The sequence below is a fragment of the Ochotona princeps genome, chromosome 9 (assembly GCF_030435755.1).
Source record: "Ochotona princeps isolate mOchPri1 chromosome 9, mOchPri1.hap1, whole genome shotgun sequence".
NCBI lineage: Eukaryota > Metazoa > Chordata > Mammalia > Lagomorpha > Ochotonidae > Ochotona > Ochotona princeps.
The window spans coordinates 42,058,026-42,202,204 of record NC_080840.1 but is presented as its reverse complement, the minus strand read 5'-3'; the positions used below and the strand labels follow the sequence as shown (position 1 = coordinate 42,202,204).

Here is a 144,179-nt window from a genome sequence, read left to right as displayed (position 1 = left end):
ACCCTGCACCTGTGTGTGAGACCTAGAAGTTCCTGGTTCCAGGCTTTGGGTCGGCGCAGCTCCACCTGTTGTGGTCACTTGGGAAGTGAATCCTACCATGGAAGGTCTTCCTCTCTGTCTCTCCTCCTCTCTGTATATCTGACTTTGCAATAAAAAAAAAATAAATCTTAAAAATTAACAGTGTTAACTGGGCAAAGACCCTTTCAAGGAGTCTGTAATTTCTACTATCAATATGTATCTTTCTACCTTGGCTTTCTGAATTCTTCCTGTGAAAGGCGGCAGGACAGTCTCCATGGACCTGGTTTAATCCCCAAACGCCCACAGTGGTGGTCTGTGGCAGAGACTCACGCACTGAGGTGCCAGCTGCCGACACTGAGGCGCATTAACAGGCAGCTGGGCCGGGACCCAGGCACGCCTTATGCTGCGTGCCTAATGCCCAGCCCAGCCCCAAGCCTTAAGGACGCTAACTGCCTCCAGTGCCTTCAGAAGCAGGCGAGATGCCTTGCTTAACTTGGTTAACTATTACTCCACTCTAGATATTCAAAGTCCTGCGTGCAAGGTTGGCCTCAGTGCTCAAGGCGCTCTCAAACGAACTCGAAAAAACGACCAGCCGCGTGCCACCAGGGCCTTTTAGAGGGTGGGTTGCGTTTTTCCACCTGGCAGTGACCAGGGAGAAGACTGCTCGGCCCGGCTTCCCACTCACGTTCAAACCGGCAAAGTTCCACCTTCCGAACATGAATCCCATTCAAGCTACGTGGATCTCGGCGGGTTCTAAGGCTCCGGGCAGCCCCCCAGGGAGCTGGGGGCGAAACCCCGCCCTGGGCGGAGACAGACGCGCGGCAAAAACCCTTCTGGCGGGAAGCCGGGCCGCCCTCCAGGCTTGCCCCGCTCCGGCGGACGCCCGCTCCGACGCCTCAGCGATCCGCAGTTGATTAGTAGTGCCTGTGGGACGCGCGCGAGCTCGACTTGTGCGGCCTGCGGGGAGGAGCCGCCGCCGCTCGGGGCTGGTTTGGGAGCGAGGCCCTGTAGGCCGCGGCCTGCCGTGGTGCGGCTGCCGGACGCCCGGTCACGTCTGCCCTCGTCCCCTGCAGGCCAGCGTCTGCCGACGCCATGGACGACGAAGTGATCCGCATCGCCAAGAAGATGGACAAGATGGTGCAGAAGAAAAACGCGGTGAGCCCGGCGGGCGGCGCTGGTCGGGAGCGAGGCCGGAAGGTCTTCCGCGCCCCCATGGTGGACCGGGACAGGCCTGCAGCCCCAGGCGGGCGGCGGGGGCCGCGTCCCGGGCAGGGGAGTGCCGAGGAGGGCAGCAGTGGGCAAGGCAGCGCCGAGGAGGGCAGCGCCGGGCAGGGCAGCGCCGGGCAGGGCAGCGCCGAGGAGGGCCGCGTCCCGGGCAGGGCAGCGCCGGGCAGGGCTTCGCTGAGGAGGGCCGCCCAGCCAGCCCGGCGCGTCCCGGGGAGCCCCCTCGCCGTTCCGTAGTGCTCACCCCTCCCCAGGCCAGCGTTGGCGCCGCAGGGCGGAGGAAGCCTTCGCTGTTTCAGGGAAATGTATTCTAGTCTTGATTCTAGAAGGATTGCCGAACAGCGTTCGGTGCAGCATTGTGATTGCTTTGAGACACTGCCCGTGAGCTAAAGGCGAAACTCCAGGGTGGTGGTTGTTTTGTTTGTTTGTTTTAAGAAAAGACCAAACGACCATTTCCATTTGTTTACCTCGGGTATGTAGCAGGTCATACCCAACAGGCAGGTTGTTAAACGTGTTTCACAAAGTAGATTTTTGTCAGATCGTAGTGTGTGCTACCGCCCTGATGACCACACACATACCCACTAGGGTGTGCTGGTCGATGGAGTGGGACAAATAGAGTTGATGGGTACTTACCAAAGTGGCCTATGGTTAGTGCTGGGATACGTACATGCGAACCTGCTCTCCTGTGGTCCCTGGGAATTGTCTTATCACCTTGCTGTGCTGTTGTTCCCCCCGGGGTGTCGCAGTTTAGATAAAATTTTCTGGTGCTCTGCACCCGAATTTGTTCCTCCATGCTGAGAGTATATTTTCACTGCCGGTGTCCCCGAAATGATTTCCTCCCAGTCGTGAGTAAATGCCATGTAGACCAAGGTGAAAAGGGATGCGCTGACTGCGCACAGCACTTTCAGAGTTCCAGAACATCTGTGCAAAAACGTTTATTTCTCACGGCTGTTAGTACCTAAGGTGCATCGAATTTACGGATGAGCAGGCTGAGGCAGCCAGTGAGTCAGGGCCTCTAACTAAATTAAGTACTGAGTGGTTTGTGTTAAGCCGGTAACCAGGTCTTCTACTTTGCATGTGGTAGCCAGATCAGAAATTAATGTTAACATTAAGTACTTAAGACTACAAACATCCTCTCTTCCTCTTTTCCTTTTAACAGGTGCTTTGCCCCAATGTTTAATTTTATACTCTGTTAATCAGTATTTGCAATTGGCTTTTTAAAGTGTTTCCTGTTTTTGTTCCACATGGTGCCTGTGCCATTTTTCTTATTGATACAGTCCTTTCATTTGACCAGAGGAAGTGATAGTTTTGTTGTTTTGATAGGCTTATCACTTTTTAGACATTATTTGGAAGGCAGGAGAGGGATGCACTCAGCAGATATGAGCTGGGGGATTGGGCCAGGTAAAACCAGGAGATGAGCTCCGTCTAGGTTTCTCAACTTGCATGCAAGGACTCCGGCAGCCTCCCTAGGTGCAAGTGAACCAGAAGCTGGGACTGAGTACTCTAGGATGGGATGCCAGATGCTCAGCCCTAGTTTGCACATTTATTATTTTGTGTAAATTGGAAACATTTTCTCTGGAGCCCATCAGTGTCCTGTAGTAAAAGCCTTGGGAGTGGGGAATGGGCAGTGTTTTGTTGGATAATTGTTTTGTCTGACTCGGACTGTAATGAATATCTGTTGTGTTTGTTTTTTGTTTCCTTGTAATGAATGTTTCTTTTTTTTTTTTTAAAGATTTATTCACTTTATTACAGTCAGATATGCAGAGAGGAGGAGAGACAGAGAGGAAAATCTTCCATCCGATGATTCACTCCGCAAGTGAGCCGCAACGGCTGGTGCGTGCCGATCTGAAGCCGGGAACCTGGAACCTCCTCCAGGTCTCCCACACGGGTGCAGGGTCCCAAGTCCTTGGGCTGTCCTCGACTGCTTTCCCAGGCCACAAGCAGGGAGCTGGATGGGAAGTGGAGCTGTGGGGATTAGAACCGGCGCCCATATGGGATCCCGGTGCGTTCAAGGCGAGGACTTTAGCCGCCAGGCCACGCCGCTGGGCCCATGAATGTTTCTTAAAATGTGTAATTCCTCAGTGGGCAGGTATGGAGAAGTTAGGAATGTGTTTACCATTCTCAATCAGATTTCTAAAACAGTTAGTGACCAGTGTGGGAAAGAATGAGGTAGACTTCACAGGTAATCCTCAAATTTAGTTGTCTCATCTCAGATCTGTTTCCTAGTAGTTCAAAAGCTGTACCAGTTTGATAATGTGTCCTCCAAAAAAAAAAAAAAGTAAACTTGGATCTTTTCCTTTATTCTGCCCTCCTTCATTTTCATGTCTGCACTCTAGAAGTTCAACCAGGCTGATGAAATAAAGAGCAAGGTCAGAATGGTACTCCTTTCTTCTCCCCGAAGTACACGGTCTACCCACAAATAGCCTACTAAGGATTCCATACTTTAATGAGGTTGTTTTGAGATTGAAGGTTTATTACAAATTTATTTCTCTTCCTGTGGCTTCCGTATTTTTCTCTCTTAAGCTGGTTTTTAATGTTTTTATGCTATGAAATGACAAACTGTTCCACGAGTAATAATTATTTAAATCAACAAGTTAAACGCTGCTGTTGCTGTTGGCTATCATTTTGTTTTTGTAAAACCCTAGGTGGTTGCAGTTGGCACTTACACTGAAAGTAGCAACCATTTATTGAATTGTTACTCTGAGCCAGGTGATCTGCAAGTAGAGAACTTAGGAAGGTACTTCAGAAAGTTTGTGGAAAATGGAAGGAAAAAATAAGCTTCCTTTGAGAGAAAAAAATTTAACCCACCCTCCCATCATATACATACACCCTGCTATACGCACCATACCTACTTATTTATTGCTCAGACATCTTTATAAGTTAATTACTTTAGAAATGAGGAGACTAAGTATTTTTAGAGTTAAATGAATTGCCCTAAACCTAATAAATACTAGGTGGCCAAATGAAGGTTTTTGTGCATTTGAGTCTTACCCTCCAAAGCTAGCACTCCTGCCTGGTTCCAGAGCTACATGGTTGCTCTGGAAGACCCTTGGATGTGTTTTTGAACTGTGACTGAGTACAGTGAAGTGACTAGAAGGCCAGGAAGTGAGACCACTTTCTGTTCTAGTGTAGACAGGTTTCCCTGAATCCTCACCCCATATCCTGTGGCCAGGACTGCCTAGAGTATTTTTTTCCCTTGTTTGATGGCAAAAGGTCTTCATCATGGTTGTACAAAGTGAGCGTTCTCAGGCTGCAGGGACCCAGGAAGTGCTTTAACGTTTTAGGTTTAGGCTGTTTTTCATTTAAGATTTTGTTTTTTGTTACTTTGAGTTGGTGTCAGTAACCAGGTTTTACTCCTGGGATCTTCTGAACTTTAGCTAAGTTCCCTAATATCACTTAATATGTTTTTTTCTGGATGGCAAATTGGAGCTATTTTTGTAAAAACTGGGTGAATATAAAGTGCTTTCTTATGCCTAGACTGTAATAACCTGGATTTGTCTTTATAAAGGGTGTAAGGACTTTTTGTTTGAAAGGTAGAGGTGGGAGAGAAAGAGGGAAAGGGAAAAATTTCTTCCATCCCAGTGTACCAGCCCGAAGCCAGGTGTCTGGAACCCATCCAGATCTCTCATTGGTGGCAGGGCCCCAAGTACTTGGGCCATTTACTGCTGTTTCCCAAGTATGTTAGCAGAGAGCTGAATCAGAAGAGGAGAAGCCAGTGGATTTGGACTGGCACTCTGATGTGGGATGCTAGTATCTCAGGTGCCAGTTTAACTTGTCTAGTCCCAGTGCTGCACCAGGAAACCTTAAGTTAGGAAGTTCATAAAGAGCGTTCATGGGTGGTGTTAAGGTTTCTTTTCTTTATTGATGATTTAAGGCAGAAAGAGATCTAGTTTATGTGCCAAATGCTGGTTACAGCTATAGCTAGACCAGAGCAAAGCCGAGAACTGCAGCAGGGCCTCCATGTGGGTGGTAGGGGTCCAAGCCCTTGGGACTGATATCCACTGCTCTTCTAGGCACATTAATAAAAAGCTGCATAGGTGGAGTAGCCAGGACATGAACTGGCACCCTCATATGGGTTTCTTGTGGGTCTTTGGAAATGGTAAGATCAAAATAATTCTTCCTATATCATTGTACCTCTTACAAGTTATCTCTTGTGTGTCAAGGTACTTCATCTGTGTTATGTTACCTTATTTGTCCATTTTATTCCTTAAGACAGTCTTTTTTTTTTAAGATTTATTTATTTATTTATTTTTATTGGAAAGTCATATTTACATAGAGAAGGAGAGACAAAGATCCTCCATCCGCTGGTTCACTCCTCAAGTGACCACAAAGGCTGGTACTGTGCCAATCTGAAGCCAGAAACCAGGAGTTTCTTCGGGGTCTCCCATGTGAGTGCAGGTCCCAAGGCTTTGGGCTGTCCTTGACTGCTTTCCCAGGCCACAAGCAGGGAACTGGATGGGAAGTGGAACTGCCGGGATTAGAACAAGCACCCATATGGTATCCCAGCACTTTCAAAGCAAGGACTTAAGCTGCTAGGTCATCACGCTGGGCCCAAATAGCATGTTTTTAAGAACACGTTTCCTTGAGAGAGAGGAGTACCAACAATGTTAATAATGAAGTAGCTTTAGCTTGTTGTTCAGCCCTGCAGTGAACTACATTTGACTCTGGAGGTTAGACTCTTTCTTTCTCTTGCATCATTACCTGTAGGAGATGCTGCGATTTCAGACCTGACATGTGGAGGTAGGTGATGTTTGAGCAGTGAGAGAATACATCTTTTTTTGTTGTTGTTCCATAGTGCTGTTCCCCTGAGCTGTCTGGTGGACAAATGAAATGAAAAGATGGTGATATAAAGGGCAGGAAGGTGTGGTTCTTGTCCTTAGTGATACACTACCCATCAGTATGACCTTGGGTAGGTCACTGTCCTTTTCTGGGTATATTTGAAACAGCAGTGTTTTCTGTTTGTTTTAAAATCCTGTGAAGTCAGAAGGCATTCTGTCTTGCTCATTGCTATATTCCCAAATCAGAGCAGAGCTTGATAATGTTTTGTTAATGGGTATTTGTTGAGAGAGGATGGAGTATAATTTGACAGAATTATAGTGACCCTTAACTTTTCTAGTTAGTTGCATATGCTTGTGCAAGCTAATATATCTGGATTTTAATTTCATCATCTGCAAAATGAATATAATAGATTGCTTGCTTCCATAGGATTTAGAGTTGCCATGACATAATGAATATAAAGTGTTTTACACTATACATAGCTCATAGCAATATTCAAAAGTTGTTACTGTGACTTAATAATCATCTGTTTTTGCCAGTTAAACTAAAATCATCCTAATTTTCTGTTTTTTTAAGAGAAACTTGACTTTTACAGGTTTATTTTACTTGAAAGAATTACAAAGAGAAAAGAAGAGAGAGGTGTCTTTCGTTTGTTAGTTAATTCCCTAAACAGACGCAACCTCCAGAGCTGGGCCGATCTGAAGTTGGGAGTCAGGAGCTTCTGGGACTCCAGATGGGTGCAGGGGTTCAAGGTGTGGGCCATCTTCCACTGCTTTCTCAGGTTGGTAGCAAGGAGTTGGATTGAATGTGGAGTCACCTGTGTTTGAGTCACCCATATGGGATTCTGGAGCTTCAGGTACAGGATTAGTATGCTATACCACCATGCCAGCCCCAGACTGAGGAATTTTTTAACTCATTAGAAAACTGTAATTATGAGAAAGATTGTAGACTTTTTTTCCTGGTCTTATTTTATTTTTTTTAAAGATTTATCTATTTATTTTTTTTTTTATTGGAAAGCAGATACCCAGAGAGGAGAGAAAGAGAGGAATATCTTCCATCCACTGATTCACTCCCCAAATGGCTGCAATGGCTGGAGCTGAGCCAATCTGAAGTCGGGAGCCCAGAACCGCCTCTTAGTCTTCCATGCGGGCACAGGGTCCCAAGGCTTTGGGCTGTCCTCGACTGCTCTCCCAGGTCACAAGCAGGGCGCTGGATGGGAAACAGGGCTGCCGAGATAGAACCTGCGCCCATACTGGATCCTGGTGCATGCAAGGTCAGGACTTTAGCCACTAGGCTATTGTGCCAGGCCCTATCATAGAAGTTTTATTCCATGAGTGTTACTTTGCTTTTTCTTTCCACCATACATCTGGTCACCAAGAGAATTGACAAGGAAAGGAAAGTTTCCTCTACTTGGGTAACAGCTTAAACCATATCATATTGCAGACATGACAGGTAGCATTATATAAGGCATGAGGAGACCTTTGAGGGAACTCTTAGAAATGTGATTCCTTTTCTTCCTTTATAGTTGATCCTGGATCAAAGTGGAGACATTGATAGAAGAAAACGCCCATAGTAGGAGATACAGATACGCGTATGGAAGATACAGATCCATAGTTCTTTAGCCAAAACTTGATCTATTTGGGCATCCCAGAAATTCTCACATTTCATCAAGCTATTATGGTTTATATGCTATGTTTTTATAATGTCCCCAATGAAATCTGGGTAGTTCCCAATAATAAGACATCATTTGTGGGGTCTGGCATGATGGCTCAATGCCTAAATTCTTGCCTTGCAAGCTCCAGGATTCCATTTGGGAACCAGTTCCTGTCCTAGCTGCTCCACTTCCCATTTAGCTCCCTGCTTATGCCTGGGAAAGCAAATGGAGGATGGCCCAAATCCTTGGGATTCTACACCCATGTGGGTGACCCAGAAGCTCCTGGCTTCTGTCTTCAGATAAGCTTGGCTCTGGCTGTCGTAGCCATCTGGGGAGTAAACCAGTGGATGGAAGATCTTCCTGTCTCTCCTTCTCTATAAAATCTGATTCTCCTTTCCAATAAAGATAAATCTTTAAAAAAAAAAAAGACACTGACACAGGAAGGGACAAATAGAAAGCAGTTTGTTACTTCAAGGCCATGCTAAGCCATGAGCCAGGAACTCCACCCTGGTTTCCCTTGTTGACAGCAGTGGTCCACTTAGATCCACTACTGCATTACCAAGTGGCTGGATTGGAAACAGTACTCTGATGTGGATGCTGGTATTGCCGGGGGAAGCTTAACATGATGAGCCACAATGTCAATCCCTTTACTTGATTTCATATTTAAGAAGACCAGTACAATGTCATGAAAGCGCATCCTTGCGTCCTCCTTTAGGATGCATAGTGAAGGATATTCTCTGGGATTCTGTTTTTTTCTACGATGTACTGTTTCATTGGTTTGTCGGGTACTTAGGTGTCATATTTTAATGACTTACACGTATCATCAGCTAGATGGCTGTTGGGTATATTCATGGGCACTATTGTTACCCAGCATCAAAACTTGTGAAATGAACATCATTGTCTTGGAAGAAAACCTCAGTGCAATTTTTTTTTTTTTTTTTAAAGTAAGTGGTTGTAAAATGCACTGGGTGCTCCACGCAAAGCTGCCTGGGAGTTAATGAGGTAATGGTGTTTACCTCTTTTATGACTTCTTTTCTGAAAGGATTTTTTAAAAAAAAAATTATTATTTATGGTGATTACATGGTTGATCAGGGTGGGAAGGATCAAGGTTTAGGGAAAATTGGGTGAACTTATTGTTTCCAAATTTGCTATTTCTTCTTGTTCTGGGGTAAGGGAGAGACAAAATGGGAAGCCACACACTACTTTCCAAATGTCCTAGTACCCAGGGATGAGGAACTGCCGTCTCATCAACCCAGGGTCTCAGTGTGTACATATTCTGAGGGCTCTGCCCAAGTGGTTTGGGTAATTCTGAACTGCTGTTGATTTCACCCGTCCAAGGATGAAACCACCTTCCCAATGTCTGTTGGCTGACATAGTAATCCTCATGTTTCCATTTGCTGAGACTTTATGCTGTGATTGTTTGACTGGGGTGGTTGTCCAGTTTGTTCTATTCTCCTTTTGCTACAGCACTAAAGGAGCTGCCTTATTCTCTTTTCACAACTGGGCCTGTGTCCATTGCTCCACCTATTTTATTTCTTGCAGTGAGTCCAATGACCTGGGCCAGGCGACCCAAATCTTTTTTTATTTTTAAAGATTTACTATTATTGGAAAGCCGGATATACAGAGAGGAGGAGAGACAGAGAGGAAGATCTTCCATCTGATGTTTTCACTACCCAAGTGAGCTGGTGCGCGCCGATCCGATGCCGGGAACCAGGAACCTCTGCCGGGTCTCCCACGTGGGTGCAGGGTCCCAAAGCTTTGGGCCGTCCTCGACTGCTTTCCCAGGCCACAAGCAGGGAGCTGGATGGGAAGTGGAGCTGCTGGGATTAGAACTGGCACCCATATGGGATCCTGGTGCGTTCAAGGCGAGGACTTTAGCTGCTAGGCCACACTGCTGGGCCCGCGACCCGAATCTTGCCAGATCCCCCACCCCTGGGGCTCATGAACCCAGCACCTACCTCACAGGTGGGCCCCAGGACCTGGGTCAGGCAATCTGAGTCCTGCCGGATTCCTGTCTAGGGCTCACAAACCCGGCACCTACGTACTAGGTGGACCCCAGGACCTGGGCCAGGTGACCCAAGCCCCACTGGATTCCCTGCCTCTGAGGCTCACATACCCGACACCCACCTAGTAGGTGGGCCTCAAGTCCCGCCAAATCCTCTAACCGGAGTCTCATGAACCCAGCACCACCTTCACAGGTGGGCCAGATTCCCCACCCACAGGGCTCACGAACCCAGCACTCCCCTTGCAGGTGGGCCCAAGAACCTGAGCCATGCGATCCAAAGCCAGAGTCATGGAGCTGCTTCTTTCCGGCTCTCCCAAATGGGTGCAGGATCCCAAGGCTTTAGGCCGTCCTTTACTGCTTTCTCAGGTCATAATTAGGAAGCTAGATGGGAAGTGGAGCAGCTGGGACACAAACTATTGCCAATATGGGATCCTGGTGCATGCAAGGCAAGGATTTAGCCGCTGAGCCATAGCACCTGGCCCACTAGCCCAATGTATTAGTTTTTCTCCCCATTTATTTCCACATCTTTGATCCAAACCAACAGCATTCTCCTCTATGACACTGAATTGTACGCTGCAATGGAGTCCTCATTATAGAATTATAATAAGCCAAGCTACACAAGCCCTGTCAGATCCCCTGCCCCTGGGACTCACGAACCTAGGCCCCGCTGGCCACAGGCTGGCATGACCTGACTCATCTCAGCATCCATAATTTTACTGAGCAGCCTGGCCTGGTCTAGCCTGCCCGCTATTCCAGCTCCTCCTGGTGGGTGCTGCAGCCTATCCCAGCCCAGCCTGATTGCTGTTCTGGCCCTAATGTGAACTGGCTGGCTGGTATTGCGGCCCGATTTGGCTCCTCCTGCTTCCATTCTGGTTCTCCAATCTGCCAGTGGATGTTATGAACTGTCCCAGACTGGTCTGTCCCTAGACCTAACCCACATGTATGCCAGTGGTTACTGTAACCTGGCATGATCTGGGCTGCTGCTTGCCTTGATTCTTGTGCTCACCTGCAGTGACTGTGTCCCGATGAAGAAGTTTCCAAAGCTCCTCTCTCAGGTCTCCTACCAGTGGCAGTTCTTGCAGACACCAGGACTTCTTGTCCTTGTCCTGGGCAGCTACAGCTTCCAGAGCCTCACACAGAGTCTCTTCAGCCTCCAGTAATTTCTTGGCCTTGATGGGCTTCAATTTCTTGTCCAATTCAAAAGACTGTGGGAATACTAGTTGATAGGCTCAGTTCCACTTAACCTCTTAAAAGAGACCTCCAAATGCTTAGCAGTGCAGTGGGAGCTGTTGCCAGGGACTGTGACCTTTTTCCCTCAGTCTTCATTATGGAAGGGCAGAGCATCTGTTGTCTTCTTCAGATTCACAGGAGGGCAACAGATCTTCAGGGAGGTCTGCAGACCTACCATCCTTAACTAATGTTGCCATGAAAGGGCTAGTTAGGGCCCAAGGAGGCAGAGGGACATCACAGCAGTGCCTCCAGGTCTTCACTTGGGCCTGGACATGCTTGGCAGGAGTTTCTGTCTTACTGTTCAGAATATTCAGTATGAAATTGATTTGTTTTACAGGCTGGAGCTTTGGATTTGCTGAAGGAACTGAAGAATATTCCTATGACTCTGGAATTATTACAGGTATGTTCTTAAATTTGTCACAGCTTCTGAATCTCATTAAATACTGTAACTTTAAAACCAGTGTAAGTTTGTATTGTCTTATGATGTAAACTCTTACCCTATTTTTTAAAAAGATTGTAATATAAATGATTACTTAATTCCCATTATAGAAAAACTAATTACCTTCCTTAAGAATAACACTTGAATCTCCCAGGTTGATAATGCTAGTGAAATCTTATTGTGAGAGGAGTTTAGACTTGGGGCCTTGATTTGTTTCTCAGGATTTTATGTTCTGGATCTGTCATCAGTAGGTGTTGCCAGCTTGAAGCTTGCCTCATGGTGAGGATGACAGGTGTCACTCTTCTCCCTTTTTAGCACTGGCTAAATATTTTATATTTATAATTTTATAGTTGCCCTACTATGTAGAACATCAGTGCTTCTTATGGTTTTGTACTGCTGACTTTCCCTGTCCCTTCTCCCTTGCTGTAGTCTCCAGCTTCTGGTAACCAACGTTATACTCTAAACTTCTACAGATAACCTTTGTTAAATTCTGCAAGTGAGATTGCACAGTACTTCTCCTTCATTTATTTAACAGAGTGACTTAAGTTAATCTGTGGTATGTCGTCCAAGATTTCATTTTGGGTTCTAATTGTGACACATTTGTGACACTGGCTGCTTAATGTCCCAGCTACTCCACTCTGATCCAGCACCCTGGTTGTGGCATGGGAACCAGCTGAGGCTGGCCCGGGTACTTGTTCCCCTGCACCCACATGGGAGATCAGGAGGAGGCTCCTGGCTCCTGACCTCAGCCCAGTTCAGCTCCAGCCAATGTAGCCATTTGGGGAGTGAACCAGTAGATGGAAAATCTCTCCTTTGCTTTAGTTTTTTTCTTTCCAATAAAAATAATTTTTAAAAAGATTTATTTATTTTTATTGGAAAGGCAGATTCGATTTAGGGAAAGACAGAGAAAGATCTTCCATCTGTTGGTTCACTCTCCAGATAGCCACAACAGCCTAAGCCAAGCCAATCTTTAATCCAGGAGCCAGGAGCTTCTTCCAGGTCTCCCATGTGGGTGCAGGGTCCCAAGGCTTTGGGCTGTCCCTCTGTGCTTTTCCAGATCATAAGCAGGGAGCTAGATGGGAAGTGGAGCAGCCAGGACACAAATTGGTACCCCTATAGGATCCTGGAGCTTTCAAGGTGAGGATTTAGCCATTGAGGCATCACACTGGCCATAATTTATTTCTTTCTTTTTGTTTGTTTTTTTTTAAAGACTCTCTTTATGTACTTGAAAGAATTACAAAGAAAGGTGCACATAAATGCACAGAGATCTTCCATTTGCTGGTTCACTGCCCAAATGACCATCATTCATGGGCCACATAAAATTATCAAATTAAAAATGAGCCTGCTATAGGTTTACTGAGTGCCAAGCTCCATTTGTGATTGCCTGGGCAGGATGAGGCTAAATGATTTTGTTGCCTTCTATGACTATGTTTCCTGCCCCTACAGGGTAGTGCCTTTCTAAGTGTATACTTCAAAGTCTATAAAGAATTCGTAAGCCAAGAAGACACTTATTTTCTCTGCTAGAGTTTCACAGTATGCAGTTTACCTAAAAACTTGGATCAGTCCTGCAGTCAACAAAGCTGTTTAACCCCATAATTCCTTATATTACTTAAGCACAAAATACTTTTTTGTCACAGTTTTTGTTTTATTCTTTTTCACAGTACAGCTTTAAAAGCATAGAGGCTCATCTCGCTCTTTTGCTCACTATTCCCCCTCCCACCTTCCGTCCCTGTGTTATCACAATAGTTCATTCCCTCAATACCGTTATAAGCTTAACTTTCTAATATGTAAATATTGGTGACATGGTAAGTACAGGCAAAGTTAGAAAACCTGGTATTGTGATGTGAAGGTGTATTTGTTTCCTTGGGTGTGGAGATGCATACTGTGTAGTACTTTCTCTTTCTGATATACAAACTCCCTCTCCCTTGTACAGTTCATATATATATATATAAAATGTTGTACTTTGCATATCAACTGTCTTATATCAGAGAACATATGATATTTGTCCTTTTGGGATTGGTTTACTTCACTAAGTATGATGGTTTCAGCTGGGACCATTTGCTTGCTAACAATAAGACAATTTTAAAAGATTTATTGGTTTATCTGATTTCAAAGGCAGACTTATGAGAGAGAGGGAGTTGTCCTCTATCTGCTAGCTCACTTCCAAATGGGCTGCAATATCCAGGTCTTCCATACGTGTACAAGAGCCCAAACTCATGGGCCATTTTCTGGCTTTTTCCCAGGAACATCAGTAGGGAGTTGTTTCAATAGAGCAGTATAGGACTGCAACTGTGCTCTTCTGGGATGCTGGCATTGCGCGGTGGATGTATCTGCTGTTTCACAAAGCTAGTCCCTTTGTAGGGTACCTTTTGCATCCTGAAAGTCTTGGCGTATCAGTTCTGGGAAGAATTCCTAGAGTCTGCTTAATTCTTAGAAGTAAATCAAGGCTTGGTTATTGAAGCAGACAGCTTTGTAGTCCTTTGTTTTCTCTGCCTACTTTCTTCTGTTTTCCCAAAAATACCTTCTGAAGGGAAAAAAATTACTTATTTCAGATTTTTACTTTTTATTCTTCCTTAGCAACTGTGTTTCTTATTTTGACTAGATAATCTATTCCTTTTATTAGCATGTTTATTATCAGTATGAGTTTCTTCGGTGTAGGGTTGGATAATCATTAATTTTTTAAAGGCTTATTTATTTGAAAGTACTACAGAAAGGGGGGGATAGATAGATATTTCCATCTGCCTATTCACTGAATGGCTGCAGTGACTTAGGGCTATGTCAGGGCAAAGCCAGGAGCCGAGAGCTTCTTCTGTGTGTTCCACGGAAGTAGTAGGGACTCACATGCGTGGACCATCTGCTCTTTAACAGGGAGCTGGATCAAAAGTGGATCAGCTGGGACATGAAATGGCACCCACAATAAGTTCTCACATCCAAGTTGGTGGTAGCTTTACCACAGTGTCAGCCCAATCATGGTCTTTAGATTTTTTTTCTTTTTTTATTTGAAAGGCAGTTACACACATAGAGAACTCATCTATCCTCTGGTTCACAATCAATGTCTGCAGTGGCCAGGGCCAGCCTAAAGCCAGGAGACTGTATCTCCATCTGGTCCCCCAGGTGGGTTCAGGAGTTCCCAAGCTTGTAGGCTGTCTTCTACTGGGTTTCTAGGACATTAGCAGGGAGCTGGATTTGAAAGTGGAGCAGCTGGGACATGAAGCAGTGTTCATGTGGAATTCCAGCATAGCAGATGGCATCTTGCTGTGTCACAACCTTGGTTCCAATTATTGTCTTTTTAATAATTAAAATATCCTGTGCTTTAGTCTTTTGCTATTAAACCTTGCTATGCCAAGCTTTCCAGTCAGTATAATACAGGATGTACCAGTCAGTCACAGATGCTGAATTCTTGCCCAACACTTGTGTTTTTGTTGAGTTAAATTATTTAAAAGCAAACCTTAAGTACCAGTTTATTTTTTTGCCTTAAAACTTACAGCAGGGGTCCATTCTCTCTCTCAGTACTAGGAATTTCTTTTGTCATTTTTTTTCTCCAATTACCTATATGTTTTTAAAGATTGTCTACTAACAGCCTGAAGTTGCTAAATAATTAAACATTTTTTTGGTCATTTTTAATTGCACTGCAATTGCTTTTTATGATCTTTGAGCACAACTTGAAAACCATTGTGAGAGAGAGCATATACCTTGTAAGTAGACAAAGCTAAATTAAAATCCCAGCCTTTTCAATTAATAATGGTATAATACTGGGAAAGTTATTTATTGTTATATCCAGTCTTTTCATCTTTAAAACTAAGTCAAATGAGGGTCTGGTGTTTGTGGCTCAGCAAATTATGCTGCCTACCAGCTGCAAAACTCGGCATCCCATGGGAGCACCAGTTTGAAGTCGTGGCTACTCCATTCCAATCTAGCTTTCCCATAACGCATCTGATAAAGCAGTGGAAGAAGGCCCAAGTGCTTGGGTCCTTGTTACCCACATGGGAGATCTGATTGGAGTTCTGGAATCCTGACTTCAGTCTGGCCCAGCTTCATTTGGAGAGTGAACTAGCAGATGGACAGAACCTGTCATTCCATCTCTCCTTTCACTGTATCTCTACCTTTCAGAGACAGATAGAAAAGAAAGAGAAAGGGAGGGAGGAGGGAAGAAAGGAGAAAGAAAGAAAAAGAAATTCTGTTAAAAAAGTAGAGTGATTTCAACTTTGAAGAGTTATTAGGAAGATTAATGAATATGGATGCTCCAGATAGCATCCTGGGTGCATAATATCACATGTTAAATTTTACATCCTCTGAAGCTCAGTTTAATATCTATGTTTATAAGCCAGTTAAAGGCCAAAAAATGTCTTTTAAACCTCTGTAAGTGGTAGTTTATGTTTAGATAGACTCAATAAGTTTTAGCTCTGTGGAGTAATATATGCAGAATGTCTAAAATCAAAGAGACACATATATTAGTCATGATTTCTTCAGCATGCCTTATTTTTTTTACAAGTGAATTGTACATTTTATCCTCAGTTTTCCATGAAAGGACTGATTTCATAAGTTTACCAGCCTTATTACAGTAGTAAGTTATATATTTGCAGGTCTCTGTAATAATTTTGATGAGTACAGTGTTTAAATTGAAAAAAAAAGTCTATTAAGTCTATGGCATAAGAATACAAATATTTGAGGAGTTTAGTTGTTGTTGTTTTTGTTATCTTGGAGTGGAAATAGGAACCTGAGAAACAAGTTGGGTGGAATGCCAAATTGCTTGAAATAAAATTGGTGTACAACTTTATTATTTTATTATTTTGTTTTATTGTATTGTATTGCTGTATTGTTGCCTTGCAGTCTACAAGAATCGGAATGTCAGTTAATGCTATTCGCAAGCAAAGTACAGATGAAGAAGTTACATCTTTAGCAAAGTCTCTCATCAAATCCTGGAAAAAGTTATTAGGTACAGTTTATCCTCCCATACATGTTTTTATCATCTAATTTATTCTCATGTTTGCACTTTTTTCTCTCTAAATTTGGGGCACATTCCTCATAAGCATGATAATGTGGGGTTAGTTTGATCTCAGAAAAGTTTTTCATTTTTTAGGCCTGTCAGATTTAGCTTTCTTGCCTTCTTATACACATACTAGATAAGCTCTTTGGGCACAAGAGTCTATCTCCAAGGGAAAGTTGGAGATAAAAGAAGAACATACATATGTGATACATAGTCACGCACATGTGTGTGTATAATTGACACAGTAATTATCCTTGAGACCAGATTAAGATGATTGTTATGTCCATCAGCTCACACATTTGTTAACTTTTTGTGTTAGAAACATTCACCATCTTCTTTGTTAGCTGTTTTGTTATTAACAATAGTTGTCCCGTGGGCCCGGCGTCATTGGCCTAGATGCTAAAGTCCTTGCCTTGAATGCGCTGGGATCCCATATGGGCCCCAGTTCTAATCCTGGCAGCTCCATTTCTTGTCCATCTCTGCTTGTGGCTGGGGAAGGCAGTCGAAGACGGCCCAAAGCCTTGGGTTCCTGCACCCGTGTGGGAGACCTGGAGGAAGTTCCAGGTTCCAAGCTTCAGATTGGTGCACCTCCAGCCGTTGCGGCTACTGAGGGGAGTGAATCCTCGTATGGGAGATCTTCCTCTCTGTCTCTCCTCTCTGTATATCTGACTTTGTAATAAAAATAAATAAATCTTTAAAAAATAAAACCTAGTTGTCCCGTTGTGTTACAGAACAATTAAAGGTGTTCCTCCTCTCCACCTGCACTTCTGTCTCCTCTTTCCGTCTCTCTGTCTCTCCTTCTCTCGCCTTTTCCAGGTTCTGCTCACCACTGTTGTTTTCCTCTGTGTTTTTGACATTTTGACTTCCACACATTGAGAACATGCAGTATTGTTTTATCTTTCAATGCCTAAGTGTTTTTCCTTAGAGCAAGCATATTTTCTCATGGAACCATAGTATAGAAAATTTAAGGAATTTGTCATTGGTGCAGTACTTTAAGTTGCAGTCCATATTGTAGTTTTGTTAATTGTCTCAATTATGTCAAACCTGGGATCCCATATCTAGTTTTCTCACCTGGAATCATTCATAAGCCTCTTCTCTGAGGCTGCTTTCCTCAGTCCTTCTGGAAGATCCCAAGATAGGGTGACAGGGGTCTGGCAGAAGTCCACCGGAGAAAGGAGACGACCAGGAGTCAACCAGTCGATCCATTTATTGAGTCTAATAGTGAAGCTTATATGCAGGGTGATAAACAGGAAGCCCAGAGCACTAGTAACAGTAACCTGATTGGTCTCCCCATCCCACATAGCCACCACTCAATTTAAAGGTCAGTGTTAGATACAATCCTTCCTGACAAAAGCAGTCTGCAAGCATCCCCTAATTTGATCTCCCATCTCCCTACTGCAAAGGGGACCTGCCAAGCAGGATTTGTACCGTCTAGTTCCAGGCCTCCTATCGGCCATCAGGTCAGAGTGGGGTCTCAGTTTGCCAAGGCCCTTGCCAGTTTCCGCTGGGATGCCGTGTGTTTTGCCCTCATGAGCTCCAGCATAGGCCAGGAAGGCCCCGATCCATGGAGACTAACTACACTTCTCTTGTTCTCCTTTCTCCTTCCCCTCCCCCTCCTCATTCTCCTCCTTTGTCTCTCCCCTTTTAAGGGATTTGTTTACTTTATTTGAAAATATAGATATTACAAAGAGAAGGAGCAACAGGAGAGATAGGTCTCCCATCCACTGGTTTATTCTCTAAATGGCCACAACAGGCAGAGTTGAGCGGATCTCAAGTTAGCAGCCAGGGTATCCCATGTAGGTGCAGGAACCCAAGGACTTGAGCCATCCTTCATTGCTTTCCCAGGCCGTAAGCAGGGAGCTGGATTGGAAGTAGAAAAGCGGGAGCACAAACCAGTACCCATAAGGGATACTGATGCTGCAGGCAAAAAATTAGCCTGCTACTCCAAGACAGTCCCTCTTTTGATTTATGACATTGACATTTTGAACAGTACAGTTACCTTTATCCTATTTCTTTCTTTTTGAAGATGTATGTGTTTATTTGAAAGGCAGAGTTCCAGAGAAAAACAAATCTTCCATTGGCTGGTTCACTCCTCAGATGACCACATCAGCTGGAGCTGGGTCAGTTAAGCCAGGAGCTTCCTCCTGATCTTTCAGTTGGTTGCAGAGACTATCTTTAGCTGCCTTCCCAGGCAAATGAGCAGGGAGCTGAATTGGAAGAGGAGCAGCCAGCACACAAACTGGTGACAGTATCAGGTGCTGGCATCACAGGCATTGGTTTTATCTGCTGCGTCATAGCATGGCATTTTCCCTCTCCTCCACCCTCATTTATTTTAATAACATGTTGTATAGGGTTTATCTGTTATTTTCTCATAGTTATATCAGGTTATATTCCCACAATTTTCCTTCTTAAGTTATCAAATCTAGTCAAACTGTATAGTTTGTTTTCCTTTTTGCTATTCTGTAGGAAAGATACTCTTAAAAAGATATTAATACTGTGTTGAATTTTATGTAACCTTTTCTCTATTAATGTTTATTCATTGGTATAACACCCATTTTATGATATAGAGACCTGTCCTTTTTATGATTTTTAAATATAGATATTTTTAAACTAGTTTCTTTGAGACAAAGGTCGTATCTGCTGTTTCACTTCACATACCTGCAGAGGAATCCAGCTAAGGCCAAAGCCAGAAGCTGGGAACTTAATTCATATCTCCTGCATGGTTATCAGGAACTCTGTCATTAGCCATTACTGCCATATCGGGTCTGTGTTAGGGAGCATGAGTCAGAACCTGTAGCTGGCACCAATTATCAAACCCAGGAACTCTGATGTAAGATGTAGGTCTCTTAACTGCCTTCTTAAATGCTAGATCAAACACCTATCCCCATTGATTGTTTAACACTTCCTTCCCACTTCAGTATTTATAAATCATCTCACTATTAAGAAGGAATCCTTCTACCCTCAGTTGTTTTTCCACTATTAGTGTGGATCTGTGGATTTCTAGTCCGTTTAGTGGATTGCATTTCTTTACTATTCAGATTTACTTTGATAATATATGCTGTTTCAGGTTTGGCTACTGTGCCTCTTCAGCTCGGCTCCTGTGTTCTCTTGAGAAGCCTACCAGTTGTTGTTTTCGTTTTGTTTTCTTTTTTCTAATTTTATTTGTTTTTGTAGAAATTTGAGACACAGAGCACAGGAGATTCTGTATGCTAATTCGCTGTCCAAATGCCATGGTATCTTGGGGCTGGAGGCAGAAGGTGGGAACAAAATCTAGGTTTCCTGTATGGGTGACTGGAACATCACTGTCACCTCAGAAGATCTGTATTGATGGGAAACTGAATTAGGAAATGGGGCCATGAACAGAACCTGGGTACTCCAACATGGGACATGGGCGTCTTAACCAGTAGGATGAATGCTCAGTCCCTTTGCAGTTTTTTGAACTTTCTTACATCTGATACCACAAGTGTTTTGGGCTCATCTCTTTTGTGCCATGGCCCTTCAGTCTGTGTGTAAGAAGGCATTAATCTTACAAAGAAGATAATACAAGAAAAGCAAACGTTTTAAAAGTTTCAAAGGCAGTTATAGAAATAAGAAAATTATTACAAGAGCCTGAAAATTAGGGACTGAACTTTGTAAAGTGTGTAAACTTCAAGTCTAATTTTAAGAAAACTGAAATGGAATATATGATTGTGGTATTGGATTCTGGACTGGGAGAATTTTTCCATAGCCAAAAAAAGTCATCGATAGGACAGTTGGTCTGTAGACTAGTTAAAAATATTACTAGGAATTTAGGAAAATATCCATATATTAGAAAATCTATCCCTGAAGAATAGCTCAGTTGGCTAAGTTCTCCCCTGCAGATGCCAGAATCCTACATGGGCATCAGTTCATGCCCTGGCTGCTCCACTTTCCTTCCAGCTCCCTCCTTGTGGACTGGGAAGGCATAGGAGGATGGCCCAATGTCTTGGGACCTTGCACCTGTGTGGGAGACCCAAAAGAAGCTCCCAGCTCCTGGCTCCAGATTGGCTCAGCTTCATTGTGACCATTTGGAGAGTGAACCAGTGAACCACTGGAGATAGAAGATTTTTCTCTTTGTCTCCCTTTCTCTCTATAAGTCAGCCTTAGTAAAAATAAATACATCTTAAAAAAATCTACAACAATATTGTACCATTGTTGTGCTTACTGGTTATTTTCTGTTTTTATATAATACATATATTTATTCTTAGGAAATACGCAGTGAAGCATTGAGGGGATGAAAGAGTATGATGTTTAAAGTAGAACAGGACCTTTCAAAAAGTATTTCTTTGTGTCTTTTTTTATCTGAAAGACTGAACTTTAGGGAGAGGAACCAGGAAAGAGGTGTCTCGAAACTGCTGCTTCACTCACCAGATAGCTGAAACAACCAGGGCTGGGCCAGGCTAAAAGCCTCGAACCTTGGGTAAATTGCTTCCCACCTGTGTTAGCAAGGGCTGGTTCTGAAGCAGAGCAGCTGAGAACAGTTGGCACTGTGGTTTTGAATGTTGTTCATCACAAACAGCCGTTTAACCTGTTGACCCAACTGAGTGCCAGCTTGTTTACTATTCTAAATTTCTACAAATTTGGAATTGTTTCTGAAGTAATTTTGATCCTGATTTGTCGTGAAAAACCAAAATTGTAGGTTTTAATTTTTAAATGCAATTCTGTTTTTTTTTTTTAAAGATTTTATTTTTATTACAAAGTCAGATATACAGAGAGGAGGAGAGACAGAGAGGAAGATCTTCCATCTGATGATTCACTCCCCAAGTGAGCCGCAACGGGCCGATGCGCGCCGATCCGATCCGATGCCAGGAACCTGGAACCTCTTCCGGGTCTCCCACGCGGGTGCAGGGTCCCAAAGCATTGGGCCGTCCTGGACTGCTTTCCCAGGCCACAAGCAGGGAGCTGGATGGGAAGTGGAGCTGCCGGGATGAGAACCGGCGCCCATATGGGATCCCGGGGCTTTCAAGGCGAGGACTTTAGACACTAGGCCACACTGCTGGGCCCAAATGCAATTCTGTTTTAAAATTGATCACACAGAAGAGTGAGACCCATGCATGTATTTCTGGAAATATGGCTTAACTTCTGTAGAAGGAAAGAGTGGGCATTGTGCTTATGTTCACTAAATCTTAAAGAAGTTTTTAGTGTGTGTACTTATTGTAGGTATCTAATTTGGTTAAGTTATTCTATAAAAACTTTGTTAGGGGCTGGTGCTGTTGTGTAAATAGGCTTAATTTGTGCCTGTGGTTCTGGCATCCCATATGGATGCTGGTTGGATCCCAGCTTCACTTCTTGTCCGGCTCCCTGCTAATGGTCTGGGAAAGCAACAAAGGTTGGCTCAATTCTTGGACTCATTGATCCCTGTGAAAGACCCAGAAGTTCTTTGATTCTGGTTTGAAAATGCATTTAGAAGTTTTCTAGGTGATCCTGATGTACTTTCGAGCAAAATGTCTAGGGGTGAGGTGGTTTCTGAGGTACACTCAAGTGTTTCCTGAACCTAGCCTCTTGGCAATTGTGGTTGACTTAAAATGAATATAAAATAATCTACTAAGTATTACATTAGTTAAGCTGATTTGGCTTTATGAAAATTAAACATGAATATTACTAAAATAATATTGGTATGTATGATTGTTTTACTTTTGAAAATGACAGTGTTGATTTTTTTTTTTTAATTCTTTGCTTTCTTTGTTGTGTATACTTTCCTCCCCATTGCCATATGAGTTTGTAGTTTTCACTGATAAAATGTACTTAGGTGAGGGTGGCTGAACATGGATCATGAAAAATACCCACATCATATTTACCTGTGGAAGCACAATTTTGGTTTTGGGGGAGAGGTAGTAAATAGCCTGTGGATGCCCAGTATATTTTGGTTGTTTGTATTTTTAATAGCGCTAAGCCTTTACAAATATTATAAATTTTTAGATGGACCATCAACAGAGAAAGACTCTGAAGAAAAGAAAAAAGAATCTGCAATTACATCACAGAATAGCCCTGAGGCAAGGGAAGAAAGGTATTTCACGTTGCGAAAATTCTTTTCTATTGAAAGTTGGAAGTGGTGTTGCTATGTCACCTCCTGCATGCTTTATGGTCCTACAGCTACACTCCTGTTTTCTGATCGAAGGAAAGTAGTCATTGTGTATAGACAATCATTTGAAGGTCTTCGTGTTCTCGACAAGATTTCTTGAACATTTCAGAGAAGTAAATACATTGCATAAGTAAATATAAATTATTAGTAATGCAGTACTAATTAAGAATACAAATAGTTATTTACTTTGCTTTTTAGATTGACTTCAGCCCTGGATTTTGTTCTCCTTTTAATGTGTGTGGGGTTTTGTTTGTTTTTTTACAAATTTATTTATCATAGCTAAGAATATGAAGTTCAGAAATGAAAGGTTCAAGTTGTCCCTCAGCTCTTATTCAGTCTCTGCATTTATTCTTTTCTGTACATACCTTATGCTGTGTAGTATACCTTGTATTATCAAAATAGGTGAGATACATAGGTGATGATTATGAGGGGCCTTCAAGAAGTTTATGAAAAATCAAAGTATGGATTTTAACTTTTGTGTGTGTGTAGCAAAGTAAACTCAATTCCCTTTTCTAAAACTTAACATTTTGTCAATACTATTTATTATAATTGATAGACGATGGTAAGGTTAAATCAATTTTTAGTACAGTATGCATTTTCTCTTTATTTTGAGGTAATTTTACACTTTGATAAAATTGCAGTAATGCCACAAAACAATATTATGTTCTTTATGCTGTTAAGTATATCAGTGTATTCTCTAAGAACTACATTAATCTGGAGTAGTTCTTCACTCTGCTGTCTTTCAGGACCTTGATACGTTTGCAAAGTACGAACTGTTATGCAGGGTGTTTTAATGTATTTCAGTTGTGTTGCATTTAGAGTTACTGATTTAATGCCTGAAGCATATAAAAATACAAGCATTTTTATAGCTTTATGTATTTAAGTTAGACATAGCACCTGTCCTCAACAGCGTAAAATTATTATGTATGAAAACTGGTAAGTTAAGTGATTGATTGCTACCCATGCACGCACAAATATACACTTAAAGAAGTGAAGAAGACTGCAGAATCAAGTCTGGAGTTTACTTTAAAGGAAAGTATGAGTTTCAGTCAAAGTGGCTGAAGCTGAGCAAGGTTTTGCATTTTGAGTACAGAAATTTTGAAAAGGTTATGTGCTTGACAGAAGGTACCAGAATCCAAGAGCAGGGCCAGCATTAGTGAAACTAGTGGGGAAAAGGCTCCATCAGATCTGCCCATGAAATTTCTTAGTTGTGCTGAACATTTAGCTGCAGGCATAGAGAAGCAAAAATACTTTAAATATTTAATAGGTGGTTTTAAAAAATATGTTAACATTGATTTGTTCAGTTATTTATCATTGACAGGTGCTTTGTAACATTCTGAAAATACAAATAGGAGTGAACCCTGGTACATGCTCTGAAGAAACTCAGTGTGGTTAGGAGAACATATGAGAAGTCATGTGCAAACTTACATCCTTTGGGTCTGTTTCTCTGATAGGGTCTCAGAGAAGGCTGCAGGGGAACTGACTAAACCTAGAGGACTCAGGTGGCCATCTTACCCCCAGTGACCCTGTTACTGAAGATTAGCACTGATTGTGTTTTAAATAGATGGCAGCATTATAACAAGTTAGACCTATGGAGAGAGGATAATTTAAAGTTTTTGAGATTGTTTGTGGCAGAAATATAAGATAATTATATTTTAGGAAAAATTTACTAAAAACCCAAAGTAAAAAGTTAATTATAAGCAGTCAAAATGATTAGGTCAACTGGAGATTATTGAACTGTCCTAACATCCAGGATTAGTTGATATTATTGGGGAGAAATTTAAATTTTTAAGCTTGTTTATTTTACATCCCCCTGGCACATGCCTTTTATCCTGAGGAGATTCTCATTGGGAACTCCTGGTTTAGTGGCAACAGCACTTTCTGAAACAGTTTTCCCTTCCTTCTTGTTTTCACTTGAGAGCTTTCATGTTCTTTAGTCTTGCCTATTCAGCTCTGTCCTCAAACCAAGATTTGTACTTTGCATTTGCTGAGTTATATTTGTATCTTTTTTCATTAAAAAATTGCTTAGCTTTTAGAAGGTTAATCAAGGTGAAATAGTTGATTAAAAAACATTAGACTACTAAATTTGAAAGTTTGTAAGTTTGATTTGTGAACAAAATTTTTTCTTATGTTAAGTCACTGAAGTACTGTACCATTTACTTTGCCCCCCCCCCAGAATTTGTATTTAGAGAATGATAGTAATGTTACTTTAAAAGCATTTTTTTTTTCTCTTTGGTTTGTATGTGGCTGTGTTGTGTATTTTAGTAGTTCCAGTGGCAATATGAGCAGCAGAAAGGATGAGACAAATGCTCGAGATACTTACGTTTCATCTTTTCCTCGGGCACCAAGCACCTCGGACTCTGTGCGGTTAAAGTGTAGGGAGATGCTGGCTGCGGCTCTCCGAACAGGAGGTAAGTTTAGTGTACATCAGAACTGCTGTGCCCACCTCATGTTGCCCATCCCAGTGAGAGATGCCCACATCTGCTTTACCCAGGGAGAAGTTGTTGCTAATAGGAGTTCCTGAAGTGGGCAGAAGGCTCGCTGGGGTAGTTGCTCATTTCCAAGTGATTTTCAGAAATAGATTGTTTCTTCAGTGTGGACAACTTCCTAAATTCCTAGTAATTTAAATTTTTCCACATGTGTTTGATTTCCTTGCATTTATGTGCAAATGAATTACCATGTCCTCAGGTTGCAAGTTAATACTGAGTTGTCACATATATATGAATTGTGTGTGTGTGTGTGTGTGTGTGTGTGTGTGTAAATTTTGATTTCTATATCAGATACTTATTTTCATGGTTCCCAATTTTAGCAAGTAAAATTTTGGCTTTAGTGTTTCATATGCAAAAATGTTTATCAGCTTCAACAAGCCTATCCTTTTTCTTTTCTGTTGTTCTGAACCATAGCTCATTTAACCTGTGTTTCTTCTTCCTCTGCTCTTTCTGCTTTGATTCCTTCAGTGTCTGTTTTTTCTTGTTTTCTTACTCGTTCCTATTTCCTTCTATCCTTTTGAATATTCATATAGGAGTCTTCTGAGTATGTCCATGTATGTGATTGGCAGATGATGAATGGTTTCTTTGCATTGAAGCCTGAGTCTCAGGAGACAAGACAGTTCTTTCTATAACTTTGTCTACTCTATGCTGGAGCAACCAGAATTTATGGAGTTGTGGTGAAATGAGGAACTGCATGCTAGAGCAATTACTTCCCTACTCCTAAGGGATAAGGAATCATCAATTCAGGAGCACTGTGGATATTAGTTGAATCCCAGGGAGGAGTCTAGTGGGTAGTAAGTGACAGATTTGAATGAAACTGACTAAGTATTCTTTTTATAAGGCAAATGGGGTTGAAGGTATGCAGTTTAATTAACCTTGTTTGGGATTTTTTTAAAGTTTTACAGTTGAAAAAATTGCTTAAGTTTTGCAATTAAATTGTTTTTAATCTGTTTTTAGATGACTATGTTGCCATTGGAGCTGATGAGGAAGAATTGGGTTCTCAAATTGAAGAAGATATCCTTTCTACATGTATTCATAGTTTTCTTAAGTAATCTGGTAGGCTAATTGTAGTTTTTCTTGTGGAATAGAATTCAAAGTTCTACTCTTAAGTTTCTGTGTTGATTGCATTGTTTTGATTGGAAAGGAGAGGGGATTTAGATTATTTTAATCCTTTTGATTTTCCTGTCATTGAAAAGCACACAGCATTGGTTGTATTTTTTTCTGCATTTCAAATTGAGAATGTAACTTCTGATTTTAAAATTATCCGGAAGGACATGAAAAGCAAACTCACAGTATGATGATTTCTCATATGGTTCAGCAGAGCATATGCAGTTGACAGGGCTCATATCCCAAAGAGCAGTGTGTTCACACTGCAAGAGAAAGTCTTTCATGGGTGAAGGGGCAAAAGGAAAGAAGCATCAGGCGACAGTGATTGGAACGGTCCTTGGTGAGGAGACAGCTGTGTTAGGAAGGGATCTTCTCTGGAACTCAGCTTCTGCTGTGGCCTGTGCCCTGTGGAGAAGAACCCGTTACATGAGCTTGCTGCTGAGCTTGGCGAAGAGGTGAACCTTCCGTGCCACAGTGGGTAGTCTTCTCACAAGGTTCCCAAGGAATTCTGTGACCTTGGTAGAATTCACATTTGAGCTAGTTAAAACTTGTGGAAGGCCAAGTTCCTATATTTTTTGAAACCCTGTTAGTTTGCATGTTTCTGGCATTAAACATTAGAAAAAAAATTATACTTCTTCATGGTATAAATGTACTATTACTGTCAGTTACAGATCAAGGATCAGATAAAGTGGCTTATTTTTCATCTGAGTTGGAAATCATTTTTTTGGATTGCATGCAAATTTCAGGAATTTTATTTTTTGTCAGAATAGAGAAATATGATCTTGTCTTTATAATTTAACTTATGTTTCCCTTAATGGCCTTGTACCTATATATCAAGAAATAAGGAATACAGACATGAAATACAAAAATAGAGTACGAAGTAGGATATCAAATCTTAAAGATGCGAAAAACCCAAATTTAAGGAAAAACGTGTTGTGTGGGAATATTCCTCCTGACTTATTTGCTAGAATGACAGCAGAGGTGAGTATGCTGTATAGAAACTGTTCATGTTTGTGAGCTCCTGATGTCAGTGTCAAGCCTATTGAAGTACTATGTAAACACTACAAATATAATGACTTGCTATTTGCTGTGCTAGACAAGTACTTAATGTGATTGAATCTGTTGATATCAGTACTTGTTCCTAGTAGAGCTGTTATTATGCTCTTGGGTGACTGTTGATTTTTGTCTGAAAATAAGTGTTTTAATTTTGATGAATTCGTATAGAATGACAAGGGGTGAATATCTTTATTATAGACTCTATAACTTCTAAACTGTTTCCATAGGTAAACATTATAAATTGGTCACATTTTACTGTTCTTTAAGTTTATATAGAGAATGATAGAAAAAATGAAATTCATAGCTTGTTATTTGTGGACATAGCTGTTTATGGCCAATGGCTGTAGAGCATCTACAATCTTACTATTTTGTTAAGCATCCAAGACCGTGAATTTATCTTTCTGTCCAGGTAACAAAAATTGGTATGTCTATAAAATTCATTTTTTTTAAAGATTTATTTATTTTTATTACAAAGTCGGATATACAGAGAGGAGGAGAGACAGGAAGATCTTCCATCCGATGATTCACTCCCCAAGTGAGCCGCAACGGCTAGTGCTGTGCCGATCCAAAGCTGGGAACCAGGAACCTCTTCCGGGTCTCCCACGCGGGTGCAGGGTCCCAATGCATTGGGCCATCCTCAACTGCTTTCCCAGGCCACAAGCAGGGAGCTGGATGGGAAGTGGAGCTGCCGGGATTAGAACCGGCGCCCATATGGGATCCCGGGGCTTTCAAGGCGAGGACTTTAGCTGCTAGGCCACGCCGCCGGGCCCTATAAAATTCATTTTTAAAAGGCTAATTAAAGTAATTAAAAACCTTCACAAAGTAAGGAACATAGTATCATAAGACCATATATATGTATCATCAACCTTTGAAAATTCTTGACAATTTGTTACCCTTTCACTTGTCACTTTTTTCTTTGACCTTCTTTTATCCTGATTTTTTTTTAATTACTTAATTTTGACAGTCTACTAAATTGATTAGGGCGCAGAGGGTCAATCAAGGGCTACAGGAAAGTGGGTAAGACTAATTGTTTCCACATTTTAAAATTCTGTAGCTGACGTAAAGGGGGAGATAAAGGAAGAAGTCCCACTAGCCTCCCACTCTATCCTGATTTTTTCTTCATAAAAACTTACACATATGTTGCTTTCTTACTTCTGTTGCGTCACATTAGGAATCACATGTCTCATTACTGTATCTTAAAGCATGCAGAGATTTGCAAGTAGACCAGTGTTGTAGCGGAGTTCACCAGTCAACCAAAACTCTGATTCTTGACTACATTGAGTATTTTAGTAGGAGGTACAAAACAGAATTTCAAGGATTGTGTTCCTCTTTTCACATTTATAAGCTTGAGATCTTTGATAAGAAAGTACTTGCCCTTTTATAAGGCTGAGCTGTTGACTGAGAGGGAAAAGGCAGGATAGATGTGGAATTTTTCTCTTTAAAAGGTGTTGTCTTTGATTTTGCATATGTGTGTTTTCTGTAAATGTCATGGGCTTTTGGCTTTTTATGTGTCTTCTAGGGACTGTTTCTTTTTAGTAATTTATTTTGGTGATTGAAAAATTGTCCTGTTTTTGGTCAATAGAAACTCTGCTGGCCATTCAACTCATTTGCAAAAAGCCTGTTAGCCCTGTGCTTTCTGGTGCAACACAGTGATTTGGTATCTCCTGTGCAGGCCATGCCTTGAAACTGGAATCAGACATACTTCTTCAGAGGTGCCAGACTCTGTTGGGCACAGTGGTAGTACAAAAGACGATGCAGATTTATAACCCTTGAACAGCACTTAGATCTAGTTTGCACATGTGAACTTTTAAGTACTTGAAAAAGTTTTAAAAGGAAGCAAATTCTCATGTCCTATGAGGGGGAGATGTTGACTTTATGAAAAACTTTAAATGTAACTTTGGATCTGTCATTGTGAAGTTAGTTGTGCACAGAAGCAGTCAGGATGTGGATGTGTGTGTGTGTAACTGCATGGTCCTGCCACCCCCCTAACAGGAAATGGCTAGTGATGAGCTCAAGGAAATGCGGAAAAATCTGACCAAAGAAGCTATTAGAGAGCATCAGATGGCCAAGACAGGCGGGACCCAGACTGACCTATTTACCTGTGGCAAATGCAAAAAGAAGAACTGCACCTACACTCAGGTTTGAGATTTTTAAATGGATTGTTTTGTCATGGTAAGAATGCTTGCAATTCTTGTTTCAAAGCAAAGAAACTTAACTTGTACTTGGGTAAGAATGCTTTTTAATACTGATTTCAACTAGTTAAAATGTGTAGTTTTATACTTTCATGGAAAAAGTTGCTTTGAAGTGTATGTCAATGAAATAGGATTTACAAAATAGAGAATGTAATAAAACAGTCATTTTTTTTCTGAGAGGTCATAAATATTGCATTACTGGTTGCTATGTAAACAGATCATAACACTTTTTTAAGAAATGTATTTACTTATTTTAATTGGAAAGTCATACACACAGAATGGAGGAAAGACAGAGAGGAAGATCTTCCATTCAGTGATTCATTCCCCAAGTGACCGCAATGGCTGGAGCTGAACCAATCCGAAGCCAGGAGCCCAGAGATTCTTCTGGGTCTCCCACACAGGTGCAGGGTCCCAAGGCTTTGGGCTGTCCTCAACTGCTTTCCCAGGCCTAAGTAAGGAGCTGGATGGGAAGCAGAGCTGCCAGGACTAGAACTGGTGGCCAAATGGAATCCCAGTGCATTCAAGGCAAGAACTTCAGCTACTAGGCTACTGTTCCAGGCCCCACAACACTTTTTTCAAAAAATACTTATGTATTTTTTGCTTGAAAGGCATATTTTTAGAGAGAGAAGAAGAGATAGAGAAATCTTGAATTACTGGTTCATTCCCTAAATGGCTGCTGTGGCCGGAACTGAGCTGATCTAAACCTGGGAGCCAGGAGCTTCTTTCTGGCCTTCCACATGAGTGTGAGGGCCCAAGGCCTTGGGGCCGTGCTCCACTGCTTTTCCAAGCCAAGCCAAAACAGAGAGCGGAATGGGAAGTGGAGCAGCTGGGATGTGATTTATTCCCATATGGGATGCAGCACTTGACAGGTGGAGAATTAGCCTTGCACTGGCTCCAACCCTATCATTTTAGAGGACTAGATTATTGAAGGAGAATTTTTACTTTGTCTCATGTGAAGTATGTGTGCTTTATGCTTAAATGGCCCCCAGATAATTTTTTCTTTTTTATTACCTAGTGATTATGAGTATGTGTTTGATACAAGAAATCCTTTTTTTTTTTTTTTTTTTTTTAAGGTTTATTTTTGTTTGTTTGAAAGGCCAAATTACAGAAAGGGAGGGCAACATTGAGGCTAATGGCTGGAGCTAGGGCAGTCAGAAACCAGGAGCCAGGAGCTGCTTCTGGGTCTCCCACATGGAGACATGCTTCATTGCTTTCCCAGGCACGTTAGCAGAGAATTGGATTGGAGTGGAACAGCTAGAACTCAAACGGGCACCCGTATGGGATGTCAGTTTTGCAGGCAGTGATTTGAGTTCTGGTTGCTCAATTTTAGTTTCATCTCCTTGCCAATGCACCTTGGAAGCAGCAGGTGGTGACCCAAGTATTCAGTTCCGGACACCCATGCAGGAACCCTACGTGAAGTTCCTGGCTCCTGGCCCGTGGCTCCTGGTTTCCTCCTGGCCCATTCCCATTTATTACATCCTGTTGGGTAGTGAACTAGTAGGTGGAAGATTCTCTCTGTTTCTCTCACCACCTCCCTTGCATTCCCCTTCTCTCTCTGTCTATCTCTCTTTCTCCTTCTGTATTACTCTGCCTTTCAAATAAATAAGTAAATCTCTGGAAGTATGTAATACAAACTTGATTTTTAAAAATTAAGTTTCCCCCTCAAGAACTCTCTAAATTGTTTAGGTGTGAATTTTCACTATTGGAAATAAAATTCTTTAAAACATTTTGTTTGTTTGCTTATTTTGTTTGAAAGGCAGTGGGAAAAAGCTCTCCTGTGCACTGTTTCCCTTCCCAAGTGGCTGCAACAGCCAGGGCAGGGCTAGGCCAAAGCCAGGAGCTAAAAACTCAATCCAAGTGTCCCACATGATTAGTGGGATCAAACCACATGAGCTATCATCTCCCAGCTGCAGGAGAGAGGGAGGACAGATAGAGATTCGCCCATCCACTATTTCATGCTGAATGACCACCACAACCAGGGCTGGGCCAGGCTGGAGCCAGGTTCCTCTGGGTCTCCCATGTGGCTACAGGGGCCCAAGCATCCGTGTCATCTTCCACTGCTGTCACAGGCCACCAGCAGGAATTAGATTGGAACTAGAGCCTTGGGACATATTGGCTATGCCATAATCCAACCTTGTATATCACAATCCAACCCTCTATACCACCACAGTGTAGATATCTTAACAATATTCCACCAAATAGATGTCCTGGTATTTCCCTCTTAAATATTTCAAGTTGTTTCCAGTATTTGTACTATTGTTACAAATTATGTTCTTGCAACATTTTTGCCTACAGATACTTTGTGTTTTTAATTACTGGCTTGGATTAGATCTGATAGGAAGTTCCTAGGTTATAGAGGATGAGTAATATTCTTACTTTCTTGCTGCCTAAGTTTAAAAAAAAATGTTGGGACAGTTACGCTTGTCAGCTTGAAGTATTCTTAGTTCTGCATTTTTGTTAATAAGATGATATTGGTACATGTTTACATTTGTATGTTCCAGGCTTCTCACTCTGGACTGCTCTTTCATATTTACTAGCCATTTATAAAAAATATAATGTGTAACTTTAGATGGTTTTCCCACATATCTGAGATAAATTAAACATGACAGATAAATAAGGGAAGGATTTGTAAAAGTGAATTTTGGAAATATTACTGTGCAGCTTTGATGTTACTTACCTTATTTGAATTTGTTTCTGGCTCTCCTACATTGTGTTATGGTACAGTGTGTTACTGTATATTTTGATATAGAATGTTCTTATTTAGGTTGTATTTTTTATGATGTTAAATATAGTAATCTGATATGTATTAATTTTGCTGTAGGTGCAAACCCGTAGTGCTGATGAACCGATGACCACATTTGTGGTCTGCAATGAGTGTGGAAATCGATGGAAGGTATAGCATCCTCTTGGATTCACATTATACACATTTAATGTTTATTTTAGCTTGTAATTTATTTCCCGGACCTGAACCAAGTCTTCACGCTGTGTATATTCTTGAGTATAGCCTCCACACAGGCAAATTTATATTACTTAACTTTTGAGTGCTTTTGTCAGCTATAGAAACAATTTAAAATTGACAGAATTACATGTCGGCCTGCAGAACACTCTACTATTAATATAGATGGCAATGTTAGAGATGTGGAGCTGGGGCGCTTTGGGGACATGGGCTATTTTGAACAACTTTCCAACTTACTATCAGTGAACTTAATTTTTACATGTATTATCTATATTTCAGTTAATATAAAGATAATACGTTTAAAATACCTGATAATTGTCAATGTTCCAAAAGCTGCTATTTTTATTAGTTTTTGTGAATCTTGTACAGGTTCTTTTTTCCCTAGCTAGACCTAAAATACACATTTCAGTTTAAAACTCATTTGAGCTATTCTTGAAGTTTAAAGCATTTTATGGAAATCAGAGGTAAATTGAGAGTCTGATATCTTTCATGAATATAATTTGGGAATTTGGCGCTAGACACTCAGCACTCTTTAAGGTTATGTGGGCCAAGTACCCATTAATTTACAAAGGTTTCATTTCATGTGGTTATCAGGACTCTTCATGGTTGGAGGCAGTGTGTTCTGTTCTTCTGATGTGGTGGAAATTTTTTACACTGGTCTGAGAGAAGGACAGTAAACTTTTCTCTTCTCCAAACTGGGTTTTTCCAGATAGCTCTCAGACTGTTTTGTGCAGTGGATTCTCATCGTTAATATTGTGGTTTTGTATAATGCATTTTGTTTTGAGTATAGGCAGTTTGCTGCAGATCTCATATAGAAATGTGGAAAGCTTATGCCCAATGCAATCAATGTATTCTAGAAGCTCAAATTTAGAGTTGTTGATTTTTTTTAACCTGAAAACTTTGAGGCATATTTAATTAAAGAAATGCTGAAAATATTTTATACTAGTTTTTAGATTATATATTCTTACGACCCTAGTTAGGAAAGTTGAGTGCTTAACATAGGTTGACGATGTTGTATGAAAAATAATGCCTTTTTTTAAGTGTTTTACAAGTCTCATTAAATATTTCTTCTTTTTTGGCAGTTCTGCTGAGTTGGAAGAATTTGCAAAATATTTGGACCATTAAGAAAATGAATTTTGTAATTAGCTTTAAAACTAGGCCAAGCAGCTGGTTTTCCTGCAAAACAAATTTTTTAAGTAACCTAAATCCCTTGGGTCAATCTTTGTTTTCAAGTTAACATCCCCTTCCTTAACACCTTTTGTAGTCAGATCAATAGTGACACCATATAATTGTATGCATCTGTTTTAAAGCTTGTTTTTCATTTTTGTATGTAAGTCGGATTAAAATTTCACCAACTGAACTTTTGGCAATTTAAGGTTTTTTTTCTCCTTCAGAAAAAAGCTCCTTAACTTTTAGTCTGAAGTATACACAGTAGAAATTTACTGTCACTCTGTTAACCCATAAGAGAAAATCACATTGTTTTTTATATTGACATTTACTTACCAAATATTAAAGGAAGATAAAAGGTATTATAAGTTTAAGTTTCCCAGCTATGCTGTGTATTCAGATAATACTTGAGCAGCTTATCTAAATTGTACATAATATTTGAAGTAGCATATAAATTTGATTTTAATTGTATTTACAGCCTGGTTAATTAGATATTACTTTACATCTGTAACTAACCATGATCATCATTTCTTGTAATTTCCTGTACATGTGTATTGTTCTTAATGGATTTTACTTTTGGAAATATTAACTTCTGCAAGCATTTTGTTGTTTATTTACCTGTTTGTAGTGTGTTTTAGTTTTGCAGAAAACCACTGTTGCAGTTTAGTAGGATTTTCATAAATGTCCTCCCAGGCAAAGAGTAAAAAGCTTCTGCTGATTTCCCTCTCCCCCGTTAGGAAGATACACTGAGAAGAAAATGTTAGTATCTTAGTTTAGAGTAGTTACTAATAACAGCTCATGACTTGGATTTTCTCTTGGAAATTTATACTGACCAAGGATTAAACATAAAGATTGTTTAAATCATTGAAGCTGTTGTCTTTCGATATAGATATTGCTAGAAAATATTTTTGTCCTGAGTTTTATTTGATGTCTTTTGTTACATGATGATGAATAAGATTGTTGAGCCAACTAAAAGTATGGACTATCGCAAGTAGTTTATGATGCACATCTTAAAGGTGTTACTTTTTGTTTAGGTGTGTACTATTTGTTCGGGTTGAAATAAGAAAAAGGTGTACACCTAGTTGTTCTAGCACATCTGAAGGCCACTATGGCAAAGTCTGTGTTTGTGCTGGAACTGCATTCTCTCCAGATGGCTGAAGGAAAACTTCGCTAGGTGCTTGCACTCTGCCCTCCTTTCCCCATTTCTTCTTCTAAGTCATTTTGATGTTACAGAAAAGATTGAAAGGGCCCACCAGTATGCCTCTGCTTTGTCAATTCATAGATGAATCGTTTGTTTTATCATTTTAAGAACAAGTTTTTGACAGAGTGAATTTAAGAATAATATTAGTCCCACTTTTAAATTAAGTGATCCATTTAAAATTTGTAATTCAATAAAGATTTTATTGCTATTAAATGTGTATTTGTTATTTTATTTAGACATGGAAACTTATTTTCTTTTTAAAAACTTAACCCTTTTTTAAATGTAATTTGTTTTTTTATCTTATTTTTATTGCAAAGTCAGATATACAGAGGAGAGACAGAGAGGAAGATCTTCCATTCAATGATTCACTCCCCAAGTGACCACAGTGGCCGGTGCTGAGCAGATCCGGAGCCAGGAACTTCCTCCAGGTCTCCCACGCGGGTGCAGGGGCTCAAGGATTTGGGCTGTCCTCGACTGATTTCCCAGGCCACAAGCAGGGAGCTGGATGGGAAGTGGAACTGCCAGGACTAGAACCGGCGCCCATATGGGATCCTGGTGCATTCAAGGCAAGGACTTTAGCTGCTATGCCACGCCACTGGGCCCCAAAAATTAACCTTTCTTGAAGCTGCTATGTGGCAAGAGGGTTAAGCCTCTGCTTGCAACAATGACAACTCATATGGAAGTGCTAGTTTTAGTCACTGGTGCTCTATTTCAGATCCAATCCCTGCTTGGGCCCCTGCCACCCGTGCAGGAGGCGTGGATGGAGTTGCTGGCCTAGACCTGACTCTTAGCCATGGGCAGTGACCCGAAGATGATCCCCCTTCCCCTCTCATTCTCTCCCTCTCTTTTTATCTCCTCTTCCCTCCCTCCTTCCTTTTCTCCCTCTGCTTCTCAAATGAATAATGTCCTTAAAAAGAAAGTTCCTCTCCTCAACTGCTAAGTATGTTTAAAGTAAGATTGTGGAACTGCACAGTGATGTAGCACACTAATCCTCCACCTGCTAGCACCAATTTTGTGTTCTGGCTGTTTCACTTCCAGTTCAGCTCTTTGCTCAGGCCCTGGGAAAATGGCAGAGGATGCCCTGGTCCTTGCCTCATGTACCACTTGGGAAACTGGGAAGAAGGTCCAGGCTTCCAGCTTCAGTTCAGCTCAGCTTCAGCAGTGTGGCCATTTGGGAATTAAACCAGCAGATGGAAGACCTCTGCCTTTCAAATCAAAATAAATATTTTTTAAGTATGTTTGCTTTAAAGGGTTGTTTTTCACTTGAAACTCAAAGTTGCAGTGACCAACAAATTTTTCAGTAGTAATGACCGAGTTGTGTTCAAGAACAGTTTAAATAAATTTGTGTATGTCAAAAGTAATAGTTCTTATGAATATGACCAAGAGCAAAGGTAGTTCTTCGGGAAGTTCTTATGGGAAATTTGTTCGCTACTGAATTAATTGAGCACCTATAAGAACACTTGTTCCGTAGTAGTCCTCTGGAATAGTTCTTTCTGGTGATATTTGTGTCAGTGTCTTCTTTGTGTCAAGGTTGTTCCAGACATTGATAACCTGCAAAGGTAGGATTTAATTAACTACCAGTTGGTAATGTTTTACACTTCAACCTTAAAGGAAAAGTTGATGAGCTAAACGCTTAGGAGAATAGTTTGGAGGCTTTAATTGTATAAAGTTTTGCAGAAGTTTTATTAAATTTCCCCCACTCCCTCAGTCACCCAGTCAGCCCGTGTGCTCATACTTGTCTTGTCCAGTGGAGAATAGCAGATAAAAGCAGAGTAACCAACTCAAATAGCCATTAACTTTGATTCTTCTCCTTGGATACTATAAAGGCAGTTGAATATCTTTTTTTTTTTCTTAATGAACATGACTGCAAAAATAGAAATGCATTTTATATATCATGTGTTACTCAGTTTGTGTAACCCATGCTTTTCCCTGTGTGATTAAATTGCTTTGAAATCAAAATTGTATAATACCAGTGTGAAGCTATGACTGATATTAAAAAACAAGCGCAAGAGCACTGAGGTTTGGAATGACGTAACTTGAACTTTTAGTTGGCAATGTTACCCAGACACTTTTCTTGATTCATTTAGGGGACACGTTTTCCCCTCCATGCAACCCTGCTGGTCTCCTTGTTCTTCCTTAAGATTAGTATTATTCCCCCCTCCTTTTTTATGTTTATATGAAAGGCAGAAGTTACAGAGAGAAGGAGATGTCTGCTAGTTCACAGATGCACATCCAGGAGCCGAGAGCCTCCTCCAGGCCTCCAGCATGGATGCATGGGCTTTCTTATGCCACTAACGAGCTGGATCCGAAGTGGAGCAGCTGGGACATATGTATTCATGGGTTGCATAAGTTGAGGGAAATTGGGGGCACAATTTTCATAGTGAAGGAAGAAGTGAGATGGTTTGCTGAGAAAGGGAGAGGGCCTTAGGGATGGAACTTGAATTGAGTGGGAGACCAGTCAGGCTGTTGGAGGGTCAGGTGAAGGACATGAGCAAGAGGAGAGCAAATCCCTTACGACGTGTAGGTTTCTTGCAAATTAATTTCTAACCTGCTCGCGTTCCAAATTTTGTACATCTTTCCAGTTCAAGACAGAGATGGTTGTTTCAGGGAGTTGAGATTTACACATCATTTTCACTTATAAGCCATGAAGTTATGCCATTTACATATGACAAAGTTACCATGATCTAAAGAGTGTTAGTCTGGGACTAAAAGATAGGCTGCATGCAAGTTGCATGCATTGCAACCTGCTTAATCTTGTATTTCCCCAATTTTTACACAGGAAAAATAGGACTGAGATAAAATTCTTGTGCTTTATTTTTGTAAAGAGTGAAAATGCCCATATCTCTTGGTAATAAAAATGGAAATGTACTTGTTTTGAAGTACAGGCTGAACAAGACCAAATCATGAACTTTAACATTCATCCTTTAGATAGGAACAAAATAATGGTAAGTTTCCAGAAAAGAATTTTCTAAGCCCTGCTTCCTTACCAGACATTTGAAACTGACTTAGCTAAGAACACAGTGCTTCACTTTGACCCTGTAGAGCTATACACACATCAGTGTGTCTGCAAACACACATAGTGTAACATGGGTGGCATACCAGTTTTAAAGCAGGTGGTCACATCTTTATAAAACGTGAATTCAGGTACCAGGATGGCACAGGTAAGTGATGGAAGGAAGGGGTAGGTAGCTGAGGAGCACTTGAATGTGTGTTCTTTTGAGGGGAGAGTAATCAGTTATTGACTTCATGCAAAACGAAATGGTCCTATTTGCTTCTGTGGATGTACATGCTCCAGGCACTAGGGCATCTTTCGGTGTATCCCTTACCATTGAGGACATACTACTGTTACTGTAAATGCAAATACACTATAAAACAGCCAAATTCCCGAAAATTTTCCGAAAGTATCGTTAATGGTGGCTGCAGTTTACACTGTGAATATAGAGCTGTCACAGGAAGCTTCTGTTGCTACTCCACAACAGTTGTTACTCCAGCAGATGGCACTACTGCTAAGTTCCCCGTGCTAGGCGCAGTCCATGAGCTGTTTTATTATTTTATTAATAATAAATATTATTTTAAAATGCTTATGCTTCGACTGATTTCTCCGCTAAGGACTGAAGCAAGTCCTTGTAAAGAGCAGAGTTCATGAACCGCGGGTATGAGTCTCTGTGCATTAGGGTATAAATCTGGAGTTGAGCATCATCAAATATGTTTTGCGATGGCTCCACCATGTTCCTGTTGATGACTTCTCTGACCCGGGAGTCCAAGCTGACCTGCCAAAAGAAAGAAACAAGAGCTGCATTATATTCTTCTCTTGGTCAATCCATTTCAAACCCCCGTTACCTTGTTCTCCTTTTCAAACATTCCAAGCCAAAGTCCTTCAAAAATCCAGATTGCTAAAGAGAAACCAAACACATCGCCAAGAGGCATCTTTAGATTTCTGGGGCCTCAGCAGTTGCTGGAGGGCTTGTTTACCAGGTGGCTGAGCCAGCCCCAGCATCTGACTGGGGGGGCTGAGGGAGGGTCTTGAGAATTTGTAGTTCTCACAAGTTTGAAGTTATGCTGGCACAGATCCCACTGATTCAGAAAACCACAACATTCTTTTAAAGAAAAGATAGTGACATGCACAGATTTACCTCTTGCTGATTTCTTTTTTTTAAATGTCTTTTTTTTTTTAATTTATTTTATTGTATTGTTGTTGACAATGTTTACATAGTTAATTACGGTTAAAATAAAAAAAAGGTTCAGGGGGTATAGGGAAGTGGGTAATACTATTATGTCCATATTGTTTCCATCATGTATCTGAGGTAAAGGGGGATATTGAGGGAGAAGCCCCACCCGGTTTCCTGCCCACCCCAAGTCCCGGATGTGGGGCATGCTCTGAGATACTTGCTCAAGTGGTTTTAATAGTTCTCCAGTTATGAATTGCTGCCAGTTTCACTCGATGAGGTCATCCACTGACTGATATGGTCCATCATAAAGTCTCTGTTCGCCCCATATTTCGCTGCCAACAACATACAGCTGAAATGAATGATTGACCTGTTCTGTCTTCTGTCTTTTCTTGGTTAGAGTTCTGAGTCCAGCAGTTCGATTGGGGAGATCTCCAAAGAAACTCTGAGGTATTCCCAGACTAGATTCTTGTATGTTCTAGCAAGCACAGGGCCTGGCACAGTCCATCACCCCGATCAGCTGGTGGTTTCAATTGCTGGGTTGGTTCTGTTTTCAGTCCCGAGTTGCACTGGAACCAATGGGTGTTGCAGTCCAGTCTGGTTCTGTCCAGAACATACTCGGCCCTTATGGGGGACAGACTAGTCTACTGCTACACATACTGGCAAACCAGGGTAGGGGGTGGGCCTGGTGGGGGTTATTGTGGGTCGCCCCGACTGGGCTGCAGCTCCCACTGGTTGATGTAAGTGCTGATTTCTTTATAACACAAGGACCGAAGTCCCAGGCTTCTGTCCAGCCAGGGCCCAGTGACAGATTTCTGGGAATGGAGCACTTGCGCACAGCTGTGAAATGTCTTGTGGGCAGCAGGTGCTCCTGTATTTAAATCCCAGCTCTGTCACTGCTGATCTGTGGGCTTCGGGCATAGTAAACTCCTTGTCCTCCTCTAAAGTGGCATGAGGAGGACAGTAGTATCCATATTTTTTTTTCATGAGAATTTTCTCAATGCGTTTGGCATCCATTGAGCAGACCTTAGGAAATGTAAGCTTTTATTGCCCAGATGTTTTGTTCATCCTGGACACCACCATCTCAGCCCAGAGCACGTCACAGGGCTCAGCCTCTGCAGGCAGCAAATGAACAGAAATGCAGGCCAGTGCAGTGAAGATGAGCTCACGTGTCTCTCCTGCGTAAGGAACTTCAGCTGGATCATCTCTGCTCCAGTTGGCTATGTGGGCTCTACTACCATGCAGTGAATGTACTATAATGTAAGACTAAAACCAAAATTACTAAGTCACTCACTTAAATCTTGACTTCAATAATCTATCTTTCCTGCTGCATGTGTGGGCCTTCCAGTTTATGGAATGAAAAGCTAGGTTTGTTTTTAGTGGGAAAAAATCTGAAATCTGTACTTTTTTCATAATCTGCATTTTCCTGTAAACTTTTTGGAGACCCCTCACATGCACCAAATAAATGCACTTATACTTAAGTTTCTGAAGTACTCTGCGTATAGCCACCTCCCAGAAAATCTGGCTTACCCTCAGACACCTCAAACCTGACACATCCAAAGCTGACTCCTGGCATCTTCACATCTGTCCAGTTTAGGAAGGAATGAAATAATCTATCCCCACCCAATCCAAATTCCTCTTTATCCTTCCTTCTCCCTGTGATTGTCTGTTGCGTCACCAAGTCCCATTGACCGAACCTCAACACTCTAAATCTGTTCACCTCTTCCCCTCTCTCTGCCATGACTTTGTGGAGGTCGCTTACCATTTCCTGCTGGATTTGCCCAACAGCCTCCTACTTACCTGCTCTCTGCACTCCATGGCTTAGCTAGGAACTCTAAGGTGAGCATCATCCTGACGCCCCAGCTTCAGCCCTTGCCCTGGCTTGTCAGTGTGCTCAGAATCCACTCCAAAGCTTTATAATCCTAAGGATGAGTTTCTAAGGCTTCAATGGATGGCATCCACCAGTTCTCCAACTCCACCACACTATTTCATGCAAGAGTCATTCTGAACCATTTCAGCCTTCAGCTAGACTTATCCTGTCTTTGTTAAGCACCCTTTCCCTGAATCTTACCTGACTGAATCTATTTCTGTTTCAGGTCATTCCTCACAGCAAGGAGGTAAAGCTGGCCCTGAGCTTATCCCTAAGGCAGCATTTGCCACCAGGTGGTCCTTACTATCCACTTTCTGAATGTAAGGGCCAGTGCTCGTGAGCACTGTCTGTGAACAAAGACGAACGATCAGTACCCACCGCTGATCAAACAGAGGAGAGCTTCTGCCCCTGTTAGGAAATGGGACTAAGTTGCTACAGCAAACAGAAATTCTTCCAGTTCACAAGCAGCTAAGGTGCAAACGGAATATTATTCCTTAGGAGCTTCAAAGAAGACTCTGTGAGTCAAATGTTCCTTGGGTTGAGGCTGGACCCCTAGGTCCACAAGAGCACTGCCTATGTTTATGCCAATTCGCCAATGGCATAATGGATTCGACTAATGGATAGCTTCCCAATCCTCCCCAATCTGCAGGTAAGTGTGATATCCCCTCTGCACACAGAAGGAAACAGGTGCAGAGCAGGTAAGAAATACTCAGCAAAGTGAAAAATAGGGTTAGAGCCCAAGCTTATGTGACCCCTAAATTTATGTACTTTTTCTCCAAGTTTTTACATTTCAAGTAACATGTTTTTCTTTGAGGGGAAAGGGTTATATTTTCAGATCTTTTTTTTTGCATCATTAAGTTTGCTAAGATTTTTCACTTTTAGTTGTAGAGTTTGTCCCCGTATTTGCAACTTCCACCTCCACAAATTGAAAATACCAAAAATATATTAAAAATAGCATCTGTACTGAGCATGTACAGGCATGTTGGTCATTAGTCCCTGCAGAATACAGCATAACAACCCTTCACATCGCATTTACTTCTATGAGGTATTGTAAGCAATTTAGGGATGACAAAAATATACAGGATGGTGTATGTAGATTACATGCAAACACTGTGCCATTCCAAACAAGGAACTTGCATATCTAGATTTGCTATCTGCAAGGAATCCTGGGACCAAGTCCCCAGGGATAACCAAGGACAGATACATACTAATGAAAAGGAAAATCATGACAAAACAAAAATCTGTGGAAGCTATAAGTGAAAGAACAAATTCTCTTGATTTTTTTTTTTTTGAATATCACATGGAAATAGCTTTCCAAACTCTATTCAGGTACATTCACTAAGCATCCCCTATATGCAAACTTTGGTATGCCACATGGAGCCCACTGCTTTTCTCCCACTCTTTCTTCATGTCTGCACAGTTTTAACCAAATACCCCACCAGGTAGTCTGCTCAGACCAGAGGCATCATAATTACCTGACGCTAACCATGCTGGCTGCTAAATTAGTCCCCTCACTATCCTCTGCTTCTGGTCTTCTAATCTATTCTGCTGCCATGTTTATCTTTTAAAATACACAGGTGATAAGACAAGGAGTTTTCCAAAAGGTCATGGGAAACACATTTGGAAAATTATTCCTGGATGACAATATCGCTTTACCTTTTTTTTTTTTTTAAAGATTTTATTATTATTGGAAAGCCGGATATACAGAGAGGAGGAGAGACAGAGAGGAAGATCTTTCCTTTGATGTTTCACTCCCCAAGTGAGCCGCAACGGGCCGGTACACGCCAATCCAAAGCCGGGACCAGGAACCCCTTCCGGGTCTCTCACGCGGGTGCAGGGTCCCAATGCATTGGGCCGTCCTCGACTGCTTTCCCAGGCCACAAGCAGGGAGCTGGATGGGAAGTGGAGCTGCCGGGATTAGAACCGGCGCCCAAAAGGGATCCCGGGGCTTTCAAGGCGAGGACTTTTAGCTGCTAGGCCACGCCGCCGGGCCCTCACTTTACGTTTTAAATCCACTGTTTTACAAACTTTTTAAAGTGCCCTCCTTCTATCAGGCTAAAGGTCTAGGATATCCCAGGATCAAATCAGAAAACCTCGGCATGGCAGCCAAACCTCTCCAGTGCTCTCAAACCATCCTCTCTCTAAATTTTCCCCTGCTCTCCACCCAGCCATACCAGTCTGATTGACACCGGTCTCTTCAGGCACAAGGATGCATTTCTACTGCCACTGCACCTGCAGTCGCACACTCTCATCCCTGACTCTTCCAATCCAATTCTCTTGGGATGCCCTTGTCTCACTGTTTCTGCTCATTTCCTTTGCATTGTCATTAGTACCTTGGCAACCCCCTAGAGTCCTTTTTCCCTCATTCTGACCTTGCCCTACTGTGAACAGCTTTTCCCCCCAGCCCAATGCAAGTGGTGAACTGACCCAACTGGGGGCATCACCTGTCTGCTCACCTCTCAGGAAGCCTTTCGACTCATGAGGCCTTGCTTTATTAGCCTTGCATTCTTAGCAATACATGCTAGGAACTAACAAGGGATTTTTAGTATTCAACTTACAGGGCATTGACTATTGAGAGCAACCCAGTCTCCCAGACTTTGGGTCTAAAGAAACTACAGCTCCGAGAGGTGGAGACTTGTCTCTGTTTCACTCTGATGATTTCTCTGATAGGTGAAGGATGTCTTGGAGAACCAGCTGGCAGGTCATTTTCCTATCAGTGATGCGCAACTCTAATATAAAGATATCTGGGACAGACCTGGCTCAGGATAGTGGATTGTTTAAGAGATGTCTCTATGGTGCAATATCTCTAAACAGTGCTATTAGACAGATGTCTAGACTCTCCATTCTGGAAAATCTAGTGAAAAGGTGTGGAGACTCCCAAAAGGTGCATTTTCCCCCCACAGATTTCAGAGGGTTATCTGCAGCCCATGTCTGGAACCCTGGTTGTAATGGTGAATAGAATGCTCTTCAGCAATTTTGGGTAACTATGACGACAGTGGAACCCCAGGAGAAAACAACAGGTGGGAACACACCTCTTTAGGAGACAGAATAGAAATGTAGTCATCATATATTATCCTGGCTTTCTCTTCAATAACGCTTTTATTCGTTTCCTTTTTCAGTTCTTCACAGGCCATCCAGAAAAGCATGTTTTCTTCACTGAATTCTGTGCGGAGGAATTCCCGGAAGGCGTTCCTTCCCGCTGGGGTGACCATCAAGTTGTCGAAGGATTGAGCCCAGGCATGGACTTCCTCCAGTGTAGGACTTGGGCTTGGAGGGGACCAAAACAAAGGGAGAGAGGAGATGTGTTATTGGTCGTGAATCTGAGCTACATCATGGGAACTGTATCTTCCCCCAACTCCCAGTTCAAAAATATGTGAACTCGACCCTATTAGAAGGGAAGAGGAGGAGATTATTCCCATTTCCTCAAGTCTTCAGCAAAACCACACAAGTTCACATTTCAAATTGTTTAGCCTGGTTGTATGGCGAATGACCAAATGCTTACACGCCAAGTTGTTAACATCACTGTTAAGAACATACTTGCTTATAGCTGGACATATTTTGGCAATAATTTGAAGTTACAAAAGGAAAGGAAAACACCCCAACCATCTGACCCCAAACTCCCTACAGACACTCAGGACACTACTAAGTCAGCCTTAGCAATGCTGAACATCAGGAACAACAGTGGACAGTATCTGTACTATATTTTAAAAAAATATGTAACATTGGACAAAGGGAAAGGAATGTTAGTCATTAAATGCAATTAATGATGGGTGGCCATCATTACATTTACGTTGATGAACCAGGACATCACAGTCATAGTTGCTGCTCCTCCCTGCCACCTGCAACCCTAGGACTGGTCTGATCTTTGATTTCTTCTTGCATGAGTTTTACTAATTTCCTCTTATCTAAGAATTTGATCAGGATCTAAATGATCATGTTCATTGGCATTATCTGCTTCTAATGTTATCATATTAATAATTTCTGCCAGAGAGCTACTAAATTTCCATTTTCATTCCTAAATTTATTTTCATTCCACTTCTGTTTTTTGACCAATCACAACAAAGGAAGTACTAGTATATATTTTTTAAAGAGTCAGCTTTTCCCTTATCATCTTCGTTGTATGTGTTTTTTATTTCATTAATTTCTGTATTTAGCTATTATATGTAATATATATATTTTTCCCACCTTCTTGGTGCATACTTTTAATTTTTATATTTAGTTCAGTAATGATTGGTTCTTCTTTTTCGCTATTAGAAATATTTAGGGTTATATATTTATTTAAGGATAAATATATATACATATATTATATATACTACATATTCATCTGTTCTCAGATAAATATATCCCATAAATTTCTCCCTTCTCTTAAAAAAAAAAAACCCATATCTCTCCCTTTCCTTAAAATAAAAGTTTTTTATGAGAGGTAGCATGACAAAAAGGGAAAGACAGGTTTTTCATCTGCTGTTTCACTCATCCAATGCAGTAGGCCAAGGCCAGCAGCCTGGACCTCGGTCTAAGCCTCCACAACGGTGGCTGGAGCCCCAGCACTTGACCTCATGCCTCCCAGGGTGGGCAGAAAGCCTAGCTTATTTCATAATGATTAGACATTTATTGAGTCACTTTATGAGGTGGTACTTGGTCAATTACTGTAAAAGGCTGAGTTAATGTATACATGAGAAGCACGTGTTTTCAAATGGTTAGATGCAGGTTTTCATAGAAGCAATACAAGTGTAGCAGGAAGCTGCAGTCAGGAGCTGGAGTCAGGGCTCGACCCAAGGCACTTCCATTGGGATGCAGGCATCCTAACTGCGTCTTCACCACTAGGCCAAATGTCCATCCCTAGGCAATAATTTTTTATTTTTGTGATTTCCACATTATCCATTTTCAGTGTTTCTTCCTGGTAATTAACAAACAGTGTTAAATTAGGGACCAGTGCAGTGGCATAGCAAGCTAAGCCTCTTGCTGCAGCGCTGGCATCCCATATAGGCATTGGTTCAAGTTCCAGCTGCTCCACTTCTGATCTGCTCCCTGCTTATGGTGTGGGAAAGCACTGGAAAATGGTCCAAGGCTTTGGAGCCCTGTACCCACATGGGAGACCCTAAAGAGGCTCTTGGCTCCTGGCTTTGGATCAGCTTAACTCTGGCCATTTGGGGACAGAACCAGCAGACTCAGTCTCTGTAACTCTGCTGTTTCAGTGAAACAAATCCTCCCCAAAGTGTTAGCCTCTTAGAAGACAGATTATCTTTTTTACTTATATATTGTTTATCTTTTGACAACCACACATAACTTTTTCTTACTTTGTTTTAATTTTTGAGACAATGGTAAGTTCACATTCTCAGGTAAACAACACGTAGATTGCTAACAGGTGTGGTGTTTCTTTTTGTAGTGGAGTAATATTATGAATATATTAAAACCCACTGATTTGCAAGCTTTCAAATGGCTTGATGTTTGTGAATTTTATTTTAAGAAGAAAACCGTCCATGCCTACAATGTCAGGGTACACTGGAATAGCAGGATGATGGGCTTATGACTGACTGTGAAGGACCATACTGTTATAACGACACGGAGGAAATCAGCGGGGAGGTGGTGAGGTAAGGTAGAGAAGGTAACGGAATCCCAGAGCCTCTGGAACTGTATCAGTGAATAGTAAAATAAAAAATTAATTAATTAATTAATTTAAAAAAAGAAAAAATCTAAGAACAAAACATGCCAAGGGATCTTAGGTACAGCTTCCCCAGCAGGACATCATGCAACATATGAGCAGTGTCACAGCATCCTGGACCAGCTCTGGTAGCTGAATTATTCTGACTTGTTTTTGTGAATCTAACTTTCATTTCTTTACATACACTGTTTTCTATGCTTCATTCTAACACCTGAATTCTTCTGTACTCTACACCTGGCTGTTGTTTCCATCGGCTCTCATTTCAGTGGGCAGTTATATTTCAGTTTGGTTATCTCGTAGATCAACAGCTCATATTTGGTCGGTCTTCAACAGGCAACCTGGGGTCAAAACAGAGTATGCTTTCTTTCCTCTAGAGGATGGGGGTTTGCTTCTTCTGAGATCTGAGAGGTCGCTGTGGCCGCTACAGGTCCTATCATGCTGCAAGTTCTTCCCCAGGTCTAGCAATGATGCTTATCAGCACAGATCCTCCCCAATTTACATATAATTGCACATAATGGAGCAGAGGGTAAGCCTGGGCATAGTAAATCTTTGCTTCCCACTCAGGGTGCTTCTTGTTTCATTCAGTCTTCAACTCATGGGCTGAGCCACAGCTAAGGATGACTAGCCACTCTGACATATCAGGAAACAGGAAGAATATGGCAATCTGTAAAGTGCGCATGATCACACAGGCATGCTGACCCCCACATGGAGTGCTCACAATGTGTTGGCACTGGGATCTATCACCCTTGAGTCTTTTTTTTTTAAGATTTATTTATTATTTATTTTGCAAAGTCAGATACACAGAGAGGAGGAGAGTCAAAGAGGAACATCTTCCATCTGATGATTCACTCCCCAAGGGACTGCAACGGCCGGTGCTGCGCCAATCGAAGCCAGGAGCCAGGAACTTCCTCCAGGTCTCCCACGTGGGTGCAGGAACCCAAGGCTTTGGGCCGTCCTCGACTGCTTTCCCAGGCCACAAGCAGGGAGCTAGATGGGAAGTGGAGCTGCCGGAATTAGAACCGGCGCCCAAAAGGGATCCTGGTGCATTGAAGGCCAGGGGTTAGCCACTAGGCCACTGCACTGGGCCCCCACCCTTGAGTCTTTAACAAACTCCTACACTGTGGAAGAGTTTAACAGGATTTCCAGAATTTGAAACAATCTGGACAAAGATAAACAAGATGCAGAACAGAAAAAAAATATTTAAATTTTGAGCCACTATGATTTGTCCTCTTGAAAATTGACCAATTTGGTTGAAAACCTATTTGAACAGTGACTTTAGGATATTTGGCTAATAACTGCAGTTATAAAAGCATAATTCTCCTGGCTGTGGACAACTGCCCAGGTTGCCTTGCACCTAGCCGGTGTTATACTTCTGGGAGAAAAGGAGCCAATAACTAGCAAGCATTCTGAGTCTGGTTAATGCCTAAACTGTGTTAACTATACCAGTATACCATCAGTTACTTATTTATTTGATTTTTTAAAAAGATGTATACGGAAGGCAAAGGATGCTAAGGCAGGACACATCACCCTGGCCCCCAGGCATGATGTGCCGCTGCGTGGTGATGGTGGGAGAGGGAGGGTGGGGAGGCGGAGGAGACTGTGCTGCAGATTGCCTGGGTAAGGGGGTCTTGGGAAGTGTTGGAGTGGGGGCTGCTGAGGGATGCTTGACAGGTGCAGTGTGACTTCTGGGGGCTTCCACGGACCAGGCCACTGCATCCATTGGCACGGGGGCTGAGACAGGATGGTTTAGAGGGTGGAAAACTGGATGATATGTCTGGGTCAGACCAAGGCATCTGCCCACATAGGAGAGTGACCTGGCCTGGCTGAATAGCATTGTGTACTTCCACTGGCAAATGCAAAAGCTGGGCTAAGGGTTTGGTTGGGCTAGGCTGCAGCACTTCCCGCAAATGTATGGGCAGGAGATAGGCCACATCAGGTTGGACTACAGCACCCACCAGAACATGGGAGAACCGGGTCTGGGGGCATATTCTGTAGATTTGTGGGCTCACCTCTATGGGACTGCAGCACCTGCCAATTTGCACAGAGCGCTAGGGATGGTGATGGACTGAACCAGGCTGCACCGTGGAACTCACCTAACGCTTGCAGGAGCCAGGGCTGGGAGGAGGCCAGACTGGACTACACTCAGCACTTGCTAGCACCCAAAGACCAGGACTGAGAGCTGACAATGTTAGCCAGGGCTGCAGCAAAAACCAGCATGTGTGAGATCCTGGGCTGAGGGCAATCCTGGTAGGGGAATTTGCGAATTACTTTGCCAGGCTGCAGCTCCCTCTGGGGAACATGGGAGTCAGGCCTGGGGCAGACCAGGCCAGGCAAGGCTATACCATACCACAAGCTGGGCTCCTCAAGTGTGGGCTGGATCTGGAGATGCACTAGACTGGGCCTGGCCTTAACACCCGCTGGTATGTGCCAGAAACAGGATGGGATATGAGCCATGTTTGGTAGAGCTAGGCTGCAACACCTTCCAGCAAGAGCTGAGACCCTAGGTGAGCCATGTCAGGCTGCGTTAAAGCACCTGCTGGCACATGCATGATATGGACTGGAACGGGCTTGGTAGGGGAACTTAGAGGATTTCCTTGCTAGGCTTTAGCGCCCCCTGGCAAGAGAGCTGGGGCTGGTGGCAGAGTAGGTTGGGCAAGGCTGTAGCACCCATTGGCATGTATGGGCTGGGTTTGGGGGCATGCTAGACTGGGCACCCACTGGTGCTTGCAAAAGTCAGAATGGGTGCAAGATGGGTTGGGCTAGGCCACAGTACCACTGGCTCACATGAGAGCTGGATCTGTGTGTGGGCCAGTTAGTCTAGGCCGTAATATCTGATAGTGAGTCAGGACTGGGGCAGGCTGTGTCAGGCTGGGCTGCAGCACCCACCAGCACATGTAAGATCTGGATCTGGAAGCAGGACGGGTGGGGAACTTAGGGGACTCCTTGCTAGACTGTAGCTCCTACTAGTGAGCATGAGAGCTAAGGCTGGGATCAGGCCAGGCCAGGCAGGGCTGCAGTAGCTGTCAGCATACATGTGAGTCAAATCTGTTGTGGGCTGAGCTGGGCCAGTCTGCAGCACACACTGGCATGAGTGAGATTCAGGATGGAGTGCATGTCAGGCTGGGTTTGAGCCACAAAGTCCACCAGTTCGTATGAGGGCCAGGCAAGACCTGGGTCTGGTAGCAGGCCTGGTAAGGGAACTCTGGCGATTCCTCTGCTGGGTTGCTGCTACCACTGATGAGCATGAGAGTTGGAACTGTTGTTGGGTCAGGCTGGGCCAGGCTGCAGCACCCATTGGTTTGAGCGAGAAACAGAATGGGTGCAGGCTGGTGGGACAAGACCACCAACTGGCAAGTGTTGGAATTGGGTGCAAATCATGTTGGGCTGGACCACAGTACCCGTTGGCAAGTACAAGATCTTGGGCTGAGGACAGGTCTGCTAGGGGAATTGTAGGCACTCCTCTGCTATGCTGTAGCTCCTGCTGGTCAACACAAGAGCCAGGGCTGGGGGCAGGTCAAGATGGGCCAGGTGACAGCACTTGCCAGGATATGTCCGGGCCAGTACTAACGGTGAGTTGGGCTGAGCTAAGCCACAGCACCCACGGGTGTGCATGAGAACTGGATGGAATGCAGGCCGGGCTGGACTGGGCCATAACATAAGCTGGCACATGCAAAAACCAGGGATGGGGTAAGGCCTGGTGGGAGTTATTGGGGGTCACCCTAATTAGGCATTGGCACTCACTTGTGTGCATGAGAGATGAGGCTGGGGATGGAATTCACCAGACGTTTGCAACCACCAGTAAATGTGATAGCTGGCTGATAGATCAAACCTGACCCTGCAATTGCTGGTGTACACAGGTGAGATTTCCTTTTTTATTATTATTATATTTCTGACAATCTTCACATTGTTAATTAGGGTAAAAAGGTACAAGGGCTATGGGGAAGTGGGCAAGACTATTATTTCCCTATTGTTTCCTCCATATATCTGAGGTAAAGGGAATATTGAGGGAGAAGCCCTACACAGTCTCCCACCCATCTACCCCAGGTCCTTGAGATCCTTGCTCAAGTGGTTTTGATAGTTCACCAGTTATGAATCGCTGACAATCTCGCCACTCCAGGCACGATGAGGTTGTTGAAGAATCCACTGATTGACATAGTCCATCATAGAGTCTCCATTTGCCCAGTATTTCGCTGCCAACATATAGCTGAGGTGGTTGATTGATTTGTTCTGTCTTCCGTCCTTTCTTGGTTAGGGTTCTGAGTCCGCCATTTCAATTGCGGAGATCTCCCAAAGAAACTTTGAGGTGTTCCCAGGCCAGATTCTTGTATGTACTAGCAAGTATAGGGCCTGCCACAGTCCATCACCATGATCAGCTGGTGGTTGCAATTGCTTAGTTGGTTCTGTTTTCAGCCCCGACTTTCACTGGAACCAACGGGTACTACAGTTCAGTCTGGTTTCTCCCAGCACATACTCGGCCATCACATAAACCAGTGGGAGTTGCAGCTTAAGCAGAGTGACCCACAATAACCCCCACCAGGCCCACCCCTACCCTGGTTTGCCAGTATGTGTAGCAGACCAGTCCAGTCTGCCCCACATCCCATTTGGCTCTCGTGCATGTCAAAGGGTACTGGAAGCTTAGTCCCATCCAATCAGCTCAACTATCCATCCCCCATGGATGTTGAGTGCCTTTCTGTCTAGGCAACCCAGCCCCCGTCCCAGTTTTTTGTGCCCTCCCATGGGAGTGGTAACCACAGGTGAGATTTCTTTAGGGATTCCCCAACTAGGTTGTTGGACTCAAACCTGGCCATAGGGAAAATCACAATAAATGTGGTCTGACCTTGGAGTGCATGTGTCAGGACTGGACCTCCTCAGTATGCTGTGTGCAGCTGGGCATGCTGTCCATCCAGTAGAGAGCATGCCCAGCTGCACACAGTGGACAGCTCAGCTAGGCCAGCAGAGGAGGTAATACACCTCGTCAGAGGATGGAAAGTAGAAAACAGAAAAGGTTGAACAACTCTCCTGGCCAAGCTTTGCAGCAAATGTCTGGGTCTGTGGATGAACTAACGTGGATGCTGTCAACCAGTAAACCTTGAAAAGATTTTCTCAACCCTGGTGCAATGAAGCTGACAACATTTAAGAACCACCCAAGTAACACTCTTGAAACATTTTTCTCCCATCAGGAACTCTAAGGCGTAATCAAATGACTATCCCCTGTATTGATACAGTCTGACCACTAGGAGTATCCCTCACCTTCCCTCTCTGCAGACACAGGAGAAAAACAAACAAACAAACAAACAAACAAACAAAAACGGAAACATTTGTCCCACTCACCTTCCTCCATATCTCAACCCTCCCCATCCTAATCAAAGGCCCAATGGACATGCATCCCTCTGAACCATGTAAGCAATATTAAAAAAAAAAAGACATAATCCCAAGAACAAGTATAACTAAGTGAAGGTAAATCAACTGATAATGTAAGAAGAAAAATGACAATTTACAAAAATAAGTAATATCTAAATTCTGTGACTCCCTCACCCTCAGAATACTTAGAAAATGATTATGTAGTGTAAATTTGCCATAAGAAAAGCTTGAATGTGCGCAATATGCCATAACAGAATTGGCTGCCACTGACAAAATCCACATCTTGAATCAGCGTGCCGGTTGGAGTTCCAGCACCTTGGTTTCCAATCCAGCTTCCTGGGAGGCAGCTGATGATGACCCAAGGACTTGGGTTCCTGCCACTCATGTGGAAGACCTGGGTAACAGTCCAGGCTCCCGGCTCTGGCCTGGTCTAGTCCTGGCTGTTGTGGGCATCTGGTAAAACCGCAAATGAAAGATGTCTTTGTCTCTTGCTTTCCCTCCTCTGTAATCTGCGTTTCTAGCAAAAGAAATGGGTCTCTTAAACTCTCCTGAAAACCAAACATGCCTGTTTCATTGTAGTCTTTAATTTTGCTGAGCAAAGTATATGTATTAAAATCAAGTAACATCATCTGTCTTGTCTAGAAACATTCATTTATATTTATTAGTAGCAAAGGGATTGGGTGGATAATGGAACTGATTTATTTCCCCCGTTATACAGTAAGTTAGAAAGGAGTTACGCAGAGGGGAAATGGGCTGCCACAATATGATTTGATATTACAAAATTGCAAATTACAGTGAGAGAAAAAAAAAAGAGCAAGTTTAACTTTCTCAGTAAGCATGAGACCTCACCTTTCTTCACAGGGTGGGAGTTCTGCCACTCTGAATTCACGGGAAGCTGTGGTGAGTCTCTGATCCTGGTTTCGAACAGTGAGACTGGAGGAGAAAAGACATGTTGAATCCACATCAGTCTGTATCCAGCAAGGATGCTATACAAATATTCTAAAGAGAATTTCAGATCCCCGCGTGGACTTTCTTCCCTTTCCTGAGGGTTTTGAAATCCTTGTCAAGTGTTTTCATGCCATACATTTTAAATGACCTTTTGGAAGACTCCTTGCACGCATGAATTTCAAAACTGTTTTACACCAAAATAATTCATATTTCCATCAAATTTTTGAAGTACTCTTATAGAGAGTGAAAGGGTTTTGATATGAGTCATTTTCTTTTTTTGTGAGCAGTTAGAATGTACTCATCTGGTAGAAAGCTTGTCTACACTACAATTGTATTATTGTGGTCCTTTGTTGTCCATTTGGCCTCCAGACTTTGCCATCCCACCTGTCTGCTATCGTCTGGTCTACGTCTCTCTGTTTTCTTCCTCTGCCTGCCACCAGTAACTACACTGTTTTGTTCTTTTCTCTGTAATTTTGACTTGGAAAAAACAATTTCACACCTCAGTGAGATTATGCAATATTTGTCTTCCTGGGTCTGGTTTATTGCACTTAGAATAATGTTCCTTCAGGCTCATTCATGTTGTAGCAAATGGCAAAGTCTTATTTCTTGGTGATGGGAGCTGCATAATATACCACTGTAAACATATACCATAGTTTTTAAAAAAAAATCATTTGTCCACTGATGACACTTGTTCTGTTTCCACATGTTAGCTGCAGGGATTATGCTGCAGTGAACAGGTAAGTATGCATGTCTATGACATTTCCTTTGCTTATATGCCTAGAAGGATTTCTGGGTTGTATGGTAGCTCTATTTTTAACTTCTTCTAAATTGTCAATTGCTTTTCATAATGTAGCAGTTACATTCCCACCAATAATGTATAAGCAGTTTCTTTTTCTAAATGGCATGGTACTGGCATTGAAACAGATATATAGACCAGTGAGACAAAATAAAAAGTCAGAAATATGACTAATTAATTTTTGACAGTGGCATTAAGATGACATAATGGGGCAATGGAGAGACTAACAAATGGTGCTCACAGAACTTAATTTCCACAGACATAAGAATTAACTGGGCATGGATCTTACATCACTTACAAACATCAACTCAAAATGAATAAAATACCATAAAACTCCTCAAAGTAAACATGGGAGAAAGCTCATGGATATTGGCCTTGGCAACCATTTACATATATATGTGTGTGTATGTGTATTTATATATATATGTGTGTGTGTATCATACCAAAAATTCAGGCCATAAAAGTAAAAGTAAGTAGGATTGCATCAATCTAAGAGACTTCTGGGAAGCAGATATTTAGCCTGGCATCCACATCCCACAAGAGCTCAGGCAACTCAATAGTGGAAAAACAAATAATAATTTAAAAAAAAACTAAAGAGGGACTGGTGTGATAGCTCATTTGGCTAATCCTTAGCCTGCAAGCGCTGGCATCCCATAAAGGCACCTGTTCATTTCCTAGCTGCCCCATTTCCAATCCAGCTCCATGCTTTTGGCCTGAGAAAGCAGTGGAGGATGGCCCAAAGCTTTGGAACCCTGTTCCTGCATGGCAGACACAGAAGAGGCTCCTGACTCCTGGCATCAGATGAGATCAGCTCTGGCTATTGCGACCATTTGGGGAGGGAAGCAGCAGACAGAAAATCTTTCTGTCTTTCTCTTTGTAAATTTGCCTTTCCAATAAAAATAAGTGAATCTTTAAAAAATATGGGCTAGGTATCTGAATAAAGATTTCTCTGAAGAAGACATAAAGATGAAGAGGTATATGAAAAGGTACTCAACATTGTTAATCATCAAGAAAGTGCAAATCAGAACCTCTATATGATTTCATTTCACACACATTAGGATGTCTGTTATCAAAAGGTCAAAAGAATAATAGTTCTTTTCATAGAATGGCTTATTAGAAAATAGTAAATAAAGTAAAATTAAAAGGAGTGTTTTGGTTTTTTTCTCTGAATTTTCTGAACCTTGGAAAAATGACTCTCCCCTCACTTTAACTGCAGTTAAAATGGAGAATTTATATATTTATAGGTCAGTGTACAGAAAAAACAATAAAGAATAATCAAAACTTACTACTCCATCTTTAGGAGAGGTTTCTTCTACACATTTGCATATTTCTTTGCAAATTATTCCAAGTATTTTGTTGTTATTGTAAGCGAAATGTCATCCAATTTCTAACTGGTGATTATTTGTTTATATGGTAACTATTTTTTTCTTAGCATTTTGAGGAACTCCCAAGACTGTTTGCCAACGCAGTCACACCTTTGTACAGTCTGTGCTCAAGGAATGCACTTGCTCTACATCCTCGCTGACATTACAATTGTTGTAGTTTCTATTCTATCTGGCTACCTAGGAATGAAGTGTATCTCACTGTGTTTTTTACTAGAATTTTGCTGATGGCTAAATGACATCGAGCATCTTTTCATGTATTTATTGGCTATTTGGACCTCTTCTTTGATACACTTCTTAGGCTGTTTAAAGAGGTTATCTGAGTTTGCTTTGTCTTGTTACGGCTATTGCATTATTTTCAACATTACTTTTATTGTATCTTTCCTGAATAAACTTTATTCCATCATATAAGAGTCTAATTTCAAGCACACTTGCTTTATGAATGCACAGCAAGAGAGTGTGTTGAGTTCTGTGCATTTCTTTAGATGAAAAATCATCTTGCAATGCAGGAACCCTTTGACTTGTTGCTTTCAATGTGCCAGGGCTAAAAAGTTTCAGTCAGCAATGGTTTCTTAAAATATGAACACAACAAAAGAAAACTTGAGAGGCACCTGGGTGGCATTCTCTCTGCCTGAGGATTAATACTCCCTCTGCAACCTCCTAGGCTGCTTTTGTAAGCAGAACACATTACTGCACAGTGGGTGTGAAAAAGCAAAAGGAAAAAGACATGATGACTTTGACACAGGATTTGTAAAGGAACTAGAAGCTATATTGTGAAGAAATAATGTAAAACTCATTTAAGCTTAGGCATTTTCCACACCTCATTTTAAGTAGGAATATTTTTTTTTTTAAGGAGACAACGTGTTCTTGGAAAAAAGTAAAGAATATGCTTTTTTTGTTGTTTTTAGTACATGGATTTATTGTTAGTGTTAAAGCAGAACAAGAAAATGCTAATAGAAACCAAGACAGTTTCTCACCATGTTTTAGAAATAGGCAGCAAACAAGACCCACAGTGAGATATATTTTGGTAAAATTTTGAGTTACAAAGGAGGAAAAAATTCCTCAACCTTCTAGAATGGAGGAAAAAACTTGACCTTCAAGAGAACAAGAAGCTGCATGCTTCCTCTGTAAGCCTAAACACTTAAGTCTGTGAAGCAGATCTTTCAGAAAGATATCACAAAGCCTTAGAAATGTGTGCCATTTACCTTGCTTTCATTTATTTAAAAATATATATTTATTTGAGCAGCAGAATGACATAGAGAGCTGCCATTCGTGGTTTACTCTCCAAAGGCCTGCAGTGGCTCGGGTTGTCCAGCCACAGCGGGGAGCTGGGAACCTAAGCCAGGCTAGGGCACTGCTTGAGCCATCAGGGCCATGGGCTGCACTGGCAGGAAGCTGGAGTCAACAGCTGCAGCCTGCAATCAGGAACAGAACCCAAGCACTCCCATGGGGGTGGCAGGTATCTCAACCATCTGAATGCCAACCTCCATTTACCCTCCTTGAAAATACACTTCATCTCAGCCTTGTTGGGGAAAAGTAAAGGGAATTAAATTAGAAAAGATTGCAATTTGTTGTGTATTTTTTCCTAATTTCATTTCCCAGGATCTCTACCCTAGAGATGGCTACCATCCTTCATTTGTTATTCTTATTCATAGTTATATTGATACATATTTATAAACATCAGAAATTTCATGGGAAATGAAGTTAAAGGACATTTACTTTGGTGCAAAAATACTGGAATCCATACATGTGAGGGTTTTTAAAAAATTTTGTGAAAAAAACCGGTATTATAAAAAAGCTGTGTATAGATTTTAACACTCTACATTAAAATAAAAATCCCTCAATTCCATTTCCATTAACTTTTTGAAGTTTATATAGACATACTTGCACATAGTCCATTCATAACAGTATCTTTTTTTAAACTTTTTAAAAACATTTTATTATTATTATTATTTTATGATACAATTCCATAGGCTCCTGGCATTTCCCTTATCCCCACCGCATCTCCCTCCCCCCCCACTTAGTTTCTCTCTACCATTACTTCTTCATACACAGTCATATGTCCATCATTGTGGGCATAGACAATGGCAGAGAGTCCAGCATCCTATTGTCAAGATATAGTGAACAGTTTCATTGCAAGTCCATCTTTGTCTGGAAGCAGAAATGTATACTACACTGCATCCTCACATCTGGATGTTAGTTTCCATTTCACAGCTACTGTACATCCCCTCAAATGAAAAGTCATGATACAAAATCAACAATAAAAAGAAAAATAGAAATTTACAATGCCATGAAGTTAAATGACTTGTTACTAGATATGACAGTCTCCATTACACAGCTACTATACATCCCCTTAAATGAAAAGCCACAAAACAAAATCAACATCAGGGAGAAAAAGAAATTAACAACACCATGAAGGTAAATAACATGCTACTAAATGGCTAACGTGTAGCTGAAGAAATGAAAATCAAGAACCTTCTTGAAGAAAATGATGCTACTACGAGTCATTGAATGATTTAATCAGAAAAAAGTGTTTTTGAAGAGATGAAACTAACAGAAAACAATAAAACCCATGCGATATAGTTTCCACTGATTCTTGTTGGTGAAGTGTGTCTCTTCTAGACAATAAATAGATGGGTTTTGTTTTTTAATCCAGTCTACTAATCTATGCTGTTTGATAGAGCTTAAGCCATTTACATTCAGGGTTAATATGTATGGATGGTATTTTGGTTCTGTCATTTTAGGAATGGGTTATACATTGGCTTAGTCTTCTGTTGTCATTTTACTGGGATGTTCTTCCCATTTGCCTTTGGTTTTGGTAGGTGCTATTCCTCTTCTCTGTCAAGAGAACATCTTGAAGTATCATTTGTAGGGCAGGTTTGGAAGAGGCAAATTCTTTGAACTTTTCTTTACTGTGGAAGAATTTTATTTCATTTTCAAAGACAAAAGAAAGCTTTGCTGGATATGTTATCCTAGGCCGACAATTTTTTTCTTTTAGAATCTGGAATATGTCACTCCATTCTCTTCTTGCCTGTAGAGTTTCCTGTGAGAGATCTCCTGTGAGTTTAATTGGCATTCCTTTATATGTCAATTGATTTTTTTTCACGTGCACATTTAATGATCTTTTCCTTATGGCCTGTTGAAGAGAGCTTGATGATCATGTGTCTTGGTCAAGATCGCTTTTGATCAAGCCTGTTGGGAGTTCTGTGCCCCTCCTGGATCTTGTTTCCCAATTCTTTCTCTAGATTAGGAAAATTTTCCTTTATTGTTTCATTAAATACATTTGCAAACTTAGCTTCTTTTCCTGCACCTTCTGGGACTCCCATTACTCTTATATTAGGTCTCTTAATAGTGTCTTTCAATTCTTGAATACTTTTTTTGGCCTGATTCAGCTCTGTTTCCAGCTTTTTGTTTGCTTCCCCCTGGTGACAGGAAATATCTTCCAATTCTGAGATTCTTTCTTCTGCTTGCTTCATTCTATTTTGGAGACTCTCCATGGTACTTTTAATTTGCTCTACTGTGTTCTTAATTTCTGATATATCAGCCTTGATTTGCTTTATTGCTTCCTTAAATTCTTTGAATTCTTGTATGTGCTTCTCATTGTTGATTAGAAGCTTTAAAACGAGTTTTATGAATTCTGTGTGCCCCATTTTCTCGATGTCTTCCTCAGTTAACTCTGAGGTTGGCACAGGGTTTTGCTCCTTCGTAGGGAAGTTTTTGGTAATATTCATTGTGCTTTTGTCTCTTCTTTTGCTCTTGATCATTGTACTTCTGGTTAGCAGACTCTTCTCCTTGGGGCAGGTTTCTAAGCTGTGTCACCCACAGGTCTACAATGCGATTTTACTTATTGCAACTGGTACACAACTCTTTGCTTGCAGCCACTTGTGCCACAACCTCCAGCGAGTTCCAGGTCTGGGTTCTTAACGTTATATTTCCACTGTGGTCTCCACAGCCCCAGCTCCTGGCTCACCACTCTCCACCTCCTGTGATACCGTGCTGAGGCTGCACTGTTGTCTCTGCAAGCTTTCTTCCACTTCCGGTTGGAGTAGGTCCCAGAATTAGAGAGACACCAGGTGTCCTATATAGTTAGGTTGTTGGTGCTGATCTTGTCGGAACCTGTTGGACGTTAGGTCTGGGTGCCACATGGACCTATTTTGACCCCTACAATGCCAAAGTTGATATTATTTTCCTGCAGGACCAGTGCAATCCACGGAACTCAATGAATTCTTCTGAGCTCAGCACATGTGCAGTTCACTGTTTTCTGTGCAGTCCCAAAGCTATTGCCACAGTGGTGCCTGATGTACCACTACTTGAGTTCTTGATCTGCTGGCCGTCAGGTCTGAGGGCTACTCAGACCTGTCTAGGGTGGAACCTATAGAATGCCATGTTAATGCTGTTCACTGAGTCAGAAATGAGTTCACTCCCAGCTCAGCGTATGCTCAGTCGTTTCACTTGCCTTTGCCTCCTTATGCAAAATGCGCCCAATTCGGCTCTAGGGGGCTGACTGGGCTGTGAAATCCACCCTGTTCTTGCACTCTCCATCTGGGATCTGCTGCTCTGTCTCTGCTCCTGGTCAAAGCAAACGGACCAGCAGGACGGACAGCTCTTTGTCTGGGTTCACCTCCCAAGCTCCCAGTGAAAGTCTCTTCCCACCTGGTTGCTGGTGGAGTTCCGGCTGCTGGTGGAGTTCAGATCACCATTAGCTGAATGCTGCTGGAGTATCAGTCACTGCAACACCACACTGTTGTGTCTGCTGCTTCCCTGTGTCTGTTAGTCTCCAGGTACCCCTCTGCTGTTGTTCTGTCCTTTCCTGTTTCCCGGAATATGTCCTTTCTGCTTCATCCTGATTAAATGTTTTTTTGTATGTTTAAATGTGTCCTTACCCTAGTCCGCCATCTTGATTCCTCCCATAACAGTATCTTTATATTTTGTATACAAGTTATTATATAGGGCCCAGTGCGATAGCCTAGTGGCTAAAGTCCTCACCCTGCACACACTGGGATCCGATATGGGTGCTAGTTTGGATCCTGGCTGCTCCACTTCCCATCCAGCTCTCTGCCTGTGGCCTGGGAAGGCAGTAGAGGATGGTCCAAAGCCTTGGAATCCTGCACCCACATGCGTGGGAGACCCAGAAGAAGCTACCGGCTCCCGACTTTGGATCAGTTCAGCTCTGGCCAGTGCAGTCACTTGGGGAGTGAACCAGTGGATGGAAGATCTTTCTTTCTCTCCTTCTCTCTGTAAATCTAATTTTCCAATAAAAATAAACAAATCTTTAAAAAGTTGTTAATAGTGGCTATTTCTTTATAATTTGCTTTTTCTCTAGTACATGAATTGAAATGTTGTATGATATTTAATGGCATAAGCATAGTTCAATGTATTCTCTGTTCTCTTGTTCATGTGCTTTAAAAGTACTCAGATTCCTGCTGCATTGAATCCTTTCATACACATCTCCGTTGGCATGTTAGAGGGACGCTATAGCTTTTCTAGGTTCGCACAGTATTTAGAAAGCTATATATTTAGCTTTTATTTATCTGATCCTTAATAGTAGGAGCACAAGGGGATTATATTTTCCATTCCATTTCTGTTGCTTATATTTCTTTTGGTCATCATTTTCTTATTCATTATAACATCTGGATGTGAGTGGTCTCTTTAACGCATTGTCATTGTTTTTGCTAATTTTCTATCTATTCATTTTACTTTTGGTGTAATATTGTTAAACACTTCCTTTAATTTAAAAAAAATGTCATCTTGTATTTATTTATTCGGAAAGGAAAGAGAAAGAGTGCTCACTTCTTTTTTTTTTTTTTTTTTTTTTAGATAGTAAATTTATGTTGGGCTTTTAATTAAGAAAAAAAAGCACAAATCCCATGTGCCACTACAAAACAGGTATTATCTCTGATTCACAGAATAGTCTTAGAAACTTTCAGTTATTTGATAAAGGTAATACATTATTTTTTTTTGCAGCCTTGTCATTATATATATATATATTTTTAATTAATATTTAGCATTATGTGACAGTTTCATAGGCTTTGGGAATCCCCCTCCCCCTCCCCCTCCCCTCCCCCCTGGTGGATTCCTCCACCTTGATGCAGCATTACAGTTCAAATTCAATCAAGATTCTTTCCTTGCAAACATATACCAAGCATGGAGTCCAGCTACTTATTGTCCAGATGGGTTGAACAGTTTCTTGGGGAGACCATTTCTGGTCCGAAGTCAGAGCTGGTATAATATCATCACAGTCAATTAAGAGTCCCAATATAACATCAACAGCAATTTGCAACATTATGGAATTGACATAGTTTTGAGTAACCAGTATGTTAAAAAAAAAAAATGTTCTGCACATTAAATGTCGACAAATATCTTGTTAGAGTTACAAGCCAGTCTAGATTATCCCAAAATCTGCCAAGATCAACAAAATTATACTTCAACACAACAAATGGCTAAATACTAAAATGAAATAGATATGAGACAGCTGAATGGTACCCTATAGCCTTTTCAAGGTATATAGCAGCCGGTCCGGTCCTGTATATAAACTAAAATTGAGATGTCAATGAGCTAATCATAGGTTGTGGTTAAGAGTGCTCACTTCTAGTAGTTCACTCCCCAAATGCTTGCAACAGGCAGAGCTGATGGGAGCTAAAGCTAGACACTGGCAAATCTACCCAGGTCTTCCACAAGGGCTGCAGGGACCACATCAATTAAACCATCACTGCTGCCTGCCAGGGTGTGTATTAGCAGAAAAGCTGGTGTCAGTAGCCACAGCAAGTTGCAGAACCCAGGCATTCTGATGTGGGAAGAGGATTCTTAACTGTCACTTCATTGTTAGGCTAAACACCAGTCCATTTTGTTTTGTTTCTATTTTTTTGTGTGTGTGTACTTCACGCTGTTAAGCATACAAGTATGTTTTAAAAACTTACTGAAAAGCATAATTCAAAGAAAAGTTTATTTTGGTGCCAAAAAAAATATCCACACACAGATTCTTCAAAAAGTTTATAGAAACTATATATTATTGGAAAAACTATTCATGGATTTCACCTCTTTTGGCACTAAAATTGAACTTACTTTGAATTCTCCCTTTCCATGTACTATTTGAAGCGCCCTCAAAGAGCAGTTATTTAAAAAACCCCAATTAAGCCTAAGCTGACTCCAATTTCCCCAAGAGGAACACATTACTACAACAGCCCCAAACCTTACCAGGAGCAGCTACAGCAGCAGCACCAGCAGAAACAGCAAGCGTTGGACCCTCGATTTCCTGTTCCAGGCTGGCTGGGGACAGAGTCTGTTGTCCCTGGGGCGGCTGACAGCTGTCGCTTCCGCATTTCCAAGCACTCGGATCCCATAGGCTGCAGCAGGAAAGGCAGAGGGGTGACAGTGGGGAAGGCAGGGTTATGAGGACAGAAGCCCAGGGAGGCAACTGTGTGGCTCATGGAGAGGATACCCTGAGGTACCTGGTTCATCTGGTAAAACCTGGCCACAGGAGTCACTGATTTAGCAAATGCTACTTCATGGTGGCCATCTGCCAAATGCTGTGACCAATTTCATTAATAAAATGGTGACTAGGAGCCCCGGGCCTTAGGTGCTCACCCAACAGCAAGGAAGACAGAAGGGTACATCCATGATGTTGATATTAAGCCTTGCAGAGGGACCTTTCCTAGTTCTGGAATTCCCTTTGGACCAAACCAAAGAGGAACAGCGACAGGTGACAGTGACTGTGACCGCCTTCTTACGGCTGCCTGTGAGGCCAGTACACAGATAGAGGAGGCCATGCTTGGCAGGTCATGCACAGAGCTACATGAGTCTGTCAGAGACAGAGGTCAACCAGAGAGGCCACATGTCTAAGGCCAGCCCTGTGAGACTCAAATCGTTATGACTGCATCACCTTGCAGTGACCCAACCAGATACACACAAACCACACACAACACTGCCTGACAAATGGGGAGCCCAGATGGTGACCTGCCTTTAGCAGTTGCATCCCTTGGTCACCTTGGTGCAAATGAAGCCATTTGACAGCTCCTGCCCCTTGGTTAAGACAAACAAGGTTGTGAAATGATCGAGAGAGCATATGAGAGGCACAAAACCAATAAACTGCCAAACCCATTTTTAGTTTTGATATTAACATTGAGCTATTTTATTTTATTTATTGAAAGGCAAAGTTACAGAGAGAATAGGAGGAAAGGGAGAAGATTTTCATTCGATGGTTCACCCCCCAAATGATTGCAATGTCTGCAATGGCTGGAGCTGGGCCAGGTGAAAGTCAGGATCCAGGAGCTTCGGCTGAGTCTTTCATGTGGGTACAGTGGCCCAAATACTTGCTACACCACAATGCCATCTTTAACATCAATTTAAAAAAAGGATTTATTTATTTTTATTAGAAAGTCAGATATACAGAGAGAAGAGACAGAGAGGAAGATTCTCCATCCACTGGTTCACTCCCCAAGTGGCCGCAATGCCTGGGGCTGAGCCAATCAGAAGTCAGGAGCCAGGAGCTTCTTCTGGATCTCCCACGCAGGCAGGTGCACGGTCCCATGGCTTTGGGCCATCCTCGATTGCTTTCCCAGGTCATAAGCAGAGAGCTGGATGGGAAGTAGGGTGGCCAGGATTAGAACCGATGTCCATATGGGATCCTGGTGTGTGCAAGGTGAGGAATTAGCTGCTAGGCTACTGTGCCAGTCCCAGCATCAAATTTTTAACAGAGCCAATTGCAACCCCATATCAAAGATACATCAAAGAAATATAAATTGAACTTTGGAATTAAATCCTAGATTCTATTTCTACATTAAACTTGTCTGTTCTGGTTGAATATAATCTAATCAGATATCAATGGGTGTTATTTTAATTAGTCTGACTTAATTGCAGTATTTGAATTGGGTTGGTCAAGTTTTGTTCATTGACTTAAAAGAGGGTTTTTGTTTGCTGTTTAGGTGGGAAGTTATTCTTTTCTGGTTTGTTCCAAACTGAATTTTGGGATCAGCTTGCATAGATATAAAAATATCATTTTGGGATTTTGATTAGGATTACATTGAATATATAGATTTAATTATGAGGAATGGCATGTGGGTTTCTCTTAATTATCTTGACATGTAAGCGTCTGGGCAGCAAGAAGGCCCCACCAAACGGTTTCACTGTCTTCGCATCCACAGTGACCACAAGGCTCACAGCACCGGGTACTGCCCACCACCTCACTGCCCACCGCCTCAGTCTCAGCTGCGCAGTCCACAGCTCCTGGGTAAGAGAGTGAGGCATATCTTTGACAGATTCACAGCTGCACTTTCTGAGCACCACTGGGAGACTGCTTCAAAGGCAGAGAGGGCTCCAACTTTAATGTCCCTGAGACAGAACTGTGCCTCAAAGGACTCCTGGCATCACCTGTCCACCTCGTCTGTGGCATTTCAGTGGACACAGACGTAATACCGTCAGGACACAGAGATGCAAGGACAAAGCAGTGCAAACCCTAAAGATGTTCCAGGGAACTAATGTTTTTAGACAGATACTAACGCAAATTGCCTTATTTAAAAAAAAGTTCCCAATTGCTTCTGAGAAGTAAAAGATTCACCCATTGTTTGGTCCAGGGATTTCTTGGGACTCTTATTTAAAGTTTTTACATTAGGTTTTCCTAATCAATACATGGTATATCCATTCACTTACATCCTCTCCTATGTATATTATAAAAATTGTGTTTTTTTTTTCAGGTTGACACTGAGGCATAAGAAAGCTGCAGCCTGTGACACCAACAGTATATATGAGCAACAGTTCATATCCTGGCTGCTCCACTTCCAATCCAGTTCCCTGCCAATGTGCCTGAGAAAGCAGCACAGGATGGTTCAAGTGCTCGGACTCCTGCACCCACATGTAAGACCCAGAAGAAGCTCCTGGCTACTGGCTTCAGATTGCTCCAGCCCTGACCGTTGCAGCCATTTGGGAAGTGAACCAGCAGATGGAAGATCTACACTCCTCTCCCCCAATTATTTCTCTCTGTTACTCTTCTTTTCAAATAAATAAATAAACCATTTTAAAGTTCTCTTTAAACCTGTCTTGCACACTTTCGTGCTACTGAATATTATGTACATCAATTTAAGAAATTGAAAGACAAACTTACAAGAGAGAGAGAGAGACTTCTTCCACCACTGGCTCACTCCCCAAATAGCCGTTAATAACCAGGACTGTGCCAGATTGAAACCAGTTGCCTAGAACTCCATCCAGTATGGTGCAAGGATTCAAGTACTTAGGCCATCTTTTACTGCATTCCCAGGTGCATTCACAGAATGCTGGAACAAAAGTGGAACATTGGCAATTGAACAGGTGCCAATATTGGATGGCAACACCACAGGCAGCAGTTTAACCTAGTGTACCACAATACAATCTCCAAGCTCAGTTTCTGCAGCTGTCATAAGGGATGTTTCATCATGACTCCCGACAGCAACCCCCAAATAGTTATTCTGGTATACAAGAAGGCAAATGCTATTAAGGTATAATTGAATTCTTTTTCTCCACAATTTTGAAAAATTTCTATTTATTTCAAAGGTAGAGTTATGGAGAGAGAAAGAGAGGAAGAGATGGATGGGGATCTTGCATTCAATGATTCACTCCCCCAATGGCTGCCAAGGGAGCCACAAGCTTCCTCGGGACTCCCCAAGTGGGTATAGTGGCCTAAGTACTTGGGCCATCTCCATTGTTTCTCAGGTGTATTAGTAGGGAGCTGGATCAGAAGTGGAGCAGCCAGGAGTCAAAACTACGCTCATATGGGATGCTGCTAGCATTTAATCCACTATGCCACAATACTGGTCCCCTACTGAATTCCCTTCTGGTAGTCCTTCTGTTGATTCTCTTGGATTTTCTAGTTACATGATCATAGTGTCAATAAAGAATCATATTTTTTTTCCTGTGCTTCTTGTTATCTTTCCAAGGTATAAACATTTTTTTCTCACTCTGGTCTTATTTAATTGACCATGAAGTTCAGTGAATATTGGAAAGTAGCAATATTATTAGGCATTGTTCTTTTTTGCATGACTTATTGAAAAAACTGATCATGCTTTGTCAATATATATGATGGTATATTGGAGAATTCTTGAAGAAGATAACCCTCAAGCGCCCAGAATTATGGTCCAATCGGCTAATCCTTCCCTTACAAGTGCTGGGATCCCACAAGGGCACCAGTTAATGTCCCAGCAGCTCCATTTCCCATCCAGCTCCCTGCTTATGGCCTGGAAAAGCAGTAGAGGATGGCCCAAAACCTTGAGACCCTGTACCCGTGTGGGAGACCCAGAGGAATCTCCTGGCTCCTGGCATTGGATCAGCTCAGCTCTGGCCACTATAGTCATTGGGGGAGTGAACCAGCAGACAGAAGATCTTTCTCTCTGTGTCTCTTTGTCCCTGTAACTCTGCCTTTCCAAACAAACAAACAAACAAACAGACAAACAACCAAACAAATCTAAGAAAAAAATTAAAATAAGAACGAAGATAACTCCCAAGTTAACCAAGTTTCCTTCTACATATTACATAGCAGAAAAGAAACTGGGCTAGCTGGTATTACTAGTTGACAAATTTTATTTGCTTACACATCTATCATTTTGTTAAGCTTGGAAAACACTTAATGATTTAGAAAACTTTTCAAAGGCATCATAAGTTTCCTCTCATAAATACAGTCTTCAGAAGCTAAAGACAAATTTTATCCAGGTCTATTCTCACATATTTAAAAAAGATTTACTTATTTATGTTGAGAGAGTTACCAATAGAAAAAGAACACACACACAGAGACAGAGACAGAGAGAAAGAGAGAGAGAGAGAGAGAGAGAGAGAGAGAGAGAGAGAGAGAGAGAGAGAGAGAGAGAAATGGCTACAACAGCAACTGCTGGGCTTGGCTGAAGCCAGGAGCCAGGAGTTTCATTGAGGGGCAGAGGACTAAATTCTTGAGCCATCCTTCATTGCTTCTCCCAGGCCAGCAGCAGGGAGCTGGTTTGGATGTAGACCTAGCGGCCAGATGTGATGCCAGTGTTGCAGATTGGAGTGGTACCCACTGTGCAACAATGCCGCTCTAATTCTTTCTCTTCTTCTCTTTCTTCTTCTTTAAGGTTTGTTTATTTTTATTAGAAAGGCAGATCAGATTTACAGAGAGGAGAGACAGAGAAAAAGATCTTCCATCTGCTGGTTCACTTTCCCAATGGCTGCAACGGCCAGAGTGGAGCTGAGACATTGGGCCATCCTCCACTGCTTTCCCAGGCCACAAGCAGGGAGCTGGATGAGAAGTGGAACAGCCAGGACATGAACCGGTGCCCATGTGAGATCCCAGCATCTACAAGGTAAGGATTTAACCATTGATCCATTGCCTCAGGTTCCCAGCCCTAATTCTTCTATCTTTTAAAAAATTGCTGCATTGAGGCCCAACAAACATATCTGTACAATAAAATGCATTTGTTTTAAGTGCATAATTTACTGTAAATTTTTATTAGTTATCTTATAATTGACAGGATAGTTCAATGCATTTTTGTTTCAATGGTAAATATACAGCTGCTAATAGAATTGCCTATTTAATCATTAATACTTCTGGAAAATATTTTTAATGTATTAAGTAATTAATATGAAATCTAATGTCATGCATTAGATGAATGATACCTATTTACAAGGTTTTAAACATATGCTATTGATGTATTCATTAATTCAGCCAGTCCATCCATCAGATCAGCCAACCCACACATCTTCTCCTTTGCTCCCTCTATTGGTGGGAGAGCCCTATACATGTTGCATTTCCACTTGTTCTTTCTCAATTTAACTGGTGCTTCTATAATACAGCCATTCCATTCCTTTTTTTGTGCAGAGACTGGGGTATTATCACACCATTCACTGGGATGACTCAAGCAAGTCACATGGATCATTCTCCAGGCGCTGTCTGCCTTCCCTTAAGGATCTTGGGGCTCAGAACGTTGATGAATATAAAATCACTGTTAACGATCTCAAATGCTTTCTTCTATAATTTATGGCATTTCAAAAGCAGCCTGAGGAAAGGGAAAATACAGGTTGGTTGCTGATTAAATATTTCAGATCTCAACTCATGCATAATGCTGCTCAAACATTGAGTTTTCCAAATTCCTAGGAACTAAGAGTTTCAAAGGATTCTTTACAAGTTCAAGTGAAAGCCCAAGCAAACTCTTAGATAATCTTGGCCATAATCATTTAATAATTTGTATTTCAAAGCAATAAACCAGTTAGAAAAAAGTTTTAAACTAACTGAAATTAGTTCAGGAAAGTTATTCTTTATTTGCCAGTGAGCCTAAGCTGGTAGCTGGAATCCATTAATAGCTGTTTAGTTTTATTACAGTTTTCAAATTCTGAGGATATATATTATTGAATCATATGCTGGAAACACGATGAAACATCAAGCATTGTGTGGAAAAAAATCTCTTATTTGTTAAAGCCTATGAACAGAGCTTCTACTCCAGAGGGCAAACAGAGCCACAATGGAGATCCCAAGGAAGGTGATACAAAGATCTAAAAAGAAATAACATCCCAAACCTTTCCTTTAGGAGCTAGATCCTACCATTAGGGGGCAGTTTAGAGCCCTGAAATAGACCAGAATGCAAAGAATTTTGAGAGGGTAAATTCCCTTGGAGGAAATTCAAGTCCCAACCCCATTTGAACAGCCTCTGTGCTATCTGTGCACTAACCTTGGCTCTTGGTGTGTTTTCCCTTGGGGAAGATCATGGATGCTTCTGCAGCACATGGCCTTAGTCAGTTAAATCTGTCAGTACAAAGTGCTGCTGAAGTGCTACCTGGTTGCCACCTTGTGATGAGTTACTCTGACCTCGCTCTTCTTACTTAGTTATACTTAATTTAATATACTTGTTGCCTGCACAGAAGCCAGCTGATGCTGCATTTTTCTCCCTTATTGTTAGCCCTGCCACAGGCAGACATCACCACCGTATCCAAACTCTGGCCACCATTTTTAACTTTTGGCTCCTGTGCCTGGTTGATCCATCCCACCTCTCATGTTCTCTCCAGAATGCTACTGGGAGTGTTACAGAGATACCAAAGGTAAGTGACTGAATTTAAATTCAGGTCAATTTGAGTTCTCACTTTGGCCATCTAATTTTTTTAAAGATGTATTCTTTATTTAATTGAAAGACACAGTTAGAGCAGGAGGAGGAAAAGAAGGAGACAGAGAGAGGGGGAGATGCTCCATCTTTTGGCTCACTACCTCAATGGTAGCAATGAGGCTGGGCCAGGTTGAAGTTACCAGCCTGGAGCTTCCTCCAGGACTCCCACGTGGATGTAGGGACAAAAGCACTTGGGTCATGTTCTGATACCTTCCCAGGCAGGTAGAGGGAAACTGGATCGGAAGTTCAATCAAGGACTTGAACTGGCATGAACATGGCCATCTATTCATCATTGCTGAACTCAAACAAAATCAAACTTTCTTTTTCTTATGCAGGAAGAAAAAAGGCTAAGTATTGTGACTGACTTCTGCTATGGGTCGGGGAGTAGGAGGCTGCAAGGATCCAAACATTTTCAAGGTGAGGAATAAGTTACAACTGATTTTGAGATCAAGTCAGCTGTATTCTCAGTATCACATGGGACAGAAAATCCACATTTATCATTCTGAAATCAGGTTTTGAGTAGAGTGCCAGATATCCAGTGGAGGAAATAGTAACATTTCCAGACAGATTAAAAAAAGACAGAAAAAGAAGAGAGAAAAAACTCAGCAACATAGGAAAGAAGCAAATCCTTTAAACTGATTATGTAAACTGAAATCCCCAAACATCTACTTAAAGAGACGTCTCAAAAAGTAACCATTGAGCCCGGCGGCGTGGCCTAACAGCTAAAGTCCTCGCCTTGAACGCACTGGGATCCCATATGGGCGCCGGTTCTAATCCCAGCAGCTCCACTTCCCATCCAGCTCCCTGCTTGTGGCCTGGGAAAGCAGTCAAGGATGGCCCAAAGCTTTGGGACCCTGCACCCGCGTGGAGACCCGGAAGGGGTTCCTGGTTCCCGGCATCGGATTGGCGCGCACCGGCCCGTTGTGGCTCACTTGGGGAGTGAAACATCAGATGGAAGATCTTCCTCTCTGTCTCTCCTCCTCTCTGTATATCCGGCTTTCCAATAATAATAAAATCTTTAAAAAAAAAGTAAACATTAAAATCATCCACTGGCATATTAATTTTATATAAACAAATAAAATAAAATACCATGGATAGTTAAAGATAATTTTTACGTAAAACATCAAAAAAAGAAATAAAAACATATGAAACAAGAACAATTGTTCTCGTTTGAAGAACAATTGTTCTTTCTGATTGAAGGAACTAAGTAGAAAATTTCAAGGAAGTTAAAAAATGGTATTGAAGGATTAGTTTAAAACTTTATGCACAAAGACCAAGAGATGAAAATATGGGAAGGAATCCAGATGCTCATCACCACAGAACAATCACTTGGTGGCTGAAAGTTATGGAAAAAAAAAAAGATTTACACATTGTTTGATCCAAACCGTATGAGTGTACTGAAATAGCACATAGCACACTGTGTTCTATAAATACTAGCAATTAGTATGGATCAGTTTAAACAAGAAAAAGAAACATTGGGGCCTGGGTTTGTTGTATAGTAAGTTTAGCCCTGCAACAGCAGAGTCCCTTATAGGCACTGGTGAAGTGCTCCACTTTCAATGCAGTATCCTTCTAGTGCAGCTGGGAAGGCAGCAGAAGATGGTTTACACGCTTGGGTGGGGGGCTGCCACCCACCACTCACATGGAGGACCCAGATGAAGATCCTGGCTTCAGCCTGGCCCAGCTCTCGTGGCTGTAGACACTTGGAGAGCAAAACAACGGATAAAAATTCTCTCTCTGTCTCTATCTCTCCTTCTCTCTCTGTAACTCTGCCTTTCAGATAAATAAATCTTAAGAAAAAGAAGCAATGTATCACAAATAAAAGCAATAATTTATAGTCTTTGGAAATGGAGCTACATGCAATATAGGTCAGTTTAAATGTAGCAAACAGAGTAATGTTTATTCTAAGATAGCTACTGTGTAGCAGCAGGAATAGTGAGTTAGATTTGAGCCTCAATTTGCTCCTGGCCTCTGTGCTTCCAGCTCTGGGCGCTAGCAGCTAGATTTAAGGTAGTGTAAGCCAGGAAGACAGAGGAGCCCCCCTTTCCAGCTTCCAATGCACAGAGCTGAACTTACCCAGCACGGTCAGTCCACTAGTACCTCTCATCCCTCCGCAGCTCAGTGTTGTGGAAATGAGTATAACCTAGAAGATGGGGGCTCCATCCCACCCGCATGGCAGAAGCCCTTGTATGCAGGTAAGGCAAAAGTTCTACAGTGGGAGGAGCCAGCTGAGCAAACCCGGGGCTTCCACGCCTGCCCAGCCTTAGTGTCTGCTCCTGAGGTTGGGGTGTGCCTGCTGGAAAAGCAGACTGCTGTGGTACTGATGTTCTCCTGGGCTTAAGCAGACTATCTTCATTGAGTGGATTTAATGCCTAAGGCCATTGCCAAAAGCACTGGAGGCTTTAGTGGCAAGCAGTTAAGAAAGGCATTGACAACTCTGTAATACCAAAGGTAGAACAGCCTATGTGCAGCAGTAATGTAGACGGACAGAGGCTGAGGATTCACACAGCACAGTCACTTCCCCAGCAACAACAATGCAGCCACAGCTGCAGCTGTCCCTGCCGACAAAGCCCAGGATTCTCATTGAGGACTAGTTACAGCAATATTCTGGCTAGCATATGCCAACCTCTCAGGCTCCCAGAGGGAAAGCAGATATTCAACAGACATCATAGTATCCATACACCACTCTGGGCAAAGGAAACCCTGCTATCAAAGTACTGATTAAAATCACCCAGAAAGCCAGTTCCAAGACAACAGGCCAGGTCCATTCCTGCAAGCCAGACTTAAAAGCTTCCAAGGATAGCAAGCTAAGTTTTGTTAACTTTTTTCTACATAAAGAGCAGAAAAGGGCCCAGTAGCGTGGCCTAGTGGCTAAAGTCCTCGCCTTGAATGCCCCGGGATCCCATATGAGCGCCGGTTCTAATCCCAGCAGCTCCACTTCCCATCCAGCTCCCTGCTTGTGGCCTGGGATAGCAGTCGAGGACGGCCCAAAGCCTTGGGACCCTGCACCCGTGTGGGAGACCCGGCAGAGGTTCCAGGTTCCCGGCTTCGGATCAGCTCGCACCGGCCCGTTGCGGCTCACTTGGGGAGTAAATCATCGGATGGAAGATCTTCCTCTCTGTCTCTCCTCCTCTCTGTATAGCTGACTTTGTAATAAAAATAAATTTTTACAAAAAAAAAAAGCTATTTACGATAAACTCACAGTCACGACCATACTGAATTAGTAAAACTGAAAGCATTTTCTTTAAAATCTGCTGCCAGAGGCTGGTGCAATAGCTCACTTGGTTAATCCTTACAAAGCTGACATCCTATATGAATGTTAGTTCATGTCCTGGCTGTTCCACTTCCCATCCAGCTCCCTGCTTATCTTCTGGGAAGGCAGTAGAGGATGGGCCAAAGCTTTGGGAGCCTGCACCCATGTGGGACACCTGGCTCCTGACACCTGGCTTAGGATGGGCTCAGCACTGGGATACGGTAATTTGGGAGTAAACCAGCAGAAGGAAGATCTTTGTCTCTCCTCTCTGTATGTTTGTCTTTCTGATAAAAATAAATACATACTTTAAAGAAAGATAAAGGCTCGGAGTGATAACCTAAAGGCTAAATCCTTGCCTTGCATGCCTGGGATCCCATATGAGTGCCAGATTGTATTCCAACTGCTCCACTTCTCATACAGCACCCTGCCTGTGGCCTGGGAAAGCAGTGGAGAATGCCAAAGCCTTGGGACCCTGCACCCATGTGGGAGACCCAGAAGAAGCTCCTGACTCCTGGCTTTGAATTGGTTCTGCTCTGGCCATTGTGGCCACTTGGGGAGTGAACCAACAGACAGAAAATTTTTCTTTCTGTCTCTCCTTCTCTCTGTAAATCTGCCTTTCCAATAAAAATAAATAAATTAAAAAAGAGTTATAAAAATTGCTGCCAATTTTCATTTAAGGGAATGTATAGTACTGTGTAATAGAGACTATCATATATCCATATGTGAAGATAAAATGCAGTACGCATTTCTCTCTATGTATAGAGAGAAACCTAAAGATTACACCAAGAGACTACTGATAAATTTAAGAAAGTTACAATACATAAAAGCAATGCACAAAGTTAGTAGCATTTTTATACACTATAGTGAACATGCTGAGATAGAAATTATAGGAACAATTCCACTCACAATAGTTACAGAAAATTGAAATATCCTGAATAAATTTAAACAAGGATGTAAAAGAGCTTCACAATGAAAATTAAAACACTGATAAAAGAAAGTCATGATAAAAAAATGGAAAGACCTGCCATGTCCATGGATTAGAAGAACTGACATTCTTAAAATATCCATAATAGCTAATGCAATTAACAGAGTCAATACAACCCTTGATAAAATACAAATCACCTTCGTCACAGAACTAGACAAGAACAATCCTAAAATTCCTTTTGAGGCCCACAAATTGCAGAATAGTCAAAACAAACTTGAACAAAAAAGAACAAAGCTAGATTTCAGGATACAGTTTCTCTCTCCTCTCTGTAAAATCTTCCTTTTCCAATAAAAATAAATAAACTTAAAAAAAAGCAGATAGAAAGAACTTCTATTGGTTACAGTTCATAACGATATATTACAAGGAACCACAACAGCAGATTTTGTAGGCTCCAAACACAAAGAAGAGGAAATGGAAAGGCTAGTTATGGCTTGGTTGGCTTATGCCACGTACATTTGTTCAATTACTGCCTTCTACCCCTTAAAAAGTGTAAGTACTATATAGTAATAAAAAGAGAGTAGATATGCTAATAGCAAATAAAATACTCTTAGATGAAAAATTAGGCAAGAGATTAAGGGGGATTTATAGTATACCTAACAACGAAGCTGCATAATACATGAAGCAAAAACAGACCAAAATGCAGGGAAAATAGACAATGGAACAGGAAGAGAAATGGAAATCAGTATCCCATTTTCAACAGAACAACTAGAGAGAAGAGCATCAAGGCTGCACCAGATGTGAAGCTACTGTAACCTAAATACGCTAACAGATACCTGTAGAGGACGCCACCTACTACAGAGGAATACATATGAGGGAATTTCAAAAACGTTGTGAGAAACAAACTTAAAAGATTAATTTAAGACATATGCCCTTCCCTGGTTTGGGTCCTGCCCCTGCCCCCAAGTCATAATCAGGTTCATTGTAGGTTATATATAGTTCTATTTTTTCAATAGCTGGTAACTGGTTTTAGGCGTTATGGATCAGTTTTACTTTTCATTAACTTTAAATTCAGTTTTGGCTTTCACTTCCATTTTTTTAAAGATTTTTTTGCTTTTATTGGAAAGTCAGGTTTACAGAGAGGAGATACAGAGAAAAAGATTTGTTTGTTGGTTCACTTCCCAAGTGGCCGCAATGGTCAGAGCAGAGCCCCATTTGCAGCCAGGAGCCAGGAGCTTCTTCTGGGTCTCCCACATGGGTGCAGGGCCCCAAGGCTTTGGGCTGTCCTTGAATGCTTTCCTAGGCCACAGGCAGGGAGCTGGAAGGGAAGTGGAACAGTGGGGTGCCCCTAGGAAATCCTGGCACATGTAAGGTGAGGACTTTAGCCACTAGGCTATGTGCCGGTCCCACTTTCTTTCTTTCTTATTTTTTTTTTTTTAAGATTTATTTATTTGTATTTTTTTTAAAGATTTATTTATTTTTATTACAAAGTCAGATATACAGAGAGGAGGAGAGACAGAGAGGAAGATCTTCCATCCAATGATTTACTCCCCAAGTGAGCACAACGGTCGGTGCTGTGCCGATCTGAAGCCGGGAACCCGGAACCCCTTTTGGGTCTCCCACATGGGTGCAGGGTCCCAATGCATTGGGCCGTCCTCAACTGCTTTCCCAGGCCACAGACAGGGAGCTGGATGGGAAGTGGAGCTGCTGGGATTAGAACCGGCATCCATATGGGATCCCGGCGCGTTCAAGACGAGGACTTTAGCCGCTAGCCCATGGCGCTGGGCCCAAGATTTATTTATTTGAAAGACAGAGTTACAAAAGGCAGAAACAGAGAGAGCCTTCATCTACTGATTCAGTCTCCAAATGGCCACAACAGCCAAGGCAACCAGGCTGAAGCCAGGAGCCAGGAGCCAGGAGCTTCCTCCAGCCCTCCCACATGGGGACAGGGACCAAGCAGCATGCACCATTCTCCATTGCTCTCTCTGCACATTAGCAGGGAGCTGGATTGGATGTGGAGCGGCCAGGACTCATGGCTTAACCTACTCCACCATTGTGCTTGTCCTCCATTCCTATTATTATTTATCTACTTCTTTCAAGAAATAATGTTATTAGTTTTCTCCTATCATAGACTAAAGTCTTAGTTTATTTTTAGTCTTCACTGTTTCTAATAAATGCATTTAAGGATGTATGTATTTATCCAATGCTGCTTTGATCATATCCAGGGAGTTTTGATATGCAGCACTGTTTTAATTTTCAAAAACTTCAGATCTCATCGCTTAGCTCCAAATACCTCAGACCTAATTTTGGCTAAGATTAATTTATTTATTTGAAAGGCAGAGTTAAAGAGAAAGGGGGAAAGGCATATAAGAAAGACAGATCTCTATCAACTAGCTCACTCCCCGAATTCCCTCAATGGTCAGAGCTGAGACAGGTCAAAGCCAGGAGCCAGGAGCTTCTTCCTGGTCTCTTGTGTGTGTGGCAGTGCCCTACGTACTTGAACCATCTCCCGCTGATCTTCCAGGCACATTAGCAGGAACTTGGTCTGGAAGGGAATCAGCTGGGATATAAATTGGCGCCTGGTGAGGGATACTGGAATCGCAGGTGGCAATTTTGCCCATTAAGCCATAATACCAGCCCTCAGATTTCTTTTTGTTCAATATTTTAAAGAAGTTTATATTTAGCTTCATAGCTAGGCCAACTAATTTATATTATTATTATTATTATTAACAGAAAACCTGCCTGTTCCGGATTTGAGTTTCAGGTCTGCCTTCCCTTCCAGTTCCTGATAATGTGTACCCTCTGAGGCAACAATGTAGGATCAGTAGTTGGCAGACCAGGATATGGGTGGCCAGGATTGGGTTCCTTATTCCTAGGTTCAGGATGGGGCAGTCCTGGCTGTTGCAGGCATTTGACCCATCAGATGGAAGGTCTCTCTTTGTCTTTATCTCTCTGCCTTTCAAATAAATTAATATATTTTTAAAATTAAATTTATTTATTAATTACATTGTGTTGTAATTACATAGAATCTGGGATTCTCCCCCCAACCCTCCCCCCATGGTGGGTTCCTCCACCCCGCTGCATAACCATAGTTCAAGTTCAGTTGAAATTCCCTCTTTGCAAGTATATGCCAAGCATAGAGTCCAACATCTTATAGTCCAGACAAGTCCAACTACTTATTGGGTAGACCCTCTCTGGTCTGAGGGCAGAGTCAGCAGAGTATCATCCCGGTCAAATAAAAGCACTAGTATACCATCTGCAACAATTAACATCGTTATGTAAATTAATATATTTTAAAACATTTAGACAGGAAAGACAAAGAAGGTGTAACCTGTTAATAACTTTAGTATACTGAGACTTTTCTGTAGCTTTATTTTACTTTTAAAGAAGGACATATGAATGAACTCACGTAGTACTCAGCCTTTTTAGTTGGCTTTCTTCCACTTACGATAATGCTTTTGAGATTTATCCATATTGTTGCATAAACAATGTTAATTTTTTATGGCCCAGTAGGGCTTGATTTTATGGCTGTACCTGTTTGATACCTGTTGATGGACATTTGGATTATTTCCTGGTTTGGGCAATTATGAATAACGTTTTCATAAACATTTGTGCAGAGATTTATGTGTAGGTATCTATTTTCATTTCTCTTAGGCAAATATTCACTAAGATATCTTGTAATCACACAATTGTTAGCTTTAGAAGAAAATGTCAAACTGTCTTTCAAAGTGACTGCATCTATTTTCCATTCCCATCATCAAAGAGAGTTTCTGTTCCTCCACATCTTTTTCAGCAAGTTATTGTTCCCAGATTTTTTAGACCCTGGTAATTTTAACAGATGAAAGTGGTGGCTCGTGGGTTTACTGTCATTTTCCTATTGGCAGTTACTGAATGATAGTGAATAGTGTGTGTATCTGCTATGCATTCATCATTTTTGGCAAGGGGTCTTTGTAAAACTCTGGTTTACAGCCTGAAGCAGAAGCCCTCTGCCCATATCAGCTTCTTGCTTTGACTGAAACCAGTGTATCAGTACTTTTCACTGACAAGCTGGTTTTCTCACGTTTTTCCGACTGTTCTGCTCAAGTCTGATTTGCACAGAGATGTACAACAAATATTTGGTGAGTTACTGCAGAACTAATAATGACTTCTTTTGTATTTGTTCTCATGAATCAGTGCATCTCAACCCTTTCTTTCAGAAAGCAGACGTGGGAACTTACTGAAAGCTAACAATCCATATTAGGAGGGCATTCCTCTCTGCTCTCTTCAACTATCCATGAGTCACCTTCATATTCCAAGTCTTACAGGTTCTAAAAGGCTCTGGAAGGTAAGAAAGAAAACACAGGCAGCACATTTTTCTTCCTCTACTTAACCAAGTATCATCTCTGGCCAGTACTTCAGTCAAAAATTATCAGATTAGTGCTATTTCATTTTCAGAAATGGTTCATAATTGTCAACATAGCAATTCCTTCTTTTTTTTTTTTTTAAAGATTTTATTATTATTGGAAAGCCGGATATACAGAGGAGGAGAGACGGAGAGGAAGATCTTCCGTCCGATGATTCACTCCCCAAGTGAGCCACAACGGGCCGGTGCGCGCCAATCCGAAGCCGGGAACCAGGAACCTCTTCCAGGTCTCCCACGTGGGTGCAGGGTCCCAATGCATTGGGCCGTCCTCGACTGCTTTCCCAGGCCACAAGCAGGGAGCTGGATGGGAAGTGGAGCTGCTGGGATTAGAACCGGCGCCCATATGGGATCCCGGGGCATTCAAGGCGAGGACTTTAGCTGCTAGGCCATGCCGCTGGGCCCAGCAATTCCTTCTTTTGGCATCTCTGTTTACTGTGATATTTCACTTCTCTACCATTAGTACAAAATTCTTTTTATTTATTTATTATTTTTAATTCATTAATTACATTGTATTATGTGACACAGTTTCATAGGTGCTTGGATTCTCCCCACCCCTCCCCAAACCCTCCCACCATGGTGGATTCCTCCACCTTGTTGCATAACCACAGTTCAAGTTCAGTTGAGATTCCCCCATTGCAAGCATATACCAAACATAGAGTCCAGCATCTTATTGTCCAGTCAAGTTCAACGGCTTCTTAGGTATACCCTCTCTGGTCTGAAGGCAGAGCCAGCAGAGTATCATCCCGATCAATTAAAAGCTCCAACATACCATCAGCAAAAATTTACATCATTATGGAATTAATTGACATAGTAATGAGTAACCAATATGTTAAAAGTAAATGTGAGTTCTTAACCACCTTCTGTGACCACCTCATTGACATTTCAATTTTAGTTTATACACAACATATAACATACATAACATAACATGGAAGCAGCCAAAATGCCCATCAGCAGAGGATTGGATAAGAAAGCTATGGTTCATCTACTCCATGGAATACTACTCAGCTATTAAAAAAAAACAAAATGCAGTTCTTTGTGGCCAAATGGGCCAAACTGGAAACCGTAATGCTAAGGGAAATGAGCCAATCCCAAAAGGTTAAATACCACATGTTTGCCTTAATTTAAGATGATACGATGTTATGTATAAAATTCTTTTTTTAAAATTATTTTTTAATAATCTTACTTAGTTGATTAGGGAACAAAGGGTCAAGGGCTACAGGAAAGTGGGTAATACCATTGTTTCCACACCAATATCATTTTTCCCTGTATCTGGGGTCAGGGAAAAAAACAAAGGGAAAAGCCCCACCCAGCCTCCCACCCATCCCAGATCCCCAATGGGAGGCGCGCTCTGAGGGTTTTGCTCAAACAGTTTTGATAGTTCATCAGTTCTAGATTGCTGCCAATCTCTCATTTCCAATCGCAATGAATCCTATTCAGAATCCACTGGCTGACAGTCTCTTCATGGTTGGGGTTCTAAGATCAGCAGTTCAGTTGGAGGGATCTCCAAAGAAACTTCGTCTGAGATGATCCCAGGCCTGATTCTTGTGCGAGTTTGCTAGTACACAGTCCGACACCGTCCGTCACACCAATCAGCTTATGCACATGCTGGTCGTTGGGATTGCTGGGTTCGTTCTGTTTCCAGCCCTGTCTTCCTCATGAACCAGCGGGTGTTGTAGTCCAGTTCGATCTTGCCCACTTCATACTCGGTCCTCACGCAAACCAGTTGGAGCTGCAGCCTAGTTGGGGCGACTTCCCATAACCCCACCAGTTCTGCCCCCTACCCTGGTTCCCATGCTTGCCAGTACGCACCGCAGGCTTGTTAAGTCTGTCCCACATCTCGTTTAGCTCTCACACATGTCAATGGGCATTGAAGCCAGCTCAACCCAACCAACCAACTATCCAGCCCACACACCTACTGGCAGGTGCCCTTCTGTACAGCCACCCCTGCCCCTGTCCTGGTGTTCGTGCTGTCCAATGAGAGTGGTAACCCCGAGGGAGGTGCCCACTATTTCCCTTCTAGGCCACACTCACTCTGAGATTATGTACTCTCCAGGTAGTTCTGGCATTTGACTTTACAGAATTAGCTCCAAGTGCCAGCCTCTGCCAGCTAGTACTGTGGCTAGCCCAACCAACCCTCACCCACTCTAGTTTTTGCTTGCACCAGTCAGAACAGTCAGCCCCCCGTGGCCCTTCCCTTATCTAGTCCACATGAGGCCCACAGGTGTTACAGCCCTGCCTATTCTGATCTACCCCCATCCCGACTCACGCTTTCCAATGGAAGTAGTTGTCCAGCAGGGGAACCTACGTTCCCCTGCTGGCCTTGCCTCCTCCCCCTGATTATCACATGTGCTGTCTGGGCACTGCAACCACATCTGGTATGGCTCATCTCACCTTGGCATTCCATATTGTGTACTAGTATGTGTCGCAACCGAACCTGGCTCGACCCACACTCTGTTCTGGCGCTCAGACTCACCAGCGGGTGATGTGAACAGGTTCAGCCTGGTCTGCCCCCAATCCATGCCATGTGTATACCAGTGGGATAATTTCACAGCCTGTTCTGGGCTGTTTCCTATTGTGCTTCTTGAGTTTACCTGCAGGGACTGTGTCCTGCCAGAGGAGTTGCCCAGGCTCCTCCATCAGAAACTCTCCCAGTGCCAGGTTTCTCGCATACCAGTGGGTCCATGAGCCAGCCCCGTTCAGTTCACCTCCTGTCCTAGCAGGAACAGTGGTGTTTCCTGACTGTTATTCAACCCAATCTGGTTCTTATTGTTGGATGTTTCAACCCAGCCATGGCTCTTCCATACCCCCATACAGCTTACACATGGTTCAGTAAGAGCTGAGACCTGGCCTAGTTTGTCATACATTTCTGAAGTACCAATATTATGGTATCATTCTGCTCATAGGAACCTTAAAATATCTTGAAATTTTAAGTATAAATAAGAACTTAAGAACCAATGAGTTTTCTCTCGGCTGATGGTGTGGGGAGCGGGGTGCTGAAGCCGCTCCCCAGAATAGGAAAGCCGGAATAGGAGGGGCCGTCGCAAGATGGCGGCTGGCCCAGGGCCAGGAGGCGGAGTTGGTCTCGCCAGCAGGTAAACAGGAAGTCACAGGGATAGGCTAATGCTCTCGCTGTGATTACTGGCCTATCACGTAGTGCCAAGTGGACCCACGGGGAGAAGTGATTGGTGAAGAACTATATAAAAGTCTAGGAGGACGACAGGGGACAATGAATGGACAGACAGACTGACGGACTGGCGGACCAATGGGGACGATGACAGACAAACGAACTGGGACAGAGGGACAGAAGACAGGATGAGGGAGAAGGAAAACGGGTGGGAGGAAGGGTGCCGGAGAGAAAGTAGAAAAGAGGGATACAGACAGAAGCAGTAAGTAAGAACGGAGAAATGGAGCAGAAAGCATGGGAAGAAATATGGGAGTAAGGGTGCAGGAGAGAAGTGGGGAGGAAAGCTTAGACCAATGGGGAGAGGAGCAGCAGAGAGAAGGTTTTAAATGCAGCCGCTTTTGGCAGTGAAGGGTCCGGTTGCCAGCTTTTCCTGGACCCCCAAGAGTATTCCTGAGGATTCCAGGAACACATGGTGGAAGGAATTCCAAACCCCACACTTGGAAATGGTTGCAAGGTGTTGACCTAATTCTAGTGAGATTTGATCTAAGATGATCTAATTTCCCCCAACAGAGAAAGATTTTATTGCTGTTTGTTGTCTTCCACGTCTTCCTTTTTAAAATTACAACAGCATAAAACAGTCTGGTTAAGATTTAAGGGAGTTAGGCAATTTCTCATTGTGTTTAATCTGCAGAATAATAATAAAAAAAAATCCATGTACTGAGACACGGGAAGAGAGAACTCGAGCAAGTCCAAGGTGGATCCAGGATTCACCCTTGGGTCCAACTGCTTGGGAATGTGCACAGGGAACCTGGTTGGACTCCCTCACACTAGGCAGGGGTGGCAAACTGTTTACAACATCATTCATAGGCCATACAAAATCATCAACTTAAAAATTAGGCTGGGGGACCTGGCATGGAGGTCTAGTGGCTAAATCTTCACCTCGCATGCATCAGGATCCCATATGGGCACTGGTTCGTATCCTGACTGCTCCACTTCTCTTCCAGCTGCCTGCTTGTGGCCTGGGAAAGCAGCAGTGTGGCACAAAGCCTTGAGACTGAGCGCCCATGTGGGAGACCCAGAAGAAACACCTGCCTCCCGACTTCGGATCAGCTCAGTTCTGGCTGTTGTGGTCAACTTGGGGAGGAATGAACTAGAGGTTGGAAGATCTTTCTCTCTGTCTCTCCTTCTCTCTGTAAATCTAACTTTTCATTAAAAACAAACATACAAACAAATAAAATTACCTCTCCTGGGTCTGGTGTGATGGCTTAATTAGCTAATCCTCCTCCCACAAGCATGGGGATGCCATATGGGCACTGGTTCATGTCCTAGCTGCTCCACTTTCGATCCAGCTCCCTGCAAATTGCCTGGGAAAGCAGTAGAATATGGCTTAAAGCCTTGCAACACTGCATGCCCAGGGAAGACCTGGAAGAAACTCCTGGCTTCAGATCGGCTCAGCTCCGGCCATTGCAACCATTTGGGGAGCAAACCAGCCATAGAAGATCTTTCTGTCTCTCTTCTCTGTAAATCTGCCTTTTTGATAAAAACAAAATACATCTTTTATAAAAAAGTACCTCTCCAAATTTTTTTTCCCGAGGATATTCAAGTGACCATATCTTTGTTGCTGCTGCACATTAGCTCCAAAACTCTTTTCCTCATGAGCCCTGACTCATTTTAACTGTACTACTTTCTGAGCTCCCACTGACTGTGATACCACCAAGCATAAAAACTCAGTGATTTCTCAGGAACATGCCACACTGCGATCTCAAGACACACACATATTTCCCTATTCTTTGCCGCAGTGTTTCTTAGCATGTAGCACAATGTATCCCAATTTGCTCCTAATTTTACTGTCTTGTTGGTCTTTCTACCTTCTAAGTTTCCTTTGCCCTTGATGCAGGATGACTTTTCATGGACACCATAGGAGCCATCACATCTAGGGTGGGTTTAGTAGCCAGGCGGCAGTGGCCTGAGTGACAGCTTCATGCAGACCCATGTTTTAATTTTTTAAAGCTTTTTGACACTTTCCATTTGACTATCTATAAAGAAAGAGAGATCTCTCATCTTCTGGTTCTGACCCAAATGCCTGCAACAGCTTGGTCAGGGCCAGGTGGCAGTCAGGAGCCAGGAATTCCATCCGGCTCTTCCTTGTGGGTGGCAGGGATGCAAGTCCTTGCATCATCACCTCCTGGCCCCAGGATGCATATGAGCAGGAAGCAGAATGTGGAGCAGAGTTAGATCCTAAATCCAGGGGTTCTAATAAAGAAATGCAGATATCCTAATCAGTAACTTCACTGGTGGGCCAAACACCTGCCTAGATACTTAGTCTCTCTCTTTTTTTTAAAGATTTATTTATTTTAAGAGGCGAGCCGAGGGCTGCGGGAGAGGACGTCTAGCTCGGATCCCGAACCCAGTCCGCCATGTGCCCATGGCTCATGGCGGGCTGGGCCCGGACATGCCTGGGTGCGGCCTGCTTCCTTCTGGGGTGAGTACGCCGAGGGGGGAGGCCTCCGTGACTGGGCATGTCCGGGACCCACCCAACACCCTCATTGGGTGGTGGGTGAACGGGATTGGGGAGGGGCGCAACCTCGGGCCTGCAGGATTTAACTTCCGGCTGCCAGAGGCGAGCCGAGGGCTGCGGGAGAGGACGTCTAGCTCGGATCCCGAACCCAGTCCGCCATGTGCCCATGGCTCATGGCGGGCTGGGCCCGGACATGCCTGGGTGCGGCCTGCTTCCTTCTGGGGTGAGTACGCCGAGGGGGGAGGCCTCCGTGACTGGGCATGTCCGGGACCCACCCAACACCCTCATTGGGTGGTGGGTGAACGGGATTGGGGAGGGGCGCAACCTCGGGCCTGCAGGATTTAACTTCCGGCTGCCAGAGGCGAGCCGAGGGCTGCGGGAGAGGACGTCTAGCTCGGATCCCGAACCCAGTCCGCCATGTGCCCATGGCTCATGGCGGGCTGGGCCCGGACATGCCTGGGTGCGGCCTGCTTCCTTCTGGGGTGAGTACGCCGAGGGGGGAGGCCTCCGTGACTGGGCATGTCCGGGACCCACCCAACACCCTCATTGGGTGGTGGGTGAACGGGATTGGGGAGGGGCGCAACCTCGGGCCTGCAGGATTTAACTTCCGGCTGCCAGAGGCGAGCCGAGGGCTGCGGGAGAGGACGTCTAGCTCGGATCCCGAACCCAGTCCGCCATGTGCCCATGGCTCATGGCGGGCTGGGCCCGGACATGCCTGGGTGCGGCCTGCTTCCTTCTGGGGTGAGTACGCCGAGGGGGGAGGCCTCCGTGACTGGGCATGTCCGGGACCCACCCAACACCCTCATTGGGTGGTGGGTGAACGGGATTGGGGAGGGGCGCAACCTCGGGCCTGCAGGATTTAACTTCCGGCTGCCAGAGGCGAGCCGAGGGCTGCGGGAGAGGACGTCTAGCTCGGATCCCGAACCCAGTCCGCCATGTGCCCATGGCTCATGGCGGGCTGGGCCCGGACATGCCTGGGTGCGGCCTGCTTCCTTCTGGGGTGAGTACGCCGAGGGGGGAGGCCTCCGTGACTGGGCATGTCCGGGACCCACCCAACACCCTCATTGGGTGGTGGGTGAACGGGATTGGGGAGGGGCGCAACCTCGGGCCTGCAGGATTTAACTTCCGGCTGCCAGAGGCGAGCCGAGGGCTGCGGGAGAGGACGTCTAGCTCGGATCCCGAACCCAGTCCGCCATGTGCCCATGGCTCATGGCGGGCTGGGCCCGGACATGCCTGGGTGCGGCCTGCTTCCTTCTGGGGTGAGTACGCCGAGGGGGGAGGCCTCCGTGACTGGGCATGTCCGGGACCCACCCAACACCCTCATTGGGTGGTGGGTGAACGGGATTGGGGAGGGGCGCAACCTCGGGCCTGCAGGATTTAACTTCCGGCTGCCAGAGGCGAGCCGAGGGCTGCGGGAGAGGACGTCTAGCTCGGATCCCGAACCCAGTCCGCCATGTGCCCATGGCTCATGGCGGGCTGGGCCCGGACATGCCTGGGTGCGGCCTGCTTCCTTCTGGGGTGAGTACGCCGAGGGGGGAGGCCTCCGTGACTGGGCATGTCCGGGACCCACCCAACACCCTCATTGGGTGGTGGGTGAACGGGATTGGGGAGGGGCGCAACCTCGGGCCTGCAGGATTTAACTTCCGGCTGCCAGAGGCGAGCCGAGGGCTGCGGGAGAGGACGTCTAGCTCGGATCCCGAACCCAGTCCGCCATGTGCCCATGGCTCATGGCGGGCTGGGCCCGGACATGCCTGGGTGCGGCCTGCTTCCTTCTGGGGTGAGTACGCCGAGGGGGGAGGCCTCCGTGACTGGGCATGTCCGGGACCCACCCAACACCCTCATTGGGTGGTGGGTGAACGGGATTGGGGAGGGGCGCAACCTCGGGCCTGCAGGATTTAACTTCCGGCTGCCAGAGGCGAGCCGAGGGCTGCGGGAGAGGACGTCTAGCTCGGATCCCGAACCCAGTCCGCCATGTGCCCATGGCTCATGGCGGGCTGGGCCAGGGCGGCCAGTGCGCCATTTGGCGCCAGGCTGTGCCTACTGGCCGCCCGGCCGGGGAGCTCTGGGGTATTGGACATCTGAATCGCTGCTGAGATAGCTCTAGAGTGACCCCACTGTTTCTGGGATCTGAGTCAATCCTAAAGATTCCCAATGCCAGTAACTCTTCCTTTGAAGAACTTCCAATCCCTTAACAATGCTGAGCTTTGAACACCTATCAAGTAAAAGATAAGCTCCGGCTTGTGTAGCAGGCTGGCACCTAATGGTCCTCGGAGCAACCACGTGCAGGTGTGTGATTTACAGCTAGGAACGGTCCCAATCTGGGAAGCCACAGCTGGGATGAGGTTCCCACCAAGGGGTGTATGTGCTGGAATGGGGGCTGCGTTCTATCTAGGAAACAGTTGCAGTCACCCGAGGCACTAGTGTGGGCTGGGATTGGATGCACCAGGCCGGTTCAGATCCCAGCACCATCTGGTGTTATGGAGAAACAGGGTAGATGTGGGACTGACTAGGCTGGGTCTCAATCCCCTTCTGAGCCATGTGTGAGCTGTATGTGGGTATGGACGAGCCATGGCTGGGCTGAAACATCCAACAACAAGAGTCAGAATGGGGTGAAAGCCAGCCAGGAAAAGCAACTGTTCCTGCTAGGACAGGACGTGAACTGAGTAGGGTTGGCTCAAGAACCCCCTGGCAAGCGCAAAATCTGGCATTGGGAGGGGTTCTGATGGAGGAGCCTGGGCAACTCCTCTGGCAGGACACAGTCCCTGCAGGTAAGCGCGAGAAGCATGATTGGAAACAGCCCAGAATAGGCCATGGAAAGTTTCCCACTGGCATGCATTCGGCATGGGTCAGGAGCAGGCCAGGCTGAATCAGTTCATGTCATCCTCTGGCAAATCCGATCACCAGAACAGAGTGTGGAATGGGCCGGGTTTGGTTGCGACAAAACCAGTACACATTCTGGAACGCCAGGGCGTGGTTGCCTGTACTGGATATGAATGCAACACCCATCCAGCACACGTGAGACCCAGGAAGGGAGGGGCAGAGCTGGCGGGGGGGTTAAGGGGCTGGTCCCCTCGCTGGACAACCACTCCCACTGGAGAGTGTTGGCTGGGATAGAGACAGACACGACTAAGCAAGGCTACAACACCTGTGCGCTGCATGTGGACAAGATCAGGGCCACAGCATCAGCTGGCAGAAGCTGGCACTGGGGACTAATTCTGTCGAGTCAAATCACAGGACCACCTAAAGAGTGCATAAACCGGGACAGAGAGACCTGGGAGGGAAAAAGTGGGTTCCCCCTTCTTGGGTCACTATTCCCGTGGGAGGGCATGAAAACTAGGACGGGGGCTGGGATGGCTAGACAGAGGCACTCAACAACATCTGTGAGGGCTGGATGGTTGAGTCGATTAGATAGAACTAAGCTTTAATACCCATTGACAAGTACCAGAGCCAAATGGGATGGGGGACAGACTGGTCTTCTGCTACACAAATTGGCAAACCAGGGTAGGGGGCAGGCTTGGTGGGGGTTATTGTGGGTCGCCCCGACTAGGCTGCAGCTCCCACTGGTTGATGTAAGGGCCGAACCAGACTGGACTGCAACACCCATTGGTTCCAGTGCAACTCGGGACTGAAAACAGAACCAACACAGCAATTGCAACCACCAGCTGATCAGGGTGATGGACTGTGCCGGGCCCTGTGCTTGCTAGAACATACAAGAATCTGGTCTGGGAATACCTCAAAGTATCTTTGGAGATCTCCCCACTTGAACTGCTGGACTCAGAATTCTAACCAAGAAAAGACAGAAGACAGAATAGGACAATCATTCATCTCAGCTACATGTTGGCAGCGAAATATGGGACAAATGGAGACTTCATGATGGACCATATCAATCAGTGGACCACCTCATCGAGCGAAACTAGCAGTGACTCATAACTGGAGAACTATTAACTCCACTTGAGCACATATCTCAGAGCATGCCCCACATATGGGACTTGGGGTGGGCGGGAAACCGGGTGGGGCTTCTCCCTCAATATCCCCTTTTACCTCAGATACATGATGGAAACAATATGGACATAATAGCATTGCCCACCTCCCTATCCCCCTGAACCTTTTTTTTTTTCTTTTTTTTTCCTTCTCTTTCTTGATTTTCCTTCAACTATAGTTAACTATGTAAAGATTGTCAACAACAATACAATAAAATGGATTATATATAAAAAAAAAAAAAAAGAAAGAAAAAAAAAAAAAAAAGATTTATTTATTTTATTGGAAAGGCAGATGTACAGAGAGGAAGATCTTCCCTTCGTTCATTCACTCCCCAAGTGGCTGCAATGGCCGGTGCTGTGCCGATCCAAAGCCAGGAGTCAGGAACTTCTATCTGGGTCTCCCACATGGGTGCAGGGTCCCAAGGCTTTGGGCCGTCCTCAACTGCTTTCCCAGGCCACAAGCAGGGAGTTGGATGTGAAGTGGAGCTGCCGGGATTATTAGAACCGGCGCCCATATGGGATCCTCATGCGTTCAAGGAGAGGACCTTAACCATTATGCTATCGTGTCAGGCCCTAGATACTTAGTCTTACAATTGGCCATGCATCTGTAGGTGCTCACCTGTGGGAGGAGGAGGAATTTATCATACCAGACCCTCTTGGTTTATGCCTTTCTCTGTAACAGCAGAACTGGAAGAGAAAATGGGGGAAAAGCCAACTAGCTGGGCAAAGGGGACCTAAAGTGTGCTGGAGGGAGCCACATCCACATTTGATGTGAAGAGCACTGGACTTCAAGAGTTTAGAGTACCATTTTTGAAGTCAGTTGGCATTGAGGTTGACTAGCACACAGGAAATCTTGGGCTTTTAATTCCTTCATTCACAAATCTACACAACAAGGTTAGAAAAACAGATCCACTGGAAACAGCAGGGCCCATGGCATGATAACCTGTCTCTGGAGTTGGTTGCTTACTCTGAAAATAGCAACAGGTGAGGACAGCTCTCTCCGAATCACATCCTGCAAACATAACACTGTATCACCTGATGCTAATTAAGTCACAAACAGGCCCTCAGCCTGCTCCAGGCTTCCACCTGTCATTATTAGCTGCTGGGAAATGAACTGAGTGCTGGTCAAACAGTGAGGTTTCTCTCTTGCTCACTGGGATGCTGAAATGAGCTCATTTTTAGAGAGAATTCATGCTTATTGTCCCATGTAGAAGTCAGTACCAGAAAGAAAAATCATCTCAACTCCTGTGTATGAAATACTAACAAGGGGGTTGGAATCACTCACACTGGGTCAATACAAATGACCCCTAAATCAAATCAAAGCCACCCTCCTCCCTGCTCCCAGTAGGATATAGCAAACTAATGATGTTTAGTAGCTGGTGGACTTTGGGGAGGGCTGATTTCTAAACTCTGCCTCTGTGAAAAACCATGAGCTTTCAAACATTTCTGCCTTTTGGCTTTATTGTCCGAATAAACAATAAAATCGGGGGCTATTTTAAGAAAAGCCAGTTCATCATTGTCCTAGTAGGGGAAGTCAGCTGAAAGCTTAATAGTAACAAAAGACTTGCCTGAGTCATAATTACTTTCAGATGGATGCCTTACACATGCCCTCATCTTAAAAAAAAAAATCACTTAAGTATATCACCATCTGTTTTTCAGGAACTTATAATGGAAATCTCTACACTTTTGTTTATAGAGCTGTTGCCAAATGTGCAAGCCACTGGAGATTAAGACTCCAATAGCATTGCCTTCCTCTCTGCTGTTGCTAAATCAATATGTACTGTGTAGCTCTACAGTGAGATTTTTTTGGAAATATGAGAAATGATAAGACAGTATGATCCAAAGGAAATTAATAAATTATGCATGTTTTATTTGTTCTTTCTTAATACCAACCAATAATTAAGGAGCACTTATGAGCTCTGAGAAATCTTTATCAAGAGCTGCCCTCCTTGCAGAAAACCAGAGGATTGGCTCAGCTGCAAGTGGGGTGCGTGTGCAGTGATGAACCCTGGGCAGCTCTGAAGGCCTGAGACAATTAGGAAAACCTTTGTCTGTGGGCAGCCCTAGGGACTCTTCAAATTGCTAAAGCTCATGCTGAGCCCTATTTAACAGTTGCATAGTAACTTCTGCCAGTGTTTCAGTGTTTCCCAGCAAGGAATAGGTCCCTAATGAGAATTTCTAAGTAATCATTGTAAATCATGGAAAACAGGATAATATTTTAGAAGATGCAAAAAAAAAAAATCATTGTCTAAAATCAAGCTTATTGTATCCCTCAACAGATCTATTATCTTGTCCCTTCTGTTTTCCTAACTATCATGACTCTGGCTGTTTGGAAAACATAGGCTAACCTCAATTCCTCTGACTTCTAACTCAGGGAAAGGCCAAGGAAGGCAGCTGCCCAGAATGTCTTCCTTCTCTACCTCTGGTTTTTTTTTCTCCATATGCAAGGCCTTAGTTGATGTCTTGGGTCTCCATTATAACAGAAATAGCTCTATGATCCATCCTGCCTCCTTTTTCATCTTGGATCACTAGAAAAAAGGAGTAAAATTCTAGTAGGATCCCAGAGAGCCTTCTGCACCTCCTCTGTCATTCTCTGGTGTTTCTGCTGTGCTCCTCTGAAGCAGCAGTTGGTGGTGGGTCTTGGCAGGGAGACAGTTGGCTTCTGGGGGTGTTACAGATTGAGAAGAACTTGGCTTCCCAACCCATTCAATGCTAAAGTCTTATGTTGCGGATAATGGGCTAAGGGTGGGAACTTAATTTAATTATGGCATGTGAGAGGTGTCTGGCAGACCAAGAGGGTCTTTAGATCACTGGGGGCTCCTTCTCAGAATGTAATTCTCACCAGAGAGCAGGTTATTAGAGGGTTGGTTATTTAAGCATTGTTTAGCCTGCCTGCATTCTCTCGTTGCTTCTTGGCTTAGCATGCCATTGCCCTTCTGCACCTGCCAGCGTCTACCAGACACCAGACCAGTGGGGCTGCCCAGTTCTTAACTTTAATCCTCCAAACTGTAAGCTGAAATAAACCTTTTCCCTCCAGAGAAACTCCTCCCAGGAATTTCAGTTAATGTGACAGGAAGCTAAGAAGTTGGCAATGTGTTCTGCTTGCAAAACAGAACAGGTGTCACCATGAGAGCTGACAAGGTGAGATCAAGGAGCAGAACACAGGGATCTGATGCTTCAGTGCCAGGCCCTGGATGTTGCAGTGCAGGGAGCAACATCCAGACTGTTGATAGAAAAGCCAAGGTCCCCCAGGGCTGGAGAGGCAGCCCAACCAGAGGCAGACAGCAGTCATGAGAACAGTTTACTTTCTGTGGCTTCTTCTGTGCTATCTCCAAGAACCACACTGCTGTGGAGGGTGGCCAGCTGGAGTGCAGACGGAGCTACAATAAGGATAAAATTACCTCAGAAACTGTGGGACTGCCATTCCAGATCCAAACAGTCTGATCCATTTCTCTAGATGGATAGTTCTTTTCCTTGGACATTTTCTGAAGGCCCATTATATGTTCACTGTATTTAGAATATTTAAAAAGAGCCTGCATTCAGGGTCAGCACTTGTGACACAGTCAGCTAAGTTGTTGCTTGTGATGCCAGCAACATCAGAGGCAGTGCTGGATGCTCTGCTTCTCATCCAGCTACCTGCTAACGTGCCTGGGAAGGCAGCAGAAGGTTCAATTGCTTGGGAACCTGCTACCCTCGAGGGAGGCAAGGATGCAGCCCCGGTCTCCTGGTTTTGACTTGGACTAGTCCCAGCTGTTATAGCCATTTAAGAAGCGAACCATTAGATTGATGATCTCTTCCACTCTATTTTTCACTCTTGATCATTCAGCCTTTCAAACAAATAAATGTTTTTTTTTCCTAAAAGAAACCTACACTGAAACATTGGTGTAGTGCTTTACTTCCAAGAGTGTGAGACAGTGCCTGACATATAATACTTACTGGGAATAAGTGACAAGTGAAATATATATTATATATATGTGTATATAAATGGATATATATATATATACCCATATATACACACATATACATTATCAATTGATATCACATCTACTCAAAAAGTCAACCTTTCCTTTTTACTGAGAGGAACTAAAATTAACTGCCAGTGTATTTATCCACCTGATCTCTTGGGAGAATCTGAAAATCAACTACTTAGTGTTTACCTTTAAAAACCTTCTTTTTCTTCATTTTTATGATATACTCCATAACCTATGAATATTTAGCAAGTGTTATGCATCCACCAGAATAGCTAAAATAATGAATAAAATGCCATATGATGGTAAATATCTGGGGCAACCAAGGCACTAACTTTGCTTATGAGAGTGTAAATTGGTATAACCACGCTGCAATACTCATGGAGTCTACTGTAATTGACCATGGATACACCCAGAAAAGCTGCAGAAGAAGCATGTATGAGGATCTTTCTGTATATTGTACACAAAATAGCTTAGAACAGTTCACACATTCATTCATAATAGAATGGATAAATTTGGCCTGGTGAGGAAGCCTAGCTGCTAAATCTTCACCTTGCATGTGCCAGGATTCCATATAGGCGCCTGGTTTGTATCCTGGCTACTCCAGTTCCCATCCAGCTCCGTTCTTGTGGCCTGGGAAAGCAGTCGAGGATGACCCAAAGCCTTGGGACTCTGAACCTGTGTGGGAGACCTGGAAGAAGCTCCTAGCTCCTGGCTTTGAATGGGCTCAGCTCCAGCCATTGTAGCCACTTGGGGAGTGAACCAACAGATGGAAGATTTTTCTGTCTCTCCTTCTCTGTGTAAATCTGACTTTCTGATAAAAATAAATAAATGTTAAAAAAGAAAGGAAAAATTGTGGTATATTCATACAATGGAGTATTGTTCATCAATGAGAATAATGATCTCCAACCGCTCAATATGTGTATGAATCTCAGTAGGCTGAGTGAAAGCCAGAGGAGGAGGTGGTGTCGTGGCATACTGAGTAAAGCTGCCACATGCAACAGTGGCATTCCATATGGACACTGGTTTCTGTCCTGGCTGCACCACGTCACCACTTTACCACTTCTTATCCAGCTTTCTGCTGATGGCCTGGAAAAAGCAACAGAGGATGGCCAAAGTGCCTGGGCCTCTACTACCCCTGTGGAACATCTGGGTGAAGCTTTCGGTCCCTGGCTTTAGTATGGTGCTGTCCCTGGCAATTGCAGCCATCTTAGAAGCCAACCCATGGATGGAAGATTTGTTTTTCTTTCTGTCTCCTTCTCTCTGTAATTCTTTCATACAAATAAACAAGCATAAAAAAAAAGAGGAAAGAGAACTTAGTGAGTGACTCTATTTAAAGTAAGCACAAAACATGACAAAACTCTCCTGTGCCTTTTGAAGTCAGAACAGTGCCTAACATGGGCGTGGACTTTTGGATGCTCTTAATGGGCATAATTTGGATGCCATGAGGTTCAGTTTGTAAAAACTTACCACAGCCTAAGTGCACTTCTCGATTTGAATTTTATAATCTTACAGAAAAGGCAGAAAGGGGCATGATGATGGAAAAAAAAACCCTAGATTAAATAATTATCAGCATGGCTATGTCCTGTTAGGTCATTTGACTTCTGTGGGTCACAGGCTGGCCTGGGGAGTGCTTCCAGCTCCAGCAGTTCAGGTGCCAGACTCTAGAAGCTTGCTTTCTTCCCTTTGCTTAGTTCAGCATTCTTTTTTGACTTCTCTCGCACTACAAGTTCTTTGTCCTTGCCATGTTTTTGGCTGTGCTGTTGTCACAGAACTAGAAAGCACAGTGGAGGAAGAACTTAAAAAAAAAAACTACACAACAGCAATTGAAATAGCATCTATTTCATGCAGAAATCCTATGTAAGCCTTTGCACAAATCTGGAGTCCAAGTAAGCAAAAATCATGGCCTTGCAGTAACCAGTACAGGAGTGTCATCACATGGTGAGCATACCGCTCTACTACAGGTAGGGGGATCTGTCTGCAACATCCTTCCTGGCTGCGAGGAATCAGTTTTCCACTTGTAGAAAATGCCCTGAATCTTTATTGGAGGGCTTATCAGCAGCATCAGCTAAAACATAATCCAAGTATAAGGTAAAAAAGTGTAAGATATGACCCTGTGTGTCTTCCAAGGGTCTCCTGTTAAAACTGTTGCAAGCATTTATTGAACATCACCCACTCCAGTTGATATCTCAGGAGCTTGGCCTATAGGGGTGCCACACAGTCTCTACCAAAAATCTATGTCTTAGTGAAACAAAACCACCACATCCAATAGGTAAGACAGCTCAGGGTCTGAAGAGAATTTAATCTGATAACACTCATTTCAGCTGGTGGCCAGGAAGGGCCTCTGGGAGGTGACATACAAGCACACACTAATGACATGGAGGCACGCCTACGTACACATTGCGATAGAGCTTCCAGGAAAGAACTGTGAATATACATGAAGTTGGCATGCTCCAGAACATTCGAAAGTGTGGTGAAGGAGGAAGTGCTGAGGTTCAGGGAGAGCAGTGTGCGGTAGGGCTAGGGGATTGGAGCTTCAGATGAAAGGCCCTGAGCAAGTGAGAGATGGAAGGAGATACAAATGACAGATCAGAGTCAGAGTGAGGTTACTCAGGTGATGCAGTTGGCAATAAGCAGCTTTGTAAGTGAGGGCTAGGTGAGGTCAAAGAGAAGAATTCTAGAGCCAAGCAGTAAAGGTGTTGTGTGGATCTTTAAAAAAGACGTGGAAGGAAGCGGGAATGGTGAGTAAGCAGTAATGGTGACCCATGGGTACTACAGTTTTCCCTGGGAGGGCCAGGCCCTGGGTGGGGGGTGTCCAGCAGACTCACTGGAAGGGTAGTACACAGCTTCAGTCTAAGCATGTGCCCCCAAATGAGGTGCTTTAAAAAATTTTATACAATATATATGAAATTTACTATTTCAGCCCAATGGCATTAAGTATTTTTATGCTGCTGTGTGCACATCACCACCATCCATTTCTGTACTTTCCATCTTGCAAAAACAAACTCTGTATCTCTTACACACGAAGCTCCCACCCTTCCCCCACTTCTCACAACCATCCCCTGACTTTCTGCTTTAGGACTGTGACTGTTCTTAGGCCCATCAAGTCAATGGAATTCCCAGGATGTGCCCACTTATACCTGGTTTATTTCACTTAGAATACCATCCTCAGGGTTTGTGTGGTAGCAAAGTCAGAATAGAAGCAGGGGAGTTGCTTTCAGAGAAGAAATGCTTTTGGGGTGACAACAAATAGCCAAACAACACTGTTCTTCCTTTTATATCCTTGTTGACTATTGGAATTTTGGTGGAAAGTTTCAATACTCCCTACTCCCCACACCAAGAGGGAAGCAGTGCTCTCAAAGACTAGCCAGAAATAAAAAGAAAAGGGACAGAGATAGCCAGGATATGCAGTTCTTGACACACTGAATTACAGAGAGCACCAAGGGAAACTTAAGGAAGGTGGCTGGGCTTCCCCAGAGGTTATATTAGGGAATGAACACCCCCAAGGTGACTGGGTCAGAAAGGCCAAGTGGGAATATGTGGAATAATTGGAGATTCTGACAGCCTTCCAACTCACAGCTGGTACCAAAGGAAGAATCATTGAAAAACAACAAACAATTAATCAAGAATGTCAAGTTCTGGAAATATCTCTCGCCATGTAGGGAAGAGAGTGGGGTGTGATGCCAAAACTGATGTTTCATCTTGACCTCTACCACTTGTGAGGTCTGGGCCAATTACTGTGCCTCCTTAAGCCTCCACCTCCTGATCTGTATAATACTGGCTATCTTGGCATGTGGTGAAAGGACTGAGACAGGCAATGTGTAGGAAAGATGATTGGAAACTAAATGATACTCTGGTGTCACTGTCTAGGATTTATTTAGCACTTACTGACATAAGATATAAAAAGAATGACAAGTATGGGAAGACATTATATAGTCTGAATATTCCTAATTCAAAATCTAAAACTAAAATATTCTTGATTCTAAAGTCCCCTAAAATCCGGAACTTTCTGGGTGCTGTCATGTGGAGAAATCCATATAGGTTAATTTATCCAGTTGCAGTCAAAACACAGTAGTACTAAAATAAGGTATAAAATTGCTTTGAGGTTATATTTAAAAGGTGTATATTAAATATGAATGAATTTGGTGTTTAGATTTGGATCCCATTCCCAAGATGTATCTATGAAAATATTCTGAAATCTAAAAAATTAGTCAAATGGGGAACACTTCTGGTTTCCAGCATATTCAGCCTGCATATTCATATTGCTCCTGTATGTTTCACTGTTCATTCACCTGAGAACTCTGCTTATCCACTCTCAATCATCTGACACCTCAACCATTCACAGTAACCCCAAATGCCTACAAATGCATGCGATAAAAATAGTGAGTCAAGCTGAGAGCAAGAGTCGAGAACAGTGACGTGCTTCTCCAGTTCACCAGCCTCCCCCATGGGGAAGCATCAGGAAACCTGCTGGGTGGGCCGAGCAGTAGGTTGGACCTCTTTTCCACCACATGTCTTCATGGCCTTGACCATAAAGACATCTTCTTGACCTGATTTTCTTATCTGTCAATTGGAGCAGCAAGGTGATGAACAGATTTTCCTTCTCATTCTAAAAAGGTTGTCTTTATATGCTACAAGGTTGCTAACATGTGCTGACTTGATACTAAATGAAAGAAATTGGTTGTAAAGGCCATCTAGTGTTAGACTCCACCTGCATGCCATCTCCAGAGTGGACAAATCTGCAGAAGCTGAAGGAAGCCAGGGCCTAAAGGAGAAAGGAACTTGGTGGGTGATGGCTAAGGGGTTTTGGGTTTCTTTCTGGAGTGATGAATGTCCTAAAATGGATTGTGGTCATGGTTACACAACTCTGTGAAAATTGTAAAAGCTGTTAAACCATATTTTTTTAAAGATTTCTCTTATTTTTATTGTAAAGTCAGATATACAAAGAGGAGGAGAGACAAGAGTTAGATCTTCCATCCACTGATTCACCCCCCAAATGCTCACAATGGTCCAAACTGAGCTGATCCAAAGCCAGGAGCCTGGAGCCTCCTCTGGGTTTCCCACATGAGTGCAGGGTTCCAAGGCTTTGGGCTGTCCTTGACTGTTTTCCCAGACCACAAGCAGGGAGCTGAATGGGAAGCGGGGCTGCCGGGAGTAGAACTGGCACCCATATGGGATCCCTGTACGTGCCAGTTGAGGATTTTAGTTGCTAGGCTCCCATGCTGGGTCCCGAACCATATGCTTTAAATGAGTAAGTTTTATGGTATATGAATCATATATCAACAAAATAGTTTTAAAAATTATGGTATTTGCTTTAAATTCAAAGGCAGCAGAATGCACTGGCCTGAGTATCAAAAAGAACAGGACAATGGGATGCAAGTTCAGTTATGTCACCAACTTGGTGACCCTACATAAGCCTTCTCCAGGTTTTTGTCTGAGCCAAACCATCTGTTCCGCATAGCTATGATTCTGTGACTTAAAGATGAGCCACACATCAGAAAAAGAAGAAAAAAAACTTGAGAAAGAAGAGTGAGGAGAAACAAAAATCACAGGAGATTAGCAGCTATGGCATGCTGGTAAGGTGGGAAGTGTGACAAACACAAGTGGCAAAGCCTCCTTGCAACAAGGACACAAAGGCATCATTTGGGATCACACGGCACAGTCTGGGTGGGGATCAGAGCCCAGCTCCTGGAGGAAATGCTACATCACAGACTAGAGGGTGAATGTTTCCTAATACTCGGCAGACATTTTATCGTGAGTGTATTTAATGTGGGAACATGTGCTGCAGAAATCTGAACATCATGTGTGAGTGAGAAATGAAGATAAATATGGCAGTCATGTACTGAAGCCCTTCAGCATTTTTCTTTGCAGACAGAAGTCGGTACAAAGACAAGGAATGTGAGCTCTTTCCCTGGTAAAAAGCACTTCAAGTGCTTTTTGGTCCAGAGAATTACTGTATTTACAGTCCTTCCTGTGTTCACCAAGGGAGAAGTGGGTTCCTACAGTGCATCTGGAGAAATAGCAATGCACAAGGCTTAACTAATCACATCTCAGATTTTATTTAATAGAGGAGACGATCAATATGTGTAATGAATGCCACCTAAGCCTTTGTTGCACTCAGTCTCCTACATATTTCATTTTTATCTCTGTGTCTGAAATCTAAGTAAATCTAGAGCCCACAGGGTATCTCATATATTATGCATGCTTCAGTATAACTCTTAAGAATGTGAACTGAAATTTGATGTGAGTTTCAATCCTCTACAAATCCATGCTTCTATTAAAGTGCCTGAAGTAATGATGAAAGGCAATGAGGCATTAAGAAAAAAAACCCCAGCTTCTTCTTCAGTTCTGGGGTGGTACAAGGAACACAGCTGCCTAAAGAATCAAGCTCTTCTGTGTGATCCTCAATTTCCACACTTGTTTTTAGGTACACTCTGAGGACCCTCAACACCAGGGTTAGGAGCTGGCAGCATCTGATACACTCAGACACACCTCTGAAGGTGAAGCGATTTCATCATACAGAATCTTCTCCAAATGAACAATTCAGATAGAAAACTCATCAACATCATCATCCTGATGTTATTGCTCTGGATTGGGCACTATAAAGTTGATTCAGCAAGCAGGAAGCCCCAGTGAAAAGAGCTGCAACAGTTACCCTTGCAGAGTGTGCCCAGACACACTTACTTGACCACTAAGTAAATGTTAAGCTGCCCTATCATGTTGCTTTTAGGGTAACTAAAAGTGTCCTGATTTGTGGTAGCAAAAGCATGCAGCATACAGCAAGTCTTCTGGCCAAGTCACTGAACTTGAATTGTTGGAATCCAAGCTTTTGAACTGAACATGTAGTCTGCAGGAATTTAGAGAATACATGACCAAGTTAGCACCTAGAGAAGCAGAAAACACATTTGGAATATGTGACAATTCACAGGACAGTGGGGTTAGTTTTTTCTGCAAGAAAGTCCACGAATAACAAAATTAAGAATACAGGAAGATTAAGAAAGTGATTAATAAAATAACATGATAGGGTTAGGTATTAGATGGTACTACTTAATTATTAACTTTGTTAGATATGAAAAATGTATTATGATTACTCTATGGATATTATAAGGTACACTTATTATAAGATTATTTCATTTCTTAAACATTTATCTTTATTTTACTATCTTTAATGAGTAATATTAATAATGTTTCTGATCATTTCCCTCAAATTATTAACCAGAACTCAGGAAGTTTTTTATTTGACCACAGGTGAGAAGGATTCCTCCAGTACTGCAGGAAGTGCCCTCCAGCCTGGGCCAGTCTGCTGGGCTCCCTAACTCATTCTGCTGTGCTGGACACACATCTAACAGACATCAGGCCTGCATGATCCTTACTGTTCGAAGAAGTTCTACATCAGTCACAGATAATGAGTTATGAAATGGGTTCACATAAATGCAAACTAATACAAAGCAAAATGATAGAATATGCTTCTAAATAACCATCTTTCCTAATTCCATATGTGTCTGGGAAATTTTTCCTGTATATCACCTTTCCCCCGCCACAAATTCGGCAACTCCCCAATAGAAAATTCTCCATATACCTTAATGTTAGTTTCACTGCTCCTTAAAACTTTGCCTTGTGCTCATTATTAGTTAGAACTTTCCATTCTGGGTGATGATACTATTCTGATAGAAAATAGCAAGCTCTCATTCTATTTAAAGCTTTCAACCTGTAAGTAATTTGAATTTTTATAAGCCATCAGAGCTCTCTCATCCACAAAACCGTCATGCAAATTATTTCCCTGTGGTCCTTCTTCATGAGTATTTTCAGAGCTTGTTAATTGCCAGTAAGTTTTCCTGTTAATATGAAAATGTTGGAGGTTGAAGAGGTAGATACACTAAGGAACCTTAAGCTGGTGTTCTTTCATTTTATTTTCCTGTAGGGGACAGCCTGCCTTTTGAATTTCTTTTTTAAGGTTTTAGAGAGTGGACTGTTTCTGTAAAGAATAACATTGTTGGTTGAACTTCATGTTGGTTTGTTTTTCATATACATGATTCTCTGCAAAAACCTGGGAATATACCAGGCTTATGCGGGGTCTACAAAAAGTTCTTGGGAATATGTATTTTATTCACTCCACATTCCACCAACTTTTTGAGGTGCCTTAGTATCTCAAATTTGAACCAGATAAGTTTTTTCTGTAAAGGCCCAGACAGGAAACAGCATCAGGTTGGAGGCCATGTGAGCTCTACAATTGTGTCTCTGTAACATCCCAGAAACAAGAGAATGTGGCCGGGCTCTGACAAAGCTTTGTGAATACTACAATCTGAATTTTGTAAAATGTTTATATGTCACAAAACACTATTCTTTTTATTATTTTCTCATAGCAATGAAAAAATGCATAAGCCATTTTTGATGTTGAGGCCATGGCCAAACAGACAGCAAGCTACACTGGGCCTACATGGCTTTGGTTGCAAATCCCTGCTTTAAATGCAGTCAGTTCTTTGCATCCAGGGGTTCCATATCAACCAACTAGAGTCAAAGATCTTTTCAAAAAATTACTTCTGTAATTAGCATGTCTGGACTTTATTCTTGTCATTCCTTCATGAACAATACGGTGTAACTTTTTTGAGAGACTTTAAAAGTTCATGGAAAATGGAGCTAAAAAGTTTATTTTCTTTTTAAAAAAATATTTTATTAGTAACATTTTTCCTTTTTTGTTTTGTTTTTCAGAGGGAGAGCTACAGAGAGAGGAGAGACTCAATAAACAGAGATCTTTCATCGTTCACTTCCCAAATGGCTGCAAGGGCCAGGGCTGGGCCACTCTGAAGCCAGGAGTCAGAAGCTTCTTTTAGGAACCTACATGGGTGCAAAACCCCAGCAGTTGTGCCATCCTCCACTGCTTTCCCAGGCAGATTAGCAGAGAGCTAGATTGCAAGTGGAGCAGCCAAGTCTCCTATATGGGATGCCAGTGCCACAGGTGGTGGCTTTTCCCATTATGACACAGCACCAGGCCTGTAAGTTTATTTTTATGCAAAACACATTGAATTCCATGCAGAGGTTTTTCATGAGATGTATTTGTCCATGAACTTTTTGAAGACCCCTGGTATTTGCATAGTGTTTGCATTGTATTAGGTATTATAAGTAATCTAGAAATGTTTTAAAGTATAAGAAGGATATGTGTTGTTGTATGCAAATCCTAATCTATTTTATACAAGGGATTGAGCATCTGTGATATCCATGGTGGTCCTGGAACTAAAGGACCATTGTGTACAGAAACTCGCCATCAGGCTGCTTGCTGAGAATTAAGAAAAGGGAGAGTAAGAGCATGGCAAAGTAATATCCTATTGATAATGCTCAACGGTTCCTCAGGATAATCTCCAAGTTACTGAGCACAGCAGAGCAAGCTACATATTGTAACTAGCCCAACACTTTCATATTTCTGCCTCTAGTCCAGGCCATTCTTTGGATTTTCATACACAGAGATAACAATTATCTGCTTGACAACTGGGGCACTTGTGAACCCATAAGATTTAATGTCCAAAATGGACTCCTCTTCCAATTTCTTGATTTCTCCTCTTGTCCTTTTCATGGCATATGTGGAATCACCATCCACCCATATCCAAGGTACCACCTTCACCCTCCCCTTGCCCTGATCTGCTACATGACAATAGTTAGCAGACTGGGTCTATCTTTTTTTTTTTCTTTTCTTTTTTTTTTTTTAAAAGTGAATAGACTTTTGCCAGAGAATGGCTTCAAGGATTCTGAGAGACTTAGTTTTTTTTTGTTTTTTGTTTTTTTTTTAAGATTTATTTTATTTTTATTACAAAGTCAGATATACTGAGAGGAGGAGAGACAGAGAGGAAGTGGAGCCGCTGGGATTAGAACCAGCAGCCATATGGGATCAAGGCGAGGACCTTAGCCACTAGGCCACGCCGCCAAGCCCAGGGTGGGTCTATCTTTACGCCTTTCAGTTCTGTGCCCTGAATCTCAGCTTCCTTCCTTGGCCCAGGCTGTATGGTTTCCTGCCTGGAAACAGCTATAATAAGCCCCTGATCTAAACCCTTCCCTCGGTTTCTGAATCTTTCCCACTACTGTGGAAGAGTTGACTGATTACAGCAAAGAGCATATGGCCTACAAAGCCTGGAATATTTTGCAACCATTTGAAAATAGAACCCAGATTGTGCGAGTCTCCTCTTGTGAACTTTAATGGCATTCCACAGCACTGGAAGAAATCTAAGCTCTTTGGCAGAGCCTGTCTTCCCTAACAATTCCCATAAGATGTACAATTTGCCCCCTAAGTCCACATGCACAAATGTATCATACCTACTCACACAGGAATTTTGAGATGATTCTGTGGAGTGGAATTATTCCTTCCATCACTTTATCAGTGGGGGAACAGGCTCAGAGATGTTGTGTGATTTGGCTAATGTCTTCAGCTCAGCCCCATAACAATCCCCAAACAAGATCATTTGGCTCCAGGCCTGGGACTATTTTGCCACCCCACAGAGACTTGCTCCTTAAGCAGCAGTTGTGCACTGAAACTAGTGAGATAGGGAAGCCACAATGAGATAGATTTGTGTTACTTTTGGCTCCCCATTAACAAATGTCTCTAGCCCCTTCTCTAGAATGTGTCCTGCTGATTAGGACGGGCCAGTAGGAACTCCAGTGTACTACTTTGTCCCACACTGCCTTGATGCTCCCAAGTCAGTTTCCTGTACGCTGAGCTGATGGAATGTTTTGATCTGTCATTCCTAGGGTATGTGACAGAATTTCTGTTCCTCAAGGTTCTGGCTTTCTAAGACTTACAACAAAAAGATCAGGCTGAATTCTAGATCCTCATGCCCTTGATCTGAAGTGTCAAACAGCTAGCGTTGTTGAACAAATAGATGGAAAATCAAAGAATTCCAAAGAACTGAAATAGTGGTGATGCTTTTCAGATGCTTTGTAGCGAACCATAGCCATTTATAACCTTTCCATGAATAGAGAGGCCTAGGAAGAAACTCCCACACCAAGGGGTATGTAAAAAGATGACAGAGGCCCAGGTTCATTTATGAAAATATAATCTCTATGTGGTCTTAGGATTCTCAGAGTAGACTTGATATATTCCAACAAACATATCCTCTGTTTCACTAGTGTTAATACTTTTCATAACTTCGTGATCTTGAAAACAGGTCACTGAGTAGACAAAGAAAAGAAATGAAGCCTGTTGTTTAGATTCATGAAGCTTGTTTGATATTTCTCAGGCGAGTTTTTCATGTTATTAGATCTTGCATAATTTTATCTTCATACTACTTGTTAGTATTTTTTGATAATTTACCCTTATTTGTTTTACATGGACTAGTTTTGATATTACAGGTTTGTTTTGTTTTGTTTACAAGTACATTGTCTTGCCAAAAAAACAACACAGCCTAAGACAGTCTGAGAGCCAGAAGTGACTTATTTGCTTAGCAAAAGCTTAACTCCAGAGAGAACATGACACATTCCAGCTTGTTGCGTAACAGGATCCGGTAACTCCTGTGCCTTGACTTAAGCCTGACCACAAACAGTAAAGAGGGCGGTCCTCCCTAAGTAGAGGTCTCGTCACTGAAGAACTGAAAGCTGACATGCATCTCTAGCCTTAGGGACCTCAGGGTGATGTGTTCTCGCTCAGGTTGGGAGACACCTGCCTGCTGACCTGCCTCCAGATTGCACTTTGATTTCAGATCTAAAGTAAATCTAATTGTTTCTGTATATTAGCATGGCATATATTTTTTAAAAGAAATGAATGCTGAAGTCAAAAGAACAGCTCAGTAACAGGAAGTTTAATGTGAAAATTAATCATATTTATATCATTCATAGAGATAAACCTAAAATTAAAGCCCCCATCCCGACTTCCCTCTGCACAAGACAAGCAGCTGTCCTTTCTAGAAAGCACTGTTAGTTTTTCCTAAATATTTCTCAGTGTTTTATTAATGCCAACATGTTACAATAAGTCCTACTGAATTACAACACAAAATCATGAGATGTGGATTTTACTGAGAGCAATTATTCTGAATTCAGTTCTGCAACTAAAATTTTACTTAATATCTTAAAATAAAAATATATTTATTTAATTAATTTGGTTGAAAGGCAGAGTGGCACACATAGAAGGACAGATAAAAACAAGAAAAGAGTTCAATTTGCTGGTTCACTCTCCAGATGGTTGCCAATGATCATGGTTGAACCAAGCAAGAGTTAGGAGCCTCCAACTCCATCTAAGCAGGTGGCAGGGGCCTAAGTATCGAGCCACCCTCGGCTACTTTTCCAGACACATTAGCAGGGAATAGAAGCAGAGCAGCTGGAATTCAAACACTACCACCATACCAGCCCCTTTATCTAAAGTCTTCAGCTTTGTGAAGTCTTTTTTGGTTCATTTGTTTCTAGTCTATAAATGATAAATAGTTGGCCAAATATGAACTCGTCATTATTCAACTCAACTATTCTGTAATAGTTTCCTAGATACTAAGTCATGGATACAGGCTTTTTGTTGCAAAAATAAAACTTGTTTTCAATTTGAACTTTCTCCAAATGGTAAAAATGTGTATGATCTGCACTAAATAGAAATACAACAAATATAAATGTTTAGTGGTAGATATTTGGCATAGCAGTTAAGACACTGGTTAAGACGCCCATGTTCCATATGGGAGTTCCTGGGTTTGAGTCCTGACTCTGACACCTATCTCCTCTTGCTAATGCAGACTCGGGGAAGCAGGAAGTAGCCCATGTGGCTGAGTTCCTACTGACTGCCTGAGAGACCTGGATTAAGCTCTAGGCTGTACCTGCAGAAGTGAACCAGTAGATGGGAATTCTCTCCCTGCCTCTTACATAAGGAAATAATTAAAATTATATATATGATATAAGTGGTTGAAAGTGACTGATCCATTCAAAGCAGCTTAAAATTATGATAAACATTGGAGGACTAATGATGATAGGCACCATTTACGGAACACTTTCTTGAAGCCTCTGTGGTATACTTCTTATCATTAGATGATGGAACCTGCATTATATACATTCAAAGGTTCACAAAACTTCTTAGTAAAGTCAAATTTGAGCCTAGTTCTCTTTCACTACACTGCTCATGCTTTTTACGATTACCTGACTTCAATCTGAATCACAAAGAGTTGTAAGGATTACTGCAGACTTCTTTTACTTCCAACACTTTAAAACTCACATATCATATTCTCTCTGATATAAGGCAACCTTCATGTAAAATACAAGATCAATAGATATATCAGTAAATATATATCTACATTCATGTAAACTTCCATCTAGAGGGACTGTATATTAGAAACTATCATACTGAGAAATGAAAATACACTGCGGTGTGCATCTCTATTCCCAAATAAAAGATGGACTCCCAATGAAACTGTTAAATATATCTTGAAAACAGGATGCTGGACTTTCCACCATTGTCTATACCTACAATGTAAGAATACACTTAAAGGGCCCGGCAGCGTGGCCTAGCGGCTAAAGTCCTCGCCTTGAACGCCCCGGGATCACATATGGGCGCTGGTTCTAATCCCGGCAGCTCCACTTCCCATCCAGCTCCCTGCTTGTGGCCTGGGAAAGCAGTCGAGGACGGCCCAAAGCTTTGGGACCCTGCACCCTTGTGGGAGACCAGGAAGAGGTTCCTGGTTCCCGGCTTCGGATCGGCACACCGACCTGTTGCGGCTCTCCTGGGGAGTGAATCATCGGACGGAAGGAAGATCTTCCTCTCTGTCTCTCCTCCTCTCTGTATATCTGACTTTGTAATAAAAATAAATCTTAAAAAAAAAGAACACACTTAAATAGCATAATGATGAATTTGTGACTGTTTTCGAAGGACTATGCTATTGTAACAATTTAGTGGAAATCAGTGGGGGAAAGAGAAATGGGAAGGGAAAATACCTGAGCCTATGGAACTGTATCATAAAAAATAAAGAGTTAAGATAACAAGGAAAAAAACTCATAGCATATATTACATTTACATCTGAAAATGACATTCAAATATTCATTCTCAGAATTGTATTGAGAATAAATGATATAATAGATGAAAGTGTAATCCAAAGACACAAGGAAAAGAAACCTAAGAAAAATGTGAATAGGTCAGGACAGATCACCCTTCCCATGCAACAACTAACATTATCTTAGATTGTAAGAAATAGATAGTTAAAATTACTTTGTCAAAGTTATCAGAGCTGTGGAAGTGAGGCTTAAATTAGCTCATATTCTGGAGAGGAAGCTTCTTCCTAGGTGAGCAGTCTGTTTTTGTCCCTGTTGATCTTTGCCAGGTATGAACATGGATGGGGTGGTTGTGGTGGAAAGGGATTATAGTTTCATGTGGGAGAAATGAGTCCCTTTCAATAGAGAGGACTTCCCCAAACAACAGTTAGAGAGAGGTAGGTTAAAGAGCATAGCTGAAAAACTCTGAAGAAAAGAGGAGTGTCCCATTTTTCCAAGACCAAGGAGACAGACACACATCAGGCTCTCAATCCAAAGTCCAGAAGACCCCTGAGGAATAAGATTTAACTGAAATAAAAGAGAAATCTTATTAAAACCTATAACCAACCCCAATCCATTTCAGTGTCTATTAGGCCTCATGTGATAAGCCCCTCACTCTCAGAGAGGAAGTGCCGCTGAGGGAGACTGCCTGCTGGTTGAAGATATTTGAATCCACACAGTTTCTTTTCTTTTTTTTTTTTTTTAAAGATTTATTTTATTTTAATTACAAAGTCAGATATACTGAGAGGAAAAGAGATAGAGAGGAAGTGGAGCGGCCGGGATTAGAACCAGCGGCCATATGGGATCAAGGCGAGGACCTTAACCACTAGGCCACACTGCCGAGCCCAACACACAGTTTCTTTATATACAACATCTATATGTAACAAAAATCACTCATACACACAGAGATGAAAGCTGTGATGGATTATTAGATGGGCACACAGATGGCCTCAATATTGGATACACAATTAGAGACAAAATAGATGAAAAGGCACAGAATATCATCAGAGAATTTTAACTTTAATAAAAACAATCAAGGGGTGGTCATCCGGCCCAGCAAGCAAGATGCTCCTTGGGACACTTGCATCTCATATGCCTGCATTCAAGTCCTGGCTCCTCTCCTGAGTCCAGCTCTCTGCTAACACGTACTGCACAATCAGCAGTGATAGACTGAGTATGCATGGGTTGCTGCTATGCACAGGAGAGGCCTGGACTGGGTCCTAGCTTCCAGCTCTGACCACAACCCAGTCCTGGTCATTGTGGGCATTTGGGGGAGTGAGCCAGTGGATGTTAACACACACACACACACTCACTAACTATATCTGTTTGCATCTCAAATTGAAATAATATTGTAAAAGACACTTAGAAAAGGAATCAAATATATTGCATTAGAACAAAACAGTTTCTGAAAATCACAAATCACTAGATGGTGTGACAGAAAATAGGCACACTAGAATATAGATTAAGTAAGTTACAACTCGGGTTGATGTGTTCAACTTTAAGCAGAGAAAGACAAAAAATGGACCACATAGGACAGAGACAAAGAGATTTCAGGGGAAAAATTTAAAAACAAACAGCACAAATGAAACTCCTAACACATATATGATTTGAGTCCATGAAGAAAAGAGAAAATAACGACATATATGATATTTGAAGGAAAAAAATGAAAAAAATGCCAAAATCTGTTGAAAGAGCAATCCTCAAGATAAAAGCACTAGGTAAATCTAAACAAGAATAAATCCAACTAAATGTCACCTAAGTGTATTATGTTCTCATGGTTCATCAAAAAATAAGGGGAAAACTTTAAGTCAGTCAGAAGAAAAAATGTTACCTTCAAAGGAACATGACTTTCCATGAGAAACTCCAGAACTGAAGACATAAGGGAATGAGAATGCAAAGGTAGGCCACAGAGTAGAATAGATTTGCAACACACCAAGCGAACAGTTTTTTTTGACAACTGTATCCAGACTATTTTAGGAGCAGCTACAAATCATTGATAATAACGACATAGCCTTGTAGACACAGATTTCAGCAGAAATCTGCACTTTTTGAAAAAGTTCTCAGCGTCACTAGTGATCAGGAAAATACAAATTAAAATTACAACCATATATCACTACACAGCCTCTAGAATGACCAAAACTAAATGAGTGGACACACCAAGTACAGGTGAGAATGTGAAATAATTCATTCTTTTCTGAGGAAAGTGCGAATTGATTTGGAGTGTAAAAACAGGCAGTGTCTTCTAAAACTAAAGATGTATTGGACTTATTACACAGCAATTTCACTCCTGGACATTTACCCATTGGAAACTGAATTTATCAAAAGATGTGAATAAGAATGTCCATACAAGTATTATTCATAAAGTTCTACACTGGAAACCAATGTCCTTCAGGAGTGGAATGTGTTTTCACACTAAGAAACACTACACAGCACTAAAAGATAACAATTCCTGCAGCAACAACAGATAAATAATAAAAATATAACTCTGAGTGATTGAACAAAAAGCAAAGATTATATACTGTAGTGTTCCATATGAAGCTTCAAAAGGAGGCATAGTTGACATACAGTGACGAAGATTATAATTGGTTACCTATGGGAGTACTGACTAGGAGAAAGCAAGATGAGGGGTGCATAACTCACTAGATTAACCCCTACCTGAGCCAGCGTGCATTCATTCTCCAGCTCCAAATCAACCAGGGGCAGGGAGCAGCTGGACCCTTACCACAACAGACTAACCACTGCTCTGGCAGGGACTCCCTGGACTACAGGCATGACCAGAATAGCTCCATGTATCCAACATGGGATCTTCCTGGGAGCTTGTTAAATGCAAACATAATAATAGCAAAAACAATACTGCATGTGCAAATGCGAGTGTCATGTGCTGAGGAGGGTGAAGCATAACCCCAGGCCAAGTGGACATCAAAGTGCCATATGCTGAGACGGAACCAGCAGGCCTCCCCAGCACCACAGAAACAGCTGTAGAGTTCCCACTGAAGAGCCAGATGGAATAGTCTCTTCTAGCTGTCTGGTCTCCCTTGTGCTCACGCATAGGTCCTAACAAACCTTGTCTAGCTTGTATGTTGACCTCTCATCAATTTGTATCTGCAAATGAGTACCTATCTGCCTATTCACAGCCCAAATGCCTGGGATATTCTGCTGATAATTCAACCCATGTCTCCTATCTGGGTGATAGAAACTAAGTTGAGTCATCACTCATTGCCTTTCAGAGTCTGCATCAGCAGGAAGCCAGAGTCAGAAGCCAGCAGCGGATATCAAGCCTGGGCACTCTGTATATAAAACAGGTATTATAACCACTAAACCAAATGTCCTAGCCCTCTACGCCTGTAGGACCACATAGTCTAGGCAAGGCAGATGTGTCAGATGTCATTAGCCTTAGAACAACAGCACTAATTTTTGTTCTAGCCTTGAACAACTGCTGTTCAGTTAACTTTGTTTCTATTTGCTGAAAAGGGCACAAACAGAGACAACCCAGACAGCAGGGTTTCCCCTGTTGTACAACCCAGCATCTTAGCAAGTCAAACATTCACATAACTGCATGAAATGCTTCTGTCTGAATTATAAATGTTATTATGGGGTCAAGAAGATTTTACAATTTAGTCTACAATTAATAACTAGAAATGAGAAAAGTCAACTGGTTTTAATAACTACTGAAATAACTCATGTTAAATATCACTTCTGGGCAGTCAAACATATTACTCATTTTTCACAAAAATTCCCCATGCAAATAGCTAGAATTTGATCAGCTGGATTAGAATCAAGGTAACCTATTCTACAAATTCTTAATCATGCAATATTACTTATAGCACTCCATTACATCAAACTTTATTATGAATGGCCTCTATAGGAGCCCATTCAATTGTTCTTTGATCTGACTCACTCCTTGCAATGCTGCTTAAACCCATGAGCTAGCTGCTCAAGGTAACATTCAGGGAACATCTCAGATGGTGCTGGGTGGTCAATGACTCACATTTATTGTACTAAATGCTAAGCTCTGACTCAGAGTGATCCCTGTTAGTTGCTGACTGACACTAAACGTATTTGAATAGAAGCTAATGTGAATCACCTGGTGTTGTACTGAAAACCAATCTGATATTCCCAATTGGACAGTGATTCACATTACAATCAACTGGGACTTGACAAAAGTGATTTCAGAACATGTGAGTTCATGCTGCCAAACTGGTTTGGGAGCATGCTAGAAAGTCACTCCCTATGCCATTCCCAGTATTTCTGTCTAAGAACACGTGGTGACTATCTGAGACATAAAAGTCAAGGCTCAGTTCAATGCATGGGAGAGAACCTTGAGGACACAACCACAATTCCTAGAAGCACCTCCTCTACAAGATATTGCTATAAATAACTTTGCAAGCCCAGTTGTTCTCTTGAAAGGCTCTGCCATGAAATTCCTAAACCATGCATGTGAGGGCTGGACCTTCAAGTCACTGTCTGGTTCTCGCTGCCCATGGCAGCTGAATCTCACGAAACTGCCACAGCAAAAATGAGTGTGCACTTGGACTTCAGGAACTGATATTCAGGTATCTGCAATGAAATCACACAACTACAAGAGGAAAAAACAAAGCTTTTTTTTTTTTTTAATTTTCACTCCGATTAGTCCACACAATGTAGAATATTAAAATCTTTTTCTATGTAGTTTTGAAGGCCTTTTCTAAAGCCTTTCTTATAAAGCCTGCAGGAGGGAGATTTTACGAATCTAAGAAAAGTTCGAAAATGATTTCTTGTCTTAAGAGTGCTTTTAAGGGATTACTAGAACATGCAACTGGAAGTATACTTGCGTGGCATCTTAAATTCTAATGCTGACTGCCTCTAGCTTGATCTGTAATCTTGACCTGAGACCAGTCTGGTGGTCCCATCTCATAATGAGAGGGGTCATGACAAAGCTGTGTGGCATCAGCGGCTGCCTACTTCCTCCAGGTCTCCTTTGGTGTTGGCGATGACACATGCTTGTCTATTTTTTTTTTTCCTTAAATACACCTTCTGGTTTCCTGTTTCTTAAAGGCTCACAAATCTGCAGTAAACAGGAAGTCATCAGCGTGGGGTATGGGAGCCCTGGGGAGCAAGTCAGAGGTCTAAATCTGACTTTGCGCCATCCCCCCTCACTAGCTGGGATCTCTGGCCAGACCTTTCACCTCTGAGTGTTTTCTCATCCACAAAAGGAAGGAGGCCAAATAACTAACCTGATTTCATCATCCTATGCTTGTGGTATAAAGGTAGGCTAAAATGTTACAGTGCTCTTGAGAATTCAGCAGCAAATCAAGATCCCACAGTCATCTAGCTTTTAAGGTTTCAAATTCTCTTTAATAAAATTAACTGTGGTATTTCCATGAGGATTTCCATGGTGTTTTCTGAAAACACCATGACTTAAGTGGTTTTAATACTTACTTTTTTTTTTTTTACAAACTCTTTAGGAGGTTAGTAAAATTTTCTTAAAATGCTGTTTGAAAGTTGAATCTCATAACTGAAATAAAAGGCTTAAGATGATGAAAAAGGCATTATTAACTACATATTCTCAAAAAAAATACTTGCTGCTTTTCTAATTTTGATGATGGACATCTATTTCATCATGCATAGCTTTTCTAAAACATACAAAATAGGTGTTTTGCTCATGATCTAACTTTTTAAAAAGTCACTGATTTATTGATTATAGTCATGTATTCATATATTCATATATTCATATATTCATAGTCATATATTCATTGATTTATTTGAAATGCAGAGTGGTAAGAGAAGAGTCTGGGGCCTGGCACAGTAACATAGCCGCGATCCCATATGGGCGCCGGTGGCCTGGGAAGGCAGTTGAGGATGGCCCAAAGCTTTGGGACCCTACACCCGTGTGGGAGACCTTGTGGAAGTTCCTGGCTCCTGGCTTCGGATCGGCATGGCCCTGGCTGTTGCGGCCACTGGGGGGAGTGAATCATCGGATGGACGATCTTGTTCTCTGTCTCTCCTCCTCTCTGTATAACCGACTGTTCAATTAAAAAAAGAGAGAAAGAGAGAGAGAGAAAGAGGGAGAGAAGAGTCTGAAAGAGATCTTTCATCCTCTGATTCTCTCCCCAAATGACTGCACAAGCCAGTGCTGGGCCAGGTCAAAGCCAGGAGCCTGGAGCCTCACCTCAGTTTCCTCTTAGGGATGGCAGAGACCCTAGCATTTGCACCATCATTTGTTGCCTTCCTGAGCACATTAGCAAGAAGCAGGAACAGAAGTGGAGTAGCTGGGACTTAAACCAGCACTTGGATATAAGATATTGACAATGCAAATGGCAGATTGACTTACCAACACCAGCCCCTATTCTTGATCATTCTGTATTGTGAATTGAACTCAGCTAACTTATAATCAGTATAGTAATCATAGCTTTTGTTTCCTTTGATTTGTGTCAGCCAATTATAAGAATTCTAGGGCCCGGCGCCATGGCCTGGCGGCTGGAGTCCTCGCCTTGAAAGCCCCAGGATCCCATGTGGGCGCTGGTTTGGTGGCTCTACTTCCCATCCAGCTCCCTGCTTGGGGCCTGGGAAAGCAGTCGGGGATAGCCCAAAGCTTTGGGACCCTGCACCGCGTGGGGGACCTGGAAGAGGTTCCTGGTTCCCGGCTTGGGATCTGCGCAGCACCTGCCGTTGCGGCTCACTTGGGGAGTGAACCATCGGATGGAAGATCTTCCTCTCTGTCTCTCCTCCTCTCTGTATATCTGACTTTGTAATAAAACAAATAAATCTTAAAAAAAAAAGAATTCTATTTGTCTTAACTGATGGAATACTGGAAGCTACCTTGTGAGGTCTGTGCTTTCATTGTTTCTGTTTTGGAAATGATAAAGGAAAGGCACAGAGAGGTTATGTAACTTGCCCATGGTTACTCAGCTAGGTTGAAATTTGAATGCAGACCAGAAGACTCCTACCCATTAGGCAAGATTATGTCTCCTACTCATTAACATGACATACATGATAGTAACAACATGACATGACAGGTGCCATTTAATGGACAGAAAAAGAACACGATGACACCCAACAGAAAATTGGGTTTTGAGCAGCAACGAAAGATTAACAACAGCAAAACCAGTAACCTGAAAATCATGGTTGTGTCAAAACACTTTCAGATACAGTCATTTCATTACAAATGTCCTCGACAAGTACTGGGAGGAAGTCAGATTGGTTTCATGAACTTGAATCTCTGCTCAGTCCATTCTACTGGGTCTGGAATCAGACCAAAGGATCCATCTAGGGCTACCTGCTTCCCACACTCAGGGGACAGCGCAGGGCCCCCAGTGGCCGGGTAGCCTCCTCTGCCAGCCAGTGGGTGAGAAGGTCTCTCTCACCCTGGGTTATGTGACAACTGCCAAGCCAGAGCCAGATTACTGAAGGGGTGGGGGGGGGGGAGTGAGGAGGAGAGTGTAGTTGGAATCTTTCGACCAAGAGAGACAGGCTTCTGTCTCAATTCAAGAAAGAAGGTTTCTCGCGCAGCTATTGGGATCTCTCGCAGGCCCTGGCGGTCGCCCGGGCTTTCCTTGGATGCTGACAAGTGCCGGAAGCACACCACCCATCCAGTCAAGCGTGCCGCCTCTCACAAGGCGCCTCCCACAGGCGGGTGGGTGGTGCGGGGGAGCCCGCGGTGCACGGGGACCCGCGCTCCCCCAGCCAGCCCCCACTCACCCACCTTCCCAGTCACAGTGGGGCTGTGGCGCACACCGTCCCTCCCCCAGTCGCCGCCTCCGTTCCGCAGCAGCCCATCTCTCCACCCTACTCCTTCTCTAGTCTCTGCAGCCCGGGGCCCAGACTGGTTCCAACTTCCCGAGCGCAGCGCCGGGGATCGTGGGAGAGAAATCCCGGCGGCGCCCGCACCTGTATGGGCGAGTCTGGCCAACTGGTTTTCACCAAACGGAAAAAGAGGATCCTAGTCGGCCCCTGCAGGGTGCGCGCAGGCTGCGCTTCTAGGAAAGCCAGGCACCACCGACCCAGGAGTGCTACCTCTCCCATCCCGCTTGCGGTCAAATTGCCCGCCACAGTACCGGCGCCTCTCCTCGTCCATTTCCCAGCGAGAGTGACAGCGGCGACTTCGCCAGCCGTCTGGAGTTTCCCCAACGCGCTTCGGTGGTCAGTGTGCATTTTTCACTTGAAAGGCTGCATTCCCGCGTCCTCCACCCGACCACAGAAAGGTGTCACAGGGACAGCAACGCACGGGTTCCCCAGGAAACTAGGTAGAAACTGACCCTGAGGGCTCACACCCGGCTTCTGCCACAGACACACCCTCAAGCCCCTGCCTCTGCCAACAGACTTGGGCTGGGCCCCGGAGGCAGCAACCCACCCGCACTCGCTTCCACCGCCGCGGCTACCAGAGCCCGGGTCCCGCGGAACGCGCGGCCCCCCGCCCGGCCTCTGCCACTTGGCAGCCGGAGGCCTCGGGACGAGTCCCAGGGCCGGGGGGAGGAAAGAAGAGAGTGTGGAGACAGCGGGGTACTCACGGGCCCGCCGTCCACCCCGTCAGCCGGAGGGGCCGCTCCGGCCGGCTCGCCTCCGTTGGCCGTGCGCATGCGTCCCGCGAGTGCCTTCTTTCTTATTACAATGCCCAGTGCTGTCCAGACTACGCCGGAGACAGCTCTTGGCGCCTCTCCCTTGCCTGCAGCTCGTGGGCTCTGCGTTCGCCCTCTTCTCCCTCTGGCTTCCTCCCTTAGCTCTGCCTCCTCCCCGCCCCCTCACGCCTCCTCCCGGGGCCAGGCAATCCCCGGGCTCGCCTGCCTCCCGAGGCGGCAGTGGCGATGCACTCCCGGGCAGCGGGGGCAGGGGGACACCCCCGGGACCCAGGCCGCAGCCCCCTCCTCCAGTCCCAGATCAGACAGACGGTGTGGAGAGTGTGGGTGCAACGCGGAGCGGACAATGGGGGCTCCCTTGCAGGGCGCTCGCGGGAGAGGCTTGAGTGTGCGGAGCTGCGTGCTGGGATCTTCTGAATGAAATGAGGAGGAGGAATGAGCACTGGGGGGCGGCCAGCGGAGGGTAGGCTGGGTCCAAGGGAGAGTTATGCCAGTGCACCAGCTAGCCTCTGCGGGGCAGCCTCCTACCCTTCCCAGGCTGCAGGCGTACCTCGGAGCTCTGTCCCTCCCTCCACACCCACGGGCAGCCTCCGCCTCCACCTCCAGCTCTCCCGCTCTGAACTGGGCTCCTCGCTCAGCTTCAGAGAGCCGGAGCCCGGAGGTTGCCACCTGGTGAAAGCGTGGGAGGGTGGGATGGAGTGGAGGGAAATCTGAGCTCCCATAAGGATCCCGCTGAGACCTTTAGTTTTTCCCCCTTCTTCCGGGGCTCCTGAATCCTCGGGGAGGACGGAGGAACGGAGAGCCACGGAGGGACCCCTGCCGCCCAATTCTGAGGGGACAGCTCGGCCAGAGGCAGTGCGCCCGCGCTCCGAGGGTTCAACTGAGGCGGGAGGCTGACCTGACCAAAAAAAAAAAATAATAATAATAACATCACGTCATTTCCTCCCCCGGCGCCTGAGGTGGGGTGGGAGAGCTAGCGCCAGGAGCCAGCGGGGGCGCCTGGGGGCTGCACAGCGGAGGGAGCGGAGATGGAGGTGCTGAGAGCCCCGCGGGGCCTCTGAGGGGCCACCGTCCCCTCCCGCCTCCAGGGGCCAGGAGTGAGGAAAAGGCCCTGTTAGAAAGTAGCGTGGCTATCTTTCAGGGTGTCCGGGATATCCCACGCCCTTTCCTCGAGCGTTCCCTGCCCATCCAGACCTTCTCAGCCTCCCTGCTGTGGGTTCCCGAGGGAACGGGTCTGAGGGTGGCGAAGGGGACCCAGAAGCTGGTGTCGGCGTGGGGCCGACGCAGGGCGTTGTGGAGACCACGGTACTCACAGGCATGGGCGAACTCTGCCTGGCGCAGACATCCTTCTTCCCGGGCTCGACGATCCCCTGGGCCAGCCTCAGTGGGTCACCCCCCGGGGGACGGACGGGCATGGCCAGCGCTGCCCCAAGCAGGAGCGGGAGGCGGCCTGGCAGCTCACCCTGCCCCCGAGAGGGGCCAGCGGCCGTCGGGGCGGGAAGCAGGAGAGAGCAGTCTGGGAGCCGCCAGGGAGCCTCCTGAGAGGGTCGCCGGAGAAGGTGAGAGAAGACCCGCGCAAGGTCGGAGAGCGGGCTAGAAAGCAGACTGAGAAGCTTCAGGGCAGCGGACGAGCCTGGGAGCTGTGCAGGATCGGACAGGGCAGGGCCGGGGCGGGAGAGAGACAAAAGCAGCACAGTTACTGTCGGGTCCTACAGCTCCTTGCAACCTTTTGAGGCGCTGCTTTGGCGGTGCAAGAGCAAGTCGGTTCGGAGCAAAAGGAAAGGTTATACTTGGCTCCTTTTCTTTGCTCCTCCGCCACCCGCCCCACTTGCTCTGGCTCCATGCTGCTTAAAGTGTGGCCCACAGAAATGCAGAATCTCAGGCCCCATCCTAACGAATGAGTCCAAATCTTTACCTTGGTGTTCCCCGGGGGATTTGTTTGCACGTGGACTGTGTGATGTAGGGAATGGATTGGTCTGCGCAGATATCTCTGGATGAAGACCACAACTGAGGTTTTGCAATTCCGGTTCTTCCCCCTTACTCCTCTGAGCCCCATTCTCTAGTCTTTCCCCTCCCGGGAGAGCCTGGAGCTCTACCTGCCAGGAGGCACAGAACTGAACTTGGGGCTCAGTTCCATGGGGATAGTTGTTTAAGGAAAGCCTGGATAATGGGTGAGAATGGAAATCCCAGACCCCCTTAAGCTGATGGAGAAAGGCTTGGCTCTGGAGGTGCTGGGTGGATGGACTCCATGTTGGGCTCTTAGTACATCCCCTTGCCGCACTCCACTTGTGAATACTATTGCACAGAACACAGGTCTCTTTGTCTTCTAATTGCTACTTGGGAAACCTAAACAATGGTTTTTTTTTTTTTTCCTTGGAAAGGGAGGAAAGGATAACTCTTGCGAACCATTAATCTGGAAGTCAGGAGCTCAGGATTCTACATTCAGCCTTGCCGCTAACTTGGCCAACGTGGGGACTCTGTTCTTGGAGTTCATCCATTCCGCTTATAAAGCGAAGGAATTGCACTTTGCGGCAGTGAAAGGCCACTTGCCTCATTCAGGCTCTTGTCTTTGAGACCCTCTCCCCGCCAAGGTTTAGTGTGGCTACAAATGGGAACCTAAATTAGCCAATCCAAACACCTTCCTCAAGCAAAACAATTTAATCTGTGTGTGAAAAACAGGAGTGGCGGTTGCCAAGAAAAATGAAGGTGGAGGCGGGAAGCAGCGAATGAAAGTGACAAGGTGGGGGAGGTGGGCGCGGGAGGGCGCGGGTCCCAGGGGCGCGGCAGGCGCTCTCCACGGTCCTGAAGGTGGGTGCGGCCCAGGCGGCCTCGAGGGCCTGGAGCGGTTCCCCCGCCCCGCAGTTGGAAGGTCTGGTGTGTTTTCCTTTGGCTGTGGAAGCCTTGTGGGAAGCGATTGTGAGAGAGGAGGGAGGAAACCTAGCAACCCATTCTCATTCATGAGGCCCTTTCTGGGAAGCTGCCGAGCGCGTTGGCTGATTTGTCTATCAGCCGTTTGTATGCGCCAAAGAGAGTGGAACTCGGTTTGCATTTCCGAGCAAGTTCATACTTTGGCGCTTCCCCTCATTACTTTTTCTGGAGAATTGGGGTCGTTCTCCTATAATTCGTATTCCCCTCGTTCACATGCGTCCCTACCCCGCTTCCTGGCACAGTGTTTTTATCTTAAGAGTTGGGGCTGGGCGCCAGGGTGGTTTCTGGAGAACCCCTAAAGGCAGGGAAGTGGGTGACTTGGAAAGCTCTCAGGACTGGCCTTGGTGCCCAATGTGAGTGGCCAAAGGTCCGTCTTGTTTCACCGTGGACAGGGGCAGGCGATATGCGCTTTGGGATGGGGGTTGGGGCAAGGACCAGAAGGAGGTGATGCGCACCTACTGGGGACTTTGGGACTGGCTGGGGCTCTGGAGGTCAGGAGCATGACTGTACTCACTCGAGGTTTCCCGTTCTGCCCACTCGCCAGGACATGAATGAAGCAGAAAACCCTGCAAGTGAGTGGGGGCCCATCTTTCTACAGAGCACCTCCAACTCCCAGGGGCCCCATGTGGGCCTTGCGGAGGTCCCAGAATTTGACATCCCAGGCCTTATGCGAACATGTGAACTGGTAACCCGACCCGTGTCTGTTCTCCCCTCACCCTAGTTCTTCTCCCAGAGGCCCATGCATGCCCCCTCTTTAGGCCCCCTCTTCAGGCATGCTTCATTAGGCATTTTGCTTCGCTCCCGTGCCTCAAGACAGAGGCCCTTGTAAGGGAAGTGGTGGAAATGTTGAGGCAGAATAAAAGTCCTAAGTCCAAATCCCTGAAAAACAAAGCTGGAGCTCCTTTACTCTTCCCAGGCATTCACCATTTGCTATGCCCTGGGCTGTTCTCCTTGCCAGACCTGGCTGGGAGCCTGCTGCTCTGTGATCACTATCAGCTTCCTGACCAGTGCAGGCGTGAGATAGAGGGTGATGCGCCAAAGTGCTGGAACCCAGGGACCTGCTCCTGCCCTCTTGGCGAAGTCAGAGCCATAGAACATCGGGGTAGTCACCAAGTCCTAGTTCAGAAAAATGTCCGCAGGAAGACCTTCAGCTGGGTGGTGCTCTCTATGAAGCCAGAGTGCAGGTGGCAGGCTGAGGGCTTCAACAACATCAATCCAGAACGGGAATCAGAATGAAATCCTTTTTCTGCAAGCACTGGTCCTTGAGGGTCCCAGAAGGCTAACAGAATCTAAGTCTCTAAGATCACCACAGATCCCCACTTCCCAAGTCACGGTAAATATCTGGCCCCCTTTTCAAAAGCAAACTGAATAGTTAGCATTCACACCTTAAGTCGCTGGTTGCATCTGAGACAGAATTAACCACCTTTTTTTTTTTTTAACCAAAAAGATTCTGAGCACTTTCAAATTAAAATCACACTCGAGATGGAATACAAAATTAGATTTACTTCTGTGGAGTGACCTATTTTTCTCCTGAACTCTACTTATTAAGCTTCATTTTGCTGCAGTTTAACCATAATATGTATTTTTGTTTCATTATGCATTTAGACATCATTCTTCCATTTGGGTGTTGACAAGGTCATCTTTTCTGCAGTGATGATAAATTACACAGATTGGAAGATGGCAATAAATGAACCAGACTTTCAGACTTACAGGGTATGAATTTGAGGTCAAACTATTTATTAACAGGTTTTCTCAATGCTCCTTGGGATCTCCATGTTCCTACTGGAAGTCCAACTGCAAAAAAAAAAGGTCTCTGAAGCTCATAATTAGTTATGACTTCATCCATTCTTTTATTAACATTTAAAGTGTTTATATCTGGGGCTCACGTGGAAAGATCATAGGGAGATAGTGGAAGGGTACTTCAAAAAGTTTGTGGGAAATTCAAATTAGAGTGGGCATGTTAGCCTGGCAATTAATCTGACTGTGGGTCTCCTGTTGGAGTACTTGAGTTCGATCCCTGGCTTTGACTCCTGATTCCAGCCTTCTGTTCAGGTTGAGTCTGGGAAGCAGAGAGGTTGACACAAACAGTTCAGTGTCTGTCAAGGCCTGTGGATTGAGTGTCTGTCTCCCAGTTTTGGCCATGCTCAGTCCTGGTTGTTAGTAGGTGTAGGGAGAATAAAGATACTGTCTCTATTAATCTTGCTCCTCTCTCTCTCTCTCTCTGCCTGTCAAAAACATTTTTAAAAGATAGAATTAAAAGTTAATTTTATTTTGGTGTGAATTTGTTTTGAAATTATAGTATATGAGGTATCTTCAAAACACTCATGTAAAATGAATATTCTGGGAAAAACAGCATGGGTAAAACATTTTTTGGACCTAAATAAACTTCTCCTAAAACATTATTTTGTTTATTTGAAATGCAAAATTACAGATAGAGGGAGAGAAAGAGATCTTCCACTTGTGGTTCATTGCACAGATGGCCAGGAGCCAAGAACCAGGAGCCAGGAACTTCATATGGGTCTCCCACTTGAGGGAAAAGGCCCAAGCACTTGAGCCTTCTTCCTTTGCTTTCTCAGGCACATTAGCAGGAGCTGAATATGAAATGGAGCAGGTAGGCCTCAAACCAGTGCCCATATAGGATGCTGGCATTGCAGGCTGCAGCAGCTTAACTCACTATATCACAACATTGGTCTCTAAACTTATCTCTTAATTTCATTTTCCCACAACACTTCAAAGTAAATATATAATGGGGAAACTTATAATAAAGAAGGAGGAACTTGGAATGGAAGTGGAGTGGACAAAAAAATGAATGCTGCTGTAAACACCATATATGACTGGGCAAGGAAACCCTTCAAGGCTGTCTGCCTTGCTTTTGCAAAGATAACAAGGCCCTGTGCCCTTTCGACAGTTAGTGATATCTATCTCAGGTTAGGCTATGGGAATTTATTAGAAAACTGATTGTCAGGGCTGGCATGTGGTATAGAGGAGAAAGTTGCCAGCATTCTGTATGGATGTTCATTTGTGTCCTGGCTGTCCCACTTCTAATCTTTCCCTTGCTTATCATCTGGGAAAAGCAGTGGAAGATGGCCCAGGTGCCTGTTAGAGAACTGGAATAAGCTCCTGGCTTTGGTCTGGCCCAACCCTGGCCATTGCAGCCATCTGGGGAGTGAACCTATAAACAGAAGACAGATTTTCTCTCTCTCTTCCTCTGTCTCTGTAACTCTGACTTTCAAATAAATAAATTAAAAACAAAAAACAAAAAACACCTGATTCTCTGCTATAGCTTAAATATGTGCTTCCAGACCCTAATGGAGTAGTTGAGAGATGGGACCTTTGATAATGATAAATCCATTATTGAATTAAAGGATTAACATGTATTTCAGGAGTTATTTTGTTATAAAGGCAAGCTTGGGGCTTTTTCCAATATCAGCATCCCTGATCAGAACGCCAGTTTGTGTCCTGGCTGCTCTGCTTTGGATCCAGCTCCCTGCCAATGTGCCTATGAAGACAGCAGAATATGATTCAAGGAGGTGGGCACTTTCAATCCATATCAGAGATCTAGATGGAGTTCAGGTTTCAGTCTTTCCCAGCCTTGCAGCTACTGCAACCATTTGGGGAATGATCCATCTGATAGAAAATTCTCTCCTCTCTCTCCCTATCTCTCCTGTCTCTTGCCTTCTTTCTTTAGCTCTCTAAATAAATACGTGAATCCTTTTTAAAAAGCTAAAAGCTGAGCTGGTATTGTGCAATAGTGAGTGAAGCTACTGCCCGTGATGTCAGCATTCAGTATGTATGCCTATTCAAGTCTTAACTTCTTCACTTCCAACCCAGCACCCTGTAACTGGCCCGAGTAAAGTACTGGGAAGCCAGCTCAAATATTCAGGCTGTGCCACCCACATGGGAGAGACCCCAAGGAAGCTAGTGTTCCTGACTCCTGGCCATAGCCTTTTCCAACCCTGACATTGTGGCCATTTTGGGAGTGAACTAGCCAAGCCAATAGATTTCTCTCTCTCTGTAACTGACTCAATTAGAAATAAGAAATAAAAGCAAGCTCTGTCTGACTTTCTCACTTTGTTTCACTCTATGATGTCTTCCCTCGAGCTATGATGAAAACATAGACTCCTGTTAGCTGCCAAGCAGTTGTTGCTGGTGCCATGTTCTTAGGTCTCCTTGCTGCTAGAATGGTGAGTTAAATAAACCCTAAAGTTTCCTGGTATCAAGAATTTTGTTACAGTAACAGAAAACAGAGTAAGACTATATCCAAAAATGAACTCTAAGCCTTTTCCTTCTGAAATTTTGACCATCTCAGTAAATGTCACTTTGATTCTTTTTGTTCAGGACCAAAACATTGACATTTCCCTAAATCTTCATTTCTGTTCTCAAGCCAAATCCATCTTCTTATATTCACGGCCACCACCCTGTGTTACTGGATGACTTGTTTTCCCCCAGTCCCTGCCTCCAGTTTCTATGCTGTCATCCCTATCCCAGCACTTTAAAATATGGCTTAATTCAGACATAGTGCTATTGCCCTCATATAATTAGGAAGAGGTCCAGCAGAAGTAGGGAAGTCATACTCCAGTATGATTGGTGTCTTAACAAAAGAAGGAAATTTGGATACAGAAATATACACAAAGAGAATGCCATTATACATAAAGGTAGAAATTGGGCTGATGCATCTGCCAGTCATGGAATATCAAAGACAGTTAGCAAACCACAAGATGCTAACAAGAAGCATGGAGCAGATTCTCCCTCACATGGAATTTAACCCAAGGATTGCAACACAGCAACCTTGGCTGTGTTTCTGCCTTGCCTGTCCTGTCCTGTGACATCAGCTCTTATCTGACTGTCCAACCTATACTCCTCAGAGGTGCTCACCTCCACAATTTCATAAATCAGTTCCTTAAAATAAATCTCTCCAACACACACACACACGCACATCCCTGTGCAATCTGTTGTTCCTACCTGGGAAACTGACTAATTGACCCCCACTAATGCTATTTCTACTTTTGCTTATCCACATTTCCCTCATTGTCTAGTTTCAATTTCGAAGTTACAATTGTCTTTCTAAAACATAGGTCAGATTGTGTCATCCTTCTGCTCCAGATTTTTACTGGTTTCTCCTCCCAGAATAAACTCCTAAATCTTTATATTAGCCCTCAAAGTGCTGCATGAAGGTGCTACTTGCCCTAAGATCTCTTTTGTACCCCTGTCCCATAATAGTGCTTTTTTTTTTCTCCATAGCACTTGTCATGATCTGATATAGTGTATCTTCACTTGTTTCTTTGTGAAATGTAATCTCATCAGATCTGGCACCATGCCTCAGCAAACTACTCCTCCACCCTGTGATGCTGGCATCCCATGTGGGTGCCAGTTCCTGTCTTGACTGCTGCACTTCCGATTCGGCTCTCTGCTTGTGGCCTGGAAGAGCAGTGGAGGATGGTCCAAGGCCTTAGGACCCTGCACCCACATGGGAGACCCGGAGGAGGCTACTAGCACCTAGCTTTGGATCAGCTCAGCTCGGGCGCTTGTGGCCATTTGGAGAGTGAACCAGTAGATGAAAGATTCTCACTCTCTTTCTCTATATCTAACATAAATAAAGAACAAAAGCAAGAATAAAGTAGAACATACATTATCTTGAATAGTAGAAAGGAGGGAGGAATAACAAGTTATTTTTTAGTGAAAAAACATCTTCTGTTTGGGAAAAGTAAGTTCTGAAGATAGTGATAGTAGCAGAACATTATGAAGGAGTTCATGCCATTGAATTGTGCACTTAAAAAGGTTAAAACAGTGCGTTTTATGGTATTATATTATGCTACAACTTATTAAAAAATTAAAACCACTTAAGAGGTGTGGAGAGAGGAGTCCAAGGAAGTCCATTCATACAAGAAGGGCAGTTGCATTAATTGCTCCTGATTTTCCACCTGTCTCTTGGGATTCTTTCACTTTGACTTCTGCGACCAGCATTCAAAGTTTTTGAAAAATAAAGAGTACCTGGTCCTATTTGAGTGTTGGAATTTGGTGGAGCATAGTAGTATCATGAAGAAGGACAAAGAAAATATTTGAAGCCAGGACCAGATCAATAGACTTGTAAGCCATTCTTATTCAGCTTTTCAACAATTGTTGAGTAACAGGCAGATGTGACAGGCATGATCCTAGATACTTGAAATTCAAAGTGACCTTCTCTCATGATATGAGAAATTGAGGATGTAGAAAGAATCTTGGACTTTATATCAAAACAATGGGAAGCCAGTGAAAGGCTTTCAATAAGTTATTGACAACTTGGTTTATTTTGTTAAGGACTCACTTGGCTGCTCTGTGTTGGAATAAATGCAGAGTGCAGCACCAAGGGTAACAGTGAAACAGGTGGCTTTGTACTGGTCCAGGTGAGAGAAGCTGATCATTTGGACAGGGAATAGGAGTAAAAATGCAAAGAAATGGAGAGGTTTGATAAACATTTTGGAGATAAAATTAACAGAAATTCAGGTAATTGTATTTACAAGCCGAGATAAAGGGATCCAAAGATAATCCTTAGTCTTTTGGCTGAGTAGTCAAGTGGCTTACTGAAATGAGGAAGACCGGGGGAGGAGAAGAAAGAATCTCAGCAAAGACAGATTTTTGAGATGCCTATGAATCATTCATTTGGAGATGTCAAGTGTCCTTGAGTTCAGGTAGAGAGGTCTGGGTAGGAATTTAGGAGATGCAAACTTAGAAGCCATTCGTATAAAATGGTATTTAAAGCAATTGGAATTGGGTTAGATCCCCAGAGACCAGGAGAGAGACAAGGGGAGAGAGAGCCAGACTGGATCAACCTATAGGATTTGAATCACATTTAGGCTGTTAAACATAATCACATTTGTGATCTAGAAAGATCTCTCCGCTGTTTGATGTTGCTTAGAAGGATGCATGACTGTAGCCCAGGTGGTAGCGGGTAAAGCTACCACCTGAGCTGAAATTTCATGTGGGCTCTAGTTAGAGTCCCAGCTGCTCCATTTTCTAATCCAACTCCCTGCTAATGCACCTGGAAAAGCATGGGAAAATGGTCCAAGTCCTTGGGTCCCTATACCCATGGGGGAGACCTGGAAAATGTTCCTGATTCTTAGCTTTGGACTCACCTAACCCTAGCTGTAGACATTTGGTGACTAAGTCAGCAGGTGAAAGATGTTTCTCTCTTTTTGTGTGTATCTCCTTCTCTTTCTTTCAATACTGTTTTCTAAGTAAAAAAATATTTTTTTTTATAACAGTAGGCATGCCTGGAAAGAGGAAACTGATCAAAAAAGAGACTTTTTAAATATAAATAATAGTGATTTGATCTAGGAAGGTGGTACATTATGGAATGGAGATAAGCAAACAAATTAAGGGGTATGTTTTTTCTTAAAGATTTATTCATTTTTGTTGGAAAGGCAATTTACACAGAGAAGGACAGACAGGTGGAAAGATCTTTCATCTGCTGTTTTCACTCCCCAAATGGTTGTAACAGCCAGAGCTGAGCTAATCCAAAGCTAGGAGCCCAGCCAGAACCAAAAGCCAAGAACTTCTTCCAGGTTTCCCAAGTGGGTGTAAGGTCCCAAGGCTTTGGCCATCCTCTGCTGCTTTCCTAGGCCACAACCAGGGATTTGGATGGGAAGTGGAGCAGCTAGGACACAATCCGATGCCTATATGGGATTCAGGTACTTGCAGGTGGAGGATTAGCCAATTGAGCCACTGTGCCTGTCTCAAGGGACATGTATTTTTAATTTATTTATTGAGAAGGCATCAGAGACAGTCACATACACAGAGACACTTGTCCATGCACAAACATATACACAGCAGTCCTTCAACAGCCTGTTGGGTGGAAGGAACCCCATGACTTAGGTCATTTTTGCTGCGTTCCTGGGTCTGCATCATCAGAATCCTAGAATCAGAAGTGGAGCTGGGCATTGAATCTAGGCACTCCAATATGGGACATGAATGTCATAGCCACTGTGCCTATCACTTGCCGCCAAAAGGATACTTTTGAGTGGTGTGGACAAAACTTGGGGATTGTTTTGACATGATAAATGGTAAGATCAAAATCAAGGGTTATTACCCCATATATCAAGTTTAATGATTCTGTTTGCTAAAATAAAAGACACAGGAAAAGGAAGATTTAGGAAATGCAAAAATATATTTCTAATTCAAAAAGCTTTTTTCATTTTCTTTGTAATTTGAGGCTGGTGTGGGGGTAGTGGGGACTTATCTGCTAGCTTGTTCTCTAAATGCCCGCAATGGCCAGGGCTGAGCTGGGCTAAGGCCAATCCAGTTCTCCCACATGGATGACAGGTCTCAATTGTTTGAGCTATTATTACTGCCTCTCAGGATTTGCACTAGGAGGAAACTGGAGTAGGGAACAAGAACCAGAAGGAGGCTTCAAATATGGGAAATGGGCATCTTAACTGCTAGGGTAAACGCCTGCCCCCTTGTTATTGATTTTCTAGTTCCTATTAGATTGGAAAATTCAGATGGCTAGCAGATATTTGTGTATTCATGTGTGGACTGCAGAAGATAAAGCTAAGTGGAGTCATCAATTAATCAGGCTGAAAGCTATTGGTACCACCAAGATTAGGTTAGGGAGAACGAGTGAAATCAGAAGAAAAGGCCAAGAGTGACAGTAATTTCCAAGGTTTTAGAGTCAAATGGCATTAAGAATTTGCAAGATAGGCAGACAACAGAGCATTCAAAGGATAGAAGGCAAGAAAAAGGACATTATCCATTAAGCCCAAGACAGTGCTCACAGGGTGTGTCATTTATGCTTCATAATGAACCTTGCTGCAAGCAGGAATTAGTTTCATGTGCATGTTACAGAAGACTCTAAACAGTGAGAGACTCAAAAGGGTGAGCACCCTTGACCAAAGAGCAGGTGTGGACTAACTGGATGCTGAACCCTTGCTTTTTAATAGAATACACATTTATCAACAATGTCACTGTGATAGATGACTATCATTGGCATCAGGGAATAAATATAACTTTATTCTTTACATTATTGTCTTTAAGAGTTTGAGTTTTTTCAGATGTGACAGCTTTTAGTCTCTACCACTTGTCTTCCTGCTTTGTCCTGCCCTTTGACAAGCTGATAGGAACCTAAGAAGTTCAAATCTTGCAAGCCCCAGGCCTTGCCCAGTCAAAAGCTGTGTTCTGTTCTCTGTCCTCTCACACAATTTTTGGATCTGCTTGGGACCCTGCTCTGCTCTTTGCAGAATGCCTCATCATATGACAGATTAAGCTCCCTTTGTGTGTACGTGTAAGTTCATCAATGTCTGTGTCCCAGTTACACTCTAAGTTTGTGGGAGCTCATCTGTCTGTAAGGTATGACTACACACTGCGTTAGTTCCCAGCAGTGAGGTTGTACTCTTCCAATTTTGCATATTCCACTCAAAAAATGTGAATGAACTAACTACAGTTTTATATGGTAGAATTATGAATAGCCCGTCTGCCCAAATCCTGAGGTTTCAAGAGCGACCTAAGCTTTCTATCTCATTTAATGAACCATTAAAAAGAAAAGCACAAGTGAAACAAAGTAAAACTGCTGCTTTTTCTTCTGGAACATTCTGTACCTTCAGGGAACAGGAAGGAATTACCATTACATATACTATCATTAAATTAAAATGAAAATTCAAAATACAATTTAGAAGTGTTAGTGATTTTTTTTGGTGGGGGAGCTACAGCTACATAACGATTGTATTTATTCAAACTACTATAGCAATTTTAAAAACATTTATCTGAGAAGCAGAGATAGAAAGAGAAGAGAACTCATCCATGTGTTGGCTCACTCCCAAAATTTTCACAATGCTCAGGGATGAATCTGAGAGCCAGAAATTCAATACAGGTCTCCCATGAGCTGGGGAGGCACTCAACTACTTGAACCATCACCCACTGCCTCTCAGAGACCAGTAAGCAAGTCGAACAGGGAGCAGAACGAGGACTGAAACCGGGCGCTCTGATGTGAGATGTGGGCATCTGAACCACCTGCCCAAGTGTCTTTCTCATTAGTGTACTGTGGTTTCTTATCATGGAAGTTTACAATCCAGTCAATTCCTAAAGAAAAGTAGGAGGAAAAAAGTCCCATGTAGGAAAAAAATTGTCCTCTATTTTGCATACATATCTTATTATTAAAATAACAGGCTTTTATTTTACCCTGAGGTAGAAGTCTTTATAAAATGTTCTCAGGTGTATTTCAGTAAATCCTTCAGACCCTTTCCACACTGCACTCCTTACTGTTAGCGCTTAAACTGCACACCAGTGAGGTGAGGTGACTTCTCTTAGGACCAATAAGAATAGAGCTGAGTCCCCAGCCTCCACCACCTTGCAGTAATGTTTCTTGATCCCACATTCAGGAGACACATGGTCATTATTTTCTGATGCCAATAGCAGAAATCCATCTCAGTGACATTGTTGAGTCATGCTTTCAACAAATTAATCTTTTTAGCCACTGAGCCATCACGCTGGGCTCCAAATTAATTCCTTTAGGACAAAATTCCCATTTTTTTCTTCTTTGTACACTTAGTAAATAACAGGAATTCCATGACTAGTACATATACATATATATATACACACACACATACATATCTATCTATCTATCTATATCTATATATATATATATATATATCTACACTGGAGATTGAATTTCTCACTTGTATAGATTCTATAGGTACTAAGCCAGTTAGTAACATAACTGGTGATGTTCCACTTTTCTTAGTAAATTGATTGTCTGAGATTCTAAAAGAACAATATAGCCTGTGTAATGGTGTGATTTTCATAACCAAGGAACATGATTTTATGCATAAACAGGGCATTAGTGATCCTAAAAATCACCAACATTCCAGTGAGTAACAATAAACACCAAAGTGTGACGGTTTTTGGAGAATCTGCCTCAGGTAGTGTCAAACATATTAGGCAGATTAAACCCATAGAACTCAGAATGTTGTGGAGTTTGAAATTAAAAGTAATTCTCAAAACGATATGTATTTTCTCAAGTTTCTATTTAAATATTCTTCTTTTTAGGAAGTGTGTAGTCTTAGTATAACAAAGCTTTTCAAAATGATTGGCAGTCAAGTCTAATAGCATGATAAATCCTATATATTTCTTTTTGTTCCCTATGCAATTTTCCTTAAAAAATATAAAACAGGTGAACAGGAGTTCATCTCTATTATTTTATCTAAGGCTTCTCAAAGATTGATGTCAGTAACTATGAGAAATGAAAAATCTTTCATCAAAATCCTAAGAGTTGGAGAAAGCAAATGCAGGCACAGAAATGTATGAAACATTCGGGGCATGGAGCTGCTCAGAATAATAAAGTCTGCTGAGTACATCATATATTCATAATAAGTTTATATACCTGTAAACCATCTTCCTAGTAGTGCTGTCTTCTTGGTCCTATCAGCCTCTCTGGGCCCCACCGCTCTCCCAAGGCACCCAGGGAATGAGGGGAGAAGGCTGAGAAAAGCACAAGCTAGAGCAGCCGTAGGTTGTGGGAGAGGCACAGAGAGGGAGAGGGAGGTCCTCGCACAAGTTTCCCTTGAGTCTCATACCACTTGGGCTACCACTGGCTACTTCCCAGGATCTGCATTAGCAGGAGGTTAGAGTCAGGAGCCAGAGGCAGGTGGTGCTCCAGGGTGGGATGATGCAGATTTCTCAACCAGTATCTTCACTACCAGGCCAACTGTCCGTCCTTGGGTCATGTTATGATTGTTTGAAAGTTTGTTCGTTGAACACCTATTGTGTCTTGGTACTGGTTAGGTGATTGAGACTCAGATCCTCATGCTCATGGAGCTGAGAATTGAAGGGGGGTCAGATCGTAAAAGTTAAGAACAGTACATTGTGACAAGAGAAGGCACAACAGGAACAGATCCAACTGGAAATAGCTCTAAACCAAGACTCGGAGAAGTATGGGATGTCCCAAGGTAAAGGAAGGAGTATTGGGGACTTTTACTACAGTGGGCAAGGCATGGTCCTAGCACAGCTGATAGAAAGCTGCAGCAATGAGAACAAACGAGGATGTGTTAGGGACATTAATGTGCTTATTGACAGTATAAGGGAATGTATGAAAACAAGATGAGAAAAAAGGGTACAGCATTCTGCCTCATAACAACACACAAGTATTACTTGTTAATCAAGATTCTATGTATATTTTTAGATGCCTATTTTAAAAAATGTCACACAAAGTATTCCATGCCATACAGAGTCATCTGAACTTTCGGTCAATGAACAGCTGCTGAGTGGCTAGAAAGAGGGAGATGACATGGTCACATTAGGCTTTTAGGAGGACAGCGGCATGCAGGATAGGACACAATGAGAATATATAGCTGTGCTGTGTAGGCTCCCAACAGAACTGTTCAGAAGGTACTGTAATTTAATCAAGACTTAAGGCAGCCACAGTGGGGATGTTACTAAGTGCAGGCTTGGGAAAGCAGGTTGGCTCTGGATCTTTCTCTGGGGATTTGGTTGAGTTCCCGCTCTAAGGTAGGACCAAGGTGTGGATACGACTGTGAATGTTTGGGGAATGCACCAGCAGACGGGCTCTCTCTCTTTTCTCACAAATACTTTTTTTAAAAAGTTTTTTTTTAATTGGAAAGTCAAATATACAGAGAGGAGAAGAGACAGAGAGGAAGACCTTCCATTCATTGATTCACTACTCAAGCAGCCGTGATGACTGGCTCTGCTCCAGATCCGAAGCCAGGAGCCCAGAGCCTCTTCTGGGTCTCCCACATGGGTACAGGAACCCAAGGCTTTGGGCCATCCTTGACTGCTTTCCCAGGCCATAAGCAGGGAGCTGGATGGGAAGCAGGGCTTCCAGGATCAGAACCAGAGTCCATATGGGATCTTTGTGCCTGCAAGGTGAGGACTTTAGCTGCTAGGCTACCACACAGGGCCCACAAAGAGACTTTTTCTTTTTTTTTAAGATTTATTTACTTTTCGGGCTCGGCAGCGTGGCCTAGTGGCTAAGGTCCTCTCCTTGATCCCATATGGCTGCTGGTTCTAATCCCGGCAGCTCCACTTCCTCTCTATCTCTCCTCCTCTCAGTATATCTGACTTTGTAATAAAAATAAAATAAATAAATAAAAATAAAAAAAGAATAAATAATTCCTTTAAAAAAAATTTATTTACTTTTCATTACAAAGTAAGATATACAGAGAGGAGGAAAGACAGAGAGAAAGATCTTCTGTCCGATGATTCACTCCCCAAGTAACCGCAAAGGCCGGTGCTGTGTGGATCTGAAGCCGGGAACCAGGATCCTCTTCCAGGTCTCCCACACATTCAGGTACAGGGTCTCAAGGCTTTGGGCCGTCCTCGACTGCCCCCACCCCCCAGGCCACAAGCAGGGAGCTGGATGGGAAGTGGAGCTGCCGGGGTTAGAACCGGCGTTCATATGGGATCCCGGGGCGTTCAAGGCGAGGACTTTAGCCACTAGGCCACGCTGCTGAGCCCCACAAAGAGACTTTTAAAAAGTGACATCTTTGGGGCCTGGTGGGAGACCTGGAGGAAGTTCCTGGTTCCTGGCTTCCGATCGGCACAGCACTGGCTGTTACGGTCACTTGGGGTGTGAATCATCGGATGGAAGATCTTCCTCTCTTTGTTTCCTCTCTGTATTCTGACTTTGTAATAAAAATAAATCTTAAAAAAAAAGTGACATCATTTATAGGCAGTGATTGTTGGATATGAGTAATGGACACATACGATTTTATTATGCTATTCTCTGCTTTCATACATAGCTGATTTTTTTTAAAAGGACTTTTCAAGAATTTCTTTTTAATTTAGCAATTCATCTCATTCCTTCTTCAGTTGCAGTAGATGAGAGACTGAGGGATAGAAGCTGCCATGGCTGCATGAGCAAGCCTTATGGGTAAGAGGTTTGTTAAAATTCATCCCTTGGTAGGCTTGGCGCAGAATGGACTGCTCCATTTGTCCCCACAGTCCTGGGCCGGATCTCCCAATTTCACACTGGTGGAGCCTGAAAATCAACAAACAAGATGGCAAGGACAAAGGCAGACATTGTTCTACCCGAAGTGGACAATTTGTGACAGGGCTCAGGAAGCCGCCGGAGCTTTGTAGCTTTTCCAGTGGTTCCCAATAAACTGGGCTTTGTGCGAACCTCACTGAGGCCATATAGGGCCCTGCCGTTCTCTGGCTTTCTCCCTCTCCTGTCCAGGCTGCACAGAGAATTTAACAGTCATTGATTTTTTTTGAGTTGGATGTGACTGAATCATACTGTTCTGTTCGGCATTTTAAAAGGAGCTTTCCTTGGGGAAACTGCAGTTGGCAGTGTCTCGGAATTACACATTTTGAGAGCCATTCAAGATTCGTAAGTAATATTAATTCTTTTCAGGGTAAAAGAGACATTTGTCTGAAGGAAGATTTTAACAACTTGAAGAGATCAATAAATAAAAATAATGTCTCTGATTATCATTCATTTACATGATGGTGATATAGTAGAGAAATAGTGCATTTCTATCTACAAACTGATTGGCTAATAAGTATTGACTGTGCTGTTATTGTGGCCCACCTGCAAATAGAGATAACTATGTTAAAACCATTGTGGGCCTCATGTGGACTAGATCAGGGAAAAGCCAGGCTGGGCCTATTATTCCTACTGGTGCAATCTACAATTAGAGTGCGTGAGGGTTGTTTGGGTTTAGCCACAGCATCAGCTGGCACTGGGGGCTAATTCTGTCAAGTCAAACCACAGAACCACCTGGAGAGTGCATAATTCGGGAGTGGGAGTGTCCTGGGAAAAAGTGGGCCCCTCTCTCTTGGGTTACCACTCCCACAGAAGGGCACGAAAACTAGGACAGGGGCAGGGGTAGCTAGATAGAGAGACACCCAACAACATCCGTGAAGGCTGGATAGTTGAGCTGGTTAGATAGAACAAGGCTTTAATACCCATTGACATGCATGAGATCAGAAGGGGATGTGGGACAGACTGGACTAGTCTGCTACACATGCTGGCAAACCAGGGTAGGATGCAAACCTGATGGGGGATATTGTGGGTCGCTCTGACTAGCTGCAGCCCACACTGGTTTGTGTGAGGGCCGAATATGTGCTGGGCAGAACCAGGCTGGACTGCAATACCCATTGGTTCTAGTGGAAGACAGGGATGGAAACAGAACCAACCCAGCAATTGCAACCACCAGCTGATTGGGGCTATGGACTGTGCCAGACCCTGTGCTTGCTAGTACATACAAGAAGCTGGTCTGGGAACACCTCAGACAAAGTTTCTTTGAGGATCTTCCCAGTCGAAATGCTGGACTCAGAACCCTAACTAACCCAAAAGAGAGAATATAGAACAAATCCATCAACCACCTCAGCTATATGTTGGCAGTGAAAAACTGGGCAAATGGAGACTCTATGATGGCCTATGTCAATCAGTGGATTCTTCAGTGACCTCATCGTGCTTGGAGTGGCGAGATTGGCAGCAATTCAGAACTGCTGAACTATCAAAACCACTTGAGCAAGACCCTCGGAGCATGCCCCACATCAGGGACCTCGGGCGAGTGGGGGAGTGGGTGGGGCTTCTCCCTTAAAATCCCCTTTTACATCAGATATATTAAGGAAATAATAGGGAACTAATTGTCTTACCCATCTTCCTGTAGCGCTTGAAACTTTTTGCCTTAATTATGTAAAAATTGTCAAATAAACAAATAAATTTTAAAAATAAAATAAAACCATTGTGGGGCCCAGCATGATGGTTCAATGGCTAAATCCTTACCTTGTAAGTGTCGGGATCCCATATGGGTGCTGGTTTGTGTCCTGGTTGCTCCACTCCACACCCAGCTCCCTGCTTATGGTCTGGAAAGGCAGTAGAGGATGGCCCAAAGCCTTAGAACCCTGCACCTGTGTGGAAGACTCAGATGAAGCTTCTGGCTTCTGGCTTTGACTGAGCTCAGCTTTGGCCATTGTGGTCATTTGGGGAATGAGTTAATTGATGAAAGCCTTTCTCTCTGTCTCTCCTAGTCTGTAAACATTTGATATGTCTTTCTAATAAAATAAACAAACATTAATGTGGGGGAAATTGGCTACAAACCAAGCCCAGAAAGCTCCAGGGTGCTATGGATCTGCGGCGTGTGACCTGTACTTTGAAACTCATGTAGGAGTTTAAATCCCAGACTTAGCAACTCATGATTTCGAGATTTTCCCATCATGGTGTGCAGGAGTGAGGTCTTTGTGAAAGCAATTATGTTTTGATGAGGTCATTAAGGTGGGGCGCCATAATTGAATTCTGGTGGCCTTTTCAGAAAGGAGAGTGATGACACAAGTGCTCCATGCATAACATGACACAGCTTAGGGAGTCCTCATCCTGGCCTGTGCGATGCCATTTGAATTTTGCATCTGCAGAACCATGAACCAAAATACACCTCTTTTCTTAATAAGGCAGTCTGATTTGAGTGTTTTATACAATATTTTGTTCTAGTGACAAAAAGCTGACTAACACACAGGGAGTTCTCAGAAGAGCAGCCCAAGAACAAAAACCTGATCTATGGATTCAGACTTTTATGTTTTATTTCTTTTTCTGAAAGATTTACTTTATTTGAAAGACAAAGTGACAGAGAGGCAGAAACAGAGAAATCTACTATCTGCTGATTCATTCCCCAAGTGATCACAATGGCCAGGTCTGGGCTAGGCTGAAGTCAGGAACCTAGAATTCTCATCTGGGTCTCCCAAATGGGTGGCAGGAACCCACGTGCTTGAACCATCATCCCCCTGCATTTCCAGGTGCATTAGTAGGGAGCTGGATTAGAAGCAGGGCAGCTGGAACTCAAACCGGCTGTGGGATGCCAGCACCACAGCAGTAGATTAACCCATTGTTTCAATATTTACTTCAGATGCAGGTTTTTAAACAAAATTCAAAGTATCTGATTCTCTTTGGGAAAAAAAAACCCTTGCATCTTTACAGATTATGAACATTTTTACATTATCTCATGTAGTTTTTTCTGAAACAACCCATGGAAATTACAGAGGAGAGATGCTAATGAATTGATTTTATGGAGCTAAAAGAATGATTCAGAAAAAAAATCTATTTAGACCTGAATTCTGAAACGTTCTGACTGGTGGCGCGATGCATATTCCTGAACTTTTTCACTGACAAAGGATGTCTTCAAGTAATCAAACTTCAGTTCATGACAACTGAGCCTCAAGTTTTATTAGTAACAAACCCTGTAGTGCTTGAGTTCCCACCAGATGTCGTCATCCCCCATTCTTTCACTCCCTGCTTTGTTAGGAAGGAAGAGCCCATCCTACTCTTGGGAGCATAGCATGTTGATTGCATCTGAGCCTGAGGAAGGGCTGTGGGCACCAAGGAGGCAACTGAGCTCAGGGAGAAAAAAAATTTGAAAACGGCAGTGAGTCTCTGGGCCTCTGATTTCATGAAATCCACTTGTATGCATTTTCCTTTTTTCTTTGAGATTTCATCTGATAGATGAGCCCAGCAGGATTATAACTGGATCTTAGCCAAAGCAGTATGGAGAAAGAGCAGGTTAGGAAGTGACCAGAGAACACAGCCATGTTGTACCTTCCCTGTACTAAACAGTGGAAGGCCAGACCCAGCTGGGATTTGAACCTGGCTGCAGGGGGTGGGGAGGTTCTAAATAGTCCCTGAACTCGAAGTCTGTCCTGCTCAGATTTTATGTGGCCCCAATTACACTTTTGGGGATTCATGTCTGGATCTAATATGAGCAATCCCTTTAGATTTCATGAATAAAAAATCAATGTGTTAATTCATGTTCATCTAAGTGTGTGTGAATTTGAATTTTATTATTCTTTTTTCCTAAAAGGAGAAGCAGGAAAAAATGAAAGGGCTAGAGTAAGACTTGGAGGTTTTGGGAAAAGGTCTAGGTGGGTGATTGAGAGAGGAAGGCAGGCAAACTTGTCTTGTGTGAAACTAGCACTACCCAGACCTTTGACCATTGCATTCAAGTAATTTACTATTTATTTCATTTTAGTTATATAGTGTTCAAGTATTTAAATATACAATCTGCATTTATTGATAACTTGCAGATAAAAATATTCATGTGGTTGGGTATCAGATGGTCCACACTAGGTCAGTTGGGTCTGACCCAAGGCAGCAGGGAGGGCCACACAAAAACACTTCCTGGGCATTCTGTGTTCTCCTGGTCTATGGCTCTAGGTGTTGACTATAGTAGGAGGTTTTGTTGCTACAAGGTGATATCAAGGGCAACTAAAATTATCAACAGTAAGTTTATTTTGTTCACACTTTTGGAAGTGTGAACCAATACACACTCAAGGAGGCAGCAGGTGATAGCTCAAGTAATTGGATTCTGCCATTCATATAGCAGAGCTAGACTGAGTTCCTTTGCCTGGGTCTGTTGTAAACTTTTGGGGGGCTTAAATCAGCAGGAGTTCTTTGTCTTTCTAATTGGTAAAGAAAAAAGTTTAAAAAAAATAAGGTAAAACTTTAATGTAAAATTTTAAAAGCATTAACCATGATCTGAGAAGGCTTTGTGCATGCTGTCTTGAGTTTAACAGGGAAGTCAACATGGTTTTATGAGACCTTTGAATAGTGGAAATGAAATACAGATTTTTTTTTCTAAACTTTAGTTTGCAATTTGGGAAATAGAAAACTTATGAAAACAAAGAAAACAACCAGGATTTTCACAGTATATTATTTTAGACTTCCACCAGCATAGTTTACTATTTTAAAGATTCCTTGAAAGGTTAAGATGAGCTGTGCTGCCCATTGAATGGTTGGTTGCTAGTGGTCCCCACTGTATTATAGAAAGAGAATATAGAAAGTTGTATTACTTATTTATTTGGTATTTAATTTTAAAGGGTAAAGTCAAAGTTTTAGTTTTTGGGATTCTATAAAAATTATTATTATGTTAATTCTCAAAATAAAAAGAATGACTATGTTTATGACCTCTCATATTAATAATCCAGCCTTAACACTGAACAACAATTCTGCTTGACCTCTTACTCCCATACTTCTCTCCCTGCTGGATTATTTCAAAGCAAATTTTAGATCACCTGTCACTATGTCTGAAAACATTTTCATGCTCCCTATTTTCTTTGGAAGTGTGTCTAAATTGGCATATAAAAATTGCACATATTTATGGGGACCTTTGAGATTTTTTTTAAAGCATAGCTGTAGTCCCATTTAAGATGAGTAGTCTTGAGACAATCAAGAAGGCATTACAAAGAGTTCTTAGGCCACCCTCACCTACATGTTAAAAAAGTGGAGCCACATTAAGAGTTAAATAATCTTTTGGGCTTGTACCAGCTAACTACTGCAGATCTTCCTTACCTGAAGACTTCTCAGTTATTTCTAGAGTTCAGCAGGGTTAATCAAGCACTTACAACCAAGGTCTTGCTATCTCTACTTTACCATTTTCCACTTCTCTTACTTTGGTACTGTCACCTCAATACCTTGTAGTATTATCTTGCTGTGCCATTAACTTTTTAACTTTTTATATGCTGTGCCATATATGTCTGTGCTCCGAAGAGCACAGACATATATGTTATATATTCTTTTTTTTTTAAATTAAGATACACACAAGATCAGCATGATGCCTCATCATGGCTAATCGTCCACCTGTGGAATGGCATCCTATATAAATGCTTTACTTCTGGTCCAGCTCCCTGTTTATGGACTGGGAAAGTAGCAGAGGTTGGCTCAAGTCTTTGAACCACTGCACCAACATGGGAGTCCTGGAAGAATCTCCTGACTTCTGGCTCCAGACTGATTTAGCTCCTGGCCTTTGCGGCCATTTGGGGAGTGAACCATTATTTGGTCGGAAGGTCTCTCTCCTTCTCTATTTATTCTTTCTGTAAATCTGCTTTATAAATAAAAATAAATAAGTCTTTCTTAAAAAAGAAGATACATATGTACATACACAGGCTACCTTAAAAAGTTTTTGTATAAATGGAATATAAGTTTGGTTTGATGCAAAAAATCTTGAAACCCAAGCATAGTTTTTTCATAATAAATATTTTCCAAACATTTTGAAGACCCCATCATGTATGTGTATTTCTTTTTAAAGATTTATTTCTTTTACTTAAAATGAAGAGTTACAGGGAGGGAGAAGAAGAAAGAGAGAACTTTCCTATCTGCTGCTTCACATCTCAAATGGCTGGACAGGGTTGGCCAGGCCAAAGTCAGGAGCCTGGAACTTCATCCAGTTCTCCCTTATGGGTTTAGGAACTGAAGCACTTAGGTCATCTTCCACTGATCTCTTAGTTGCATTAGCAGAAAGGTGGATTAGAAGTAAAGCATCTAGGATTTGAAGTGACTGTATGAAGTGTGGGCACCACAGTCATTGGTTTAATATGATTTACTACAATGTAGGCCCTTTGTGTGTATTCTTTATGGTATACAAATTATGTTTTAAATTTTATTATTATTTTTTGTAGACCTTTGGTTTTTTGTTTACCACTATTCGTTCGTTCTCTGCTTTTAAAGGATTTTTTTTTTTAATTAGAAAGAGTTACAGAGAAGAGTGAGAGAGAGAGATCTTCCATTCACTGTTTCACTCCCAAAATGATTGCAACAGTCCTGGTTAGGTCAGGCTGAAGTCAGAACTGTGAGACTCCATTCAGGTTTCCTATGTAAGCTATATTCTACTGCTGTTCCAGGTACATTGGCATAGAGTTAGAGTCTAATTCTAATCATGGAGAAGCTGTGACTTGAACTGTACCCATATGAGGCATGTGGCGGCTTAGCTTGTTATGTTGCAACATCTGCCTGATTCTATTTCCTACTTTTCTTGTCATCATATTTTTTTTAATCTGAATTGAAAGATGCTCCAATTGGAGCTGAGTGGGTGGTGTAACAGGGACTATAAATGCTCAATGAAATGTTGCATTTCTCTACATTTCACAGATTCTTCTGCAGTTAGATTCACCATGGGCCCAAAAATGTGAACTTCAATATATACAACAGGATCAATCTCCCTGTGAACTCTCATGTGGTTTGATTATTACACTGTGGTGAATTCCAGCTTGCCAGACTTCTAGGGACAGGTTGAGTTAGGCTACCAGGTTGGCCCATTTTCTGCTGCCACTCCAGAACATCACAGACTAGTTGTTTTATAAAGAGAAGAAATTCATTTGGCTTATGGTTCTGGAAGCGGGGAAATCCAAGGACATGGTTTCAGAATTGGGCACGCTGCATCATACTGTGGCAAAAGGTGAGAGGGAAAGAGTCAACCAGCAAAGCAGGGTGGAGGTGAGAACAAGTGCCTTTTATGTACAACTCTCTTTTGCAAGAGCTGACACACTCCCATGACAGAATGTTAATTCATTCTTGAGGGCTCTGTCTTCATGACCCAATCACTTCAATCACTTCTCGGCCTTTTGGCTAAGATCAAGTATAGTATGACCCAATCACTTCCCAGTAGGCCCCACCTCCCAATACTTCAGCATTGGAGATCAAAGCTGCAACACCCAAATTTGGGAGAACCACCCAAACCAGAACTCCTACCTCCTTTGAGACTCTTAGTATAGGTCTGGTGTTTGAATCAGTCAATCTGAAACATTTTCTGTTATTGATAAAATATGCATTTATCACATCTTATGAGACTTTGAAAGTTTCCTTTTTCCATTGCCTTTGAAATTGGTCCGTTTCATTTAGTACTTTGAAACGCATGAGCTCCATTGTGTTAGAGTGTCTAAATTAGCTGTGTAAGAGGCAGGAATGATGACAAGCAACTGTTATGAGTAGCTGAAATACTATTTAACTTTACTTCTCTTTGTTTTGTTCATTAAAAATTAATTATTCATTGAAAAATAATGGTTATGTATACCTATGCTGCACAGATGGTGCTTTGCTGCATGAGCACACTTCAGCAAGATGAAATCAAACAAATTTAACTTATTCATCGCCTCACCTACTTCTCCTTTTCCTCCACCTCTTCATTCTCTTCCTCCTACTCCCTCCTTTTCCTCCTCCACCTCCTTCTCCTTCTTCTTACTGTGTATACTGAGAACATGTAAAATCTACTCTTGGGCCTGCATTCTGTGTGTGAGTTCAAGTTTGAACTCCACTTCTAGTTTCCACTCCCTGCTGGTGTGCACTCTGGGAGGAAGTAGGTGATGGCTCCAGTAGTTGTTAAGTCCCTGCTGTCCGTGTGGGAGATCTGGGTGGAGTTCCCAGCTCCATCTTTACCATGACCCAGTTCTGAGTATTCTGAGCATTTGGTGTACCAGTGGATGATTTCTGTGTCTGTATGTCTTTCTTTTTCTCTATGTTTCTCAACTAAATAAATAATTTTTGAAAATCTACTCTTACATTATCACCAACTGTGGTCACCATGCTGCATAACAAGTCACAAAACCATACTCTTCCTATTAACCAAAGCTGATCTCTTTTGACCAACATTGTCTCCTCCCATCTCCTACCCCAGTTTTGTTATTAATATCACATGATTGTCTTGGGTTCTGTGTGCTAAAGAGTAAGCAGTCAAAGAGCTTTTTTTCATTTTTCTAAGGATACACCCATGATCTTATTTATGGATCCCATCAAAGAAAAAATGAAATAAGAATGGCTCATTGAGTACTCATGGTCATTTGCCTTCTTTGGAAGGAGATACGGAGGATTGCTAATGAACTCGTGCTTACTCAATGTGGTGCAGAGAATCAGGCGAAACTTCCAGAAGGCTTTCTCCTAGACATGCTTGTGCACATCTCAAGTAGTAAGCTTGTTACTGTGAAAACGTCTTAGAGAGACTTTTGATGCATGAAAAACAACTGTATTCTTCTCAGTGAATGTACTCTTTTACAAACTGAGGCAGCCTAGCACATTCCTCTCTTTTGAATTGTTAAAGTATTAGATCCCACAAGCATAATGATTTTCATTAGATAGTTTTCCTTTCTTCCTTCCTCTTCCTTTTCATCACACAAAGCTCTGTTGATGTTGGAATGAGCTGAAAACTGTGGAATCAGCTTTACTCATCTAAACGCTGAGCATGTTTACTGTGGAGAAAGAATGCACATACATCTCTACATATGTGCATCTGTATGGAGAAATGACTTCTCACCATAGTGGTGTAATGCTATTTCTTTCTCACATCTGTTTCCTGGAAGACAGATGGCCCAGAGTACACCCTTGCACTCCCTGTCTGGAAGGGAAGCAAAAATCCTGATGGAAAAAAAAATCTGATGGCACACACTTGTGTGTGCACCTCCACAGTGCTTATTTAATCTGGAGCAGCATGTGTAGAGAAAGATACATTTAGAAGGTTGACTTCAAAATCATTTAAATCACAGCCCTCTTTCTAAGTATCAGAAGATATCAAATTAGTATTGAAACTCATCCAAAAGCCTGTTTCAAATCACTTCTCTGCTGACCTCACATACGTAACCGCTGGCATTTCCAAACTTTTTTTTTAATCTGTAAAACAGGTCTGATGGCATCAGTCTTACTGACTTAATAAAGTTGGCCAAGGATGCAAATGAAGGGAGCAACCAGAAGAACCACAACAGCATGTTGGTATCATCAATGTAGCCTATCTTTGGAAGGTTGTTTTTTTTTTCTTCAAATGTTTTGAAAGAACTGTGATAATACAGTGATACAATTGTGATCACACACACACACACACACACGAGTGATCCTATGCACTGTTCATCCAGTTTCCCCCAATGTGAACCACACATCTAAAGCACAACATCAAAACAGGACATTGACAGGCTTCACAAGTGTCCCATGCATTTCTGTGTGTACAGGTCTATGTGCTTTTATCATAGGTATAGATCTGTGTATAACTTCTGTGTTCCAAGACTTAGAAATGAGTCAGTTTCTTCACATCACACCAAAAATTTGGTTTTGTCTCTATTTTAGTCATTTACAAATTAAAAAAATATTAAAAATATTTTAAGGTTTGTCTGTTTTCATTGGAAAGACAGATTTACAGAGAGACAGATCTTTCATCAGCTGGTTCACTCCCCAAATGGCTGTAATGGCCAGAGCTGAACTGATCCTCTAGGAGCCTCTTCTGGGTCTCCCACACGAATGTGTGTTCCCAAACACATGGACCACCCTCCACTGCTAACTAGGCCACAAGTGGGATACCAGATCGAAAGTGGAGCAGTTGGGACACAAATCGGTGCCCACATGGAATATTGGTGTTTGGAAGCAGAAAATCAGCCACTTGAGCCACTGCACTGGCCTCATCATTTTGTTTTTCAATTTTTTAAAGATTTATTTTTATTTGAAAGGCAGATTTACAGAGATAAAGAATGACAGAGACCTTCCATCCTCTGGTTCACTTCCTAAGTGGTTACAATGATTGGGAAACTGGGAGCTTCATCTGGTTCTCTCACGTGAATGCAGGGACTCGGGTACTTGGGCCATCATTTGCTGTTTTCCTAGGCACATTTAGCATGAAGATATACTGCAAGGACAACTGGGACTCAAATGAGTGTCCATATGGGATTCCAGGGTCGCAGGTGGCAGCTTTACCTGGTATGCCTCAATGCTGGTCCCTTGATGTTTTAACTTCTAAGTTTTGAGCGTTCTTTATCTATTCTAGGTTCATATCTGCTTTTAGCAGACATGAAGCTTGCAATATTGTCTTGCAGTCTGGTTTGTCTTTCATCCTTCTAAAAGTTTCTTTGAAAAAACAATAGTTTTAAGATTCTGATGAGACGCAAGTTATCAAATTTTCCTTTTATGAATCATGCTTTTGATGCCTGAGTACTCTTTACCTTACATCATAAAGATTTTCTTCAGTTTTTAACCTTGGAAGTTTTATAATTGGACTTATTTAGCCCATGTTCCATTTTGGGTTTTGTGTAAGGTGTGAGGCTGAGGTGTCATTGCTGAACCTTGGACAAGTGCATACATTTTAACACACATTTCTCCTTCCTACTTCTCCACATTCCTAGAGTTTATTTCATTTGCATTTGCACTTTAAATTCCACTCCTTTCATGATAATAGGTCTTTTCAGTTGTTTTACCCTTTTTTATTCACATTTCATCTCTAATTCCTGAGGTCTTATTGATTAAAAGAATGTAATTATATATGTGTCACCTCAAAAATGTGTTGAGATGTCTATCTTTCATATTTAAAATATATTGTAAGTCTGTAGGGAGGAAGGATATTTCTTCATCTTTTTCTTTGTTCTTTGTAGTATCTAGCCAAAGGTTTGCAGGTAGGAAGGATTCAATGGTAGAATCAATGGTAGAATCAAGTGAATGGAGTACTATCATCCTTATATTTGCCAAATAAAGGATATTTCTCTTTGTATATTCCAACACAATATTAATGATTTTATTTAGTTTTATTTATTTATTTATTTATTTATTTATTTATTTATATATAAAAAGATTTATTTAATGGCCAGAGCTGGGCTGCTCTGAAGCTGGCAATGAGAAGCTTCTTCCTGGTCCTCCACATGAGTGCATGAGTGCAAGAACCCAAGGACTTGAGCCCTCCTCTGCTGCTTCCCCGGGCCAAAAACAGGAAGCTGGATTGGAAGCTGAGCAGTTAGGACACAAACTGCAAACATACACATAAAACATATAATACATATATATATATGTAACACATATATTTGTATATATTGTGTGTGCACAGCAAAAAAAAAAATATGTTGTGCTATTTCCTTAGAGTAGCTTCCAGATTCTACCTTTCAGAAATATCTTTTGCATGAGTTGCTTTTTAAAAGATATCTATTAATAAACAACTCATGTCCACTACATCCATTTCATTTTGGTTTCCTAAAGATGTAGTATTTTGGAGACGATATGGAAATTTATGTGTTATTCACTTCTAGGTTTGAAAGTTCAAAAGCAAAACTGCAGGAAATGCCTCTTAATGACTTATAAGTTGTTGAAATGTTCCACTGCTTGTTCTGATTGCTTAAAGTAACATCGGGGAAAAGGCAGGTCTAAACACAGAGTCTGTGGGTAAATAACGATTCTGAGCAGTGGGTAAGCATGGCACAGGGACATATGACTGTTATAGAGTTCAAGTATTTGGACAGGTTTGCTGCAGTGCAATTGTGCAGCACTGAGTCTTGTGTTCTGCTTGTTATTTATTAGACATTATGATATACTCACCCCCCCACACACACAGAATAACCTTTTAAGAGACTGTTCTATTCATAGGTAAGAGGATTTACAGATTTACAGTGGATTTTCTGGGAGGAAATATACCACACTGAACAGGAGAGTTTTCACTTTTTGGGAAAATAAAATCACTTCATGGTAGATTTTCATATATGAGCACTTCAAAAGGTTCATAGGAAGTGTAATTAAAATTAAACTTTTTTGGTATTCATAGTTTTTCAATTTCATTGATTTTTTTTTATCATACAAATTTACATGAAACTTTTCTTTCTGTATGGAATATTATGTTAGAGAAAAACATCTGAAGAGCAACATTCACCAAATGTATATCTGCACTTTCTGTCTTTTAACAAATCATCAAGAAGAGGCAAGCAAACAAACAAGCAAAAACTAAACACCTGTTTTGCTGAGGGAAGCTGTTGAGGCTGGAGAAACTGTACAAGTTTATCCTTACCATCGAAGCTCTGCTTTTCCTTGGGCTTTGTTTGAAAATGTTCTTTATAATTTTGCTGTCAGATAAAGAGAGGGCTGGCCCTAAAGCTGAGCTGTGATTTTTATACCTTTTCTGGATAAACCCTTCCGTTCTGCCTTGTGGATGGTGCCGATCGTCTTACCTGGACTTCAGGCACTGCTTGCAGGACCCCGTCGTTCGCTGTGCTTTGGTGAATACTGGCATTATATCGCTCAGCCCTAAACAAGGGCCCAAATTGTGTCCACGAAGATGGTTTGGAAAATGCCTTTTGGAGGCACTCTTGGTTGTCTCGGGTAAGCCCAGGCATGTTCTTAGCACAGAGGCTTCATGTGAATCCTGCTGCCTGGTCTTGCCAATAGTAGCTCAGAATCTTTTCTTCATCTGACTGCTGCTGGGTACCCTGAGAGCCTCCCTGGAAAGTGACAGCGGTCAAAACCTAAGGATTATCTGTTTTGGGGATCAGCGGCCTTTAGTGTTCTATTCCAGGTAGAGCGGCTTATCGTGAATGTCTACGTGTGTTGTGACTGCCCTCTATAGGTAGGAACGCAGTGCTAATGCCAGTGCAACCCTAAACCCAAACAGAAAGGATTCAAGGACATGCAACCCTGATAGATGATACAGCATGATATAGGCTAAATAGCAAAAATTATTTGGCAAACAGTTTGTTAATTGTTTGAATAGGCAGTTGCACTTCACAACCTTGGGGTGTACACTTGACAGCAGATTATCAGCCTAATTTCTCTCTTTTTAATAAAGATTTATTTTTTTTATTGGAAAAGCAGATCAGACTTCTAGACAGAAGGAGAGACAGAGGGAAAGCTCTTCCATCCATTGGTTCACTTCCCCGAATGGCCACAACGGTCAGAGCTGAACCAATCTGAGACCAAGAACCAGGAACCTGGAGCTCTTCTTCTGGGTCTCCATGGTGGTGCAGGATCCCAAGGTTTTGGGCCATCCTTGACTGCTTTCCCAGGCAATAACCAGGGAGCTGGATGGGAAGTGGAGTAGCTAGGACATGAATCAGCACCCATATGAGATCCTGGTGCTTGCAAGGTGAGGATTTAGCCGGGCCCCTAATTTCTCTTCAACATAATTTCAGTAACAGCACGAAAGCTCAAAACTCACACTAAAACTTAGGCATAATGGTTATGACACTTTATATTTACATCATGTGGAGCTAA

General features: G+C 42.9%; 2 protein-coding genes across 3 annotated transcripts; one reads left to right on the top strand and one right to left on the bottom strand.

The window, feature by feature from the left end:
- Positions 1–933: 933 nt before the first annotated feature.
- TCEA1 (transcription elongation factor A1) lies at positions 934–34,815 on the top strand. Its single transcript, XM_004580595.3, has 10 exons — positions 934–1,173; positions 11,245–11,307; positions 16,177–16,282; positions 22,271–22,358; positions 24,699–24,844; positions 25,880–25,936; positions 26,856–27,010; positions 29,078–29,224; positions 32,099–32,170; positions 33,316–34,815. The coding sequence occupies exons 1-10, from the start codon at positions 1,111–1,113 to the stop codon at positions 33,322–33,324; spliced, it is 906 nt and encodes a 301-aa protein (XP_004580652.1). The 5' UTR covers positions 934–1,110; the 3' UTR covers positions 33,325–34,815.
- A 2,302-nt stretch (positions 34,816–37,117) lies between these two features.
- On the bottom strand, positions 37,118–143,365 carry RGS20 (regulator of G protein signaling 20). Of its 2 annotated transcripts, XM_058668631.1 has the most exons (7): positions 143,141–143,365; positions 116,818–116,825; positions 114,883–115,219; positions 61,981–62,129; positions 52,510–52,593; positions 43,670–43,904; positions 37,118–38,371 (listed from the first exon to the last, which is right to left on the bottom strand). In XM_058668631.1, exons 1-7 carry the CDS (start codon positions 143,303–143,305, stop codon positions 38,183–38,185), a joined length of 1,167 nt encoding a protein of 388 aa, XP_058524614.1. In that variant the 5' UTR covers positions 143,306–143,365; the 3' UTR covers positions 37,118–38,182. The 2 variants fall into 2 exon arrangements, with proteins under 2 accessions (XP_058524614.1, XP_058524613.1); XM_058668630.1 differs by lacking the exons at positions 114,883–115,219; positions 116,818–116,825; positions 143,141–143,365 and adding an exon at positions 113,504–113,709 and having other exon boundaries at positions 37,133–38,371.
- Between the last annotated feature and the right edge of the window lie 814 nt (positions 143,366–144,179).

Bases quoted from the DNA above. Each gene is read 5' to 3' on its own strand.
- TCEA1 (XM_004580595.3), top strand. From the start codon at position 1,111: ATGGACGACGAAGTGATCCGCATCGCCAAGAAGATGGACAAGATGGTG. The intron at 16,283-22,270 runs GTACAGTTTATC...ATAAATTTTTAG, and splicing joins ATCCTGGAAAAAGTTATTAG to ATGGACCATCAACAGAGAAA. The intron at 22,359-24,698 runs GTATTTCACGTT...TGTGTATTTTAG, and splicing joins CCTGAGGCAAGGGAAGAAAG to TAGTTCCAGTGGCAATATGA.
- RGS20 (XM_058668631.1), bottom strand. From the start codon at position 143,305: ATGCCTGGGCTTACCCGAGACAACCAAGAGTGCCTCCAAAAGGCATTT. The intron at 62,130-114,882 runs GTGAGTACCGTG...TTCCTGCTGCAG, and splicing joins GGCAGAGTTCGCCCATGCCT to CCTATGGGATCCGAGTGCTT. The intron at 43,905-52,509 runs GTGAGGTCTCAT...GTCCCCTCCAAG, and splicing joins CTCCCACCCTGTGAAGAAAG to CCCAAGTCCTACACTGGAGG.